This window comes from Oncorhynchus mykiss, chromosome 24, assembly GCF_013265735.2.
Source record: "Oncorhynchus mykiss isolate Arlee chromosome 24, USDA_OmykA_1.1, whole genome shotgun sequence".
In the NCBI taxonomy this organism is placed as follows: Eukaryota; Metazoa; Chordata; class Actinopteri; order Salmoniformes; family Salmonidae; genus Oncorhynchus; species Oncorhynchus mykiss.
The window spans coordinates 2,677,976-2,802,844 of record NC_048588.1 but is presented as its reverse complement, the minus strand read 5'-3'; the positions used below and the strand labels follow the sequence as shown (position 1 = coordinate 2,802,844).

General features: G+C 44.3%; 6 protein-coding genes across 11 annotated transcripts; 2 read left to right on the top strand and 4 right to left on the bottom strand.

The window, feature by feature from the left end:
* Nucleotides 1-4,727: 4,727 nt before the first annotated feature.
* LOC110503554 (protein jagged-1b) lies at nucleotides 4,728-56,694 on the bottom strand. The gene is made up of 13 exons (XM_036961810.1): nucleotides 55,866-56,694; nucleotides 49,966-50,298; nucleotides 17,335-17,392; nucleotides 14,214-14,468; nucleotides 13,255-13,315; nucleotides 13,027-13,157; nucleotides 12,300-12,419; nucleotides 11,915-12,028; nucleotides 8,868-8,981; nucleotides 7,192-7,305; nucleotides 6,875-7,098; nucleotides 6,639-6,789; nucleotides 4,728-6,516 (listed from the first exon to the last, which is right to left on the bottom strand). Exons 1-13 carry the CDS (start codon nucleotides 56,013-56,015, stop codon nucleotides 6,077-6,079), a joined length of 2,265 nt encoding a protein of 754 aa, XP_036817705.1. The 5' UTR covers nucleotides 56,016-56,694; the 3' UTR covers nucleotides 4,728-6,076.
* A 16,585-nt stretch (nucleotides 56,695-73,279) lies between these two features.
* LOC110503553 (U1 small nuclear ribonucleoprotein A) lies at nucleotides 73,280-76,152 on the bottom strand. Of its 3 annotated transcripts, none has more exons than XM_021581938.2 (7): nucleotides 75,895-76,152; nucleotides 75,461-75,536; nucleotides 75,166-75,338; nucleotides 74,848-75,024; nucleotides 74,506-74,673; nucleotides 74,247-74,335; nucleotides 73,280-74,001 (listed from the first exon to the last, which is right to left on the bottom strand). In XM_021581938.2, the coding sequence occupies exons 2-7, from the start codon at nucleotides 75,531-75,533 to the stop codon at nucleotides 73,842-73,844; spliced, it is 840 nt and encodes a 279-aa protein (XP_021437613.1). In that variant the 5' UTR covers nucleotides 75,534-75,536; nucleotides 75,895-76,152; the 3' UTR covers nucleotides 73,280-73,841. The 3 variants fall into 3 exon arrangements, with proteins under 3 accessions (XP_021437613.1, XP_021437614.1, XP_036817685.1); XM_021581939.2 differs by having other exon boundaries at nucleotides 75,461-75,533; nucleotides 75,895-76,039; XM_036961790.1 differs by lacking the exon at nucleotides 75,895-76,152 and adding an exon at nucleotides 75,744-75,762.
* A 1,657-nt stretch (nucleotides 76,153-77,809) lies between these two features.
* LOC118944109 lies at nucleotides 77,810-79,898 on the top strand. Of its 2 annotated transcripts, XM_036962088.1 has the most exons (4): nucleotides 77,811-78,306; nucleotides 78,973-79,008; nucleotides 79,194-79,316; nucleotides 79,464-79,898. In XM_036962088.1, exons 1-4 carry the CDS (start codon nucleotides 78,186-78,188, stop codon nucleotides 79,691-79,693), a joined length of 510 nt encoding a protein of 169 aa, XP_036817983.1. In that variant the 5' UTR covers nucleotides 77,811-78,185; the 3' UTR covers nucleotides 79,694-79,898. The 2 variants fall into 2 exon arrangements, with proteins under 2 accessions (XP_036817982.1, XP_036817983.1); XM_036962087.1 differs by having other exon boundaries at nucleotides 77,810-78,306; nucleotides 79,194-79,898.
* Nucleotides 79,899-81,020: 1,122 nt separating this feature from the next.
* LOC110503551 (inositol-trisphosphate 3-kinase C) lies at nucleotides 81,021-102,933 on the bottom strand. Of its 2 annotated transcripts, XM_021581935.2 has the most exons (8): nucleotides 101,388-102,933; nucleotides 93,835-95,207; nucleotides 84,964-85,060; nucleotides 84,601-84,814; nucleotides 84,289-84,493; nucleotides 83,965-84,066; nucleotides 83,794-83,865; nucleotides 81,021-83,124 (listed from the first exon to the last, which is right to left on the bottom strand). In XM_021581935.2, exons 2-8 carry the CDS (start codon nucleotides 95,032-95,034, stop codon nucleotides 82,915-82,917), a joined length of 2,100 nt encoding a protein of 699 aa, XP_021437610.2. In that variant the 5' UTR covers nucleotides 95,035-95,207; nucleotides 101,388-102,933; the 3' UTR covers nucleotides 81,021-82,914. The 2 variants fall into 2 exon arrangements, with proteins under 2 accessions (XP_021437610.2, XP_021437611.1); XM_021581936.2 differs by lacking the exons at nucleotides 93,835-95,207; nucleotides 101,388-102,933 and adding an exon at nucleotides 88,679-89,588.
* Nucleotides 102,934-103,836: 903 nt separating this feature from the next.
* gfm1 (G elongation factor, mitochondrial 1) lies at nucleotides 103,837-116,704 on the top strand. Its single transcript, XM_021581934.2, has 18 exons — nucleotides 103,837-104,167; nucleotides 104,337-104,489; nucleotides 104,630-104,762; nucleotides 104,957-105,161; nucleotides 105,256-105,372; nucleotides 105,529-105,679; nucleotides 105,822-105,976; nucleotides 106,187-106,271; nucleotides 106,420-106,557; nucleotides 106,814-106,915; nucleotides 107,044-107,100; nucleotides 107,224-107,361; nucleotides 107,552-107,634; nucleotides 114,797-114,959; nucleotides 115,371-115,515; nucleotides 115,621-115,781; nucleotides 115,904-115,957; nucleotides 116,150-116,704. The coding sequence occupies exons 1-18, from the start codon at nucleotides 104,093-104,095 to the stop codon at nucleotides 116,279-116,281; spliced, it is 2,247 nt and encodes a 748-aa protein (XP_021437609.2). The 5' UTR covers nucleotides 103,837-104,092; the 3' UTR covers nucleotides 116,282-116,704.
* On the bottom strand, nucleotides 110,243-119,273 carry lxn (latexin). 2 transcript variants are annotated; one of them, XM_036962051.1, is made up of 7 exons: nucleotides 119,013-119,273; nucleotides 112,452-112,616; nucleotides 112,092-112,151; nucleotides 111,652-111,826; nucleotides 111,369-111,505; nucleotides 111,000-111,062; nucleotides 110,243-110,913 (listed from the first exon to the last, which is right to left on the bottom strand). In XM_036962051.1, the coding sequence occupies exons 1-7, from the start codon at nucleotides 119,163-119,165 to the stop codon at nucleotides 110,794-110,796; spliced, it is 873 nt and encodes a 290-aa protein (XP_036817946.1). In that variant the 5' UTR covers nucleotides 119,166-119,273; the 3' UTR covers nucleotides 110,243-110,793. The 2 variants fall into 2 exon arrangements, with proteins under 2 accessions (XP_036817946.1, XP_036817947.1); XM_036962052.1 differs by lacking the exon at nucleotides 119,013-119,273 and adding an exon at nucleotides 112,852-112,998.
* Between the last annotated feature and the right edge of the window lie 5,596 nt (nucleotides 119,274-124,869).

Here is a 124,869-nt window from a genome sequence, read left to right as displayed (position 1 = left end):
GCAACAAAATCCACATTTTTAACAAACAGGGTATCTTTTGTCTGGAAGCAAACATTTACTACAGGCTGTGTAGTAAATATCTTCTACCACTACTAATATCTTCACCAGCATCATTTGTTTTCTTAATTGTTTTAATCACCTCCACATAGGAGATTAGATTGACCGCTCTATCTTTTGCCACATCAATCTCCTTTACCCTTATAGGGCACTCCAGGAAGTCAAGATATTGATCCCCACCAACAACACCGTTGCCCTTCTGCACACCGTTCTTCAGTATACTCTGTCCGTCTGTTGAAACATGGACATATCCTTTACAATTCTTACACTGGAGTGGTTTGGGGACGAAAGCTCTTACAGCATATCTAACATAACCAACCACATGCATTGGTATTTGCTCTTTATGAAAAAACAACAGGACGACAGGCTTTCTTCTTTTTCTCTATTCACCCCGGGCACCAACCACCCCAGGAATTCTCTTCAGGTATTCAACCGGAACATCCGTCGTCACTCCTGAGATGACTCCTTTGACGGGTGCTCTACTCCGAAGATCAAAACACAACACTTCTGTTCTTTTTGAAGCCCTCTGCAATCTTCCTCTGTTCTTCAGAAATACAATTACTCAAAATAAGACCACTCCTGGTCACTCTGACAGACTCCACTTTTCCAAGCGCATACTTCACCATTTTTGACACCTCAAACGGGTCTCCCACATATGCATGCTTACTCAAAAACGCATCCCAACAAGGAGCGATTCATTATCATTCGTACATGTATCCTCCACTCCAATTTTAGACAATTTCGTTTTTGTTCCAGTTTTTGATACTATTGTTGTCCATTCAGAACATTCATCTTCACCACATTTACTCGACACGATGCTTGATTCGAACTCAGCCTCCACCTCTGCCATCTTCTCTGTTGTCGGAATCACCTTCTGCTAACCCCATCTCCTCACTCTGATTTAGTGGGATGTTGTCAAAATGGTGTGTAGGTTATTTTTCTTCTTCTTTGGTATGTCATGACTGTTCATGAGAATCCAAATAGGTCAGATCAGGTTTGCAATGAATAACTTCAATCAGACCCCCTCTCACCAGTAAACGGGGATGGAAATAACTAATGGGGATTAACAACTCACGTCCTGTTGTAAATCAAGGAGAAGATCCAGGCTCTCCCTCTCCAAATTCACCAAAGTAATGTGCTTTGTCTCAGCAGACCTTTTTCCTGCTGACACTTGAACACATTCAAAAGCAACTACTGGAACAGTATTTCTAACATAGAACGTGGGGAATGGTCAGAGGCGAACTATAGAACACTAATGTCATTTTGTTTGTTATTTTGTGATGACATTAAACATGTTATAAAGGAAATACTGTAACTATGAAAGTATACCCACAACATATATGAAGTTTTCATACTATGCTTTGTGCATGTAATATGACACAAGATGAAAGTGTTTTTGTTAAGAGAGGGATGTGATTTGAGAAGCCATAAGAGATAAGTGTTTTACATAACTTTGCACCGGGAGTAGTCACTGCCCTGAAGTGAAGTCAGAGAGCGTGTCAGCCTGCCGGAGCCGCCCCTTTCTGGCAAAAGGTGTAAATGAAAGATTAAGAAACAAACACATTGGACCAGAAAAGCATGAAGTGGCAGCCACACGTTTAAAACGGTTTGAACTTTGAATCTCATCATGAGGTGATGATAAACTCATCTCCCGGACAAACACTGGTACGGCTGATTAGCTGTCCTAAGTAAAGTTTCTTCAAAAGTGAATTTAAGTTGGACCATGCTGTTACTCTGCTCAAACCATCGTATTACGCTTCTCTCACCCCGGTGAACCCAGGCATTTCACGTAAATACATTCATGATTTCTAACTCAAAGCGGGAGGTGGTTTGTGTGCAATGTATATGGTTACTGTAGGTGACAGTTGTTTCCGAATGTGGCAATGTTAAGGGTCTCTGTCCCTCTCTTTCCCTCTCCATCTCTTCTTTAACAAGCATCCATGTTGTTGTCTTTCTGCTAGGGACCTGTTTTCAGCGTATTAAGTCCAGTCAATAACCGGTGCTGAGTGTGTTTGTTTATCCTGTGTTCCCATTTAATTAGCTAGTAAATAAATAATTAAACAAATTTGTGTAGTACTGAATCATAAGTAAGGCTTGGGCTTTTGCAGATGCAAGGAGGTTACGACTGTTCAGAATGGTAATATGCTACGAGGTTATGATTATTAAGTTGACTGTTAATAGATGTGATAGGTAAAGACCTTTTAGAGTTTCATTCGGGAGATGGTAACTCTTTAAAGAACTGCTCTCGTGGTGCCCCAGATCCTAATGAGTTCATTGTTACATTATTAATTTAATCGGGTAACAATTAAACATAGTTAATTACAGTGTCCAGATGCACATTTCCAAGCACTCTGATTGGTTGGGAATAGCAGCGCTATGATGGGTGAGTGACAACTAAGTTAAATTGCTCAGCCAAACTAACGGGACTCAAGGGAAACTAAGAGAACTGTGAGGAGAAGTTAGATAGAGAGGAGGGGAGCAGGAAGGCCTTTTTTTTTTTTACAGCCGCCACCAATATTTCTTATGGAAATATTGACATCCATGATGAATGGAATGGCATCGCTATAATGGATGGGTGACAACTAAGTTAGACTGCGCAGCCAAACTGTTTAGATTTGTATTGAAAATCTGCAGATAAACTCAAGTGAAGCTCACTATTGATTGATTGATTGGCAAATTTTCTGTATTTAAGCAAATATTTAATCAAGTTAAAATTATATGAACAATTAATTTACTGGCACTAAGCCACAGATGAATAGTTAGTGTTGCAAACTAGTATAAAAGCAAAAGTGTTTTCCGCTAACATAATGACTACCTTTATTGGCCACCAGATGGCGCTACATAACCTGTCATTTCTTTGTGGTTCATTTACCTAATCATTCTCTCGTTCCTCTGAATTCATTGCCAGATGATGAAGCTGTAGCAAAACTCAATGAGTACCCTTTTGATATGATTCTACCTGCCCTGCTGCTTTGAATGGTAATATGAAGAAAGTGAGATCTGTAGTGTTCATATTCAGTTGGAAGTGCCACATATTGAAGAATAGAAATGTCTCCCAAAAATTCCACCTTTGAGGGACAAATGGCTTATATTTATCATACCTATCATACCTACTTGTGAGTTATGTTGATATTGAAAAGGGGGTTGTTCCACCGATTCGGTGCCTTTTGAGAAGTGTAGCTTAACTTGTTTTAAAAAATGAAGTTTAATTTCACCTAATTTTAACCTTCTGCATGAGGGAAACATTTTCAACTTGATAAAAAAACAAATTTTCCCATTTCAAGAGGTAAAAAAAAATGACTATAGTAAGTTCCTATTCAGTGCCAAACAAAGTAACAGGGTTCTTAAATCAACCATAAATCCCCTTGTGACAGGAAGCTTGTTGTGTTCAACAGGGAGTGGCAATTGAACGCAAGCTTCACAAAAACATATGTAATTGTTCAAACATTTCCAGCCTAACATCTATCAGTCACAGCATTGACTTATTATTCTCGAACCTCACCGTTTCCCCCCACAAAACACCAGGAAATGGCCAAAAAGAGTAGAAGATGATTTGAAATAGAACCACGAGGAAACCTGTCGGGAACGTTATCCTTTTATCGCTACTTTCAACCACTCCAAAGTGAATTTCTGACAAGAATTTTGAGAGGTCAGAATGGAAGCTACAGGTTTCCAACAGCTAGTGGTATCTGGGCTCCTCAAAATAGACCTAGAGGAACTAGCAGAAACATTAAAACCACCCTCTGTCATTTTAACCTTGACCCCCAGTTCATGGATTCAAAGCTGCAGGGGTGGACATACAGGCACCAATGAGACGCCAAGTGGACAAACTCTCACTCGAGTACCAGTACACACAATAGGATACATCACCGTAAATGGAATGTGTGATATATACCCTGAAATAGTATGATAGCAAAATTAATGGATGATTGATGAACGAGGAACTTAAAACTTTGTACAATGAGGAAATTTGACCTTTGCTTGGTTGATGATGGGTGGGTTATGGAGTCATCCTGAGCTGCACAGCAGGTGTGAAGAGGTCTCTACAATGCAGTGGTTGTGTGTGTGTGTGTGCATGCGTGTTGGGTAGAAACTCTATTTCCTACATTTCCTTGTGGCCAGGGTGTGGACGGGAAGCCCATGGTCATTTCCACCCTTTAGTCTGTCTGAGAAGGGCAAAGGTCACATTCGTCATAGCCATAAGCCTGCTCACTAACTGCTCTGACCTCTCACTCACTTTCTCACAACATACACACATATATATCACATATTAATTCTCACTGTATTGTGAACCCACTTACAGTATCTCTTGCTCTCTAACATAAACATACAGGGACTTACACACTAACAAAGTCCCTCACAGGCAATGAAATCAAAGCCGGTCAGGTGTTTGTGTGTTGTGTGACCTCGTGACACGGTCATGGTGGCTTAGAGCCATGCTCTTCATGATGGAATATCCTCTCTGGACTCCCAGTACTGGTGGAATTGAACGGGGCTACTAGCCATAGAACTGCATGACCCATTCGAACACTTTGAAAATGTCTTTCCTTTCTACCTCCCGTGCTGAACTCACGGATCTGCCGCGACAGGATTGCCGAAAGCTACCCGTTCCCCCGATCCATTCGTGTTGGATCTGAGACATACAAATAACTCTGCGACACAAACGTGGATTTGGAAGGTAAATGCACTTTAATTACAAATCCACACCCGCTGGCAGCCCCAGACGAACGGAAGGAGAGAGAGGACAAATAAAGCAAAATAAGAACAGCGACATTTAGAGACAAACCACAGTACAAAAAAAAACATATCAATATGTACAACATATATACACAACAGAGCTATTTTACACACATGTATAAAAAACATCTTACATCTTTTGACAACCGCAGTGTGTTACAGAGACCGCACAGGCAACAGTGTCATGTTTTAACTCAGTTCTCTCATGGTTCAAATGGATTGGGGTCAGGCTCTACTCTCTTGTCGAACCTTTCCCTCTTTTTTATCTAAAGGTTGCATTTATTGATTCTTTTTTTCCTCTTTTGCGCCTTCAGTCATTTTCTCTCTTTCTCCTGGCAACAGGCATGAAGCTCTGTAATGCTTATCACACACACACACACACACACCTCAGACTGACACACGCTGTCCGCCTGTGTCAGAGACACACAGTGACCAACGCACAGAGACACACAGAGACCAACACACACCTCACACAGACACATGCAGACACGCAGACACGCAGACACACACACACACACACACACACACACACACACACACACACACACACACACACACACACACACACACACACACACACACACACACACACACACACACACAAAATAATTATACCACAGTTTATCCTTCAATAATTAATGTGGAAATGGACTAATTGGAATTAAAACCACTTTGCCCTTCCCTCACATCCCCTGTCGGTTGCTGCCGCCCAGAAGGCAACAGCGCAGGGCTGGAGTTCCTGTAGAGGTCCAGTTACATATGTCGGTGACAGGCCATCCAGGCCTTCCAGGGCAACCAGAGCAGTGGAGTGCCTACAGAGGGACATTAAAACCTGGGGAATGGCTCACAGGGCTCCTCACAGTTGTTCCCGTCTACATGAGTCCCCATACAACACAGAGACACTCAGACACAGGCCAGACTCTTAACTCAAAGGCCAACCCTCATAAGATTAGCTCCGGGGTCAGCAGTTCAGAAGGGCATGATGTAAAAAGTTCCCCGCCATGCTGTTTCTGGGTGTTGGCAAGGTCGGTCCCCAAAATAGATCTGCTTAGCTACCTCGTAGGCCCAGCATTCTACAACAATAATTTATGCCAATTTGTAGATGACAATATCAGCTCACAAAAGATGAGGAGTCAACTCACAGAGGGATGGGTCGGGGTGAGGTCATCGCCACAGGAACCTGTGCAACATGCCACGGCGCCGGGGCCCGGGGCCAGGGCCCGGTCAGAGAGAAGCGGGCGCAAAATAATAAAAGCCTCTAGACAGTTGAAAGGTCCAAAGGTCACACCTCCAGTTCCTGTTTGTCTGAGTAGTGGAAGCGGTTGAGCTTCTCCCTCTCACGGTTGGAGATGTCCTGTTTGGGGGCGTGGTTTGATGGTTTGAGTGCAGGGGAGGGGTGTGAGGGGGCCGGGGAGGGGGGCAGAGTGAGCTCGATCTCTTCGCAGAAGCGAGGTACAGGGACAGGGACAGGGGTGTGGGCGGTGGTGTTGGGGGTGAGAGGGGGCAGGAGGGGCGCAGGGCGGTCCAGGTTTCGGACGAGGGTGACGAACTCCCTCTGGTTGTTGATGCCCTCCTCCTGGGGCCCGCCCTGCGTCTTTTTCCGTCGCCGACGGGAGAGGAGGAGGGCGCAGGCTGCGCAACCGCACGCCGTTACTAACGCTGACACTCCCACCAACACCATGTAGAGATGGACCCCTCCACGAGCCGGGTCTGACATGGCACCTAGTGAGAGACAGAGAGACAGAGAGAGAGGGAGGCATGTTAGTTAGTTAACAAACACACCTGTACACACACATAATGTGAAAAATAAAATAAAACATCTCCGTAGTCCCACTACGACTCACCTGGACAGTGTTGGCCATGACAAGGGTCCTTAAGGCTCGTACACTCATTACCATAGTAACCCTCGGGGCAGGCACACGTGTACCCCCCGTCGGTGCTCTGACAGGGCACCCCCTGCTGGCATGGGTTGGGATTGCACAGATCCACCACCATCTGGAAAATATTAACAAGAACAAAATATGTGAGGAAGATTCAGAAAACCAGTAGGATGATGACGAATCTGAGAATGGAGTCTGACCTCGCAGTACGTCCCTGAGTAGCCCATGGGACAGCTACACAGCTCCGCCCTGCCCTCCTTGTCCACACACTGGCCTCCGTGCTGACAGGGGGTGCTGTCACAGGGACTGGGGCCAGTCTGGCAGTGCTTCCCAGAGAAACTGGGTACACACAGGCAGTGTGAGCCTGACACAGAGTCCTCACAGTGACCTCCGTTTAGACATAACCCCTGGCAGCTGCTGTTCCCTACAGAGCAGAGATAAATACAGATGAGCGCATGCACGTGCGCACACACACACACTGGCACACATCTTGCTCCATCCTCAACCTCATACTCACTGACGTCACAGGTAGGCCCCGCCCAGCCTGGCAGGCAATCGCACAGGTATCCACCAATCAGATTACGGCAGGAGCGGGCATGGACACACACACCCGTGTCACACTCGTTGGTGTCTGTGGAGAGAGATGGGAAGTAGAGAGAGAGAGAGAGAGAGAGAGAGAGAGAGAGAGAGAGAGAGAACACATCAATAAAAATGCCTGGTGGGGTCTCGGGACAATCTTGTAGCTTGGGCCAATTTACAGCAGCAGTCATTTTGTAAAAGCCTGGCACAACTCACACATACGGAGAGCAATAAACCTCTTAAAAAGAGAAAGTCCTTATGGGGCTGACAGCAGCAGGGTTTCTATTACCTGACTGCTTCCTGTCTCCTGATTTGATGGTGTCACACCCTCATTCCGCCTTGCGTACACTCAACTGTCTCTACATGTATGTCTCTGCGTGTGTGTGTATCTGTGTGTGTGTGTGTCTCTACATGTATGTCTCTGCGTGTGTGTGTATCTGTGTGTGTGTGTTTGTCTCTACATATGCGTGTCTCTATGTGCGTGTCTCTACATGTATGTCTCTGCGTGTGTGTGTGTATCTGTGTGTGTGTGTGTCTCTACATGTATGTCTCTGCGTGTGTGTGTATCTGTGTGTGTGTCTCTACATATGCGTGTCTCTACGTGCGTGTCTCTACATGTATGTCTCTGCGTGTGTGTGTGTATCTGTGTGTGTGTGTGTGTCTCTACATGTGTGTCTCTACGTGTGTCTGTGTGTGGGCGTCTCAACTCCTACACGAGACCCCAGGGAGCTGAACCACCTCCAGTGTGGCTATAGAAGTACTCGTGTCTCTGTCCCCTCTGCCAGACTCCAGAGTGTTGGAGCTGAGAGAGGTCTCTGATAGCAAGGCGGAATGAGGGTGTGACACCATCAAATCAGGAGACAGGAAGCAGTCAGGTAATAGAAACCCTGCTGCTGTCAGCCCCATAAGGATTTTACCACCAGGGATGAGAAAGAGCAGAGAGACAGGGAGCGTGGATCTTTGTAGGAACAGCCTGAAGGCAGGGGATTGCCACTGATTCAGCCAGTGAAGACTGGGAAGGAACTCAGAGACAGAACTATGTCAAGTATATTATCTGTGTGTGTACTGAGTCTGTTTTACCCAGATTGAGGGTCAGGATTTTGGGGAACCTGTCCTGTGGGTCGGAGCTAAAGCCTGGGCTGTGGTGTGTGTGTGTGTTGAGTGCAAACAAGTGAATGTGAGCAATGTACCGCGCGCACTGAAGTGGAACTGTAGGGGATTATCAGGTGTCAGTGTGACATATCACTTCAACACAGAGGGATATAAGGAGACTGTCATCCTGAAATATGTCTCCACGGACCTTATGAGCCCCAAGCCTGTCTGTGTGTGTGTGTGTGTGTGTGTGTGTGTGTGTGTGTGTGTGCGTGCCGACCCCCTACTGAAGTATCATCTGTCATTAGAACTAATATGCATCAGGGCTTTGGGGAATTTCTTCTCAATACGAGAGTACTGGGGTCTAATGGACACAGTGTAACATTGTACGCATACCGAGTTAGATCTGGTGGCCTGGATTCTCTAGCTTGAAGTGCTTTGTGTGGACATACTACGTATCGACGCCGAAGAGGGTCGCTCTTGCGGACGACTAGTGTTCCATAGCGTGTCCATCTCACTGACCTAGTTGGCAGGTTCTGCCAGTCCAGCCGGGGGGGCAGAGGCACCGGAACCCCTCTGGAGACTCCTGGCACGTCGCCCCGCGCCCACACGGGTTTGAGTCACACTGCCGCGCCGCTAAGAGGAGAGAGAGAGAGAGAACTCAATGAATGAACCGATCAATCAAGAACGTAAGTTGATTATACGGCAAACAATAAAATAACCAGTAACTCACACCTCAACATCCCAGAGGAGAGATGGAAAAATATGAATCCACCTAACAATCGACCAATTAATCGACCGACCAATTGGTGTGTTCAGCGTGATTCTTACCTACCCTTGTTTGTCCTATTATTGCTTGTTTTATGTGTGTGTGGGGGGGGGGGGGGGGGGGGGGTTCTCAGCTTTCTTATTCGCCAGCGTAATGAGTCGTTCTAGATTAGAATGTTCGCGAAAAATGACCCGGATATAAATGTTAAAATGCAAATGTGTGCGCAGTTGTATGTGCGTCAGCGATGCATGCATGTGTTCCTAATCGTCACGCTGGTATGTGGATGCTCGCGGCCGGGTTTTCACCCCCCTGCTCTCTTGCTCTGGTTCCTGCGCAATGTTCACACCTCACTGGGTCTCCTAAGCTCGCTTTCCCATCTGGGGATAGGGGAGCGAGAGATAGGGAGCAAGAGAGAGAGAGAGAGAGGGAAAGGGGGATAGGGGAGAGGAGGGAGCAGCCACGCCTCGTTCCACTTCTCTGGAGAGTAATTAAAAACGGAGAAAAAAGGGAGGAATATATGGAGAGAGGACGACAGAAAGAGAGAGAGAGGGAATGGATAGAAACGACAGGCTGGGAAGGAGGTAGGTAGGGTGAACCCATAGGCTAACATGGCATATTTGTTTAGTAATGCGGTCACTGGTTTTTTTTCTCTCTCTCTCTCTCTCTCTCTCCATGCAGAGCCACTGTGGCGAACATTTCTCCTCAGTCAGCACCTCTCTCATAGCCCTTTCCCATTTACCTAACCCCATAGTCATACCAGTTTCCATGATCCTGACCCTTACCCCAAACCTGCACAATAACCCATTCAAAGCCACCGCAGCCCAGGGGGCGAGTCAATAACAAGCAAAGTACCCTCTAATTAATGTCCAGTATATAAATCACGTCGAAAAACTGAGCTGTGTTGTGGTTCCGACATCCATGCCCTAGTACCCGAACCGACAGTCTGTCCCCCAGGGTGTGTGTGTGTGTGTGTGTGTGTGTGTGTGTGTGTGTGTGTGTGTGTGTGTGTGACTTCGTGCTCCCACCCAGTGACAAACAGTAGATAGATAGTTCAGCTGTTTGCCATGTTGTCAACAAACGCTCAATGAATAATAGCATTCTAATTGGCATCATTACTACAATGTAATTGCCTTGAGAATTTCTGTTGAGAGGGAGAGAGAGAGGGAGAAATTGCTTGAGAGAGAGGGCGAGCGAGAGAGAGAGAGGAATAAATAACGAAAGAGAGGGAGACAGGGAGGTAGAGAGGGAGAATGTTCTTGTAAACACGGTGTCCATTGAAAGAGAGAAAGAGAGAGAGAGAGACAGACAGAGAGACAGAGAGACAGAGAGACAGAGAAAGAGACAGACAGACTAAATTGCCTTCTTTCTTCGCACACAGCCAGACTCTCATACTTTCCCACACACGTTAAAAGAAAATAAGCAGTGATAGAGACAGGGAGGGAGGGAGGGAGGGAGGGAGGGAGGGAGAGAGGGAGGGAGGGAGGGAGGGAGGGAGAGAGGGAGGGAGGGAGGGAGGGAGGGAGAGAGGGAGGGAGGGAGGGAGAGAGGGAGGGAGGGAGGGAGGGAGGGAGGGAGGGAGGGAGGGAGGGAGAGAGAGAGAGAGAGAGGGAGGGAGGGAGGGAGGGAGAGAGGGAGGGAGGGAGGGAGGGAGGGAGGGAGGGAGGGAGGGAGGGAGGGAGGGAGGGAGGGAGGGAGGGAGGGAGGGAGGGAGGGAGGGAGGGAGGGAGAGTGAGTGAGTGAGTTTGTGACCTGGGGCTATGGTTCCCCTCTGTCCTCACTGAGTAAGGGAGAGCACCTGCGGCACAGTCATTATTTCCCGTGAGTGTATCTGCTGTACCTGTCTGACTGTCTGCTGACCTACACCATAAACAAACATGGGGGTTAAAAGAGACAAAGTGGAACCCTGCATGTTTCTACAGATAGCGCTTAGATATCCAGATGTAACATTTATGAATGCATGACTAAACCCCTTAGGACAAAAGCATCTGCAAAATGACAACTATTTGATTATTATTATTATTATATATTATATATATTATCTTACGCTGTGTCTGCGTCGTGCACACGCGCACACACACATACGCAACACACAAACAAACAAACTAACTAACAAACACACAGACACACGCGCACACACACACACACGTGAGATCACTAGATCTTTTGATTGTGGCCTCAGAATCAGAGGCCGGACCAGACTGACCCTGTAATCCACCCAAACACTTGTGACCTCAATGCCCTCCCCCCCACCCGTAATGGTGAAGTGGAACATTCTCCAAGCTGTGTGGGCCCCTGTTAACTTGTGGGAAGAAGGGGGAAGGTAGTCAGTAGTGATTGGTATTCTAACTAAAGACCAAGCACTCATCTTAACTTAAATGCTTAAGCCTGTTAGCTAATTGGCTAATCGGCAAAGATCAAAATACATCCTCCTCGGGCCCTCATATACCCCAAACACACCCCATGTTAACCTGCCCAGCTTAGCAAGCTCTACCTGTTTTGAAGCGACACGGCCAGGGACACATGGAATGGGTAACGGGTGCATGTGACTGTGCCGATTGCTTTTTTTGTGGGCTATTTATTTCTCTCTTTCTCTGACACACATAACAACTGGGGGGGGCATGGTTGACTCCACGTCGTTAATGTGTTTGTACCAGTGGTGTAATGGCTTCTATCTGTATCTGATTACTGTGTCGCTTATGTTCTGTGCAAATCAGTCTCATCCTGGACACTGATTAGAATCTTGGCACTGGCTCGGCTCCAATCGCGGGTAATCTCAGCCGTGCTGATTGGCGCTAATTACCGTCGGCGCAGGTGTGTCCGGTCCAGCTGTCCGCACAGACACAGCTGAAACCCGACGGTTCCTCCGCACAGGTGGCCCCGTTCGCACAGGGGGACGAGAGACACGCATGCTCCACTGAGGAACGGGAGAGAGGGGGAAAGGAGAAGGAGAGAGAGAGAGAGAGGGAGAGAGAGAGAGAGAGAGAGAGAGAGAGAGAGAGAGAGAGAGAGAGAGAGAGAGAGAGAGAGAGAAAGAGACAGAGAGAGAGAGAGAAAGAAGTCAAACTCAGAACCAGGCAAATTCGGTCATGAATCTGGTCACTAAGTGCCCACGTGCTCGAAGTTCCTTCACGCTGATATTATTCTCAAGATTCTCTGCAGAAGTACTGCAGCAGCAATGAACTCACCGATATCACAGTTGCGCCCGCGGAAGCCCTCTTGGCACTCACACTGGTACTCGTTAGGCTCTGTGTTGGAACAGGTGCCCCCATTCGTACAGGGCCGGTGGGTACCGCAGTAGTTCAGATCTGAGAGGTAAAGGGAGATGGGGGAGACGGCAAGGGAGGAGGGGGGGGCAGCAAGAAAGAGTGAGGATAGGTAGAGTGGAGGGCAGTTGAAAAAGTGTTAGTGAGTGAATCCATGTCAGTGTGGTACAGGAGAGCGGCTGCCTGCCTGGGGCCCGGGTGTGGGCCCTGTGCGTGGAAGAAGGCAGAATTAAGCCCTACTTTCTAAAGATCTCTCTCTCTGCAGTGTTCGGCTCTCTTTGTGACTGAGCCTCTTCACAGACGACCTGAATGGAGGGACAGGGAGAGGCTCAGTACCCCAAATAGCTAAGCAGGACCCAACCCAGCCCAGCTCACATTCACTTTACCCAAGGCTATCGCCTTTCCCCTCACAATGCTTAGCTGCTGGCCCCTCATGTGGCTCCCGGAGGTTCCCACACTGGGGCACGGGAGGGCAACATTGGGGAAATGTTTGTACAATGTTGCGGTAATGTCACCCATTCACTCACACGCGGTCGAAAACAGACTGATGCACAAGCACTCTCAAAGCATGACCTTCTTCTGATCGATGGCCTACTCTTCTTTATTCCAACGCCGGTACTGCACGGACACAAACACACACAAAAATCACCTTTGTCACACAGCAGGCCTCCCCAGTTGACGTCACACACACACTGCCAGGGTTCAACGCAGCTCCCGTAGACGCAGCCTGGGAACGTCATACACCGGTGACACAGAGCACCCTCATAGCCGTAGTGACACCTGCAAACACAGAGGCGCGGGGGGTGGGGGGGGGGGCTACATGGTAAGATACATGGAAGCCTTTGAGAACAAATGTTATTTTCGACGGCAGACTCACTTGCATTCTCCAGGCACAGAGCAGGAGCCATGGATCTGATGACACCCCTGTCTGCACACCGCTGTAACACAACACACACACATACAACATTACGTCACCGTCTGTCAGGTCAGAGGCAGTCCACTGACACTGGGGACCTATTTAGACGCTGCAGTCCCTACGTGCCGACCAAGAGTACAAAACAACACTGTCATCAAAGAAACACTGCACACAGAACCGCAACAGCACACAGCATCACTGACGTCAGGTGGGGTAGTTCCATTTATGGTAACGTTCAGTGCTCGCCACCCTCTACGTCTCTCTGGGGACAAACTCCACTGACGGCTCTCAACAAATGGATGTCTCCCTTCCTGTATCTCTCCGGTCGAAATCAGCGCCCTGCTGAGGAGGAAGTGAGATGAGCCAGAGGAGGGCGGTAGCGAGGGCCACAGGATGTCATTACTCCAGGCTCATATCCTCCAGGGTTTCCGCCATCATTTCCTTGATTTAGTCTCACCTCAGCAACCCTGCTGCTTCAGGTCAGAGGTCAGAGTGTGAGGTGGCCTTAATGATGACTCACGAGCCGGAATCATAAAGTGACTTTGAAAAAACTGTCAGGACATTTGAGGTTTTAAGGGGATTTTCCAGGCTTGATGGTTATAACCTTGGTTATTACCTTGGCATAACATACTAAGAATAGGAATTGACACACAAAGAGCCACGAGTCACAGGCAAGGAGGAGCCATCACTTGGATTCCATCCAATCATTTGTGCTGACCCTAATATGTCTGTAGTCTATAACACCAAGTCCCTAATGCAGGCAAAGCCTGAAACGCATTGGTTTCCTCAATAAAGAAGCGTTTTCTATCAACTTCCACTGTCCTCTAGGAGCTGCTGAAGGTCCTCTTCACTACCGGAAGTCCAACACAATATCAGACACAAAACAAACCTTTGCCCAGCACCAGGTAGCCCTCGCTCACCTTCTCGACACTCCGGTCCGGTCCAGCCCTCCTTGCAGACCTTGATGCCGCTGACGTCACAGTCAAAGTGTCCGAAGAAGTCGTCCCGGGGCCGGCAGAACTTGTTGCAGAAGGGGCCGTAGTAGTTGAGGTCACAGCGGTACCGCAGGCGGTACTCCAGGCTGAGCGCGCGTCCGTGGTGACGGTACGTCTGCCACTGCTCGCCGGGATTCAACATGGAGGACAGGAGGACACGCTCGATCAGACCAGCCTGACCTGGAGGAGAGAGAGAGACAGAGAGACAGAGAGAGAGAGAGAGTTAGATTTGTCCTGAGAGAAAGACAGTAGAGAAGAGACGGCGTGTAGGTAAAGAGAGCAGCTAAAGTGCACAGGGTCGGTGTGGCTGCCCTGAAAGAGAGAGAACGAGAAGGGACAGAGTCTCGCTCCACCCTGTATGGCGGCGACATGTTGTGAGAGCTACTGGTAAGGAGGAGAGGACAGTGTGAGGGCAGAGGTGGCAGACAAGAGATAGGGTGAGGGAGCAGAGGGCACAGAGGGTAGAGGGGGCACAGATGGGTAGGAGGGGCACAGCGTTTGGGTGGTGACATGGTGACAGAGCTGCTGACCCCGGGGGGATTTCCCAGAGAGGCTGTCATCTCCACCTCAGTTATAATCCCCCCTGACAGGGTATTAACCCACACAAAGCACTGTGTGTGTGTGTGTGTGTGTGTGTGTGTGTGTGTGTGTGTGTGTGTGTGTGTGTGTGTGTGTGTGTGTGTGTGTGTGTGTGTGTGTGTGTGTGTGTGTGTGTGTGTGTGTGTGTGTGTGTGTGTGTGTGTGTGTGTGTGTGTGTGTGTGTGGCGAAACAGTGTACTGTGTGAATGTGTATTTAAGAGACGGGGAGATGGAGCAAGAGATAGAAACAGAGAGAAAGAGGGGGCCTGTAAGTGAGTGGGAGAGAGAGAGAGAGCATTAGGGAGGGAGGGAGGGAGGGAGGGAGGGAGGGAGGGAGGGAGGGAGGGAGGGAGGGAGGGGAGAGAGAGACAGGGAGGGAGAGAGAGAGAGCGAGTGAGGGAGAGCTAATAACACACATAGCAAAAGTCCTGATGGAGGGATGAGATCATCTGTGTTTGAAACAAAAGAATGAAAACAGGGGCACATATTGGCTGGGGGGGCTGGAAGGGGAGAGGGAACACAACGGACACTAAGGGTGTTGTTATCCCAGCTATACCCCCCACCCCCCCCACCCCCCACCCCATTCTCCACATGTGCACACGTGTGTGTGTGCGTGTGTATTTTGAACTTGCAGCTACAACAGCATATGTTCGTTCCTTACTTTGACGCCGCCGATGAGTCCAACAGCTCATTTCAACGCCCACAGTAAAGTGCTCTACCAGAGAGACAGAGTCAGAGAGGCAGTGTTTTGAGCGAGTGTACAGTATGACTGTTCCGCTGTGGCGAGTTGGGCACAGTTAAGACAGGGACAGGCGGAGAGAGAGGTCTCAATGGGCGAGAACCCACACAGACAAGGATCATGTCTAGTCTCTAATCCCTTGTGATTGTGTCCCACTGATCTGTATTGGATCCGAAGTGTTTGCCCTTGACGGTGTCTGTGTGTGTGTGTGTGGGGGGGGGGGGGGGGGGGGGGGGGGGGGGGGGTTAGGGGGAGAAAGACATAGGAAGAAAGGGAGACAGAGAGAGAAAGAGAGAGAAAGTGAGAGAGGTAAAGTGAGAGAAAGAGAGAGGGACAGAGAGGAAGTGGGGTGCGGTTGGTTGTTCAAAAAAGGGGGGGGGGGGTACTATTGTTTTTTATTGATTGTATTGCCTTTCGTGTGATCCAACGAAAATGTAAAAAAAAGAGGGAGAAAATCACCGGGGGAACACAACTAGCTCCATTCCGGAGAGTCGATGAAGGTCATTAATGTTTTACAGCGTTGTGTCACTATGTTCTCCGTCTCTGTCCAAGGACTCTGCAGCTCTGTGTTCGACAGATACATTACAGTGTTGTAATCCATCCTGATTAGAGCTGTGGGCCTGTAAGTTGGCCCTGACTGCTCTAGGATGTCTGTTTTTTATTTATTTAGCTAAGCTGGGAGCCAGGAGAGAGGCTTTAAACCCAATGTGGTAAAAATAGAGAATATTTCAGGAGCTCAGGAAGAACGAGGGATGGCGCAAACAAGACTTACGGCTAGAGCTGTGGAGGGCAGAGGGAAAGAGAGATGGAGGGAAGAGGAAAAAGAGAGGGAGAAGGAGGAAGAGGAGGAGGTCTTGGGTTTGGGTCCCAGTCTCTCATTATCTCTCCACTCATCTTTTGGCTGAGTCTGTCTGCAGCCTTTTACTGGGCAGGAGGGGGCAGAGGAACAAGGGAGACAGGATGAACGGGAAAGGCTGGGGAACGAGAGGAATGAGGAAGGATAGTCGCATCTTTGTGTTTGTGTGTCTTAGTGTGTATGTAATGATTATTGAAGTGTTGATTTTGGTTTATGTGTGTGTGTGTGTGTGTGTGTGTGTGTGTGTGTGTGTGTGTGTGTGTGGTCTATATCTGTCTGTTTTTAGAGAATGCTGCTCACATTCCCTATCCCTGATTATGAGCAGAAACAATAAGCGGAGTGTGAAATTAAAGGGTCTGACTGGGAGACCCTTACACTGAAACACACACACACACGCACCAGCACACGTACAGGCACAATTAGAAGCACATGCAGACGCACACACACACAGACAGGCTTGGGGCTCATAAGGTCCGTGGAGACATACATACACCCACCCTGTGCGCACAACCACATTTTCTACACGGCAAGTGCAAACTGATACACATTCAAAACAGACAGACATACTGGTTGTGCCTCCTTTTCAAGACAGCAAGGGGACCCAGTGAGGACAGGGGGGAACCATAGCCCTGGGTCACAAACAGGAAGGGGGAGGGGCCACATGCACTCTATGTCCCCCTCCCTCCCTCCCTGTCTGTATCACTGCTTACTTAGCTTTTAACGTGTGTGGGAAAGTATGAGAGTCTGGCTGTGTGCGAAGAAATAAGTTAATTTAGTCTGTCTGTCTCTTTCACTGATTCGCTCTCGCGCACACGCACACGCACACACACACACACACACACACACACAGGAAATTCTCTCTCCAGCCTTACCTGATTCGGATGTTTTGTTGTCATGGTCCAGAGCCTCTAACACCAATGAGAAAGATTTCTGTGGAGGACAAAGAGAGAGAACAAGGTTCAATCAATTCAGTTTAATCTACGTACGTAGTTCAGATCCAAATGGATTTGTCACAAAGTGCTGAGCCACAATCTGGCGTGAAACACCCAAAAGAGCCAGCCAAGAACACGTAGCAGCTCACAGTAGTCCTACTGATGAAATGAAACAAACACAACCTTGCAACCTCACAGTGTGAAGAACAATGTCATTTTTTGACTCACTCCAGAAACGTCCATAAAATCCATAAGGCAGTTGGGCTGTGATGGTCACGGAATTTTGGATGATGGTAATTGGCCAGCCAAATGACCGTGGTCACCGCAATAACAGTTCGAATAGCATTTTTTAAAATGAAATAATAATCCAATTAAATAAATCCTGACAAACATGTTCTCCTATCCTCCGCTCCAGATAAATAGAATGAATAGAACAGGCGTTTTCATTCTAGTCAATGATGGCATGATGGGTGGACTGGCTACCATTGCGAGTGTACCGATTGCAGAGATGGACAGACCATTTTTTCTGGTTATATTACAGTCAATGAACAAAGTAGGCCACACAAAGCTGCTATTGCACTGGAGAGCCAGAACCTTAAGGACACCGGAACTGACCATTCTTTTTTTTTTAAATGGTTAAACAGAGCAAAGCAGGAAGTAAAAAGCAGGAAGTGTACCCATCAATGTGTGCTGTGATTTGTTGATTCAACTCAGCTGACATTCCAAAAAAAGACATGAGCCACATTAGTTAACATCATTTGAATGAACATTCTACATTTCAGCAAGGAGCAACAAAGATTCCTCACATTGTTAAGAGTCCATGTGAGCGCTGAAACGGACGCAACCTCGCGAAACGAAGTGCTCACATCCCAAAGTATAACACTTTTTTGGTTATTACATGATTCCACGTGTTATTTCATAGTTTTGAGGTCTTCACTATTATTCTACAATGTAGGAAATAGTCAAAATTAAGAAAAAACCCTGGAAAAAGTAGATGTGTCCATGTTTGACTGGTACTGTACAGTGTACTCAATAATTATTGGGAAAGGGAAGCATTTTTTCACCTTTTGGCTCTATACTCAAAAAGTTTATATTTTAAATCAAACAGTGACTATGAGGTTAAAGTGCAGACTACTTTAATTTGAGGGTATTTTCATCCATATCGGATGAACTGTTTATAAATTACAGCACTTTTTGTACATAGTCCCCCCCATTTTAGGGCACCAAAAGCTTTGGGACAAATTCCTATACTTATACAGTTCATTCGGAATGTATTCAGACCCCTTGACTTAAAAAAATTATAATCTTGCATTACAGCCTTATTCTAAAATGGATTAAATAAACATTTCCCCCATCAATCTACACACAATACCCCATAATGACAAAGCGAAAACAGGTTTCATTGAAATGTTTCTACAACTTGATTGGAATCCAACTGTGGTAAATTCAATTGATCGGAAATTATTTGGAAAGGCACACACCTGTCTATATAAGGTCCCACAGTTGACAGTGCATGTCTGAGCAAAAACCAAGCCATGAGGTCCAAGGAATTGTCCGTAGAGCTCTGAGACAGGATTGTGTCGAGGCACAGATCTTGGGAAGGGTACCAAAAAATGTCTGCAGCATTGAAGTTCCCCAAGAACACAGTGGCCTCCATCATTCTTAAATGTAAGAAGTTTGGAACAAACAAGACTCTCCCTTGAGCTTGCCACCAGGCCAAACTGAGCAATCGGGGGAGAAGGGCCTTGGTCAGGGAGGTGACTAAGAACCTGATGGTCACTCTGACAGAGCTCCTCAGTGGAAATGGGAGAACCATCCAGAAGGACAACCATCTCTGCAGCACTCTATCAATCAGGCCTTTATGGTAGAGTGGCCAGACGGAAGCCACTCCTCAGTAAAATGTACACAACAGCCTGCTTGGTGTTTGCCAAAAGTCACCTGAAGGACACTCAGGCTATGAGAAACAAGATTCTCTGGCCTGAAAGCCAAGCATCATGTCTGGAGGAAACCTGGAACCGGTGAAGCATGGTGGTGGCAGCATCATGCTGTGGGGATGTTTTTCAGCGGCAGGGACTTGGAGACTAGACAGGATCGAGGGAAAGATGAACGGAGCAAAGTACAGAGAGATCCTTGATGAAAACCTGCTCCAGAACACTCAGAACCTCAGACTGGGGCAAAGGTTCACCTTCCAACAGGACAACGACCCTAAGTACACAGCCAAGACAACGCAAGAGTGGCTTCGGGACAAGCCTTTGAATATCCTTGAGTTGCCCAGCCAGAGCCCAGACTTGAACCCGATCGAACATCTCTAGAGACTGAAAATAATCGCTGCAAAAGGTGCTTCAACAAAGTACAGAGTAAAGGGTCTGAATATTTATGTAATTGTGATATTACAGCTTTAAATTGTAATAAATATGCAAAAATGTCTAAAAAACAGTGTTGCTTTGTCATTATGGGTATTGTGTGTAGATTGATGAGAAAAAACTATTCAATTTTAGAATAAGGCTGTAACGTAACAAAATGTGGAAAAAGTCAAGGGGTCTGAATACTTTCCGGATGCACTGTATGTGTATTAAAGTAGTAAAAAGTATTTGGTCCCATATTCCTAGCACGCAATGACTACATCAAGCTTGTGACTAAACACATTTGTTGGATGCATTTGCTGTTTGTTTTGGTTGCGTTTCAGACTATTTTGAATAGTAAATCATGTATTGCGTCATTTTGAAGTCTGTTTTATTGTCATTAATAATATAATATGTTTCTAAACACTTCTACAGTAATGTGGATGTTACCATGACTACGGATACGCCTGAATGTGTATAATGATGAGTGAGAGAGCTGCAGACACACAAATATCATACCCATAAGACATGCAAACCTCTCACCATTACAATAACAGGAGAGGTTAGCATTTGGGGGGGGGGGGGGAGTGCGTCTGTTGTTATTAAATTATTGTTTTTTGCACCCACCGTGTGTCATGCCCGCAATGGTCACGTGAGGTGAAATGTGTATATTTTGGGATGTGAGCACTCGGTGTGTTTGACCGGACGAAGATCCGTTTGGGATGGAAACGCTGTCAATAAAGCGGATAATTGGGAGCTTCAACGGTGTGCGGGCCCTTCTTGTACGACCACAAACTCTTCTGTAACCTTCTCGCTCATCATTATTCACGATTCATTCAGGATTATCCGTAATCTTGGTAGCATCCATATTGTTAAATCAACTTCAAATCAGAGCAGAAGGGGAGGAGACAAGTTCAATACATATTTTTAGGCCTTGAGACGATTGAGACGTGGATTGTGTGTGGGTGCCATTCAGAGGGGGAATGAGCAAGACAAAATATTGAAGTGCCTTTGAACGGGGTATGGTAGTAGTTGCCAGGCGCACCGGTTTCAGTGGGTCAAGAACTGCAGCGCTGCTGGGTTTTCCACGCTCAACCGTTTCCCACGTGCTAAGAAAGTTCCACCAGCCAAAGGACATCCAGCCATCTTGGTACAACCGTGGGAAGCATTGGAGTCAACATGGGCCAGCATCCCTGTGGAAAGCTTCAGACACCTTGTTGTCCATGCCCCGATGAATTGAGGCTGTTCTGAGGGCAAAACTAGGTGCAACTCAATATTAGGAAAGTGTTGCAATTTTTTTGTACACTCAGTGTGTGTATGTATGTATATATACACTGCTCAAAAAAATTAAGGGAACACTAAAATAACACATCCTAGATCTGAATGAATGAAATATTCTTATTAAATACTTTTTTCTTTACATAGTTGAATGTGCCGACAACAAAATCACACAAAAATGATCAATGGAAATCAAATGTATCAACCCATGGAGGTCTGGATTTGGAGTCACACTCAAAATTAAAGTGGAAAACCACACTACAGGCTGATCCAACTTTGATGTAATGTCCTTAAAACAAGTCAAAATGAGGCTCAGTAGTGTGTGTGGCCTCTACGTGCCTGTATGACCTCCCTACAACGCCTGGGCATGCTCCTGATGAGGTGGCGGATGGTCTCCTGAGGGATCTCCTCCCAGACCTGGACTAAAGCATCCGCCAACTCCTGGACAGTCTGTGGTGCAACGTGGCGTTGGTGGATGGAGCGAGACATGATGTCCCAGATGTGCTCAATTGGATTCAGGTCTGGGGAACGGGCGGGCCAGTCCATAGCATCAATGACTTCCTATTGCAGGAGCTGCTGACACACTCCAGCCACATGAGGTCTAGCGTTGTCTTGCATTAGGAGGAACCCAGGGCCAACTGCACCAGCATATGGTCTCACAAGGGGTCTGAGGATCTCATCTCGGTACCTAATGGCAGTCAGGCTACTTCTGACGAGCACATGGAGGGCTGTGCGGCCCCCCAAAGAAATGCCACCCCACACCATGATTGACCCACCGCCAAACCGGTTATGCTGGAGGATGTTGCAGGCAGCAGAACGTTCTCCATGGCGTCTCCAGACTCTGTTACGTCCGTCACATGTGCTCAGTGTGAACCTGCTTTCATCTGTGAAGAGCACAGGGCGCCAGTGGCGAATTTGACAATCTTGGTGTTCTCTGGCAAATGCCAAACGTCCTGCACGGTGTTGGGCTGTAAGCACAACCCCCACCTGTGGACGTCGGGCCCTCATACCACCCTCATGGAGTCTGTTTCTGACCGTTTGAGCAGACACATGTCATTTTGCAGGGCTCTGGCAGTGCTCCTCCTGCTCCTCCTTGCACAAAGGCGGAGGTAGCGGTCCTGCTGCTGGGTTGTTGCCCTCCTACGGCCTCCTCCACGTCTCCTGATGTACTGGCCTGTCTCCTGGTAGCGCCTCCATGCTCTGGACACTACGCTGACAGACTCAGTGTTGCTTCCTAAGTGGACAGTTTGATTTCACAGAAGTGTGATTGACTTGGAGTCACATTGTGTTGTTTAAGTGTTCCCTTTATTTTTTTGAGCAGTGTCTATTTTTATATATATTTTTTATATTTTTTTCAATACTGTTATGACGGTTATTTTATTTTAATGACAATCTTCATCCATAACCATCGTTTACACGGTTATACGGTAATTGTGCCAGCCCTATAAAGCAGCACTGATGTGATTTGCCAAGCTAGGCTACCTCAAGGAAGCCGTGCTACCCACATCTACGGAACACTCTTCCAACTCTGCCAGGCACCTTAAGGGCCGGGAGGAGGCTAGCGTGTTTTACTCTTTCCCAGATCATAGATTTAATAGGACTGGTCCCATATCCACAAAGCGTCTCAGCGTAGGAGTGCTGATCTAGGATCAGTTTTGCCTTTTAGATCATTATGATTAAGATTATATAAACAGATCCTAGATCAGCACTCCTACTCTGAGACGTTTGTGGATACGGGCCCAGGTACAGTATGCTTGCATGATACGACAGAGTGGGGTGAACCCTTAGGAATTCAGCACCTTACAAACAGCAGCAACACAGAGAGAAACACACAGACATAGAGACACAGAGAGAGAGAGAGAGAGAGAGAGAGAGAGAGAGAGAGAGAGAGAGAGAGAGAGAGAGAGAGAGAGAGAGAGAGAGAGAGAGAGAGAGAGAGAGAGAGAGAGAGAGAGAGAGAGAGAGAGAGAGAGAGAGAGAGAGAGAGAGAGAGAGAGAGAGAGAGAGAGAGAGAGAGAGAGAGAGAGAGAGAGAGAGAGAGAGAGAACTGTATAGACTACTACATCTGGCTAAAAAAGGGCCTGTACAGAAGACAGGGACAAATAGCAGATATCTTACGATTTAGGATTTACAAAGATTCTTACATTTTTTTTTCACCCATTCTGTCATTTGGTGCAGATCAGCAATGAATAATTCAGACCCATGTCCCCCCTCCAAAACACACCAGTGGCTGCCATGCAAATCACCCCGCCGTGCATTGTGGGCCGGGTGTCCTCCTAAAGGGCTGGATGGATGTGCAGTCACGCCTCTGCTCTAAGAGCCCACCGCCGAGGGGATGAGTGGAGCGAGGGAGGGAGGGATGGAGAGGCGGACGACGAAAGGTGAGTTTAGATGGAAGAAAAGAGGGCGGAATATAAGTTAAAAGGTAGTGCGCAAGCGGAGAGTACATGACATGAGGAAGAATGACGGCAGGATGGAGGGGAGAGGGAGCAGGTATAAAAATGTGTAGAGGGTAGTTAATTAGAGGTCGGGGGGGGGGGGACATTCAGGAGTGTGGAGCGAAGGACGAAGGGAGGGGAAGGTGCACTTAGAGTGTAGACGCGGAGAGTGCGCACGCGCGTGTGACCCGAGGTGAGGGTGGGGCATTGAATAAATAGGTCGGTGGGTCTTAGACCGGCCAGGCATTCAGGAGAACAGGATATAGGAGGGAGAGAACGGGAGGATGGAACTCTGGCAGGGTAGAGGAATAGAGGAAAGTGGAAAGTGAGGAGTTGAAGGTCGAGGGGAGATGTTAGATAAAGAAGGTGCGGAGAAGAAAAGTGCTAGAACAATGGATGACAGCATAGAGGAGCGGTAAAGAAGAGGTGGGGAGGCGAGGGGGGAGGTGTGGATGTGAAGAGCAGTGCCGAGAGGCGCGCACACACACGCCGGATTAGAGAAGAGTGAGACATCCCTCTCTCTATCGGAGTTTTCCTCAGTCCGCCTATTTTACCTGTGGTGTTTGCAATCCACCCCCATTCACACACACACACACACACACACACACACACACACACACACACACAGAGAAAAAATCCTTATAGACTGCCGACAAATTAGGATTGAATAACATCGACCGTTCTACCTATTCTATTTCTATGTGAGAGGGGACTAGGGAGGGGTGATTATGGGCAAAAGTCATCATTGGTTTGGACATCCTGTCAGAGAACTTCTGGGTAGGAAATGATGCAGCGACCAACACACACACACACACACACCATTACCTCAGTGTTGGCCTGTTCCCTGGCTACTAGCTAAGGACACCTTCCCCATCCAATTTCTCTCCTTATCTCTCTCTCTCTCCCTCTGTTCTCCAACTGCTGCTCCACCCCTCCACCACCCCTCCCCCATTCTTCCCCACCCTGTACCTGCTCCCATGCCAGCAGCAGGCTACGACCTAAGGGAGGCCCATGTGACCCACAAACACACACATGCACGCAAAGCCCAGGTCACACACACACACATACACAGCCAGGTGACACACACACTCAGGAAGGGTGTACCTGTGACCAAACCTGTTGCTAAGGCTGGGATCACACCCAGGGGACCAGAGTAACCATGGTTACTCATCATGACATCTGTACACTAATTTCTTTGTTGTGCAATATTTTAGCCCTGCTATTACATGAATTGTTACTTTATTGCTACTGGACATTTTCATGTAAAAGGATCAATGAGCACCAACATGTGAAGTTCATAGGAGCATTCGGTGTCAAATTAAAACTAAGAGTCTATATTTTGGAGAAATTAAGAAATCATTTTCCAATCCAAACAATTTGGAATAAGCAAAGGCTTTGATTTCTGGGCAAACAGATGGAAAAGGGTTCGAAGACAACATCTAACATAAAAAGTATTAAACGGAATTAGAAATACATAAAACACAATAATGTTGAAGACCAATGCCAACTAATATCAACACTTATATTTTGTTTTGGAGACATTTCTCTGCTTTCTGTAAGTTTAAGAAACATTGCCTTACCAAAACACAAATATCTTTAAGATATTTTCTACTGAACTCTACTGTACTGAACTCTACTGAACTATACTCTACTCTTCTATACTCTACTGTACTCTACCGTAGTGTACTCTACTCTACCACACCCTACTCTACTCTACCATACCGTACTCTCCCGCACTGTACTCCACTGTACTCCACTGAACTCTGCTGTACTGAACTCTAATGTACTGTACTCTGCTGTACTGTACTCCACTGAACTCTACTGTACTGTACTCCACTGAACTCTACTGTACTCCACTTAACTCAACTCTACTGAACTCTATTGTACTGTACTCTAATGTACTGTACTCTACTGTACTGAACTGTACTCTACTCTACCGTACTCTACTCTACAGTACTGTACTCTACAGTACTCTACTCTACAGTACTGTACTCTGCTGTACTGTACTCCACTGAACTCTACTGTACTGTACTCTACCATACAGTACTCTACTCTACCGTACTGAACTGTACTCTACTCTACTGAACTCCACTGTACTGTACTGAACTCTACCATACTGAACTCTACTGTACTGAACTGCACTCTACTGAGCTCTACCGTACTGTACTCTACTGTACTGAACTCTACTCTACTCTACTGAGCTCTACTGTGCTCTACTTGTGAAAAATACACTACCGGTCAAAAGTTTTAAAACACCTACTTATTCAATAGTTTTTCTTTATTTTTAATATTTTCAACATTGTAGAATAATAGTGAAGACATCAAAACCATGAAATAACACATATAGAATCATATAGTAACCAAAAAAGTGTTAAACAAATCAAAATATATTTAATATTTGAGATTCTTCAAATTGCCACCCTTTGCATTGACGACAGCTTTGCACACTCTTGGCATTCTCTCAACCTGCTTCATGGAGAATGCCAAGAGTGTGCAAAGCTGTCATCAAGGCAAAGGGTGGCTATTTGAAGAATCTCAAATATAAAAATGTATTTTGAGTTGTTTAGCACTTTTTTGGTTACTACATGACTCCATATTTGATATTTCATAGTTTTGATGTCTTCACTATTATTCTACAATGTAGAAAATAGTAAAAATCAAGATAAACCATTGAATGAGTAGGTGTTCTAAAACATTTGACTAGTAGTGTAGATGTCTATGATTTGTTCAGAGTTGGTCCTGTCCGGACCAACCACATTTGGTCTTGTTTGGGGGCGGAGCTCATTAAAAATAATACCCAGTGTGTAGAATAATACCCGAATATGCAAAGGAGAATATTGCATATTTATACCTTTGTGTACCTATTTAGAATACATCGCCATGAAGAGAACGACATTCATATCCATAATAATGCATTTCTGTGTAGTACAGATCAGGGACCCATGATGAAATTCTGATACCACAATTCCATTACCATGTGTAAATCCACTTCACTTCCTGTAGTTCAATAACCAAAGCAATTTTTTTCAAAGTCAATGTGTCATGTCTTAGCTGACACCCCACTCTTTCTGCAGACATTGTTGAATCTTAATTCAGAGCAGATATTTAACAGAAAATAGAAAAAAACGGAGGGAGATTTGACCAAAATCCTGCTGCCAAACTTTGCATCTGCACAGTTCTTCCAGTAAAAGTGTTTTTGTCAACAAAATCTGCGTAAATTGTTGAAAATAGTCATTGCGCATAGAGTTGTAGGGTTTGGTAAACATTGAAATGAAATGTTTTTAGTTTGGCATATATTTTAAGTGAAGAATCTGAGTGTCAGCGCAATTCCGTTACCATGGAATTGCCCAACTGTTTAATTTTGAAGGTCTTGGGACTACATTTTTGTATGAACTGTGCTATAAAGGTCATTATCAAAAACCGTATCGCATCATTTTCCAATAATGCCATACTACAAAACAGATACACAGTCCAACACACTTCAAAATGTCGTCTATCAGTAATGCAATAAACACAGATATGCAAATCAGACGCACAGAAGCATGTATGCCAAAGTATACACACAACAATAGGATAAATATAAGCACCAACCAAATCATTATTATTATTGTTTTAAACCACAATATTCTGATGTGAAATATATACTGCAAATTAGAGGTCGACCGATTATGATTTTTCAACGCCGATAACGATACCGATTATCGGAGGACCAGAAAAAGCCGATACCGATTAGTCGGCCGATTTTTAAATATATTTGAAATAATGACAATTACAATAATACTGAATGAACAATGAACCCTTTTATTTTAACTTAACTTAATACATAAATACAATATATTTAGTCTCAAATAAATAATGAAACAAGTTCAATTTGGTTTAAATAATGCAAAAACACAGTGTCGGAAAAGAAAGTAAAAGTGCAATATGTGCCATGTGAAAAAGCTAACGTTTAAGTTCCTTGCTCAGAACATGAGAACATATGAAAGCTGGTGGTTCAATATTCCCAGTTCTTCATTATTCCCAGTTAAGAAGTTTTAGGTTGTAGTTATTATAGGAATTATGACGCGTCGACTATTTCTCTATATACCATTTGTATTTCATATACCTTTGACTATTGGATGTTCTTATAGGCACTTTAGTATTGCCAGCCTAATCTCAAGAGTTGATAGGCTTGAAGTCATAAACAGAGCTGTGCTCAAGCATTGCTAAGAGTTTCTCGCAAACGCAGTAAAGTTCTGTTTGAATGAATGCTTACGAGCCTGCTGCTGCCTACCACCGCTCAGTCAGACTGCTCTATCAAATATCAAATCATAGACTTAATTATAATATAATAAACACACAGAAATACGAGCCTTTGGTCATTAATATGGTCAAATCCAGAAACTATCATTTTGAAAACCAAACGTTGAAAGTGAAAGACGGAACAATTCCGTATTTTGTCGAACGGGTGGCAACCCTAAGTCTAAATATTGCTGTTACATTGCACAACTTTCAATGTTATGTCATAATTATGTACAATTCTGGCAAATTAATTGCGGTTTTTGTTAGGAAGAAATACAGTTCGCAACAAGCCAGGCGGCCCAAACTGTTGCAAACCTTACTCTGCTTGCACTGAACGCAAGAGAAGTGACACAATTTCCCTAGTCAATATTGCCTGCTAACATGCATTTATTTGAAAATATGCAGGTTTCAAAATATATACTCCTGTGTATTGATTTTAAGAAAGGCATTTATGTTTATGGTTAGGTACATTTCTGCAACGATTGTGCTTTTTTGGCGAATGCACTTTTGTTAAATCATCACCCGTTTGGCAAAGTAGGCTGCGATTCGATTAAAAATGAACAGGCACCGCATTGATTACATGCAACACAGGACAAGCTAGTTAACCTAGTAATATCATCAACCATGTGTTGTTAACTAGTGATTATGTGAAGATTGATTCTTTTTTATTAAGATAAGTTTAATGCTAGCTAGCAACTTGCCATGGCTCCTTGCAGCCACAAGGTCCTTTTGACGCTGCACTCGGGTAACAGGTGGTCAGCCTCCCACGCAGTCTCCTCGTGGATTGCTATGTAATAGGCCTTAATCGGCGTCCAAAAAGGCCGACTACCGTTTGTTACGAAAACTCTAAATCGTCCATAATTAATCAGCCGTGCCAAATACACACACTCCACATATATCCACTCGCTCTCTTACACACTGACAGAAACATACAAACAAACGTTCTTTGACACACCATGTTTCCCTCTCTCCTTGTCACTCGACATTGCAGCTCCACCACAGCAGACTGGTTCCACTCGCTCTCTTACAAGTCAGGTTAGAAACACACAGATACGTCGCTAAGGTCGCTAAGGGGGAACGAAACAGGCACGACCGAGTACACAGTGTGTGCGTGTGCGTGCCTGCGTGTGTAAACAACAGTAATGAGACACAGGGTCACTGATGACATCAGCGACAATGACAATAATGCAGGGATATTTCTACCTTTAGTCACCAAAACAACAACATTGTGATATTTGCGCTATTTGGGACAATAACAGCAGGAGGGATGACAGAGCCGGGGGAGTGACATGTGTGTTGTTTATGTCTGAGAGCGTGGCGTGTGTGTGTGTGGGTTTGTGTGTTTGTCAGGGTGCAATGTCGTTGTGGGAGTGTGTGTGGGAGCGCAGTGTTGTCCGGTGTGTGTGCGCAGACTACCACAGTGTGTTTTGTGTGTGTCATTTCATTGTTCACTGTGTGTGTGAGCATGTGTGTGTGCGTGTGTCGTCTAAAACTGAGGAGAGAGCTCAAAGAATGGCAGTGAGTTGAGAGGCTGGAAAAAAAGAACATTTAAAACACTTTCAAATGTAAGATGATTCGTTCAAGAGGACACTCAACTGGACTTTCCTAACCTCACTATTTCCCCCAGAAAACATTCATGGAATGTCTATCATCTCTTGCAGAACTGTCATTTGTTTCATCTTCTCTTAAACCAGTGTTCTGGAAACATTTGACAAATGTTACCCCTCGTAACCTCTCCATCCGCAACAAGTCTGGGGGTTGATGTTGCTGTGGGCTGGAGGGATGGATGGGGCCTTTTTCCATTTGGACATACCACAGCTCCACAGTTCCAGGTCTCTCATGCTATGCCCTCGTTGACCACTCTTCTTAACAGGCTGTGTTAGCATGGAGAGAGAACGAGAGGGAGTTCCCAAAACAAGACGCAATAACAACAAGGAAATGAAACAGCCATAAATCGCTGGAAACTGTCTGATTGTTTCTCCTTCCCTTCCCTTTCAGTCTACCATACATAAAAGAAGGCCTAAGTTAATTGTGCCCAGACAGATCCCCATTAATGCCCACAATCCTACCCCTCCACATTCCTTTTCCTCAAAGCTCATGGAGCCAGGTGTGCTCCTCTCTCTCCATTTATCCCTGATGTTTAGTCTCTCTGCCTTTCTCTCTCTCTCTCTATTGTGTATTTTATTCCTCTCACTCCATTTAGGATGGGCACCATGACCCTCCCCCTCCAGTCACTCCCCACCTCTCTCTCAGACATGGGCAGGGAAGGATATCCCGGCTGAGCCAGGCTGTACAAACACAGCTCTACGACAGGAAGGACTCCCAGCCCCGAGAGAGGAATTTCCCTTACACACACGCGCGCGCACACACACACACACACACACACACACACACACACACACACACACACACACACACCAAAAGTGCACATGAGAAATATGACAGTCAAAACTATCGACTATAACAGTATTTTTTTTCTCTCTCTCTCTCTCTCTCTCTCTCTCTCTCTCTCGCTCTCTCTCTCTCTCTCTCTCTCTACCTCTCTCTACCTCTCCACCTCCATCACCGCATTTTCTACATTCTACATGAGCAGCACACGAATCATTCTGCTACCAGGCCCATTACCATGAAAACCTCTCTCTCATACAGATGGCACCACTCTCCTGAAGTATCAATAGCCCAACTGTAATTATAGACACACATACACACACACACACACACACACACACGTCCCCTCAGTAACAGTGTTGTCATGACAGCGGTGCTTGAAGCTGGATACCACCACACCAGCAACACCCAAATGGAATCACAGCAACAGTGGGTCCATCCCAAATGGCACGCTATTCCTTATATAGTGCACTATACCCTATGGGCCCTGGTCAAAAGTAGTGCACTACGTATGGAAAATAGGGTGCCATTTGAGACACAGCCAGTTTTACCTTTCCAAGACAGACCGACCCGCTAGTGTGAATTTACAACAGGTACATGAATAGAAGGGGTTATGTTAAATAGTAGTAAGAATATGGATTTGCCAATGAGGCGAAATCTGTCGTTCTGCCCCTGAACAAGGCAGATACAGTGCCTTGCGAAAGTATTCGGCCCCCTTGAACTTTGCGACCTTTTGCCATATTTCAGGCTTCAAACATAAAGATATAAAACTGTATTTTTTTGTGAAGAATCAACAACAAGTGGGACACAATCATGAAGTGGAACGACATTTATTGGATATTTCAAACTTTTTTAACAAATCAAAAACTGAAAAATTGGGCGTGCAAAATTATTCAGCCCCCTTAAGTTAATACTTTGTAGCGCCACCTTTTACTGCGATTACAGCTGTAAGTCGCTTGGGGTATGTCTCTATCAGTTTTGCACATCGAGAGACTGACATTTTTTCCCATTCCTCCTTGCAAAACAGCTCGAGCTCAGTGAGGTTGGATGGAGAGCATTTGTGAACAGCAGTTTTCAGTTCTTTCCACAGATTCTCGATTGGATTCAGGTCTGGACTTTGACTTGGCCATTCTAACACCTGGATATGTTTATTTTTTAACCATTCCATTGTAGATTTTGCTTTATGTTTTGGATCATTGTCTTGTTGGAAGACAAATCTCTGTCGCAGTCTCAGGTCTTTTGCAGACTCCATCAGGTTTTCTTCCAGAATGGTCCTGTATTTGGCTCCATCCATCTTCCCATCAATTTTAACCATCTTCCCTGTCCCTGCTGAAGAAAAGCAGGCCCAAACCATGATGCTGCCACCACCATGTTTGACAGTGGGGATGGTGTGTTCAGCTGTGTTGCTTTTACGCCAAACATAACGTTTTGCATTGTTGCCAAAAAGTTCAATTTTGGTTTCATCTGACCAGAGCACCTTCTTCCACATGTTTGGTGTGTCTCCCAGGTGGCTTGTGGCAAACGTTAAACAACACTTTTTATGGATATCTTTAAGAAATGGCTTTCTTCTTGCCACTCTTCCATAAAGGCCAGATTTGTGCAATATACGACTGATTGTTGTCCTATGGACAGAGTATCCCACCTCAGCTGTAGATCTCTGCAGTTCATCCAGAGTGATCATGGGCCTCTTGGCTGCATCTCTGATCAGTCTTCTCCTTGTATGAGCTGAAAGTTTAGAGGGACAGCCAGGTCTTGGTAGATTTGCAGTGGTCTGATACTCCTTCCATTTCAATATTATCGCTTGCACAGTGCTCCTTGGGATGTTTAAAGCTTGGGAAATCTTTTGTATCCAAATCAGGCTTTAAACTTCTTCACAACAGTATCTCGGACCTGCCTGGTGTGTTCCTTGTTCTTCATGATGCTCTCTGCGCTTTTAACGGACCTCTGAGACTATCACAGTGCAGGTGCATTTATACGGAGACTTGATTACACACAGGTGGATTGTATTTATCATCATTAGTCATTTAGGTCAACATTGGATCATTCAGAGATCCTCACTGAACTTCTGGACAGAGTTTGCTGCACTGAAAGTAAAGGGGCTGAATAATTTTGCACGCCCAATTTTTCAGTTTTTGATTTGTTAAAAAAGTTTGAAATATCCAATAAATGTCGTTCCACGTCATGATTGTGTCCCACTTGTTGTTGATTCTTCACAAAAAAATACAGTTTTATATCTTTATGTTTGAAGCCTGAAATATGGCAAAAGGTCGCAAAGTTCAAGGGGGCCAAATACTTTCGCAAGGCACTGTAACCCACTGTTCCCAGGCCGTAATTGAAAATAAGAATTTGTTCTGAACTGACTTGCCTAGTTAAATAAAGGTTAAAATGAGAGTACATCCTGGTGAATTGATTTTGGCACAGCTTTGATAGGCATTTATAATTCTGGAATACTGGCTGCTTTCTAAATAACTTAGAGCATAGAATTAGAATGACTTCTAATCTGACTATTTCTAAAAGAGAGAGAACCAACACTGAATGTACAAAACATTAAGAACACCTGCTCTTTCCATGACATAGACTGACCAGGTGAACCCAGGTGAAAGCTATGATCCCTTATTGATGTCACCTCAAATCAGTGCATATGAAGGGGAGGGGACCGGTTCAAAAATGATTTTTAAGCCTCGAGACAATTGAGACACGGATAAATGTATGTTCTAATCATATATATGTTTCACCTTTATTTAACCAGGTAGGCCAGTAGAGAACAAGTTCTCATTTACAACTAGAGGAAGAGGGCTCAGGGAAGAACCATATTAAATGCTATCAACATCATAATACTTGATCAAGCCTTACAATAACAGAGGGAAAACAAATCTATGCAGTGTGTGTGGAAATGGACATCCCTCTCCCTCTATTACAAGTTCATCTATTGCTCTCGTACTCTACATGTTCCCTCTCCCTCTTTCTCTTCCCTTCCTCATTACGTACTGTGACACGCAACTCTTCAGGGAAGTTAGGAACTGATATACACAGGCAGTTAGGAAAGCAAAGGCCAGCTTTTTCAAACAGAAAGTTGCATCCTGTAGCACAAACTCAAAAAAGTTCTGAGACACTGTGAAGTCCATGGAGAATAAGAACATCTCCTCCCAGCTGCCCACTGCACTGAGGCTAGGAAACAATGTTGCCACCGATAAATCCATTATGATTGAGAATTTCAATAAGCATTTTTCTACGGCTGGCCATGCTTTCCATCTGGCCACCCCTACCCCGGTCAACAGCCCTGCACCCTCCACAGCAACTCACCCAAGCCTCCCCCATTTCTCCTTCATCCAAATCCAGATAGCTGATGTTCTGAAAGAGCTGCAAAATCTGGACCCCTACAAATCAGCTGGGCTAGACAATCTGGACCCTCTCTTTCTAAAATTATCTGCCAAAATTGTTGCAACACCTATTACTAGCCTGTTCAACCTCTCGTATCGTCTGAGATTCCCAAAGATTGGAAAGCTGCCGTGGTCATCCCCCGATTCAAAGGGGGAGACACTCTAGACCCAAACTGCTACAGACCTATATCTATCCTACCCTGCGTTTCTAAGGTCTTCGATAGCCAAGTTAACAAACAGATTACCGACCATTTCGAATCCCACCGTACCTTCTCCCGCTATGCAATCTGGTTTCAGAGCTGGTCATGGGTGCACCTCAGCCACGCTCAAGGTCCTAAACGACATCATAACCACCATCGATAAGAGACATTACTGTGCAGCCGTATTCATCGACCTGGCCAAGGCTTTCGACTCTGTCAATCACCACATCCTCATCGGCAGACTTAAAAGCCTTGGTTTCCCAATGACTGCCTCGCCTGGTTCACCAACTACTTCTCTGATAGAGTTTAGTGTGTCAAATCGGAGGGCCTGTTGTCTGGACCTCTGGCAGTCTCTATGAGGGTGCCACAGGGTTCAATTCTCGGGCTGACTCTCTTCTCTGTATACATCAATGATGTCGCTCTTGCTGCTGGTGATTCTCTGATCCACCTCTACACAGACGACACCATTCTGTATACTTCTGGCCCTTCTTTGGACACTGTGTTAACTAACCTCCAGACGAGTTTCAATGCCATACAACTCTACTTCCGTGGCCTCCAACTGCTCATAAATGCAAGTAAAACGAAAAGCATACTTTTCAACCGTTCACTGCCCGCACCTTCCAGCCCATCCAGCATCACTACTCTGGACGGTTCTGACTTAGAATATGTGGACAACTACAAATAAACTATGAGTTTACAGCCAACTGGTTAGACTGTAAACTCTCCTTCCAGACTCACATTAAGCATCTCCAATCCAAAATTAAATCTAGAATTGGCTTCCTATTTTGCAACAAAGCATCCTTCACTCATTCTGCCAAACATACCCTCGTAAAACTGACCATCCTACCGATCCTCGACTTCGGCAATGTCATTTACAAAATAGCCTCCAACACTCTACTCAACAAATTGGATGCAATCTATCACAGTGCCATCCATTTTTTCACCAAAGCGCCATATACTACCCACCACTGCAACCTGTACGCTCTCGTTGGCTGGCCCTCGCTTCATACTCGTCGCCAAAACCACTGGCTCCAGGTCATCTACAAGTCTTTGCTAGGTAAAGCCCCGCCTTATCTCAGCTTACTGGTCAACATAGTAGCTCTTACCCGTAGCAAGTGCTCCAGCAGGTATATTTCACTGGTCACCACCAAATCACCGCAAATTCTTCCTTTGGCCGCCTTTCCTTCCAGTTTTCTGCTGCCTTGACTGAAACGAACTGCAAAAATCACTGAAGCCTTGAAGCCTCATATCTCCCTCACAAACTTTAAGCACCAGCTGCCAGAGCAGCTCACAGATCACTGCACCTGTACATTGCCCATCTGTAAATAGCCCATCCAACTACCTCATCCCCATACTGTATTTATTGATTTATTTATCTTGCCCCTTTGCACCCCAGTATCTTTACTTGCACATTCATCTTCTGCACATCTATCACTCCAGTGTTTAATTGCTATATTGTAATTACTTCGCCACAATGGCCTATTTATTGCAAACCTCCCTTATCTTACCTCATTTGCACACACTGTATATAGATTTTTTTTCGACTGTATTATTGATTGTATGTTTGTTTATTCCATGTGTAGCTCTGGGTTGTTGTATGTGTCTAAATGCTTTGCTTTATCTTGGCCAGGTCTCAGTTTTCAAAGAGAACTTGTTCTCAACTAGCCTAACTGGTTAAATAAAGGTGAAATAAAAATGGCTTCTCTCGCACTACCTCTTTCTTTACACATTGTTATCTGTCTCTCAAACAGAGGATGGATGGAATTGGAGGAGACATACAGGGAGAAAAATACAAAGAGAGCAGCAATGCATATACACTGCGTTTCAAAGGTTTGGGGTCACTTAGAAATGTCCTTGTTTTCCATGACAACATACATGAAATGAGTTGCAAAATGAATAGGAAATATAGTCAAGATGTTGACAGGGTTATAAACAATGATTTTTAATTGAAATAATAATTGTGTCCTTCAAACTTTGCTTTCGTCAAAGAATCCTCCATTTTCAGCAATTACAGCCTTGCAGACCTTTGGCATTCTAGTCTGAAGAGATTTCACCCCAGGCTTCCTGAAGAACCTCCCACAAGTTGGATTGGCTTGATGGGCTCTTCTTACGTACCATACGGTCAAGCTGCTCCCATAATGGCTCAAAAGGGTTGAGATCGGGTGACTGTGCTGGTCACTCCATTATAGACAGAATACCAGCTGACTGCTTCTTCCCTAAATAGTTCTTGCATAGATTGGAGCTGTGCTTTGGGTCATTGTCCTGTTGTAGGAGGAAATTGGCTCCAATTAAGCGCCGTCCACAGGGTATGGCTTGGAGTTGCAAAATGGATTGATAGCCTTCCTTCTTTAAGATCCCTGTAACCCTGTACAAATCTCCTACTTTACCACCACCAAAGCACCCCAGACCATCACATTGCCTCCACCATGCTTGACAGAGGGCGTCAAGCACTCCTCCAGCATCTTTTCATTTTTTTCTGCATCTCACAAATGTTGTTCTTTGTGATCCGAACACCTCAAACTGAGATTAATCTGTCCATAACACTTTTTTCCAATCTTCCTCTGTCCAGTGTCTGTGTTCCTTTGCCCATCTTAATATTTTATTTTTATTGGCCAGTCTGAGATATGGCTTTTCCTTTGTAACTCAGCCTAGAAGGCTAGCATCCGGGGGTTGCCTCTCCGCTGTTGACGTTGAGAATGGTGTTTTGCAGGTACTATTTCATGAAGCTGCCAGTTGAGGACTTGTGAGGCGTTTGTTTCTCAAACTAGACACTCTAATGTACTTATCCTCAGTTGTGCACCCGGGCCTCCCACTCCTCTTTCTATTCCGGTTAGAGCCAGTTTGCATCGTTCTGTGAAGGGAGTAGTACACAGCATTGTACGAGATCTTCAGTTTCTTGGCAATTTCTCGTATGGAATAGCCGTCATTTCTCAGAACAAGAATAGACTGACGAGTTTCAGAATAAAGCTCTTTGTTTCTGGCCATTTTGAGCGTGTAATCAAACCCACAAATGCTGATGCTCCAGGTACTCAACAAGTTTAAAGAAGGCCAGTTGTATTGCTTCTTTAATGAGCACAACAGTTTTCAGCTGTGCTAACATAATTGCAAAAGGGGTTTCTAATGAGCAATTAGCCTTTTAAATTATAAACATGGATTAGCTAATACAATGTGCCATTGGAACACAGGAGTGATGGTTGATGATAATGGGCCTCTGTACGCCTATGTAGATATTCCATTAAAAAATTCCATTAAAAAATCTGCCGTTTCCAGCTACAATAGTCAAGTACAACATTAACAATGTCTACACTGTATTTCTGATCAAATTGATGTTATTTTAAACTCTCTGCAAGTAAGGCTAGTTTCCTGAATTTCCTCCAGTCTGACGTGCCCAAAGTAAACTGCCTGTTACTCAGGCCCAGAAACTAGGATATGCATATGAAAACACTCTGAAGTTTCTATAACTGTTAAAATAATGTCTGTGAGTATAACATAACTGATATAGCAGGTGAAAACCAGAGGAAAATTGATCCGTAAATAATTTTTGGCTTCCAGTAGATGTCAACAGTCTTTATACAAGGTTTTAGGTTTAAGTATTTGTAGTCGTTCCAAGTTGAGTGCCAGGGCAAAAGTAATGGGTGCGCTCTTCGTTCTTTTCCTTTGCTATTGAACATAGTAATCTCTGTCTGAAATATTAGCGTTTATTTAGATATTAGACAACCTGAGGATTAATAAAAAACATTGTTTGACTCGTTTGGATGAACTTTGCTGGTAACTTTTTGGAATCCTTTGTATGCAAGTTGAAGGACTGGATTATTGAATTCAATGGCGCCAACTACACAGCGTTTTTGGGATATAAAGATGGACTGTATCGAACAAAACAACCATTCATTGTGTAGCTGGGACCCTTGGGATTGCAAACAGAGGAAGATCTTAAAAAGTAAGAGATTTATTTTATCGCTATTTGTTATTTCGTGACGCCTGTGCTGGTTTGGAAAATATGCTAATGTGAGGTGATGTCCTCAGACAATCGAATGCTATGGTTTTGCCGTAAAGCCTTTTTGAAATCTGACAACGCAGTTTGATTACCAAGAGTCTAAGCTAAAGAATCATGTATGACACTTGTATTTTCATGAATGTTTAATATTACGATTTTGTATTTGAATATGGGGCACTCCGATTTCACCGGATGTTGTCGAATTTATCCCGCTTGCGATGGTGTACACAGTTGAAGTCAGAAGTTTACATACACTTAGGTTGGAGTCATAAAAACTCATTTTTCAACGACTCCACAAATTTCTTGTTAACAAACTATACTTTCGGCAAGTCGGTTAGGACATAAACTTTGTGCATGACACAAGTAATTCTTCCAACAATTGTTTACAGACAAATTATTTCACTTATAATTCACTGTATCACAATTCCACTGGGTCAGAAGTTTACATACACTAAGTTGACTGTGGCCTTTAAACAGCTTGGAAGATTCCAGAAGATGATGTCATGGCTTTAGAAGCTTCTGATAGGCTAATTGACATCATTTGAGTCATTTGGAGGTGTACCTGTGGTTGTATTTCAAGGCCTAACTTCAAACTCAGTGCCCCTTTCCTTGACATCATTGGAAAATCTAAAGAAATCAGGGGGGATCATCGTGACCCTGTCCATATAATTACGCCTCTGTTCCTTTATGCTTTCCATCTTTTTGTTTTTCTTTCATTCAGGACATGATTAGTATCAGACTCTTCACCTCCTCCCATTCCACCCCTCCTCCTCTCTCTCTGTCTTTGAGTAACATTCTTAGCAGGTTAATTGGCTTGACAAAGGTATGTGATTCCAGGCTACTTCAAACGCTCTGAAACAACAGAACCCTTGCGGCATGGCATGTTCCCTCCCTGACTCCCCCTCATCTCCCCCATCGTGTCCCCCTCGCCTCACCGGCCCACAGCGAGACGCCCCCTCTGGCTTCCGCAGGAAATTACCTTGTCTGGTCACTTGGCTGCTAAAAATCCACACTTGTGTGTTTAGTGTGCGGCACGGCGAGTGAGAAAGTAGGTATGGGGATGGGTGTATGGGTGTATGGGTGTATGTGTGTGTGTGTGTGTGTGTGTGTGTGTGTGTGTGTGTGTGTGTGTGTGTGTGTGGTCACTGGATGGCCTCTCAAAAGTTCTCCAGTTTCTACTTTCCCAGTAAACCGGATTCAAGGTTGTGGAGCGAAAAAATCTGTCCATCCCAAAAATATAGACAACTACCCTCAAGTACACACCCCACCCACTCTCTTTTCCCAGAGATGAGATGTCAGGTTAGTGAGTCAATCACCCACAGACCGACAGCAGAACAGAATGAGAGCAGTGTTTGTGTGTTAATCATGAGTAGCACGTGTGAAATGCTTGATAGTGTATGTGATGTAAACAGAGAGGTCTACTTTCTTGGGGACCTGAATATTGACTGGTTTTCATCAAGCTGTACACTGAAGAGGAAGCTTCTTACAGTAACCAGCGCCTGTAATCTAGTTTAGGTTATTAATCAACCTACCATAGTGTTAACAAACACGACAGGAACAAGATCATCCACATGTATTAATCACATTTTTACTAATGCTGTAGAACTTTGTTCGAAAGCTATATCCGTACCCATTGGATGCAGTGATCACAATATAGTTGATGATAAATATGCGCCTGTAAAGAAACTGACTGTTAGAACTGTTAAGGCTCCATGGATTGAAGAGGAATTTTAAAAACTGTATGGTTGAAAGAGATGGGGCAAAAGGAGTGGCTAATAAGTCTGGCTGCACATCTGACTGGCTTACGTACTGCAAATTGAGAAATTATGAGACTAAACTCAACAAAAAAAAGAAGAAACGTTATGAAGCCAAGATCAATGATATAAAGAATGATGATTTTTTTTTTAATGTACTTTAAATTAAACTAGGGACAGAAAGACAAATTAAACTCCATCTACCATCAAATCAGATGGCTTATTCATTATTTTAAAGATTATTTCATTGACAAAGTGGGCAAATCTAGGCAGAAATTGCCCATGACAAACAGTGAGCAATTATATTAATGTATAAAAAAACTAATAATGATAGAAAAGCATGGCAAGTTTGAATTTTGTAAAGTTAGTGTGGGAGAGGTGTAAAAATTATTGTTACCGATCAATAATGACAAACCTCCTGGCATTGACAACTTAGATGGAAAGCTACTGAGGATGATTGCTGACTCTATAGCCACTCCTATCTGTCATATTTTGTATCTGAGCCTAGAGCAAAGTCTTTGTCCTCAGGCCTGGAGGGAAGGCAAAGTAATTCCGCTACCCAAGAGTGGTAAAGCGGCCTTTACTGGTTCTAACAGCTGACCTATCAGCTTGCTGCCAGCTCTTAGAAAACTGTTGGGATAAATTGTGTTTGACCAAATACAATGCTATTTCTCTGTAAACAAATGAACAACAGACTTTCAGCATGCTTATAGAGAAGGGCACTCAACATGTACTGCACTGACACAAATGACTGATGATTGGTTAAGAGAAATTGATAATAAGAAGATTGCGGGAGCTGTACTGTTAGATCTCAGTGCAGCATTTGATATTATTGACCATAACCTGCTGTTAAAAAGCGTAAGTGCTATGGCTTTTCAACCTCTGCCATATTGTGGATTCAGAGCTATCTATCTAATAGAACTCAAAGGGGTTTATTTAATGGAAGCGTCACTAATGTCAAACATGTAAAGTGTGGTGTACCGCAGGGCAGCTCTCTAGGCCCTCTACTCTTTTCTATTTTTACCAATGACCTGCCACTGGCATTGAACAAAGCATGTGTGTCCATGTATGCTGATGATTCAACCATATACACAACAGCAACCACAGCTAATGAAGTCACTGAAACCCTTAACAAAGAGTTGCAGTCTGTTTTGGATTGGGTGGCCAGTAATAAACTGGTCCTGAACATCTCTAAAACTAAGAGCATTGTATTTGGTACAAATCATTCCTTAAGTGCTAGACCTCAGCTGAATATGGTAATGAATGGTGAGGCTGTTGAACAAGTTGAGGAGGCTAAATTACTTGGCGTTACCTTAGATTGTAAACTGTCATGGTCAAAACATATAGATTCAATGGTTGCAAAGATGGGGAGAGGTCCAGCCGCAATAAAGAGATGCTCTGCTTTTTTGACACCACACTCCAAAAAGCAAGTTCTGAAAGCTCTAGTTTTGTCTAATCTTGATTATTGTCCAGTCGTGTGTCCAGTGCTGCAAGGAAAGACCTAGTTAAGCTTTTTGGGATAGGGGGCAGCATTTTCACTTTTGGATGAATAGTGTGCCCAGAGTGAACTGCCTCCTACTCTGTCCCTGATGCCAATATATGCATATTATTAGTAGTATTGGATAGAAGACACTCTGAAGTTTCTAAAACTGTTTGAATGATGTCTGTGAGTATAACAGAACTCATATGGCATTCGAAAACCTGAGAGAAATCCAACCAGGAAGTGGGACATCTGAGGTTTGCAGTTTTTCAAAGCTTTGCCTACCGAGTACACATTGAGATATGGATGAGGTTGCACTTACTAGGGCTTCCATTAGATGTCAACTGTCTTTTGAAAGTTGAATGAGGATTCTACTATAAAGCAGGGGCTCATGATACCTGTTTGAGTCAGTGGTCTGGCAGAGAGCCTCGGTCTCATGACGCGCGCTCCCGACAGAGTTACCTTGCGTTCCAGTGCTTTTTCTGAAGACAGGAATTCTCCGGTTGGAACATTATAGATGTTTATGTTAAAAACATCCTAACGATTGATTCCATACATCGTTTGACATGTTTCTAAAGGACTGTAAACGGAACTTTTCGAGTTTTTGTCTGGATAAAATGCTCGCGCCTCATGAAGATGGATTACTGGGCTGAATATGTTAACAACAAGTGGCTATTTGGACATAAATTGTGGATCTTTATGGAACAAATCAGTCATTTATTCATTTAACTGGGATTCCTGGGAGTGCCTTCTGATGAAGATCATCAAAGGTAAGTGAATATTTATGGTGTTGTTTCTAACTTTGTTGATTCCAAAATGGCGGCTATTCCTCTGGCTGTTTTGGGTTATGAGCGCCGTTCTCAGATTATGCTTTTTCCATAAAGTTTTTTTTAAATCTGACACAGCGGTTGCATTAAGGAGAAGTCTATCTTTAATTCTGTGAATAACAACAGTATCTTTTATCAATGTTTATTATGAGTATTTCTGCTAAAATCACCGGATGTTTTGGAATCAAAACATTACTGCACATAAGGCGCCAATGTAAACTGAGATTGTTGGATATAAATATGCACATTATCAAACAAAACATACATGTATTGTGTAACATCATGTCCTATGAATGTCATCTGATGAAGATCATCAAAGGTTAGTGATTCATTTTATCTATATTTCAGCTTTTTGTGACTCCTATCTTTGTCTGGAAAAATGGCTGAGTGTTTTTGTGACCTGGCTCTGACCTAACATAATCGTTTGTTGTGCTTTAGCTGTAAAGCATTTTTGAAATCGAACACGATGGGTAGATTAACAAGATGTTTATCTTTCATTTGCTGTATTGGACTTGTTAATGTGTGAACGTTACATATTTCGAAAAAATATTTTTGAATTTCTCGTACTGCCTTTTTAGCGGCATGTTGTCGAGGGCTAGAAAGGTTAAAGTGCAGCTGGCCCAGAACAGAGCGGCACATTTTGCTCTTCATTGTAATCATAGGGCTAATATTAATTATACGCACGCCAGTCTCTCTTGGCTAAGAGGAGAGGAGAGACTGACTGCATCACTTCTTATTTTGATAAGAAAATCCCAAATTCTTTGCATAGTCAACTTACACACAGCTCTGACACAAACACTTATCCTACCAGACATACCATCTTTTCGTCTTTTCATAGTCCCCAAATCCAGAACAAATTCAAGAAAACATACAATATTATATAGAGCCCTTATTGCATGGAACTTCCTTCAAAATCATATCGCTCAAATAAACAGCAAACCTGGTTTCAAAAAACAGATAAAGCCTCCCGGCACAACGCCTCTACCCTATTTGACCTAGATAGGTTTGTTGTATGCCATTGATATGTAGGCTACGTGCGCCTTTTTAAAAAGGTATATAGTTCTATCCTTGAGCTGTTCTTGTCTAATGATGTTCTGTATTATGTCATTCTGTATTACGTGTCATGTTTTGTGTGGACCCCAGGAAGAGTAGCTGCTGCTTTTTGTAACAGCTAATGGGGATCCCAATAAAATACCAAATACCAAAGTTAGAGACTGTGGCTTCCAAGGCGCCATAGAGAGATTAAAAAGAAGGATAGGACTTGGAAGATGACATATAAAGGACAGGGAACTGCACTTGGGACCCAGGGGTTTATCCAATTCACTACGTTGCATTCACTGTGTCCCTGAACAGGGATGCCCCCAGGGAAACCGTTAATAGTATGACCATTGTTCCCTGCTACATCTAATTCCCACCGCAAAAGAAGCTACAGTGAGCTCCAAAAGTATTGGGAAAGGGAATTTTGTTTTGCTGTTATGGTTCTGTACTCCAGCACTTTGGATTTTGGATTTTAAATGATACAATAGATTTGAGGTTAAGTTAAAGTGCAGATTGCCAGTTTTAATATGAAGATATTTTCATCCATTTTGGGTGAACTTACAACACTTTTTTTTACATAGTCCCCCTATTTTAGGGGACCAAAAGTAATGGGACAAATTCCCTTATATGTGCATTAAAGTAGTCAAATGTTTCGTATTTGGTCCCATATTCCTAGCACGCAATGATTACAGTTTTTGACTACCAAATTGTTGGATGCATTTGCTGTTAGTTTTGGTTGTGTTTTAGATCATTTTGTGCCCAATAGAAATGAATAGTAAATAATGTATTGTGTCCTTTTGGAGTCCCTTTGTTTGTAAATAAGAATAGAATATGTTTCTAAACACTTCTTGTGGATGCTACCACGATTACGGATAGTCATGAATGAATCGTGATTAATGATGAGTGAGAATGTAACAGAAACACAAATGTCATACCCCCCCAAAAAATGCTAACCTCCCCTGTTGTTGCAATTGTGAGATGTTAGTATGTCTCGTGGGTACGACATTTGTGCGTCTGTAACTCTCACACTCATCAGTACTCACGATTCATTCAGGACTATCGTAGTTGTTGTATCACTTCAAATTCATATGCTGGAGTACAGAGCCAAAACAACAAAACATTTGTCACTGTGCCATTACTTTTGGAGCTCACTGTATGTGGTTTAACATCAACAGAGGGACAGAAATGAGAGCAAGAGCAGTAACAAGCAAAGGAATGGGTTTCCATGGGGATAAAGAACAGAGAGAGAGAGAGAGAGAGGGAGAAAGAGAGAGAGAGAGAGAGACAGAGAGAGAGTAGGAGAGAGAGAGAAAGAGAGAGAGAGAGAGAGAGAGGGAGAGGGAGAGGGAAAGGGAGAGGGAGAGAGAGAGAGACAGAGAGAGAGTAGGAGAGAGAGAGAGTAGGAGAGATAGGGAGAGAGACAGAGAGAGTAGGAGAGAGAGAGAGAGAGAGGGAGAAAGAGAGAGAGAGAGAGAGAGACAGAGAGAGAGTAGGAGAGAGAGAGAAAGAGAGAGAGAGAGAGAGAGGGAGAGGGAGAGGGAAAGGGAGAGGGAGAGAGAGAGAGACAGAGAGAGAGTAGGAGAGAGAGAGAGAGAGAGAGAGAGAGAGAGGGGGAGAGGGAGAGGGAAAGGGAGAGGGAGAGAAGGAGAAAGTGTGTGGGAGTGTTGACAGATGAGTGACTTCGGAGGGGGGGGACACAGGGGATGGAGGATAGAGTAGTAAAGGTAGAGAAACAGAAAAATGGGGGGGTGTTAGAGGGTGCTGGGTGAGGAGTCAATACACTTCTGTAATTACACCTGCTCAACTACTTACAAAGCTGTGTGCCCACGCACTTCTTCAAACACATCATACTCAGATGAACGCACGCACACGGACACACACGTTCCCTCCAGGATCTCCAAGGTGATCTGCTTCCCTCCCCCTCCTAAATCTGCTTCCCCCTCCTGATATAGAAACTCCCATTTCAATCCAATTTGCACACAAATGAAATCATTAAAAGGCTGCCTCCCTAGAGAGTCCTCCAGGTTATTAACTTATCTCTAAAAAACACAAGGCTCAATCCCTGACGGAATCCACTTTCTTTGTGTGTCATGATACACTGTGCGAGCATGGGGTGCTAATTGACAGCATGCATGCCAGTCAATTTGTGCCTGCGCTCCTGTGCGGTGTGGCTACAGAAGCATATACAGTAGGGGAGTATGAGAGGGCGAGAGAGGATTGTGTGTGTGTGTGTGTGTGTGTGTGTGTGTGTGTGTGTGTGTGTGTGTGTGTGTGTGTGTGTGTGTGTGTGTGTGTGTGTGTGTGTGTGTGTGTGTGTGTGTGTGTGTGCGTGCGTGCGTGCGTGTGTGTGTCCAATGTCGGCCCCACAGGTGAGCGTGTATGGGAGAGTCAGTGGCGGACAAAGGAGAGGAAAGCACAAAGGAGGAGTAGAGAAAGCGAGTGAACGAGAGGGAGCAACCCAAATGAAAGAACGCTCCAAGTGAGCTCTCTGTCCTCCTCTCTCCTCTCATAACCCCTTGGTGACTGGGCCAGCCTGACTACCCACACAACGCCAATGCACAGGTAAACCCGCGGTGTGTGTGTGTGTGTGTGTGTGTGTGTGTGTGTGTGTGTGTGTGTGTGTGTGTGTGTGCGTCTGAGCGTATTAGAACCAACCTAGAACACAGTAGAGTACTGGCTGAATGACATGTGCGTAATTCCTCTACTTTGAGTGTTTGACAGCAGGGCCATTTTTTGTTTGATATATTTAGAAGTTTTAACCACTAACTCTCACGAACCCTTAGTTAACAAATAGTAGTCCTTCCTCAACAGTTCTGTGGATATATGCCTCTTTTGTCCGTTCTAGCGTGGCCATCTATTGACAACCCTGAGAACTCTAGTTTGGGAACTATGAGACATATTTCAACTATGACCTTTGACTGCTGAAAGGTTCCTGGTACTACAGCCCTCACAAGACTGGCCCATATTCACGAGGTTAGTCGTGTAAACAGTATGTGTGGCACGGAAGGTCTTTCACTCTACAACCTGAACATACAACACAACACTGTACAAGCATGTCTTTTTAAGTAAACTTTATGAACAAATAAGGCAAGTAGTGGGAGCGAATGAAGAAAGAAAAGAAAGAAAGAGAGTGAAAAAAAATGGTATTATTACAGATGATATGGTTACCGAAACACACACACCACACACACATACACGCACGCACTCTGAACGCGAGTCCCGACAGCTGAGAGCTCTCTCCCTCTGGCAGTGAACCTGACCTGGAATCAGATTTAGGGGCTTTAACACTTGAGGTCAGGATTATGAATGATTGACCTAAGATTGACCTAAAGATGAAGAGATGGGGACCACAGCCCGTTCCGTTCTTTTTAATGCCGTTTGTTTAGTGCCTATCACAAAGTCATTTGTCACAGGACTCTTAACAAAAGACTAAGCCCAAGCCCTTCCTCTAAAGCCAGCCCAAGGCAACAACAGCACGATGGGAGACGTTGTTGGGAGTAGACAGCAAAGCAGGCCACTTAAACAGTTCAGTGTACATCATACTGTAACATTGATGTCAACGGGAGCCAGAAAGTTCAAGTCAGGCAGAGCAGATCTAGAGATATGATTCTTAACTGACTTGCCTAGTTAAATAAAGGTTTAAATACAAATAAAAAATAAATTTGAGAGGAACAAGACTTTAGAGAGATTATAATGCACCTTTGTCTGAGAGCTGCCCGGCAACTCCTTCTGGTGCACCGCCTATTCACTCCATCCATTCATTCAGAAACAGTGTAAGTTTCCTCTGCCACATAGACAACGACAAAAAGACAAACCCCACAGACCCCCCCCACCAATCAGATATGAGGTTGGAAACAACAGCAGAAACCGTGCGACTTGAGAGAGATGACCTCACGGTTCTAAAATGCTTTGATATTTTATATCTGAACGGAAACGCCTTGGCTAAAACGTCCCAGACCGGGCCGCTAGCTGTCCCTGGACTTGGGAGTCAAACTGCAGCCAAATACTTCAGTCCATATGATTAGACAGTGAGGGGCTGGGAGACACATGTGCGCACACACACACACACACACACACACACACACACACACACACACACACACACACACACACTTCTCTGAATAGATGAGTGGAGAGAAAGAGCAAGGGCAGGAGATAAAGAGAGCTCACCTTTCCTCATAATGACTGTGCTCACCTGTTCATCCCCCTCACCTGGGGCAGAGGGATCAGAATACTGCCTGAGCACCCCCCCCCCCCCCCCTCCCCCTGTCTCCCCCCCACGGCCTCTCCCCTACCTCCCAGAGATGGCCAAGTCTTTCGGAGCATGCAGTTGCATGGTTTGCTAACTATCTGTCTGATAGTGCACTCAATTTGATGGGCTTATGTCTGTTAAATTGTTTGTCTTTAATGGTGTGCCCCAAAACTCTGTACTTGGTCCTCTCTTATTCACTATCTATATAAATTATTTAGACAAAAATGTCCAAAATGCACAACTTCATTTTTATGCTGATGATACTGTTATTTACTGTTGTGCCTCGTCTCTTACAAAAGCTTTCCAGAACATGCAAACTGCTTTTTATACTGTTCAACATACCTTGTGTCAATTGAAGCTTATCCTCAATACTGAGGAAACTAAACGAATGGTGTTTTCTAATGCAAGAAATAGACCTCTGAACTTTTCACCTATTACTACCTGTCAGGGCAAGGAGATTGAGGTTGTGACCTCATATAAATATCTTGGAATTTTAATTGATGACGGCCTCTCTTTTAAATTGCATATTCAACAACTTACAAAAAAATTGAAGCTGAAATTGGGATTTTATTTTTAGGAATAAGGCCTGTTTTTCTTTTGAAGTCAGAAGGAGGCTAGTATCAGCTACATTTATGCCTTTACTAGACTATGGGAATATGGTATATATGAATGCTTCCGCTCAGTGTTTGAGATCGATTGACACTCTTTACCATGGCACTTTGAGATTTATTTTAAACTGCAAAACCCTTACGCACCACTGCACTTTGTATACCAGGGTTGGCTGGCCTTCTCTAGTCACTCGTAGGCTCAGTCACTGGTATACTTTTATTTACAAAGCCATTTTGGGTTTACTACCTTTTTATTTGTGCATTTTTATGTGGTGGGTACTCTCTTCGTTCGCTGGACTTTATCCTGCTAACTGTTCCAAATGTCCAAACTGAATTTGGTAAAAGGGCTTTTATGTACTCTGCGCCATCATCTTGGAACGCCTTACAAAATACTTTTAAACTGGAAGAACTTGTCCCGATTGAAATCACCGATGAAGGTTTTTGAGGCTGATTCCCTGACCTGTCAATGTTTTTAATTGACTGTTTTATACTCTTGTGAATTCAATGGTTTTTACTAGATTGCTTGTAGTTTTTCATGTTGTCTGTCTGTAATTTTTTGTAATGACTTGGTGCTGCCTATCTTGGCCAGGGCGCTCTTGAATAAGAGATTTTAATCTCAATGAGCCCTTCCTGGTTAAATAAAGGTTAAATAAAAAATAAAGCCATCCCCATAGAGATGCTGGCCTGCCTCGGAGTGTGTGCCCCCCCCCCCCCCTTCCCCTGCAGCCCAGCCCGCCCCACGGCCAGGTCCTGAAACTGATCCAGACAAGACTTTCTGCTGGAGAATTTTCTCACACTCATACCTGCCACTCACACGCCTCCCCAACATGGAGGAAAGTCACTGACACGGACCGTGTATGAAGACACACTTCCACAGGCGAATGGACTGATACGATTAACGTGAGGCGGATAAACGCGGAGGCGCTGCGTGCGTGCGCGCATGTGTTCCAGATTCCTGAAGCCAGGACACACAGACCTGTGCGCTCCAACACCAGACCAGCTGGTGAGCATGACCAGCCTTATTCCCGGTCCGCCTCTAAATCTCCACCAGGGCTTTGCACAATATTAAAAACATTATTACTAGGCAATATGAATATAATTACAACCATACCGTCAGCTCTCGTTCCCCATTACTATAATACTTTCATTATGAATAACCATTCAACCTCACGGAGGAGGTCAGAAACGAAGCATTCCAGACCTTAATCAAATATAGACCGCTCGCATTGAGACAGCAAACGTTGAAATAAACAAGCGCTCCCATCTCAGGAAGGAAGACAATGTGGATCAGTCGTCCTGCGTGTGCCAAGTCATCTAAAAGGGATACTCGCTGTGGCTCTGGCCCTGAAACGACTCGGGCAAACAGACATTAATTATAGTAAAAAAAACAAACAGGGAACTACTTCTAATGGGCGTGGATGAAGGGATGGAAGGACGGAATGAAAGGATGGAAATGGGGTCGGGGGGGGGGGGGGGGGACTGCTCGTTGAGGACTTTAGTGCTTTCTACCACCAGCTAAAAGCTTTCACCCCCCTCCAGATGTCTTTCCAGTCCCTTTCCAAACCTCTCCCCTCTCACCCCCCTAGCGAACATCTCAGGGCTTAGTAACAGTCAAATAGAACAACATATTTGTGAGCAGCAGCAATACACAAACCTATGTGAGCCAGAACCAACAGACTTGGACAGTCTTTGGTCAGGGGGCTTTTCTATCCCCCCTCAAGCCCTCCACTCAACCTCAAGGCTTCAAAATTACTCTTTAATTGTATTTGTTGTTTCTATTTTCCCCTCTTCCTGTATTGTTTGGGTCCTCCTTATGGGGGACGGAAGACGAGAAAGATAGAATTGGATTATCGATGGGTCTAATGTGCGATTAATAGGCCTGCTCTTTAATGAATACACGAGTCGTAGCCCCCACCCTGGACTCCGTATCTGATACAGACACAGGCAAGTCAATACACGAAGTCAGACAGAGAAGAGTGATATCAGGGACTTTAACGGAGAAAAAAAAAACGCAACAGGGAAGAGTTTAGGAGGAGAGAGAGAAAGGGATGGATAAAGAGAGACAGAGGGAGAATGAGGGAGAGAGAGAGAGAGAGAGGAGGGAGAAAGAGCATCATCTCAGCATCGCACCCAGTGCCCGTGTTTAGACGAGCAGAAAACTGCCACTAGCTTGTGCAAATAGGAGCAAAGCCTCTTGACTGAATGCTAAGAGCTAGTGTCAACACTGTCACAGGTCTCTGTGAGTGTTGACCTACTTGAACCGCAACACATTACCATGGTAACCACATTGTAGCTCCACTTCTATACTCACCGGCCAGGCGTATTTGAAGGGAATGACAATGTGTCCTGTAGTGACATCCCCTCCTCCTTCCCCTCCTCCGTCGTGACCTCGATGACGGAGGGACTGGGTGTTGCCCCCCAGGACGGTGGTGCTGCCCGCCCCGAAGGTGCAGGCTCCGGTGGGGACGACGCGGGCCTGGTACTCCTTGAGGCAAGCCTTGAAGAAGGTGTCACACTGGTCCCTGAGAGAGCAGCGCTGCCCCTCGGTGGCCTGGAGGTCACAGCACTCTCCACTCTGCAGCACACCTTGGGGGTTCTGGAAGTGACGGATCTGCAGCTCAAACATCCCCACTGCACACACAGCCTGGAGAGAGAGGAAGACAGGAGAGTTAGGATGAGGTATAACTCACACACACACACACACAGCCTGGAGCGAGAGGGAGACAGGAGAGTTAGGATGAGGTATAACTCACACACACACACACACACACAGCCTGGAGAGAGAGGGAGACAGGAGAGTTAGGATGAGGTATAACTCACACACACACACAGCCTGGAGAGAGGGAGACAGGAGAGTTAGGATGAGGTATAACTCTCACACACACACACAGAATCATATACACCACCCAAAGAGAGGGTGAATCTACGGAAACAAAAACAACTGGTTTGTTGAAAAAACGTTAAAGAATGTGATGAATACACCTGATCAATGGGTGGAGTATCGCATTTCATCCCAGTGCTCTCCAGCAATGGGATTCTATGGATAGCATTTTCTCTCTCTCTCTCTCTCTCTCTCTCTCTCTCTCTCTCTCTCTCTCTCTCTCTACTGTCATCCTTTTCTAAGTGGTATAAAAAGATAGGGTGATTGAGAAAGGAAAAACAACATTGATTCATACACCCCATCAATCAAATCCCTTCATCCCAATGGAGAGACACGCCCCCACTCCAGCAATCCCTCTCTCTCTCCGTATCTGTCCATTTATCTCCCTCTATCTGTCTCCATCTTTCCCTCCTAGCTTATTTACCCTCCTCCCTCCCTCGCTCTCTTTATCTTCCTCTTTCACCTCTCCCCTCCCCTGTGTCATGCCCTTCCTACACCTCTCCATCTAGCGCGTTCCTTTCTTTCTTCTCCTGTATCAGTACCCCTCCCTTCTTTTCTCTCCCTCTCTCCCCAGTGGGACTCAGACACTGGGAACCTGGCCACGGTTTCTCGGTCCTTCTCCTCCACTTCCTCCTCTATCTGGGAACAGGCTGCAACTCTTGCCCTCGCTCTTTCTCTCTGCACCAGCTCTTCTCCTCTGCCATTCTTCTTTTCATCTCTCTTTCTCCCTCTTTCTCCCTCTCTCTGTCTCTCTCGTTCTCGGTCTCTCCCTCTCCCTTTTCACAGAGCCTACAAAGCATATTCTTCTCAGCTGGGGGCAGAAGGGGACAGACAAGCTGGTAGAGCTAACAAGCCCCCCAGAGGGACAGGTGTGTGTTTGTGTATGTTTGTGTGTTGTATGGCAAGGAAATAATGGTTAGGATTTCCAACCACTATTAAGGCACAAACCACACACACACACGTCACATACACACACGTCACACACACACACACCATGAAATTATGCAATAACGAATAACGGTGTAATAGTCTTGACAAAAGCCAGATAGAAGAATAGCTGGTAAGTCAGCCCAATGTGCTGTTGTATTCTGTCCCTCACCTGCCCCTGTCCCTGGGCTAGGGGGCTAAACTATCCTACATCAAACAGTCTGTGGAGATACAGGCCCACTCATCACTCTGCATCCTCCTTTCTTCCTCTCTTCCCCCCCCCCCCCCCCCCCCTTCTCAGCCATTCCGGGCATACCTGGGTTTCAGCGCTCCATCTGACCGCTCCAAGTGCTCAGCCTCGAGCATCACCATGGAGAGCTATGGTAATTAAGTCCCCAATGAACCCCAAAACAGGGTGAGACCAGGACCACAACCTGACCCTGGATGAACCCAGTTGGATTGTACACTTACTAACGCTATTGTTAAAACCTCTTAGATGTAATGGCAAAATGTAGATTTTCGCCGAAATAGACATACCCAAAAGTAACTGCTATTCATGTGCAATTACATGATTCTGACATGCCAAAACGTATTTTAAAGAAGACATCTGGGAGACGAGGAAATGATCAGAAGATAGGAGTTACATAGTTCAGAATACACAAGATCAAGCACACACAAAATAACCGTTTTTTTTCCCTTCTAATTTTAAAGTCATCTTTCATTGACAAGCTGTAAGTGAATTATTGATTCCCAGAGCTGGAAACACATCAGACGGCTTTCCACAACATGTGAGCAATATCAGAGAAAAAAAATGGGATTGATCGACCTAACAACTAGAAATGGACAGATGTTTTAGTAAGTGATGTCAGGTGTGGACACGGGGCGTTTCCAAGTGTCCCTAAACCTCTCCAAAGTGGCATATGTCTGTAAATGAGATCATTCCAGTGCTATCACATATTTGCAATCCCTAAATGCTATTTGTTCAGTATAAAAACACAATTTCCATATCAATTACCATATCAACCTCACTCAAACATTGTGGTGTTATGAGGTATCCAGGGGACATTCAAGTGTCCTTTCAACCTCTCCAAAGTCTCCAAATGTGGTAATTACACTGTTTTTGCACGCACTGGATATGCCTGAAAAGGTATTGTTCACTATAAAATAAAATAAACTACATTTCTACAACACCAACCTCTCTCAAACATTGTGGGGGTGTCGGTGGACATACAGGGGATATCCAAATGTTTTCATCATATTTTTCATGCGCAAAGATATAGTCACTCGGTCGATATTCGATATTCGTTGCCATTAAGTCATACATCATCAGATAACATTGGAAATAGGCTAGATTTGTTCCTACCAACCCAAGGATTGTCATACCGCCTTTGTCGCTATAGCTCAAGCACAGACCAAAAGGAAGCTTACCGTGTAAAATGATGGCTGTTTGGTGAAAAAAGTACTCTCGGGGCTGGTGATCAAAAACGGTAGGTCACAGGAAGGCAAATAAGACAACCTCATGATCTGTGGAGTCCCGGCTTTCGGTGTGAATCAACGTATTAGGTCTTTATTTTGTTTGTGCTTCACAAAGCTAACCCGAATGTAGGTAACAGCCATCTTGAAATTAGGTCTTTGGCTCGGCCTGCCCTTATGCATTTGTATGCCCATATATGGTAGTAAGTCACACCAAAGATTTTAAGGCACAGATCAATAGCCAATATATCAATATCAATATATTCAGCTTTCCGCAGATACCCTGCTTTTGCAGATAGGGGCTACCGTTCTCATACCAGACTGAATTTAATTTTTAAAAATCAAATAGGGGGTTTAAGAGGTTAACACTTAACTTTTAACACTGTTAAATATGGCACTATCTTGATTGTTCTGTAATAACAGAGTAATATCAGGACAACATTATACACTGTATCAAACAACATTAATATATCATCCTGAATGCTCTTATCTGCATTGCACTGAATTTGACACATCCCCAGACCTCTACTGTTACATGTTATAGTATCTTCAATGCTGAAATGGATGCAGTATATCAACTCTCCTGTGCTGATCCTACATTATAAATGTCCCACAGCACAGTAGAAAGGTCTGCATCGTACTGCAGTAGGGGAAGGGATGTTATATTAGTGAAGAGCTTCAGAGCTGGGTGCAGAGATCCATGTGGATCATTCACATGCCCCAGTGCTACACGGCTGTGGCCGCTGGCCCAACACACACACCCCAGTCCATGAGTCCACACACACACGCGCGCGCACACACACACACACACACGCGCACGCACACACACACACACACATGGGCTTCTCATTTCACATAAATGCACACACACACATACACACACACACACACAGAACGTTCTAATCTTGCCCCTGCACTGAGGGTTGTGTCACTCCACCAGTTGGGGGCCCTTTTAGGCCGACAACCATAGCCTGGGGGTGGGTCTGGGAGGGGAAGAGTAGAGAACACATTCAGCCAGCGCTCTACCTCCAGGCTTTCCCTCTTGGTCTGTGTGAACTTGAACTTGAATGTGACAGGCCTATGTCCAATTTGACTGAATGTGAATTGGTTTTCTATGTGGTCATAGTGGTTTGAGTGTTGTGTTTTTGAATCAAAGTCATTATTACATAGTTATTACAACTATAAGGTAGCTTATAAGGTAGTTCCTCGGCATACACATCAGTGACAAACTCAAATGGTTCACCCATTCAGGAGGCTGAAGAAATTTGGCTTGGCACCTAAAACCCTTACAAACTTTTACAGATGCACAATTGAGAGCATCCTGTTAGGCGGTATCACCAGCTGGTACGGCAACTGCACCTCCCGCAACCACAGGGCTCTCCAGCGGGTGGTGTAGTCTGCCCAACGCATCACCGGGGGCAAACTACCTATCCTCCAGGACATCTTCAGCACCCGATGTCACAGGAAGGCCAAAAAGATCATCAAGGACAACAACCATTCGAGCCACTGCATGCACTCCGCTATCATCCAGAAGGCGAGGTCAATACAGGTGCATCAAAGCTGTGACCGAGAGACAGAAAAACAGCTTCTATCTCAAGGCCATCAGACTGTTAAATAGCCGTCACTAGCACATTACAGGCTGATGCCTATATACATAGACTTGAAATCACTGGCTACTTTAATAAATGAAACCCTAATCACTTGAATAATGTTTACATATTTTTGCATTACTCATCTCATATGTATATACTGTATTCTATTCTACTGTATCTTAGCCTATGCCGCTCTGACATTGCTTGTCCATATATTTATGTATTCTTAATTCCACTTTTACTTAGATGTGTGTGTATTGTGTGTATTGTTGTGAAGTTGTTAGATGTGACTTTTTAGATATGACTGCACTGTTGGAGCTAGAAACACAAGCATTTCGCTACACCCGCAATCACATCTGCTAAACACGTGTATGTGGAGGCGAAAGAAATGCACACCTGTTTAGGCGAGGTGCTGGCTGGCGACGTAGAACACTTGAGAAATGAAAGGAGAGCCGCACACTCGAGGAAGCTCAGATGCAATCATTTAATAAGACGCTGGTAAGACCTGACAAGACAAGACGAACGGGTCAACACGTTTACGTGACCAATAAAATTTGATTTGATTTTGATTTATACTATGCTGGACTATTCCTGGTCGTCTGCAGAGCTTTTACATACTGTAGAGAGAGAGGATGGACTACATTTGTGTGAAGAAAGGAAGGGAGGCACTGACTGTCAGACACGTGAATAAACACACACACACACATTACAAGTACACCTACGCAACACACACACACACAGACTGACCAACAATTCCCGTGAATCCCCTTTCATCGTGTGATCGTGTTCATAATGTTCACAAGGTTGACTTGTGCGTGTACTGTAGTAGTAAACACATAGAAGACAGCCATACTCCATCCACAGACACCATAACGTTTAGCTTGTTTGTTTCCCATAAAGGATGTATTTTTACACCATTAGAGCCCACAGGAGACTGTGTTCAGAACATTTCCCTCTGCAGGTTTAAACAATGCACCTCGTGGATGGGTCTTCTAGCATTCTTCAACAGGAAAACAAATCAATTGCAGTGTAATAGTCTTAGAATGCCAATAGCAAACATTGGTGTAATGAAAGGTCATGCTTGGTGAAGGTTTGATCATGTAGCCTATAGAAGAAAGGACACGCCCATGGAGCAACAAGTGGATGACCAGACAATTAAGACGCACAACAACAGGTGGGCACCGCGCTATTAGAAGCAACGGTAGACATATTGACCAGAGAAACAGGGAAGTAGAATGTGGGCAAAATGATTGACTATGTGGGAAGAAAACACCGACTGTAAAAGTCAGGGCAGGTTTAAACAACGGCCAAAAATAGCGCTTAATCGGTGCGGCTTACCTGCGGCTGCAGAGCGAGGGCGATGAGAAAAATCACGGTCCACTGCTGTCTCCAGCGCCGATCTCTCCTCATCTCCGTCCTGGCGCAGCTCCTCGCACCTCCGCTGCAGCAATCAACCGGATTTCGTCCGTGCGCACTTTCTCTCTCCATCTCAACGTCACAGGATCGAGGACAAACAACGAGGCAGTATCCCCTCTTCTCTATAATATCCCTTTCTCGGCTATCTTTAAGCGCCAGTTCATCGTTTCGTACTAGGCTTGAGAGAAAGCATTATTGCCTAACTTGTATTGTTCCCCTTGTGGAGTTCCTCCTGCCTGCCCGCCCCGCCTCGACCCCTCTCCCCGGCTTCTCCCTCTTGGTGCGGTGTCCAGGGTGGGTCTCTCCTCGGAAGAAAAAAACACTCTCACTCCACCAGGTCGATCTTCCCTCCACCTGCCGTTAAGAGGCTTTGAATGTCAGACCTGCTGGCTCCCTGACTTTAGCTCTCATCCCAATTACACTCTTCCTATGCGCAACGCACTCGCCCTTAAAACTAAACCCATACGCATACACCCTTTCCTTCTTTGCGCCACGGACTCAAATTGATACCCAAATGAAATAGGATCTCCCTCTCTTCCAGTCCAGACTCTACTCTCTCTTGTTTATCCACTGCATGCTGCGTCCCTCACTCTCTCCTTAGGCTTTCCAACCCGGTGTGGTTACTTCGCTCAGGGCTACGGATCCGAATCACCCAGGTCCCGGGCAAGGCTCTGTGCGTATCGGCTGTGGGGAAGAACTCGGCGAAAAAGGATGCCAGCCAGTGACGAGAGGCTGTGTGTGTGGGGGGCGAGGAGGGTGTGTCCTCAGGCAGGGGATATCCGTCTTCTCTTTTTATGTGCACGCGTTCTGTGCGCTTGCACCCCTAGACGGTTCCTATGGGTTCCCATCGTTGCTGGAATGCCTGTCCTCTCCTTTCTGTCTCTCACCATCTCACAGAGCCATTAAACAAAGGAGTAGGTAGGTATTGATTAAAATTATACTGTTTTAATTACCCTTGTAGAAAAGTGTAACTGCATGAGCAGGCTTTTGATAGCCTATAAAAAAATGGGCATATTGAACCTCTTTTCAAATCATTTCTCTCGCCTATTTGACCATGAAATTAGATATTGTGTAATTCAACTAGACTCTGTAATAGAATAATGGGCCTAACCCCCATTTCGGGCCTCGGTTAATCCGGTATAGATCAAAGCGCCGCTGTGCCAATTAAGTAGGCTATCGGCCACAGTCTGCACTGTCTGTAACTGGTCGGGAAAACTGAAATAGTTTCTATGGGACTACCTCAGCGCAATTAGGAGACCACTTACTATGGTAGTGGAGAATGTATTTACTAACAGAATCCAATCAGGCCTGTGTGCAAAACAAATCGGAGAGAGAAGAAAATACACTAAACTTTGAGAGTGGCCAAACGGGTGGCTGAGCAAAGTATGTGGTGTTTATGCTGTGCTATTCTTACATAGCCGGACCGCAGCTGACGATTGGACGTTTAAAATCGTTTGATTATGCGTGTACACGAAAGGACATGACATAATTTCTTCCAGCTCTAGCCGTCTCGTGTCTGTGTGTGTCACTGCGTATGCGCATTTACAATTAAACCTGCCTGGACGACTACACAGATTCCACCGGTTCATTTAACTTCATTAAAACTCTGTCAAAGCAACTCAAAATGTTATATGGTCACCTTCAATTTTGAGTTTATATCCAATTTAGTGCCTTGACGTTGCCCTCTGTTGTTACATTATAATTTAGGTTAATGTAAAGGTTTATTGATTCCCAAATAGACAATAATGTTGTTGGGTTTTTTTTTCAAATGAAAAACACAGTGTTCTTGATGATAACCAAGTGTCTTGCTATTACATTTTGGGTAAGATTCACAGTGATTACACTAAACCTTGATTAAAAAGCAATGATCTTACTTTATGTATTACTATAATGTTATCTGCTTCATGCTTAACAATTATTTTTTTTAAATTGTCCAAGACAACAAGTTTTTTTCCTTTCATTTGGGCTATTGGCTTCACCCCATAAGACATTACATCCCACCGATGGACAATACACAAAAGACAGTCAAAGTGTACTGTTTAAACATAACTAATGACACTTTCAGAAGTTTCTGACCACTGTAAAAATTCTTCAAAACATCCGTTCTAAACATCCGTAATGGATCCTCATTAAAGGATTTGAAGTGAAGCCTACTCGTTCCAATTGCAGGGACACAAAAGAGTCCTGTTTTGTTATTTTTTCGCCGCTATCTCCCTGAAGCAGGAGTGGATCATTTGTGTGCCTGCTACCTCCCTTGGATGTGGTAGCCACTGCAACATCTAACCCTGATTCCCGTTACGCATGGTCAGCACAGAAACTCCCATTTAAAGTTGATAAGGCCCACATTCCAATGATAAGCCTGTGCCAAAAGCGAGAGCACCCACGTCTGCATAGCCGCAGGAAGTAGGGGTGCTGAGAAATGCTGCAGTACCACCTAAAATAAATTATTTTAAAAAATTCTCTCTCACAAAAGTAGTGCACTGTGCCTTTGTTAGTCCTGTATTAGCGGGCCAATATACTGCCAAACCAAGCAAAAAGGTAGTAACTGCTCATAGCATGTAACTGAGAAAAATGGCTTTTATTTACCTTGGTTTCACAGTAACCTTACGCAGTTACTGCAAACATGACCCCCACTTTGTCTAAAACACAACACCAATAGAGGCAGGATACTTGTCCACATGATTAAGCTTGCATGTAATGTAGAAAAAATGACATGAACTCATTTTTGACCAAATGAGAAGTTACTGCCTTCTTGCTTGGCAGGGCATATAGCTGTCTGCAGTGGACAAAAAAATAAAAACAGTGATGGAGGACACCCAAGCTCACGTGTGGGCAACGAGTGGTAGGCCCCAAACAACCCACAGCTGAAGCCACTCAGGAGGTGTTCTATTGCCCCGCAGGCAATGTTGCGTAGGCGTGCCATGCCCCGCACCTGAACGCAATCAGAGGACCATGAGACAGACGGGTTGACTGGGTCTTGCTCGGAATGAGGCCAGCCGGGTATATTGGAGAGCAAGGGGGAAGCTGACGGGGGCCCTCCGAGGTGGATCACGTAGGCCAATAGGTCAGGAGGAGTGACACTGGTAGGATAGACAGAGAGGGACCAAGGGGATGGATGGTCTAATGCAGGCAGTGAGGACCAGGAATAGGAGCACCACAGCCAGCCCCCAATATCTGCCTGCACCATCACTGGGGCCAGGTAAAATAACTAGACTCTACCCAGAAGGCAGAGACAGATCCAGAGGTCGCCGGAGCAATGTTCACCTGCCAAGAGTGAGAAACCAGGCGTGGGCGAATGAATACATAAATAATGCACTCAGAACCACTTAAAATGATAAAAAATTGCAACAGAATACAGATTTCTTTTATTAATTGGTTATGTCCCCTGGATTGACAGCTATTTCCTCTGGTGTGACACCAACTTCCTTTCACACCAAGCAAACAAAGCTGTCACACTGTTGGAAATCTCAGGCTATATGGTCTATTTTTGGGTCTTGTTGTTTTTTGGGTCTTACAGTACAGCCACTCATTTGACAATGCAGCCATCCACAACATGTTTCCATTGTTTTTTATACTTCAATTGTCAAAAAAATAAATAATGTTATATATACAGTACAAGTCAAACGTTTGGTCACACCTTCTCATTCAAGGGTTATTCTTTATTTTTATTATTTTCTACATTGTAGACTAATAGTGAAGACATCAAAACTATGAAATAACACAAATGGAATCATGTGGTAACCAAAAAAGTGTTTAACAAATAGATTTTATATTTGAGATTCTTCAAAGTAACCACCCTTTGCCTTGATGACAGCTTTGCACACTCTTGGCATTCTCTCAACCAGCTTGGCCACTTTAATAAATGGAACACTAGTCACTTTAATAATGTCACTTTAAAAATCTTTACACGTCTTGCATTACTCATCTCATATGTATATACTGTATTCTCTACTATTCTACTATATCTAACAATGCTGACCACACCGTTCACGAGAGTTGCAAAAGTTGGAAGTTTACATACACTTAGATTGGAGTCATTAAAACTTGTTTTCAACCACTCCACAAATTTCTTGTTAACAAACTATAGTTTTGGCAAGTCGGTTAGGACATCTACTTTGTGCATGATATTGCTGCACCGTCGGAACTGTTGGAACTAGAAGCACAAGCATTTCGCTACACCCGCACCAACATCTGCTAAACACGTGTATGTGACCAATAAATTGGATTTGGTGTGCCATGCCCCAAAATCTCAAATTTGGACTCATCAGACCAAAGGACAGATTTCCACTGGTCTAATGTACATTGCTTGTGTTTCTTGGCCCAAGCAAGTCTCTTCTCATTATTGGTGTCCTTTAATAGTGGTTTGTTTGCAGCAATTAGACCATGAAGGCCTGATTCACGCATTTTCACGACATTTTCAGGATTGACGGACCTTCATATCTTAAAGTAATGATGGACTGTCATTTCTCTTTGATTATTTCAGCTGTTCTTGCCATAATATAGACTTGGTATTTTACCAAATAGGGCTATCTTCTGTATACCATCCCTAATTTCACACATCACAACTGATTGGCTGAAACGCATTAAGATGGAATGAAATTCCCCAAATTAACTTTTAACAAGGCACACCTGTTAATTGAAACGCATTCCAGGTGACTACCTCATGAAGTTGGTTGAGAGAATGCCAAGAGTGTACAAAGCTGCAAACAAGGCAAAGGGTGGCTACTTTGAAGAATCTCAAATATAAAATATATTTAGATTTGTTTAACACTTTTTTGGTTACTACATAATTCCATATGTGTTATTTCTTAGTTTTGATGTCATCACTATTATTCTACAATGTATAAAATAGTAAAAATAAAGAAAACCCCTGGAATGGGTAGATGTGTCCAAACTTTTGACTGGTACTGTACATTCAAAAACTGTCACACTAAGAAATGTACCCTTTTATGACAATGGCAGATAAGTGCAATATTTTGCTAAATATTTCTTATAAAGCTTACAACCTGTTCATGCCATGTGCTCCAGCCATCTGTTCTGTACTTCCTTCTTGCAAGAGAACCCTCCCCGGTGCAATGGTGCCCAAATGCTGACTTGTTGTTAAATCACAGAATTGTGTCACACACCAAGTGGACATTACTTTTAGGGTCAAAATGTTATCAATCAGAACTATTTGGAAATGTCATGAATAGACTCTCTTGAAATTTAACTAAAATGGTAACTGAAATGGTGAAGGGAATGTTATTCATTTTTTTTTAATTAATTTACTTAAGTTCAATGTTCCAAAACCTTACCTGGGACAGTCACACCATTGGACAATTGTCAAGTTTGGTTAAAAATAGTTATAAAACAAATCATGCATGAATTTACAAATGATCCAAGTAAAAAAAAGAAAAGCTTTTAGTATTATAGGCTATTGTGATTTTAGCCAATTTAATTTGTTATATTTGTGTTTGACATCATGGTAAAAAAAAAGGGGTGTCACGTCAACTACCCAAAGCATCCAGTGTCCTGTATGTGCATAAAGGTAGCGTTGTATGTAGGCATCTTGACGTTGAATCCATTTTATACAAATGGATGAGAAGCATAAAATGAAAGAGAAGTGTGGGTTGCGTCTTTTTGCATTTTGGCACTAGTTCCAGTAAATATTTTCCACTGTCCATCTAGTTCCTGTCCGCGCGTCCGTTGGAACCAAGACTACAGGACAATGTGTCCGCTTCATGCCTGAAATATAATGAGCCAATTTTAGTGACCCCAGTCCTCCCCCTCTCTTTCTCTCCCTTCTCTGTGAGAGCAGGGATGGACTTGTTGCTTACGCTGACGCCCCTGGCAACCAGTAGGCCTAGTATCTCCGTTGCCACGTGCTGCGCCGCGACCCGTGGACAGAACAGAGGGCTCTTGAAGCGCTCTGTGCTCATTAGCATAGAGCAGCAGTGACCCCGAGACATGTGCTGAATTTGAATCATCCTCCCTCTCTCCCTCCAGAATGAAGCGATCTGCAGGTCGTTTCTACATTATGTTGGCACCTGGTGAAGAGTGAAGGGCCTGTTGTTATCATCTACACTGCCAGCTGAATGTACAAAGTGACTCGGTCAATAATTGCTTTGAATACCCAACATTAGTGGTTGGGTGGTTGGTGCCATCTGATGGTGACCGTCTTAATGACACATACATAAGTAATGAGAGGTCTTTAAGGGGCCCTTGACTATCTACGACTTGAACCACATAGTCGTTCTAACTGATGATCTTTTAGGACATTTGATGGGCACAACTGAAGGATGTGTATATATAGGGTCCATGCATCGTTGGAGGCTGTTTTCAACAGGATCTAGGCTATCCTTATAATAGGTCTAGTTGTCGCTATATGACCATTCAATTATCTTCATAATCTACTTCACTTCAAAGCAATAACAAATGTGCACAATCACATTAGCCAGTTTACTGTTGAGTGTCAAAGCATGAGAACGCCCAGAGTGCTTTGAAGAGGGCTACAGCCACAGATAGATTTACTCTGGATAGTGAGTGATGGCCAACCAGTACTCCCCAATGACACAGCAAGCCCTACAGAGATGAGCAGTAGGCTTTGTGTGAAAGACCCTTCAACAGGACAGGAGTAGCCTACAGTAAACACTCCTTAAACATAAAAAGGTGATTTACTTAATTCAGGGTTAGCCTAAACTGTTATTGTCTTTGGAATGCTATTGATGTTCTGATCTTAATATACGTAGATGTGCTTGGAGATGTCCCACGCAGATGGCGGATAAGTTGCCTCGGCTGAAAGATCCCAGTGTAGTGAATAGGGAGTGGCATGTCGCCAAGAGCATGGGACACTGACACACACACACACACACACACACACACACACACACACACACACACACACACAGTGCCCGAGCGGCTAAGGTCAGCGCTTTCTCAAGGCAAAATAAGGGAGTGTGGAAAAGCTTGGGAAACTGCAGAAGAATAAGCATTTTGTGTACACTGAAGAGCTGACCTAAAGACAATTATTCAGGGAACAGTGGAAGTCGACAACAGGAGGCCCTTGTTTGCACTGGATACAGTTGATGGTACAGGCCTAAATGAACCCTTTCAAGCTTAATTCACAAGTCGCTCTGCTCTCCCTTCTTAAATCCATTTGGAGAGGGGAAGGTGCTCCTTCTTGACTAGCAATTACACTCCACTATCTTTTTAAGGGCCTGCTCTGGCTAAACCAGGGAAAAAATCATGGGTCCACCAATTCTAACTGATGAATAAACAAACTTGGTTCAAGTGATATGGTTCATAACCATAAATGTGTCATAAGCACAGGTTAAACAGTGTGGTTGATGTTGCCTTGGAATGATCTAAAATTTAACCACAAGCACTTAAGACGCTTTATGAACTACACACTTTTGAACAGCTACCGTTAAAGATAGAGAGCAGTGAAACATTTATAGTTTTGCGGGAGCAAAGCTGTCCTGGAAAGAAAACAAATTATTTATTGACAGTAGGACACCAATACAAAGCCAGTGACCACCGGTGTGCTAAAAATACCCATAAAAGGCCTTGTCTGGCTAGCTCCCAGTGCTATGAATTAATAGTTTTTAATTAGGGGTTCACCAATTATTATTATCTGAAATCTCAATTTTTTTGACATGGTCAAATAACCAAAGCATAGATTGGTAACCTTTTTTCTAATTCGGCACACAGAAACTAGAGGCCATGAGCAACTTCGTCAAAAAGAATGGAACCGAAACGGACTATTATCAATTCACTTTTTGACTATGCAACGCTAATGCTTAAAAGAATCATAAAGAATCATCTTCTCATGGACTGAAAGTTAGATTCACTCCAAATGTGGTCTTTGGACACAATAGTCCCTAAAGAGTTTGAAAAAAATAATGTTGATGCATTCAAAGATGGCCACACTATAGCGTGATTTTTGGAATAAGTGGGGCACTTAGTTCATTTCCATCTTCTGTTACATCTTTTGACATCTATCCAACATAAATCTAGTTTTGTCCCATAGGAAAAAAATATGGTGGATCTAAATGTTTTTCCTCATAATCCTGGACTATCGGACCAACATCTTTTTACGTTTGCAATCGCAACAAATAATCTGCTCAGACCCCAACTAAGGATTATCAAAAGTCACGCTATAAATTCTCGGACAACCTAAAAATTCCTAGATGCCCTTCCAGACTCCATCCACCTACCCAAAGACATTGGAGTACAAAAATCAGTTAACCACCTAACCGAGGATCTAAACTTTGCCTTGTGTAACACCCTAGATGCAGTCGCACCTCTAAAAACAAAAAACATTTGTCACAAGAAACGAACTCCCTGGTAAACAGAAAACACCTGAGCTCTAAAGCAAGCTTACAGAAAATTGGAACTGAAATGGCGCTCTACCAAACTGGAAGTCTTGCGACAAGCTTGGAAAGACAGTATCATGCAATATCGAAAAGCCCTCACTGCTGCTCGATCAGCCAACATTTAGTTTTGATACTGTCGCAAAACTGACTAAAAATAAGCATTCCCCAAGTGTGGATGGCCTTCACTTCAGCAGAGATGAGTTCATGAACTTCTTTGACGAAAAGATAATGATCATTAGAAAGCAAATAACAGACTCCTCTTTGAATATTTCTCTAAAACTCAGTTGTCCTGAGTCTGCACAGAACTGCTAGGACCTAGGATCAATGGAAACACTCAAGTGTTTTATATCCTGTATCTCTCCACACATTCACGAAAATAATCATGGCCTCTAAACCTTCCAGCTGCCTACTGGAACCTGTTCCAGCTAAACTACTGAAAGAGCTACATCCTGTGCTTGGCCCTCCTATGTTGGACATTATAAACGGCTCCCTGTCCTCTGGAAGTGTACAAACTCACTAAAAGTGGCAGTAATAAAGTCTATCCTGAAAAAGCCCAACCTTGACCTGGAACATTTAAAAAAAACTATTGTCCTACAGTACACTGAATCTCCCATTCCTCTCAAACATTTGAGAAAAAGCTGTTGCACAACAACTCACTGCCTTCCTGAAGACGAATAATATACACGAGACACTCCAGTCTGGTTTTAGACCTCATCATAGTACTGAGACCACACTCGTGAAGGTAGTAAATTACCTTCTTCTGGCATCAGCCCAAGGCTGTGCATCTGTCCTACTTCTCTTTGACCTTAGTGCCGCTTTTGACACCATCAATCACCACATTCTTTTGGTGAGATTGGAAACCCTAATTGGTCGACACGGACAAGTTCTTGCCTGGTTTAGATCTTACCTGTCGGGAAAAATATACGTTTGTCTCTGTGGATGGTTTGTCCTCTGACAAATCAAAGGTAAGTTTTGTCATTCGTCAAGGTTCAGTTTTAGGGCCACTATTGTTTTCACTGTATATTCTATGTCAACTTTCACTGCTATGCAGACGACACACAGCTGTACATTTCGATGAAACATGGGGGAGTCCCAAAATTGTCTACCTTGAAAGCCTGTGTTTCAGACATAAAGAAGCGGACGGCGACAAATGTTTTCATTTTAAACTCGGAGAAAACAGAGATGCTAGTTCTAGGGCCCAAGAAACTAAGAGATGTGTTGTTTGATCTGACAATTAATCTTGACGGTTGTAGAGTCATCCCAAACAAAACTGTGAAGGACCTTGGCATTACTCTTGACCCTGATCTCTCTTTTGACGAACATCCCAAAAACATTTCAAGGGCATGCTTCTGTCACTTCTAGATTAGGCTACAGCAATGGTCTACTCTCCGGCTACATGGATAAATCACTAAATAAACTTCAGTTAGTGCTAAATAAGGCTGCTAGAATCTTGACTAGAACCATGTGATCATTATACTCCAGAGCTACCCTCTCTACACTGGCTTCCTGTTAAAGCTAGGGCTGATTTAAAGATTTTACTGTTAACCTACATAGCATTACATGACCTTGCTCCTACCTATCTCTCTGATTTGGCACTGCCGTACATACCTATATGTACGCTGTGATCACAAGACAAAGTCCTCCAAATTGCTTCTAGAATTTCTATGCAAACAGCTGGAGGCAGGGCTTCCTTTTATAGAGTTACATTATTATGGAATGGTCTGCCTATCCACGTGAGAGACGCAGACTCGGGCTCTACCTTTAAGTCTTTACTGAAGACTCATCTCGAACCATCCTGTCTCTGCCTGGCCGGGCTCCCCTCTCTCCACTGGGATTCTCTGGCTCTGACCCTATTATGATCGCTGAGTCACTGGCTTACTAGTGCTCTCCCATGCCGTCCCTAGGAGGTGTGCATCACGTGATGACAGGATTTTTTCGCTATACTCGACTTGAGTGGGATGAGTCACTGACGTGATCTTCCTGTCTGGTTTTGCTCCCCCTCAGGCTTGTGTGTCGAGGAAAATCTTTGTGGGCAATACTCAGCCTTGTCACAGGTAGTAAGTTGGTGGTCTGTTGTTGATATCTCCAGTATCTACGCTGCAATAGTCTAAGTGCTGGGGGCTAAGGTCAGTCTGTCCTATTTGGTGTAATTCTCCTGTCTGATCTGGTGTCTTGTGTGATCTTAAGTACTGTATGCTTCCTCTAATTCTCCTCTCTCTCTCTCTCTCTCTCTCTCTCTCTCTCACTCTCGCTCTCTCTCTCTCCCTCTCTACCACACCTACTGTCTCGACCTCTGAATGTTCGGCTATGAAAGGTCAACTGACATTTACTCCTAAGGTGCTGACTTGTTGCACCCTCAACAACCACTGTGATTATTATTTCACCCTGTAAGTCATCTATAAACGTTTGAACATCTTGAAGAACGATCTGGCCTTAATGGCTATGTACTCTTATCTGGTGTCCTGTATGTTCCCTCTAATTCTCCCATCTCTCTCTCCCTCTCTCTCTCTCTCTCCCTCGCTCTCCCTCTGTTCCGTACCTGCTGTTCTGACCTCTAAATAGTCGGCTATGACAAGCCAACTGACATTTACACCTGAGTTGCTGACCTGTTGCACCCTCTACAAGCACTGTGATTATTCTTTGACCCTGCTGGTCATCTATGAACATTTGAAAATCTTGAAGAACGATCTGGCCTTAATGGCCATGTACTCTTATAATCTCCACTCGGCACAGCCAGAAGAGGACTGGCCACCCCTCAGAGCCTAGTTGCTCTCTCAGTTTCTTCCTATGTTCCTGCCTTTCTAGGGAGTTTTTCCACCGTGCTTCTACATCTGCATTGCTTGCTCTTTGGGGTTTTAGGTTGGGTTTCTGTATCAGCACTTTGTAACATCTGCTGAAAAATACATTTGATTGATTTGATCGATATACTGTAAGCCTGACACAAGATACATTTCTGAAGTCCTCAAGATGTTTCCTAATCACACAAAAAAGCTCATGTTAACATATTCACATGAGGCATGTCACACCTATTTGTGTACACTGAGTCAAAACCATATTTTCAGAACGCATTTGGAAGACTGGGATAGCAGGTTTGATAAACTGGGACACCATTATTATATTCCTAAATGTACCCAAATGACAATTAACTTTTGTGTGATATGGACACATCTGACTATTTCAGAAATCTATCATGTTTTGGGCTAATACAGTGCCTTCAGAAAATATTCATACCCCTTGACTTTTTCCACATTTTGTTGTGTTACAGCCTGAATTAAAAATGGATTCCATTTATATGTTGTGTCACTGATCTACACACAATAGCCCATAATGTCAAAGTGGAATTAGCTATAGTACCAGTCAAAAGTTTGGACACACCTACTCATTCAAGGGTTCTTTCTTTATTTTTACTATTTTCTGCGTTGTAGAATAATAGTGAAGACATCAAAACTATGTAATAACACATATGGAATCATGTAGTAACCAAAAAAGTGTTTAACAAATCTAAATATATTTGAGATTCTTCAAAGTAGCCACAAGCTTCACGAGGAATACTTTTCCAAAGGCCTTGAAGGAGTTCCCACATATGCTGAGCACTTGTTGGTTGCTTTTCCTTCACTCTGCAGTCCAACTCCTCCCAAACCATCTCAATTGGGTTCAGGTCGGGTGATTGTAGAGGCCAGGTCATCTGATGCAGCACTCCATCACTCTCCTTCTTCAAGCCATTATATAGGCTTGAGGTGTGTGTTGGGTCATTGTCCTGTTGAAAAACAAATGATAGTCCCACTAACTGCAAACCAGATGGAATGGTGTATCGCTGCAGAAAGATGTGGTAGCCAGTCTGGTTAAGTGTGCCTTGAATTCTAAATAAATCACAGACAGTGTCACCAGCAAATCACTACCACACCATCACACCTCCTCCCCTATGCTTCATGGTGGGAACCACACATGCAGAGATCATCCGTTCACCTACTCTGCGTCTCACAGATGCAGCAAATACAGGTGTGCCAAGCTTGTAACGTCATACCCACGACGGTTGGAAACAAAAATCTCAAATTTGGACTCATCAGAACAAAGGACAGATTTCCACCTGTCTAATGTCCATTGCTCGTGTTTCTTGGCCCAAGCAAGCCTCTTCTTCTTATTGGTGTCCTTTAATAGTGGTTTGTTTGCAGCAATTTGACCATGAAGGACTGATTCACGCAGTCTTCTCTGAACAGTTGATGTTGAGATATGTCTGTTACTTTAACTCTGTGAAGCATTTATTTGGGCTGCAATTTCTGACGGCTGGCAACTCTAATGAACTTATCTGTCACGTCCTGACCTTAGTTCCTTTTTTTATGTCTCTATTTTAGGTTGGTCAGGGAGTGATTTGTTTGTTTCTATGTGTTTGGCCTGGTATGGTTCCCAATCAGAGGCGGCTGTCAATCGTTGTCTCTGATTGAGAACCATACTTAGGCTGCCTGGTTTTGACCTTGAGTTGTGGATAGTTGTTTTCTGTTTCGTATCTGTACCAGACAGAACATTTTCGGTTTCGTTCGTTTGCGTTGTTGTTTTTTTCAGTGTTCTATTAAAATAATTATGAACATGTACCACGCTCCACCTTGGTCCTCGCCTTCTTCCACCTACGACGATCGTTACATTATCCTCTGCAGCAGAGGTAACTCTGGGTCTTTCTTTCCTGTGGTGGTCCTCATGAGAGCCAGTTTCATCATAATGAAGAAACTGTTTTTTTTCCCACATTGACTGACCTTCATGTCTTAAAGTAATGATTGACTGTCGTTTCTCTTTGCTTATTTGAGCTGTTTTTGACATAGTATGGAGTTGGTATTTTACAAAATGGGTCTATCTTCTGTATACCAACCCTACCTTGTCACAACACAACTGATTGACTAAAACACATTAAAAAGGAAATAAATTCCACAAATAAACTTTTAATAAGGCACACCTGTTAACTCAAATGTATTCCAGGTGAATGAATACTTCATGAAGCTGGTTGAGAGAATGCCAAGAGTGTGCAAAGCTGCCATCAAGGAAAACAGTGGCTACTTTAACACTATTTTGGTTACTACATGATTACATATGTGTTATTTCAGTTTTGATATCCAAACTTTTGACTGGTATTGTATATATATATATATGTCCTTGAGTGGTCGAGCCAGAGCCCGGACCTGAACTTGATCGAACATCTCTGGAGAGACCTGAAAATAGCTGTGCAGCAACGCTCCCCATCCAACCTGACAGTGCTTGAGAGGATCAGCAGAGAAGAATGGGAGAAACTCCCCAAATACAGGTGTGCCAAGCTTGTAGCGTCGAGGCTGTATGGTGCCAACGGTGCTTCAACAAAGTACTGAATAAAGGGTCTGAATACTTTGGTAAATGTTATTTTTTTATAAACTAGTAAGCATTTTTAAAAACCTGTTTTTGATTTGTCATTATGGGGTATAGATTGATGTGTAGATTGATGAGGGGGAAAAAAATGTAATCTATTTTACAATAAGGCTGTAAAGTAAGAAAATGTGGAAAAAGTCAAGAGGTCTGAATACTTTAGTAGATGCATATTAGCACATATGCTAAAATGCTAAAAAAATAATACTTTAAAATACTTATTCTCGTGACCCAAATAACACCAAATTGAAATGTAGGCCCAAAGTACATGTCTTAACTTAGTTTGAGAAAAACTAAGGGAATGGTCAAAAGATAGCTGAGTTAATGACATATCAAAAATCAGATTTCACATGTCCATTGAAACCACTGTAAATCTACTTCCTAGGGCCCTATCAACTTGAAACTTGCAATCGCTAATATGATGAACCACCCTGAATAAAGGTATTGATATATAAAAAAAAGGGAAACTATTAACAACTCATTCATATGTAACGTTAATGCTCAAAATCATCTGCAATCATCTTCTCCACATGAACCATACTTCAGATCCACTCCAGATTTTGTATTTAGACTTATTACATCAGTCTTTAATGGTTTATATTTTTTTTGCTGCACTCAAACATGGCTGCACTATACCTATAGATGCACATTAGCACATATGCTAATGCTAAAATAACTGTTTTATTTTTTATTCTCATGACCCATAAATCAGATTGACTCCTGAATTGAGAATGATTAGTTGTTGCATTCAAATTTGGCCACGGTACACCACAAGGTAGCACCATATAGGGCTATAAGGGGTGAACCGATGGACATGAGGCCATGACATTTGGAGTGTAAAACTTCTGTATATATGCGTTTAGAAGATCACCTGCCGCGTTCAAAGATAACCAACATACAGCACTGGACTAAAATGCATATGTGTTGTCCTTGTAGAATTGAGATAAACACGGTCATGCTTTCACTCATTGCACGTATAGGAAGAAGGTTCGTACGTGATAAAGTGTTTTCTTTGTTATCCAACTGTTCTTCTGTCCTTTCTGTCATCCTGTGAACCCCACTCATTGCTTCCTTCTTATCAAGACCTTTCAGATCAGCGGTCATTAAAGGCATAATACGACGTTTTGGCAACTAAGACCTTTTTTCGACATACCCAGAGTCAAATGAACTTGATGAGGACCACAATGGAAATAATTCTCTGGGCTTCATTGTGTTTTTATCCTCGATAATGTTTAAACGTGTGTAATGTTGTCTCTGGCTGGAGCAGTCTACTGCTTTTAATTGTGTAATAAACTCCATCAATCATTTTTATGTCACTGAATGCAAGTTTGTAGAAAGTTGAAGGTCGTTTCTGGAGCCAAGGCTAATAGTGTTAGCGCAATACTGGAAGTCTACAAGAACAGCTAGTAGTAGCTCTAGAAGCGACCTTCAACTTCCTTCAAACATAAAAATGGTATCCATGAGTTCATCTGACTCTGGGTAAGTAAAGAAAAAAAAAGGCTTAATGGCGAAGGTGCATAAGGATGGCAGCTCCCATGTATTTACCACAAATGCCTAATTTGCTAAGTTCGCCGTAGTGTACAATGCTCTCAGTTACTCTTTATTTTTATATTGGCATTAGCACAGTGTACATGTTCCCAATTCTAGCTCCAAGACAGCGGCAATTTGAAAAAATGAAAAAGTAGGTTGTGCTGATTTATCGGCTCACAGCCCACCTACTCACAGACACAATCAATGCTAAAGACATTCAAAGAGGAAACGTCTTAAATTAAATCTCCAAAACTTCTTTAAACGAAGTGAGCACAAAGGGAAAATAGCATTGATGAAATGGGCCATCCAGGCATTGCTGTCCGATTCATGCTAGGAATTAGATGAAACTGCAGTGGCTGAGGCCAGAAAGGGCAGAGAGTGAGTCAGCAATGATGATTTACGTGGTAGCGCAGAGCCATTTGATTATGACGCAACGCTCCAGAAAGAAATCGCATTACTTTATAGGTTATAATAATCAAATGGAAACGTTATCCCAAATTGTTTTAATTGATTGCAGAATTATCAAGGGGAGTGCAAAAGTGCAGACAAGAGGCCAAATCAAAGTTTGGACTACAGTCCCACCAGTCCGCCTACTGCAACATGTTGGGAAAAGCATAATATTTCTCACTGCATTAGTTAGACACATAGAGGACACAACATTGTATCTGTCCCATTATAGTGTCTGTGAGAGCCTGGGCATCGACATTTTGATGTCTATCTTCTTCTTCTACTACTACTTCTATGAGATGGTAAACAAACTGAAAGGGTACATATTGCCAGCTGGAGTGGGATGTTTGAACAGGTATGAAGCCAAGGTTGGCAATTTATTGTTACGGAAGGTTTGCTCACAAGTATAATTCATTGGCTGATCCATAGAGATGGAAAGAGGCCTCATTATTATATCTGTGCCATTGTAGTGTCTGACAGCCTGAAAGGCTCTGCACATCCTTAGTCCATTTTCTTCTTCACAATTGGCTGATCCCTCCTGATGACCCAGTTGGACATGCCTCCAACAGGGTCACCAGGAGGGATCAGCCAATGAAGTTGAAAGTCCCACCCAGTTGACGTTCAAATGGTGGAAGCCTTCAATGGCGCTGCCGGTGTTAGTCTTTTGGCCACTAGAGGCCTTCATCATTCTCTATAGGCTGATCCCTCCTGATAATTTTATCCAGGTTATCCTTCCTTAACCCATAGGAAGGCCTACCAAGTTCACTACTTCAAAATGGTGAAAGACCTCAATGGCACTGCCCATGCTGAAACTGGCTTTTGGCACGAGAGTCCACTATCATTCAATGTGGTTACACTACACGTCATGGAAAACACTGATAAACACTGCCCTCATCAGGGTGTTAATCATCATCATTGCAGCCATAGTGGTGGTTTTGATACTGAAACACTGGTTCATGAAGTTACAGTAGGCCGTTTGAACCACTATAGATATAATTACATCTCTAGTCTAGAGACATTAATGCGCAAGAACCCATATCTGGGGCCATGTGTAACAAACATCTCAAAATAAGTGTTCGGAACTAAGACCTGGGGCTGTATCCACAAAGCATATTAGAGTAGGAGTGCTGATCTAGGATCTGTCCATATAAAATCAGTCATGATCTAGAAGGCAAACCTCACCCCAGATCAGCACTCCTACCGAGATGCTTTTGTGGATAGAAGCCCAGGTCCCTCTTCTCCATGTAATATTAAATTGTGCTCGAGAAGGAAAGGCTTAAATCATAAGACAAGTTGGCCGACATTACAAAAAAGATACGCGCATCGATGGAGCCGGCAGACATGTGTTACGATTTTGAACAGTCAGCTAGCAACAATGAGACGCTGCCATGCGGGGAATCGTAGGTGGTTTGGAGGCGTTTATAATATACAACATTTGCTAGTTAACCAACAACGTATGAGAGAAGTGCTCATTGAACAAATGTATTTGTTTTCAATAAAACATTGACACAATATATAGTTGTCAATCTAAGCCAACCCGGCCCGGTTTGCTCCATAGTTTTGTTTACAATACAGCCCCTGGCGTCTCCCCAGACATAAAAGCAGAAAACACCCACAGCATTAGTCATTAGAAAAGGCAGGTTTTAATCAAACAGAAACGCTCCAGGTACAATGTCTGGGTGAAACAGACCCCGGGTGCAATGCTTTTACAACATACAAAAAGTAAAAATGTAAATATACTTACATACGAACACCAGATATTATCCTCAAAGAATGGGTGCAGACTGAATTAAAAATGTTCTCAACCAGAGCTATGGATACGCAAATGTCAGCTAGCTGTCCTATGTTAACATCAAATCACTATACCAATATATTCCTTACACGTTATCGTTTGAGCCTAGCGCCAGCATTGCGATCATCAAAATGCTGGCCTGTCTACGCCTGTGCTCTAAACCGCCGGTACCCTACAATCAGACACAAGGCAAGTCATCTCCAGTTATTCTGTGTGTGTGTGCGCGTGTGTGTGTGTGTGTGTACAAGTAACGCACTGCGCCTTCTTGGCAAAGGACAGGTTAGTAGTCAGCTCTGTGCTGGTATAGTGTAAGGTGAGGAGGTCACTGGTGTGTGTGTGTGTGTGTGTGTGTGTGTGAGATTGTAAACCATTTAGGAGCTCTCTGGTGTGTTATTTCTTGGCGAATGAGATCTTCATGGCATTGGTCTGGGTGATCTTGAAGCCCTGTAGTGCCTCCCTGGCCGCTCCAGCCTGCACGTCATTATCAAACTCTACAAAGGCGATGTCGTGGCGACCAGGTACCAGACGCACCTCTTTGAACCCAGGGAACCTGAAGTGGGAAAACAGTCAACATCAGGACAAAACTTCAGGCAGACTTGTTAAAGAGACACACACATCAAGGGTCTATACTTGTCAACATACACAAACACTAGTAGATAACAACCACAATATTGGAAAATGCAAACAGAACAGATGTGTTCCAATACTACAGAACATGGAAAAATAAACATTACATTTTCACACTGCACCAAGGAGTACATGAGCAGGTACATGATACAATGAAGAGGTACTAACTGGTTGAAGAGCATAGACAGCATGAGCTCGTTGGTCTCCTCTGGGAGGTTGGTGAGGAAAAGGATGTGGTTGGGAGGGTTTTCTGCAACCTGGAGGTAAAGAAGATCACATTTATCAATGTAATGAGTTAGTGAGATTATACAGTAAGACGAACTTCAAACAAACTCACAGCTTTCCACTAAACAGACCCGCTGTTTAGTTAATAAAAAGGGCGCTGACAAGATATAAACTAACACTAATAAACACACGTGATCCATACCTGGACGTGGGGCATTTGCCCTGGCATCATCCCACCCGGAAGCATGGCACCAGGGGGCATCCCCCCAGGGCCCATCCCAGGAGGTGGCATCATCCCTGGCGGGGGCATGTAAGGGGGCTGCCCTGGCATTTGCATCATACGAGGAGCCCCGCTCATGGGTGGCATTCCCTTCAGTAAAAAAAAAAAATAATGTTCAATGAACTCAGCCACATGATCAATTAGCGATACATGTGGAATAACACAATCTGCCATTCTAGATAGACATGTCTTTAAGAAAACATTTTACGTGCAATGGCTAACAGTGGCTACAAAGGTGGTTCTGTCTCACAGTAGAACACTTACAGGCATGGGTGTTGGAACTCCAGGGCCCATGGGTACTACAGGGGTTCCTGGCACACCCTTCTTGGCCCCTGCAGCCTCTGGGCCCTTGACCCTCTTCTCCTTCTTGCGGTCGCGCTCCACATAGGTGCCCTTCATTTTAGCGATGATGTCAGAATCCCCTTTGGCGTACCCAATACGCTGTGACGAGAAAGCGGTATAGTTGACGACAGGACTATTTAAAGGACAGGGCTACATACTGGAGAATCATCATTCTCTAGATAAAACATGTGTCAGGCAAAAGCTAGCTGATCTGTACCATGTGTATTGGCAGTAGCTCACCATAGGTTTGTCATAGAATGGGAACCCCTGCATGGAACGCAGGGCATTGGAGGCGCTGTTGACCTCCTTGAAGATGACAAAGGCCTGACCCCTCATCTTCAGGGAGCGGGCCACCAAAATGTCAAGGATTTGACCAAACTGAGAGAAAATGGCGTACAACGACTTCTTCAGTTCTGGGGGACAAAGGGTACAAACAAGACATGTTTAGGCAAGGAGCCGTTGGCATGGTAGATGGGTAAACAAATAGACACGAGGGCAAAATAGTAACAAAAATGGGGGGGTAGCCAGATCTAACCATCTTTTTTAATCTTCTCGTTGAGGTTGTTGATGTATATGGTGTGGTTGAGACGCATATCCGGAGCAGCCATCTTCTGTGCAATGAAACAAATGGGTCATTTAGAACACATGTCAACTAACGATACTTTTAGCGCCCTATAGCCTCCTTAAAGTAGCTAGTTAACTTACGTAGCTATATGTAGAATAAGTTGGGAGCAAACGTTAGCCAGTTTAACCATTAACCACGTGTTTTATAATTAAAAAGCAAACAGTTAACAAAAAAAAGACAACTAGCTAGTTACCATTTGTTAATGTTAGCTGCTGGCTAAGTTAGCTAATACAGATAAGTTAACGTTAGTTGGCAGACGCAGGCCATCAATGTCCACTCATTTTCCCAAACTGGTGACTTGCATATTAGAATAAATAAATCAATAATTGAGACGTTGTATTTACCTTTAAGTTCTGGGAAGCACAATATAATCGGCCTCGAAAGAAATGAATGAAACGAGTACCCGACAAACCACTTTTTATTTCTGCTGAAACTTGCTACTAGCTAACGTCGTATACGTATAAAGCCTTAATAGCTAACAATGACAACTATTTTTGATTGGCTGTTGTAATTTCCGGATCCTGTCCAGAATAGCTTTTCATTGGATTATTTTAGCCACCCCGTTAACATCATTGGATATGATGTGCTAAATTTCAGACGCTTCCGCCCATTGGTAACATTGCTGCTCATTCACGAGAGTCAACCTAAGCAAGATGCTGCGCAGATGCTCAAATCTGTAAATCATATTGATTTACTTTTACACATCCAAAGAAATAGGCTTTAACATATCCTTATGATATTATCATCGTGCAATCTACTGCGTTTGAGAGCAATCCGTATGTTTCAAATAGCTATTATTCGGTTCAAAAGATTACTACTACTTTTCGATTATTTTGTTATTGATAGCTAGCTAGCTAAGTAGTTCTTCTGTTCTGTAAACTTACTGTAGGAAATGCCACATTGTAGCCGCTTTCAATGAAAGCCGTGTTTGTTACCAAACATGGCTTTATTCAGCTACCTAGCTAGCAGCTACTAGTCCTAACATGTAACAACTTGAAAATAGCTCTCAGGTCTGCACTTGAAGTCGTCTCATTACTAAACTCAACTAAAACAGACATGCAATAAAGTCAATGTTAATCAAACTGCATGTCATATGCACATATTTCAGAAACGTTTTTTGCAACTTTAGTCATGATGTGCATGTACATGTACAGTGCATTCGGAAAGTATTCAGACCCCTTCCCTTTTACACATTACGTTACTCCTCATTCTAAAGTTGATTATTATTTTCCGTCATCAATCTACACACAATAACCCATAGTGGCTAAGCAAAAAAAAAGTTTTTAAAAACAGAAACACCTTATTTACATAAGTATTCAGACCCTTTGCTATGAGACTCGAAAATGGGCTCAGGTGCATGCTGTTTCCATTGATCATTCTTGAGATGTTTCTACAACTTGATTGCAGTTCACCTGTGGTAAATTAAATAGATTGGACATGATTTGGAAAGGCACACACCTGCCTATATAATGTCCCACAGTTGACAGTGCATGTCAGAGCAAAAACCAAGCCATGAGGTCGAAAGAATTGTCCGTAGAGCGCCGAGACAGGATTGTGTTGAGGCACAGATCTGGAAAGGGTACCAAAAACATTTCTGCAGTATTGAAGGTCCCCAAGAACACAGTGGCTTCCATTTTTAATTGGAAGAAGTTTGGAACCAACAAGACTCTTCCTAAAGCTGCCCACCTGGCCAAACTGAGCATTCGGGGGAGAATGACCTTGGTCAGGGAGGTGACCAAAAACCCGATGGTCACTCTGACAGAGCGCCAGAGTTTCTCTGGGGGGTGAACCTTCCAGAAGGATAACCATCTCTTCAGCACTCCTCCAATCAGGCTTTTATGGTAGAGTGGCCAGACGGAAGCCACTTCTCAATAAAAGGCACATGACAGCACTCTTGCAGTTTGCATAAGGCACCTAAAGGACTCTCAGACCATGAGAAACAAGGTTCTCTGGTCTGGTGAAACCAAGATTGAACTCCCTGGCACCATCCCTACGGTGAAGCATGATGCTGTGGGGATGTTTTTCAGCGGCAGAGACTGTGAGACTAGTCAGAATTGAGGAAAATATTGTTTTTTTGTAAGGTTCATCTTCCTACAGGACAACGCAGGAGTGAGTGGCCTTGAGTGGCCCAGCTAGAGCCCTGACTTGAACCCGATCAAACATCTCTGGAGAGACCTGAAAATAGCTGTGCAGCAATGCTCCCCATCCAACCTGACCGTGTTTGAGAGGATCTGCAGAGAAGAATGGGAGAAACTCTCCAAATACAGGTGTGCCAAGTTTGTAGTGTCATACCCAAGAAGACTCTGGACTGTAATCACTGCCAAATGTGCTTCAAGAAAGTACTGAGTAAATGGTCTGAATACTTTCTGGATGCACTGTATCTAGACATTAGATGTAGAAGCTCTGACAGTAAGTTAAGCAATAAACAGCTCAATTAATAGGCCTCCTACACAGTAATGTTTTATTTTTTTATGTACACAAATTAAGCAAATTTCACTTAATAATTAATGCAACTTTATTCCATCAGTGGGTCATATGTGTCATTTCAATAGCTTCCTGTCATGGAGTGGAGCCCTTGTCAATTCCCTTTTGTCTCTTATCACCCAGAATTGCACTGCATTGACAGGGTATTCCAATGGAGCACCTACAGCTGCCTCGGGCCAAGCAAGAAGAAGCTGTACCAGGCCATAGCGGCAGGAAAGACCTCTGCCGAGGGGGATCACTCAGAGGCCCAGTGCTGCTCAGAGGGAGAGCAGGTGAGGCTCACTGTCTACATAAAAATAAGTTATCAGACAAGCGTTGCAGATTAAAGCTATTTAAGATCTGCATCATGGCGGTTGGAAAACCACTGGAAGAGTTCTGCAGGTAGCCTAATGGTTAAGAGCTTTGGGCCAGTAACCGAAAGGTTGCTGGTTGGAATTCCAACGCTGACTAGGTGAGAAAATATGTCTGTGCCCTTGAGCAAGGCACTTAATCTGTAATTGCTCCTGTAATTCACTCTGGTTAAGAACATCTGCTAAATGACTAAAATATCTACACCGTTCACACTTGTGGTGAGTGTGTAATTTAAAAAAAATAATTAATCGGGCCTACAGATTATGGAATGGAATGGGGTCATCAGTTGCAAAATGGGTAACACTCTCCACCTTTATAGTCAGTGCCCTGGGGTGGGGGTGTTCTGCACCTGGGTGTTCAGTTTAGAACAGTTTCTGTCCATGAAAGCAGCACTGTAGTGATCATGTGGGAGTTGCCACTACAAATAGAACACAAATGCAAGAAAAGAGATGACGCTCTGAGCTATCCCATCAAGACCAAGCTACAGTCTACTGTGATATATCCATTGTTCAATAACTCATTTGTAACCAGCTGGCAGTAAGAAAGTCTGTTTTGTGGTGTGGCTGACTGTTTGCTGGTTGATGTAGTTTCAGGAAAGACCTGCAGTGGATGCTGTTCAACAAGTATGTGCCTTCCCTCATCCAAGGCTTTTCAAAATGTAGCATTCCTCCATTGAAGGAATCACTGATCTAATACGTGTGAATTAGTCTTTCTTGATGTCTTTTGTTGGTAGTTTTGTCATTAAATGTGATGTTATACTTCCTAAGGTACATACCCCTGTCTGAGGTGTGTGTGTTTTTACGTGTAGATGTGGTCTGGTGGATCTATGGATGGCAGGTCACCTACCACAGCCCCCTCAGTGTTTCCATGGAGACCATAGTCCAGACAGCGATGGACAGGGGCTACACAGTACAGGGGGAGATGTTCTCAGGTAATGCTTTAGCCATCTGTGCTGCATACACTGAACAACAGCAGCGCTGTACTGTATTAGTGAGGCTAGTGTGTGTGCTTTATCCGGGGTTACAGCACCCTGGCTTCCCACCCTGTCTGCACTCAACTCTCCCAACTTGGTCCCCAGCTGCTGACTGGGCATTCTGGGACCTCAAGCACCGCTTCACCACTGCTCCCATATTGGTTCATCCTGATCTGTCACGTCAGTTCATGGTGGAGACCGATGCTTCGGGAGTGGGGGCTGTCCTGTCCCAGGATTTTGCCCTGGACCCCAAGTTACATCCCTGTGGCTTCTCCCATTGCCTAAATGCCAGGAGAGGAACTACGATGTGGGGAATTGTGAGCTTCTCGCAGTGAAGATGGTGTTGGAGGAGTGGAGACACTGGTTGGAGGGGGCGGAACATCCGTTCATTGTGTGGGCGGACCACAAGAACATGCTGAGCGCTTGTTGGCTGTGTTTCCTTCACTCTGAGGTCAGGTGATTGTAGAGACTAGGTCATCTGATGCAGCACTCCATCACTTTCCTTCTTGGTCAAATAGGCCTTACACAGGCTGCAGGTGTGTTTTGGATCATTATCCTGTTGAAAAACTAATGCTCGTCCCACTAAGCGTAAACCAGATTGGATGGTGTATCGCTGCAGAATACTGTGGTAGCCAGTCTGGCTAAGTGTGCCTTGAATTCTAAATAAATCACTGACAGTGTCACCAGCAAAGCACTCCCACACCTCCTCCTCCATGCTTCATGGTGGGAACCACACAGGCAGAGATCATCCGTGCACCTACTCTGCGTCTCACAAAGACACGGCAGTTGGAACCAAAAATCTCAAATTTGGACTCATCAGACCAAAGGGCAGATTTCCACCGGTCCAATGTCCATTGCTTGTGTTTCTTGGCCGAAGCAAGTCTCTTATTAGTGTTCTTTAGTAGTGGTTTCTTTGCAGCAATCCAACCATGAAGGCTTGTTTCACGCAGTCTCCTCTAAACAGTTGGTGTTGAGATGTGTCTGTTACTTGAACACTGAAGCATTTATTTGGGCTGCAATTTGAGATGCAGTGAACTCTAATGAACTTGTCATCTGCAGCAGAGGTATCTCTGGGTCTACCTTTCCTGTGGCGGTCCTCGTGAGAGCCAGTTTCATCACAGCGCTTGATGGTTTTTGCAACTGCTCTTGTAGAAACTTTCTGGATTGACTGAGCATCATGTCTTAAAGTAATAGACTGTTTCTCTTTGCTTATTTGAGCTGTTCTTGTCATAATATGGACTTAGCCCTATTTGGTAAAAGACCATCTTCTGTATACCACCCCTACCTTGTCACAACACAACTGATTGGCTCAACGCATTGAGAGAAATTCCACAAATTGACTTAAGGCACACCTGTAATGGAAATGCACTCCAGGTGACTACCTCATGAAGCTGGTTGAGAGAATGACAAGTGTGCAAAGCTATTAAGACAAAGGGTGGCTACTTTGAAGAATCTAAAATAGATTTTGATTTAACACTTTTTTGGCTACTACATGAATCCACGTGTTATTTCATAGTTTTGATGTCGTCACTATTAGTCTACAATGTAAAAATAAAGAAACACTCAAATGAGTCGGTGTCAACTTTTGTATGGGAGTGTAAACATTTTCTATCAATACGATTCATACTTCTGATGTTTGGTGTTGAATGAGACGACACGGGGTTTCAGATTAGAAAGACTTGAGCTCTTAGTTCCAGTTTATTGCAATCAATGGTATTCTAGACAGAGAGCAGGGACCAGTCTCAATCCTCTGAACATTCGTATTTGTGCTCTTGCAATGCACTGTCTCCTGAAGTACAGCACAGAGGAAAGGCTTATCCAAACTATATAACATCTTAGGCTTTCCCAACCCTATTACAGTCCAGCGCTCAGCCACACACAAACAACCCAAACAGTCAGAAAGCCAGTAACTTTCAGGTTAAGATGAAGAAGAGGATACATGGTACGTAAGATAATACTTTGTAAACAATATATTGTTCCAGAATGTGTTTTTATGGTGCAAGATGTCAACAGAAGAAACATAATTCCATGATGTCAATGCTGACAGTCACACACAGAGCGCCTCCATTTTCTAGACATCTACACACACACCATAAATACACACAGTGTTGTCTATGTAGGAAGACTTGGATGGGAATGTTGGCTGACAGATCTACAAATCCAGTGACAAGCCTGACGTGTGGATGAACGTGTCATAACAAACAGTAGGTCATTCATTCCAGTTTCAGGTGACTTGTTCAAATAGTCATTTCAGTTGTCAGGCCAATCGTTGCCCATTCCAGAAAAATGTATGAACCAAACTGAAGGGTCACAACTATGCAGATTGATCAACTTCCATTCACCAGAAAATGGTTTGCTTATAAGAACCTTGGACACCAGAGTGAATCCATATTCAGAGACACAGAGGCAGGGCTAGCTTTGTTCAATGGCTTTTGTGAGGAACACATTTGTGCAATACAGTCTAGTTAGCCATGACCACCAAGTCATGTGCCCACTAGGAGAGAAAATAAAGAAAAAAAACATGAATAAGATCCATTAGTCCAGTGGTTCCCAATCATTTGCGGTTACTATAGCAACAGCTGAATTTTGCTCTGCACAGAGTACCCCCCTCATGTACTTTTTACCAGTAAGCCTATGGTCTCATTAAATATTCTCAAGTACCCCCCTGTGGATCGACCAAGTACCCCCAGGGGTCCTAGTAACCCTGGTTGGGAACCACTGTTAGTTTATCTGCTGGGTCAACTCTGCCAAATCAGACACCACACGGGGTCAGACAGAGCCAATCAACAGCCTCCAGTTTTCACCAGGTGTCAATCCAACTTACAAAAAACAAATTGTTACAGACTTTGGGTCAACTCTCCAGCAAACTTTGGAATGATATATAAAAAAATAATCTGCCTCCAATCACAAAATCTAGGCACAGAAAAAGTACAAAGTGTAAAGAGGCTACTCATGAAGGGAAACAGATTAAATAAAACTGTATTTACATTAAAAGGCGAAGTACCAGATAAAGTTTACATATACCGCTTTTTTTCCAGTGTTTCTAGTGTTGACAAATATATAAAATAGTTTTCAAAAAAGCATAAAGTCAAGTGGTCCATAATGAAAATAAAAATGTTCTCCATTGGTCATATTGAGGAGGATATATCCCATTGGAAAGGTTCAGTACATTATCATCATACTCGTGATAATATGAAGGAACAGTAGTGTGTCCGTGTGTGTGTGTGCTGCTGTGATAGTTGACGTCATAGCTCTTATAATAATGAGAGAGGTTGAGGGATGACAACACTAGTTGTGTGGACACGTTTCCTCACTGGCTAAAGAGCGTCCCCCTTGTTCTGTGCGCTCCTCCGTTTGCCTCTTTCAATGTCATTCTTCTTTCCTTTCCCCTCCATCTCACCAGTCTCACATCTAGTTTGGGTAATGACCCGTTCCATTTGTTCTTCCCCACTTTCATTCTCATCTGTGACTAGGATGAGTGTGTTCTCTCCATCCTCCTCCTCCTCTCTCTCTTCCAGGCCATCCCTTTGTGCTCTCCCACACGGCCCGCTCTTTCTCAGCGGCTGGGGGGGAGCATGGTACTGAGAATGTCTATGAGGTTGTCCAGACCCCACAGGTAGCCATCCTCGCAGTTGCCCTCAATCCAGGGGGTCCGGTGGTCCAAGGTGAGGGGGGCAGGCAGGGGCACCGTTTTCCCAAAGTCTATCATCCACACACGGGCCTGGCCTGACGCATCATGCACAAACAGCAGGGAGCTGCCCACCACCTGGGAGAAAACAGGACATTTGAGTTCAGTCTGTCAGTGAGAGTGTTCGTTTGTGATTTAAAGCTGCACTACGCAGAAATCGCTCCGCCATGTCCTGGTTATTAAAATTCTAATAGTTCGCTTAATTTGGAAGACACATTTCAGTTGAATGCATTCAGTTGTACAACTAACTAGGTATCTGGCCTTTCCCTTAATTCATTTCAGTTTGTGAGACAAAACAAGCATGTATAGTGTAGAGAATCATTGTAGCATCTAAACCACTGAAATATATTGTCTATTACCAAAAAAATATTGTATTTTAAGCTGGTGTACAAAACTGAAAGTAAAAACGAAATGTAAGAATGGGACGCATCGAAATTGTGCACATAGAACAGATCTACCGCTTCTTAGACTTGCTTTCAATGAGGATGACAGATCTATAACTATTTCTATTTCAATTTGGTCCAGCAGCCCAAAAAGTTACATATTGCAGGTTTAATAAGGAATTTGAATCATGTTCATATCAATCACATTTAATCATAATCCAGCAAACAGGTTTGTTGAGGGAAAGTACTCATGCCAAACTTTACTATAAATATTGTCTTCATTTACCACTAGTAAGTAAAGCAGAGTACTATGGGTACAGAGAAGTGGGAAGTAGTATAGGATGTGAGTGAGTGTGTGGGTTACCTCATGTGTTCTGAAGAACTGTGACTTCTCCAGCACAGATCGCAGCTCCTCCAGACGTTGCAGGTAGACTTTCTACCAGAGAGAGAACGGGAGACAAACAGTCAAATAGACATTCAATCTGAAGGGACTGAGTAGGTCCCCCTAGAACTCAAGTTCCCTAGAAACACGTACCAGGATCTGAATGTTCCCATCAACAAAATCTCCCAGGGCCTGCATGACCTGCTCCCGGTGTTTGGTCTTCTTAAAGTTGGTGTTGCACGTCCCATCCGCTCTCTGCAGACAACAAAATACACACAAGTCATTATTGATGAAGTTAAATTATTATTAGTTTTTTTAGTGAAGTAAGCTTTATGTGACATCTTTTTGAGTGCTGACCCATCACACCCATTTCCTTGTCTCATTGTTAATTTATTTTGCCCATAAGTTTGAAACACTAAAAATAATTTCTCAATCCCCTCATTTAGACCCCGAGTTGAACCCAGTGGGCCCCCTGACCTTGATGCCCTCGATGCGGAAGCCCAGGGTGGCAGTGGAGCTGAGGGTTTCTCTCCACTGCATGTATCTGGGCTTCAGGATGCCTTGTTGGGCCCTCTCCTGATCTGTAGGGGCCCCAGGGTCCACGGCCACCATCTTCTCATACATGTCCCTACGGAGCCGTGGACGCTCCCTGGCCTTCAGTAGCTCCTCCGCCAGGTAAGTCCTGATTGGACAGGGAAAAACCGGGTTAGTGAGCCAGTTCATCATCTAACAGCGGAGTTATCTAACAATAGTAATCTCCTCTCCAGCATTGGTCCTGGAGAGCCTCACCTGCTGCCCATCTTGCAATCCATGATGGAGGGAGAGTCAAAGTCAGCCAGGAGGTCGTCCATTAGGTTGTAGTCCTGTTCGTCCCTCTGAACCACGCCGTAGTAGCCAGGGACATAGGGCCGCAGAATGTCCCCCATCAGCTTCGACAGGCACAGCTGCTCACACTCACAGTAGCGCTTCAACAAACGCCCATACTCCCCCGCCTGGAAGTTACCTACGAGACAGAGGGAGGGGACAAGTGAGTGACAGAGGAAAAGAAAGTGAGAAATACAGAGAGAGAGAGAGAGAGAGAGACCACTAGAGAGAAAGAGAGAGAGCGAGCTAGAGCACTAGAGAGAGAGTGTGAAAGGGAGTGGTGTATACCTGCATGCCCGGCGAGCTGCACCCAGGGATAACGCTTGTTCAAGGACACGAAGGGAGACCAGTGCACCATAGTTTTCAGCTTCTGCCATTGCTTGGTCTGGGAAGGAGAGAAGCAACAAAATGGTCATATGGTCATTCCGACTCATTCTTACTTGGCCACAGCAGAAAACTGGATAGAAATGTTGCATCAGTGGGTAAGACCATTTGAGGTTGATCTAAAAGGACACACACACACACACACAACCGGAGGCACGGAGTGAGGTCCCAGCTCGTGTGAGCCAAGGCCAGGTACCCCCCCCCCCCATTCAAAAACATTGACCAGAAACGTCACACTGGTTCCGCGGTAACAAAAATATAACGTTCCTGGCCTACTTTATTTTTTTATTTTATTTTACCTTTATTTAACCAGGCAAGTCAGTTAAGAACAAATTCTTATTTTCAATGACGGCCTGGGAACAGTGGGTTAACTGCCTGTTCAGGGGCAGAACGACAGATTTGTACCTTGTCAGCTCGGGGGTTTGAACTCGCAACCTTCCGGTTACTAGTCCAACGCTCTAACCACTAGGCTACCCTGCCGCCCCACACAGGAACACTATGTGCGAGTTTGATTGAGTAAGTGTGTGAGTCTGCGGGTGTGTGTGTGTAGTTAGTTTATCTTTATTGGAAAAACATAGCAAGGTCACTATGCAAGAGAGTTTGACGCAAGCAAGCAGAGAGGAGAACACACACCATCGATTGCACACACACACCACTGATTAGGAAATGATACTATGTGTGGGAAATCACTGGAAGGAGACAGAGAGAGAGATAGGGACAGAGAGACAAGGAGAGAGCAAAGGTAGGGCATAGACAAAACGTTTGAGGGAAAAAAAAAAGAGAGGAGAAAGAAGATGGGAGGCAGAGGTCATCATAGAGGTAATTGAGTGGAAGGACAGGGCGTCATAAACCCATATTTTATGATCATTTACAACCCTCGGACTGCTAAAGAACACATGCCCCACTACACTCCAGCCCAGTACAACCAACCAACCCCAGCCAATGTTTGTCTGTCTGCCTCCTCCGCACCCACACATTCTTTACACTGGACTGCTGAAATGTTGTGCTGAATACAGAGCGAGGGAAGAGGAGAAACACAGGCCAGAGGCCGTATTCATTAAATATCTGAGCAGCAGTGCTGATCTAGGATCTGTCCATATAATCGTATTCATTATTAAAATCGGAGACGCTTTGTGGATACGGCCCCTGAAGTTGTGCTGAATACATGGTGAAGAACAGAGACAGCGCAGGCTAGTAGTTTGAGTCCCGGGTCAATGTCAACAGAGACTTCCGAGCTCTAAAAGCTCTTTACCAGCTTAACCCTGACCTCAGAGCAGAAACACACAAAAGTGTACAGTCATCCACACACATACCTGCCATACTGAAAACATTGCAAAATGAAGACAAAGCCCAGAAGGAAAAGTGCAAAGAGGCAGAGATCAATGTGACAGGTGAACGATGAGCTAGCTCCACGGTGGCACAGCACTAATCTGCAGGGGGGAATCCAGCTAAGTCAACCACTTTATCATTCTCTCCTTCTGTCCCTCTCGGAGCTGAGCATTGGGTGCTGGGTGTCACTACAGGGGGTCCGGAGAGGAACGGGTCATCAAAGCAGGGCTATACCCCCCTAAATGGCTCTTTTACTCCTCTCATCCACTCGTTTATCTCCCACTCGCTCTCTCTCCAGCAGTTCAGGCCAGACAGTTTAATGAATGGCCCGGGGGGGGGGGGGGGGGGGGGGGGGGGGGGGGGGGGGGGGGGGGCATGTAACTCAGTCCCCTCTATTCGATTTCACCGCCTCCTCCCACCTCCATTATTACCTGACCTGAATGACCCCGGAGAGAATAATCTGCCTTTCCTTCTCTTTTTACTTCTCCTTTTCCCTTCCTCAAAGCATTACTCCCTTTCTCCTGCCTTCACTCACTGCTTCCCGCTGTTGTTATCCTAATCCTGCTCTATTTTCCTCCTGCTCCTCCACTACAAAACAGCAGAGCTCTGTTGTTATCCTAATCCCGCTCTATTTTCCTCCTGCTCCTCCACTACAAGACAGCAGGGCTCTGTTGTTATCCTAATCCCGCTCTATTTTCCTCCTGCTCCTCCACTACAAAACAGCAGAGCTCTGTTGTTATCCTAATCCCGCTCTATTTTCCTCCTGCTCCTCCACTACAAGACAGCAGGGCTCTGTTGTTATCCTAATCCCGCTCTATTTTCCTCCTGCTCCTCCACTACAAGACAGCAGGGCTCTGTTGTTATCCTAATCCCGCTCTATTTTCCTCCTGCTCCTCCACTACAAAACAGCAGAGCTCTGTTGTTATCCTAATCCCGCTCTATTTTCCTCCTGCTCCTCCACTACAAAACAGCAGAGCTCTGTCCCTCTGCCGCCTCCCTCTATCCTTACCCCAGTCTTTTCTTCCCTTCATTCTACACTACGTTCTTGGAATGTGTCTTGACCCCTGTCATAATGACAGCAGCCATGAAACACACACACACACACACACACATTATCAGTAGTGACATTCTGGACGTCAGTGTTGGCCGCAAGAGGAACACAAAAGCTCTGTTCTGACCACGAGGTCAAGAACTAAAGGTCGTGAAGCTGTGACCCTACTGACCTACAGCCCTAGTGTCTATTCTGACAGCAGCCGTCATCATAAATCTCCCTGGCTTACCACCGCCTTAGCCCAGATAGAGACAACGCAAACGTCAACTCAGAGAACCTTACTAAAACACCCACGTCAAAAACAGCTTTTCATAATAAAGACAGATCCTAGGTGTTAAACCTGCTCAAATAAATATACAATCATCAAATTGTGTGTTGAACTTTAATGGACCCAATACACACCTGACCCAGCCGACAGACACACAAAGACAACTCTCCTTCTACCTGTCCATACTAGCTAATGCCAAAGCAGCTAGATAATCCTTCTACAGACAGAAACCAACACCTGCCCAGACCTGCCTCAACTGGAGAGGACAGGGTTTGTAGCAGCACTTCCACACATACCTGTGTGGATCAGCACAGAGAGAGGAGATACGGTGTACCTGCCCACCTCGTACCTAATCCTAGAGAGAAACACAGCCTTACATACTGGATGTACACCAGGGGCACGTTCAGCAGGACGCAACGTTTTGGAACGTTCAGTTAGCAATGCGCTATGTAGAACAAACATGCCTCTCTGACTAGTACAATAAGGAATCACGTCGGCTCTATTTGTGGCATTTCTATCTGCAACGTTCAATGTGGCCCTACATCCCAGCCCACAAGGACAGTCTTCACCTGTCCACACCTAAGGTTATTATATCTATGACTAGAAGACTATTGTTATCGGACTTCAACTCCTCGCTATACTATACTTAAGCAATAAAGACGGAGGGCGTGTGGTATACAGCCAATAGGCATGACGTAATGCAGATGGCATATACCACAAACCCCCGAGGTGCCTTATTGATATTATAGACTGGTTACCAATGTAATTAGAAGAGTAAAAATACAATTGTGTCATACCAGAGGTATACGAGCTGATATACCACGGCTTTCAGCCAATCATTCAGGGCTCACACCACACAGTTTATATTGTATGTAAACCTGTCCTCACCTGTTGGCATCCAGCTCCAATCTCAACTCTTCCCAACAGCATATCTAATCTAGTATGTCTAATCTGTTTGTCTCATCTCTTACCTGGCAGACGGAGCAGTAGTGGAGCAGCAGACCGGCGCTGACACAGGCACACACAGACACAGAGGGGAGGTGAGAGTGTAGCCAGTCCCACACACTCCGCGCCATCAGTACAGGTTCTCCAAACGAGACCGCCACGAGCATCCGGCGCTCCATCAGACTGTCCCTCAGTTAGCCTAGGGGGGTTAGCATTTAGCCTTGCCCCTCTGTATGTCCCTGTTAGACTAGCGTGAGCATTTAGCCCTACCTATGACTGTTAGAAGGGCTGTAGCTCAATGCTACAGAGGCCATCTGTCCCTCAGTTAGCCCTGCAGCATTCGCAGTCAGCCAATGCAATTGCCTGGCTTTGTTAACTTGTGTTGTCTGGTAAACATCCCCTCTCGTGTGAGGTTACATTATAATCCCTCTCCTACTGAGCCCTCCCCCCCTGCCTTCTCTTTAACACCAACTGATCTCTGTCCTCTCTGCAGCATTTTGTCACTCCTCTCTTATAGTATCACCGTCTCCCTACCTGGTGTTACTTCTCCCTCCCAGGTCTCGTGCTCGCTCGTCAACTCGTCACTCTCCCTCACACTAATCCGTCACTCGGCGCTACATTTTCCCCTCTCCCCAAGTTTGGTGACCTCTGTCTCCCCTTTTATCAATTTTCCCCTCTCCATGTTTTTTTCCACACCACACCAACTGTCTTTCTGATATCAGAGTCCTCTCACAATCTGCTGTAGCAGTCTCTCTCTAATCCCCGCAATCAGCCCATCCTGGGCCTGTGTCCTCAGAAAGACAGAGTGCCCAGTGACAGGCACGTCTGTAATACCCAGAGAGAAAGGGCCTCTTCACTCTGTACTACTTTGATGACACACACTAGTCCCAGGAAATGTACTTCTGTAGTGTAGAGAGAGACAGAGCGATTCAAGATCTCTCTGTTAGAGACCCCCCCCCCCCCCCCCCCCCCCCCCAGTAGTCTAGCGTATAGACAATGGCTCTCCCACACCACATGTCCCTAAAATAAATACCTTAACCAGCAGACAGCATTTTTTTCCCCCTCTGTTAACTAAACTGAAAATTAAAGGATTTCAATATATCAAAACATTTTAGACAGGCAGGCAGGCAGGCAGAAAAAATAAAAAATTGTGGGGCAAAGACAGCTTTCAAGTGTGAGTATGATGCAAAAGACATCAACCTAACGTAGCCAATTCTGTTTTATGGGAGTCATCATGCTGGAGCCAAAGTGAATTACTAGATTGGATATTCAGAGGAAAACATTTCTAAATACCCCTAAGCACTAACCTCACTTTTGCTCGCTTTCTTTAAACATTTTTTGATTCTATGGAACCCAGGACTCCTTGGAAAACAGTAGCATTTATTACAGAGTGGGCTATCCTGACTAAATAAAGACTATTTAAATCCACTAGAGTACTCTAAAACCTTTCCCCGCAGTCCTGTTTCTCTTTGTCCCTCAGAGAAACTCCTCAGACACATAAGCCCAGAGAGAAAGAGAGAGAGAAAAACAGGCATGTGGCTATTGTAAATAGCTTCTGATTTATAAAAGGGGTACGCCCTGTTTTACTGCTCACAACATCAGCGTGTCACTGCTGTAGTCTTTAAAAGATATCCTCCAGCGATTTTTTTTTTTTTTTTTTTAACTGTTGAAAAGCAATATCCCACACTAAAAGGGTCAAATAATATATCTTCAGCATATGTTTTGTAGACCGCTGCTAACTTCAAGGAGTAGGGCATTGAAGGAGTTGGTCTGATGGGAATCTGTGATGTCGCGGCCTTCCCCCTTGCTTGAGGAACAACAGAGAAGCATTAGAGAACAAAAGAGAAAAGCCTCTCTCTCCACTTGTGCCATGGCATAACTGACTTGGACCACTTATTGAGATGTGCCTTTTGTTAAGTAAATCTTGGGATATCGTTTATCCACAGTAAAAAGTTGAGTAAAAGGACATCTTACTCTTAGGTGTAATGCTGCTCTTTTTCCAGGCCTCGTTTACATGTAAACCACATCCCCTTCATTCTGCTCTGGGTGGCATGAGCAGCACAGCTCAACCACAGCCCAGTTAACACACACAACAAAACAAAGTCTGACACAAATGTGTGTTTTAATGCTTGTGTGGACACTTACAAGTATGTGTAAGAGTGTTTGTGTGTGTGTGTGTGTATGCATGTTCGAGTGTGGCAACTTTGCCATCGTGACTTGCATAATGTGAGATTATCAACGAGTTGTTCTTGTGTGTGTGCGCGTATGTGGAGTATGTGCTGTACGTGTGTTGTGGGATATATTGTAGAGTGTGTGTAGGGAGGGTACTTTATCCTCCTCCACTTATTTATATTTTCCTCTGCCTTCTGTTCCACTGCCTGTGTATCAGGGGAAAACCTTGTGCTGTGCTACAAGGCTAAAGGGGGGGGGGGGGGGGGTATTGTCAGAGAAATGAAGGGATGATGTAGGCAGAAAGAGACTATGAAAAGATGTCAAAAGTAATGTGTTATATTTAAGAAGTTACGTTCAAAATACAGACCAGAGAGAAAAAAAAAAGAAAAAAAAGAAAGAGAAACAGCACCATATATGGCAATGATGTCGCCTAGCAACACAACTGCCTGCAGCCCAATTTTCCATGACACTCTGATGGCATCAGAGTGTGTAGTGTCTGAGTGTGTGCCTTCAACTCTAAATATGCAGTGTGAGCAGGCGAGTATCTACAATGTACGTCATTGAGCAAAGTGTAACAACTGGTTTGGCCACACTTTGAAAGTGTACAATTAGCCAATAACAACCAAAGCCCTAATACTATCACAACCAACACTCGCCTCAGTGCTGCCGTATCACACCAGCTAGATCCAAAATGGACATCCAGTACACTCACTATGTTCCAGATATTCAGTCATAACAGTAGTGTGGGAGGGACGTATAACATGGGAACTGCTGACATGCCCTCTCATCCAGACTAAATTCAAACATTAACATGACACACACACACACAGATATGGAAATATCTGGACTCACAGAAGATAAAGCAAATTAGAGAAAGCAAATGAGGGAGGAAAAGAGAGCGACAAAGTAGGTAGAAAGAGAGCTATGGCTAAGTATCGGAATTCAGGATGTTTGGGTACATTATTTTTAAGGCTCACTCTCTCCACACATTGACTCACACACACACACAGTATAGAAACCCACTGGAGCACACACACAATGTGAGAGTGAGTCACTCACAGCAATGTCATCTAAATAGGTCAGTCATTATGTGTTATTTGGAAGACCATCTCCCTTTCAGAGACATGAAGAAAAGAAGACTGAACATATGTTCTCCTGAAGTAGTTTCTCTCATAAAACACGTTGATTACAACAACTATGCACTCCGAGAGAGAGAAAGTAACAGGGAGAGAGAAAGTATGCGTGCTGGTGAAATGTAACATGTATACATTCTAGTATTTCCACACAGTGGTGACTTCCAGGATTCACACCATTCTTGTTCAGGGAGAGAGCTTGCCCGCGTTTCAATTGGTCCATTTCTAGGAAAGACATCCTTTTTTTGAGCTCATGTCATTCCAAGCATTTCTGGTCAGGGCGCATCAAAGGCCTCTGACTGGGGTGGGAAACATACCACTGTAAAAAGGTTAGAGCTGGTTCGTACACGGGTCAAAACAAGAACATCTTGGGGTTCAGCAAATGACCCCGTGTTTATCAAGACGAGCTCATTAGTGACAATCTCAGCTAAGGGTCATAGTGGTGGGAGTCATGGGTAAAGGGTCACAGTGGTGGGAGTCATGGGTAAAGGGTCACTTAGGAGTGAAAGGGACTTCATTGATGAACCTCAAATCAAATCAAATTTTATTTGTCACATACACATGGTTAGCAGATGTTAATGTGAGTGTAGCGAAATGCTTGTGCTTCTAGTTCCGACAATGCAGTAATAACCAACAAGTAATCTAGCTAACAATTCCAAAACTACTACCTTATAGACAAGTGTAAGGGGATAAAGAATATGTACATAAAGATATTTGAATGAGTGATGGTACAGAGCGGCATAGGCAAGATACAGTAGATGGTATTGAGTGCAGTATATACATATGAGATGAGTATGTAAACAAAGTGGCATAGTTAAAGTGGCTAGTGATACATGTATTACATAAAGATGCAGTAGATGATATAGAGTACAGTATATACATATACATATGAGATGAATAATGTAGGGTATGTAAACATTATATTAGGTAGCATTGTTTAAAGTGGCTAGTGATATATTTTACATAATTTCCCACCTATTTATTGGCTTAGGTGTATTATGTAAGCGACACCACAGGTTCACCTAGCTCAGCTGATTTCCACCATATTGTTTACAACCAACTGATCTATGTGTAAATACAACTGCGCTCCAAACTCCTTCAGGCTAAATATTCACCACACACCCTGTGGTAGGAGCACAAGGGCTTGGTGGCTTTGTGTGTGTGAGACGTTTGAGTTTCAGATATGTTATCTAGGAGTTGATCTGACATAGAGAATTGTGTGTGTGTGTGTGTGTGTGTGTGTGTGATTGACATGCAGTCTGTAAGTCAACAATGGAGTTGTGGTTCTGGAACATCCATTATCAGTGAATGTCTGCTCATTAGGGCATAATTTCAAATCAAAGTGCATCTCTTCTGCATAAATGGAAAAAGACTGCCTTATATCAATAGCATGAGTGCATACAGTAGGCTACAAATGTACCATGGAAGTGTGTGTACAGAAAGTAGTCTAACACCCAGAGTACACCCGGAGAAATTATTTTGTGTAGAGGTGCTGACTAACACCGCATAAACTGCAAGCTATAAAAAATAGTTTATATATAAAAACTCCCAAAAACTGATTGGGTAAACCAACAACATTTTACCCTGAAGGAGGAACAGCAATGCTGAAATGTTGGTGGTTTACCCAATCAATTACTGGGAGTTTATATCGGTGCTATGCTCTTGATTTATTCGTGTGCAGAAAGTAAACAATAGGGCTGTGTTTAAGTATGTGCCCATCCATGGCACTTCTGGCCAACATTTAGGACCGACTATAGCCAAAGAGTTTAACATAATACTAATGGGTGTTTTTGTATGTAACTTCATACAAAAGATAAACCTCTAGTCAGCACACCACCAGATTTTATGCACAAACAAATTAAGGATGACACACTCACCCCCATTCCTTCGTCTGGACTGCCCAGCATGTTGCAAATGCCTGGGGACAGGCTGGACTCGATGTCGCTGCCGGTGAAGTCATCCTCGGACTCCTCAAACGACGAGGCGGAGGATACGCAGCCGGCGGAGGACGAGTTGGAGAGCTTTCGGCGAAAGCGCATCAGCGCCGGGGAGCCTCCACAGCCACTGTCCGAGCAGGGGGACTCATCATCGGCGTTTAGATCCAGGGATGATCCACCGACTCCGAGTTCCATGGTCCTTGGGTCTAGTGTTTCCTGAGTCCGACTGGGGCTTGGATCTCTGGTTATAATAAGCTTTGGGATAGTACCAGGGAAACGTTGGCTACCTAGTGGACTTTGGACCTGTCCGTGTGGCTGTTTTGGAGAGTTAGTCGAGGGGTCCTCCTGGATCCCCGACTCAACCGGACAACCGCTTTGTTCATTTTTCCTGACAGCTTCGGGCTCACAAGAAGCAGCGAGAAAGTTCGATTTGGTCATTTCTAACTCTGTGTGTGGTATATCATACCCGATCGGTTCTGACACGCCACTTGTCAGAGGTTCGTCCAAACGCAAGCTCAGTGATGCCAGGGTCAGTTTTAAATTATCCTCTCCAGATATGCGCCAATGGACTGAACCATCCGGTGGTACAGCCCCCGATATCGCCCTGACCTCCGAGGCAACCCCATCCTGTTTATCAAATCCGAACGGCTTGTTTTCCATGGCCCAAGCCGGGGCATTCCAGACATGATCCTCCCCAGTTGTTTCTGGGCTGCTGCGCTGCGTAACCACGCAGCGGGTTCTTTCGAATCCTCTGGCCAGCGTATCCAAGCCTTTCGAATCGAAGGAAGAGTCGGCCGCTCCCTTGCTCACAGCGTCACTGTCGAGAGCCTGAATATTTTCATAATGAATTCGAGATGGGTATTCGGCGACCGGGGTGGTGTAGTCCACTACCTCCGACTCTGTCTGGCCTCTAATCAACTTTCCTCTCCCGTGACCACGAAGGGTTTCCGAATCTCCAGATCCTATTACAAGCCCTACCTCCGGTTGACCTGTGCCTGGCGAAGGCAACTGCTTCGTTTTCATCAGATTCCTGTAAAACCGGTCACCCCTTCGCTCCACGCTGGTAAATCTGCAGATAGGGAGTCGTTTGGCTGTCTCAGTTGGTTTCCAGTACGAGAGACCAGAACGCGTTTGACCCATTCTGTACACGGTAGTAGTAGCGCACAAGTCACACCTTCCCGAGATGTTTTCAATTTGAAACAATTCTCACTGTGCTACAAAGTAACACATGAGTCACGTGCTCCACTCATTGTTGCCAATGGTAAATGACAATTATAGGAAAATGTTGATGAAAGTGTTTGAATATTCCATATCTGCAAGAAAAAACAAACAGTTTTAGAATATTTTGCCAAAACACTTCACATAAGATACTGTACTGCTTTCCATTTGGTCTTATCTATGTCATATTGCAATAAACAACTTTAAAACAAGCTCATAAAAAAAAAGGTACAAGGTGCACATTTTTGCTTTCATTAAAAGAGATGTGAAATTGATGTTCGGTGTGAAATTGATGTTCGGTGTGAAGGGTGAACATGTCAATATGGTACAAAAACAGGAAAACTTTATTTTTTTGTGCCATTTGAGGCCAATAACTTGAGCTATATTGCTTTGCTCATGTTTTTGTATTTAGTATTTATTATGGATGGGGGCGGCAGGTAGCCTAGTGGTTGGAGCGTTGGGCCAGTAACCGTTAAGGTTGCTGGATCGAATCCCCAAGATGGGAGAAGGTAAAGAAAATCTGTAGTTCTTCTCCTGAACTAGGCAGTTAACCCACTGTACCCCGGTAGGCCCTCATTGTAAATAAGAATTTGTTCTTAACTGACCTACCCCATTAGCTGCTGCTAAGGCATTAGCTACTCTTCCTGGGGTCCAGCAAAATTAAAGCAGTTACACAATGCAGCACTCCATCACTCTCCTTGGTCAAATAGCCCTTACACAGTCTGGAGGTGTTTTGGGTCATTGTTCTGTTGGAGGAAAAAATTATATCCCATCTGGTTTGCGCTTAGTAGGACTGGCATATCTCTGCAGAATGCTGTGGTAGCCATGCTAGTTAAGTGTGCCTTGAATTCTAAATAAATCACTGACAGTGTCCCCAACAAAGCACTCCCACACCTCCTCCTCCATGCTTCATGGTGGGAACCATACATGCAGAGATCAACCTACTCTGCGTCTCAAAAAAGACACGATGGTTGGAACCGAAAATCTCAAATTTGGACTCATCAGATCAAAGGACAGATTTCCACCAGTTCAATGTCCATTGTTTGTGTTTCTTGGCCCAAGCAAGTCTCTTCTTCTTATTGGTGTCCTTTAGTAGTGGTTTGTGGCCATGAAGGCCTGATTCATGCAGTCTCCTCTGAACAGTTGATGTTGAGATGTGTCTGTTACTTGAACTCCGTGAAGCATTTATTTGGGCTGCAATCTGAGGCTGGTAACTCTAATGAACTTATCCTTTGCAGCAGAGGTAACTCTGGGTCTTCCTTTCCTGTGGCGGTCCTCATGAGAGCCAGTTTCATCATAGCGCTTGATGGTTTTTGCAACTGCACTTGAAGAAACTTTCAAAGTTCTTGAAATTTTCTGGATTGATTGAGCTTCATGTCTCAAAGTACATAATTACTTTAAGAGAGTGTTAATGTATTGTCCCCAGCACAAGGTGCACCTGTGTAATGATCATGCTGTTTAATCAGATTCTTGATATGCCACGCCTGTCAGGTGTGGGATGTAAACACATTTGTGCACAACATTGAGAAATAAGCTTTTTGTGCATATAGAACATTTGTGGGATCTTTTATTTCAGCTCATGAACCCAACACTTTGCATGTTTCTAAGCACCAAGAATTTCTAAGCAAACAGCTGGAGGCAGGGCTTTCTCATATAGAGCTCCATTTTTATGGAATGGTCTGCCTACCCATGTGAGAGACGCAAACTCGGTCTCAACCTTTAAGTCTTTACTGAAGACTCATCTCTTCAGCGGGTCATATGATTGAGTGTAGTCTGGCCCAGGAGCGAAGGTGAACGGAAAGGCTCTGGAGCAACAAACCGCCCTTGCTGTCTCTGCCTGGCCGGTTCCCCTCTCTCCACTGGGATTCTCTGCCTCTAACCCTGTTACAGGGGCTGAGTCACTGGCTTACTAGGGCTCTTTCATACCGTCCCTAGGAGGGGTGCGCCACTTGAGTGGGTTGAGTCACTGATGTGATCTTCCTGTCTGGGTTGGCGCCCCCCCTTGGGTTGTGCCGTGGCGGAGATCTTTGAGGCTATACTCTGCCTTGTCTCAGGATGGTAAGTTGGTGGTTGAAGATATCCCTCTAGTCGTGTGGGGGCTGTGCTTTGGCAAAGTGGGTGGGGTTATATCCTTCCTGTTTGGCCCTGTCCGGGGGTGTCCTCGGGTTGGGGCCACAGTGTCTCCTGACCCCTCCTGTCTCAGCCTCCAGTATTTATGCTGCAGTAGTTTGTGTCGGGGGGCTAGGGTCAGTTTGTTATATCTGGAGTACTTCTCCTGTCCTATCAGGTGTCCTGTGTGAATTTAAGTATAACTAATTCTCTCTTTCTTTCTCTCTCTCTCTGAGGACCTGAGCCCTAGGACCATGCCTCAGGACTACCTGACATGATGACTCCTTGCTGTCCCCAGTCCACCTGGCCGTGCTGGTGCTCCAGTTTCAACTGTTCTGTCTGTGATTATTATTATTTGACCATGCTGGTCATTTATGAACATTTGAACTACTTGGCCATATTCTGTTATAATCTCCACCCGGCACAGCCAGAAGAGGACTGGCCACCCCACATAGCCTGGTTCCTCTCTAGGTTTCTTCCTAGGTTTTGGCCTTTCTAGGGAGTTTTTCCTAGCCACCGTGCTTCTCCACCTGCATTGCTTGCTGTTTGGGGTTTTAGGCTGGGTTTCTGTACAGCACTTTGAGATATCAGCTGATGTACGAAGGTCTATATAAATACATTTGATTTGATGTTGTGTTTACATTTTGTTCAGTATAGTATCTCTGCCTAGAGGATCTCCTGGAATACAAGCTTAATTGGCTTCAGCAAGGCCACAGGAGCCAGGCCCACGTTGATGTGACTTCACTTCATCTAGATTGATCTATCTGACGACTTTCGTAAGCAGCATCAGGAACCTAATTAGGCAGCTGTAGCTAATATCACCTTCTACCAAAGATGGAAAAGGAAGCGAGACATCCCACTGTTTTTCAATGGAAGTCAATGAACTAAGCAGAACTAATCACATTCGTTTTTAATGGGAGAGCCACCCTGTTAAGTAGACCAGAACTTACCATTTTGTACAGTGGTAAATGGCCTGAGTGAACTATCTTAAATTATCCACCATCGTTGCTTCTACAATGCTGTCCACATTTCTGCTGCCCCTCCAGTAAACCTAACGGAGCAGGCGTAAAAAATGGCGTTTCTCTCTTTCTGGTCCTGACTTAAACATTTTAGGCAGGTTCTCTTCTGCACTGTTCAACCAATCCAGTAGATTTGGAGCAGGAGTTAAGTTGGATTGTCGCCTTGTTGATGTCCAAAAGTGGAAGTCACGTCACAGGCTCTCTTTCGATTTCACATGAAAACTGGACGCATCCGGTTTTTGTGGCCCTTCGGTGTTGCAATGTCACAATACATAGCATAATAAAGCTGTAAACCATTAGTCTATAAGGAAGATCTGAGGGGGTTTTCACTGTTCCATGTATTTTCTTTAACATGAAAAGCTTCTAAGTGGAAGTTAATGAGATGAAACAACAATGCAGACAGGCAAAGACGACATGTCAATTTCCCCTAGCATCAAATCAGCAGAGAGAGTGAAGTAGTAGTTTGCGTCACACCGAATCTAAGTTTGCGTCACACCGAATCCCCTACAGTAGGGATGGGCAATCTTGATGGGGGGGGGGGGACCACAAAGAAACCGAACTCATCCTTTGCCCATCCCTGCCCTACATAATAGACAGAATCTAGGACATTGGAAGGTTCAGTTCAGTTTCTATTTTGGGACTCGTTGTAACACTGATGTGTCTTTTACCACACATTGTAATAGGGAAATGTAATATGACTGAAGTTCATATTTGGTTTGTAGTGATCAACACAATGTTTAGCATATTTGGAGTTTCTGTTAATCACCATTTCCAGTGTTCTGTTTGTGACACTCAAGATGCGGATTGATGGTCACTAGACTTGATGCTAAAAGTTATGGATTATACTCATATCTGTTGATAGCGATAGACGCCAGACTGGAGGTACAAGGACACACGGATTATTCAATGTTGTATTGATAACATTTTGTGAACGCTGATTCTGTAGCAGTTGACAAAGTCACTGCCTTTTTGTTGACTTCCTACAAGCCTCTCGGGCTGGTGTTTGATTAATGGATCAACTGTTTGTTGCAATGTGACCTGCTGACCCAGGTTCCACAATAGAAAAGAGACCTGCGTTTTTCCACATGTGGATTTGAATAGTCCTATGCATCATGCCAAGACAATACACTGACTCATAATCATGCGGTCTGACTAGATTGTCCAGACCGAATGAGAGCAGCATGACAGTAGAAACCCTGTCAAGTCAGGAAGGAGTGCTTAGGCACAGGAAATGAGACGGGAAGGAAAATAATGGAAAGATTTGCTCATGCAACCTCCACACACACACACACACACTCACAAACCACACACACACACACACACAAACTGATCTGGGCATAATGAATAAGTGGCAGTGAATCACACAAGGATGACAACAACACTGCGCTGCGTTGACACACCCCTCACGGATAGGGATGTTGCAATGTCCTTTTAGGGAAACTGTTCATTCCATATTGCTGCGTGTGGAGGAAACTCCAGAGATTAACACACATCACCGATGGTGAGATAAATTTAGCAACCAAACAGCCACCACAAAATATGTATGGTCATAAAGATTAATGATGAACACAACCAGTTAGCCTAATGTAACAGGTTGAAGGTTGTAGCCACTACGCCACCTTGTTTAACAAGGTGAGGTCCTCGGATAAATGTATATACTACTAAACATTAACAAAACACAGGTTCTTCACATCAGGGATGGAGCATGGAAATGATAAGACATATTGCACATGTCAAACATGATCTTCAGCGCTATCGCTCGAACATCAAGCTCTCCAATAGTTAGATTCAATAAAAATTTGAAAAGTACATAGTTGAGGAAGGAATACTCAGGAAGACCGAGAGAGGATCTGGAGGGAGAAGGGAAGTAGTACTCTCTTCACTGCCTCAGCATATGACACCTTCTGTACTACTCTGATCTTGGCAAACCTCAAACTGCCTTTCTCTCACCGGACATTTCTGATGTCCAGCACCATGGGTTAAAACACACTTATTCCATTTATACTACACCTTCCTTTGTCTCGTGCCCTCTTACATACTTCTCACATCTAGAAATATCCCTCTTACACACTGCTGCAACATGACACCTAAAACAACGTAATGGATTTGTGACAAAGCTCTCATGGGATAGCTGACACATCCTAACTTGACCTTGTCAGCTTGATTCGGCATCAAAACTCAGGACAGACAGTGTCTTCTCTGTTTTACTACCCTCTCCACCAGGTCTGCTTCACACGAAAAGGCGGGTGTCACAGACACCGGGAATCCTCCATTATTAGTTGATCCTCCTTAACGCCACCCCAGTTATCACTCCTTTCAACTGAGCCCTGCTCGGGAGAGCAAAGCAAGTCCGTTTATTTTGGCACGTGATGCGGAGCGCCTGCTCCCTCTGGAGGGAAGAAACAAAGAATCATCACGAGTCCACTTCGAGTTACTTTCACCGAGTCAACAGTCCCCACCCTCTTCATCACCCAACCTAACACCACATATGGATCAGTCAGAAGGAAAGGATCCATTCTCTCCAAAAAATCTCCCTCCCTCTGGGCAAAAAAGCATCTCTATCATCATCGGGATGAGGCTCGAACTCCGGTCTTCACCGCACCTGCCACCGCAGGTAATTCATCCTCACTCTCGTCAGGTTAAACGTCTGAGCTACCGAGTACATCCTTTTTTGGGGGTACTTACCGCCAATCTTCCACACCACACCACTTCCCTCTACTCCTTTTCCTTCTTCCTCTCTTTCCAAAAATGTCCAAATCTCCACGTTCCTTCTGATCCTTCAGGCACTGTTGTAGCAAACTGTTCAAATAGTTATTGCGGCCATGTCACGTCAACACAAAAAGCTTGATCACCGGGCATTTATACTCAAAACCCCACACCACACTCACAGGAAGCACCTGGAACTAATTACAATTAAGTGACGCATGTCACTCTAAGATATACACACTATGATGATCACAATAAATGTTATAAGATACATATAGGTTACAGTAATTGAAACACATGAAATCCATGGTCAACTGGTATACTGATGAGCAGAGAGCCAAAGATCAATAAGAGATAGAATAGGCTACAAAGCACCATGAAAAACCAACTACTTCCCCAAAAAGCATCAGACTTTCTCCATAAACTGAAACGAAAACTCACCATCAGTCAAGTGTCTGCCAATAACCTGTTGGTTGTACAAAAGTGCCTAGCCTGGTTGTGTGATGCCAAACCAATGATGCTTCTCCTTGCTTGTTAGGCTGGGAACGTAGAGTCTTAGTGTGATATCTACTGTATCTGTATCTGGGTGTGGAAGGGATGTCAATGCGGCTTATCTGTTTGCTGTGAATGTGCAATATGGTGAGGTAAGAGCATGTGGTTAAAGTGATAGAGGAAGCACATGTCAAAATACTTGCTCACTGAACATGGAGTGTTTAAGTTGCTCTTCTTCTTCTTCTTCTATGGTATTATGGCTGTCCGCAAACATATGTTAGAGGTGCATGCTGTCACCCACTGTACAGGGTAGTATACGAGATTTTAAAAAAAATGTATACTAATATTGTTCCCAAATAACTAACAAAAGACAAAGAAACAAAAGCAAAAATCAATGTACTTCTTCAGTCAAATTCAAAGGTCAACTCCGAGCCCTATAGGCTCTGGGGCCTGAAAAGGAAGAGCGTCTTTGGACAGCATTCCTTGCGATGTTTCGGCTGTGAAGTCCTGGAGACCTAATAACTTTTCAGCCGTAAATACAATTATGGCCAACTTCGTGGACTTCTTGTTGTTTTAGGCAGTACAATTAATCACGTGCAATAAATGTCACAAAATCCATCTTCACGATCAGCATGTCAGTTTACCTCAACGACACTGAATCTCCACAGGCTGCGGGGCATCCACTGCCATATCTTCAGTTTCACTAGCTCCTATTTTGCGTACCTCCTTGTAGGAGATGTGCGGTACAGCCCTGACCCTTGCCAGTTCAAACTCCTTTACCCTTAACTGGGCACTCCGGGGAATTGGGAATGTGATTTCCAGCACAATTGCAACGCCGTACATCCTCAGATTCTTCATTCCTTTGACACACACTTGATACGTGGCCATACCTTTTGCAATTTCGGCAAAACACGGCTTGGACATGAAAGCACTCACTGCATATCTCACATATCCCCGCTTCACATGTGAAGCATCTTCGTCAAACATCAATAATACCAACAGGCTTTCCCATCTTTTTCAATCCAATGCACGGTTCAGACAGCGGGCTCCAACTACTCCTGATATGTTCCTCCCTAAACCACAAGGCCTCAAAATCCAATGCGACATGAGAGATTACACCTTTTAACGATGCTCTGCTCCAAAAATCGAGACTCTCCACTTCATTTGTCGATAGTTTATAGAGCCTTAATGCCTTTTCCTTCTGCTCTTTCGGGCACAGAAGAAGTTAAAACAAAACCACTTCTGGTCTCTCTGACCAACTCCACCTTTCCTAATGCATATTTTACCATCCTTGATACTTCAAAATGGATCTCCCCAAAAAAAGCATTATTGCTAGTGAATCGTACTCCAACCAAAAACCTATGCTCATTTACAACTTTAGCCCCCTTTTGTTCCATCATATTCAATATTCCTCCACTCCAGAAACAGTCATCCTTCTCGTCCTCTAGTTGTATCTAGTGAGCATCTCCATTCTGTCCGGCCATGCTGGATCCATCTTCCTTCCGGTCCCCAAGGCTCGAGTCCTTCCGTTTAAGTTGCTCACTGCACGCCACACATTTTATGACATGGAAAGAAAGACACACCCTCAACGGATAAAGCCAAGGCCACTCTCATAATAAACTTTGCCCAAGTCATAGCCAAACAATAGCCAACGATAGGCCCTGTGTGTGATTCAGTTCAACCAAATACATATTATAGTGAGTGATATTCATGACATGTTATAAACTGAACACTGCAACAGCTCACGGAATAAGTTTCTAAAAGCAGAAGCATACATGTTTTCCTGTGTAGGCTGGAGTACTGTATTTCATCCAGGGCTCGAAATAAGCTTTTTTAAAAAAAATTGGTAGCACTGGTGCTCTCCACTTTAAAAAGTTTGGAGCACATAACATGATTTATACTGATCAAAAATATGAATGGAACATTCATCAATATCAAAGATTTTACTGAGTTACAGTTCATATAAGGAATTTAGTCAATATAAATAAATTCATTAGGCCCTAATCTATGGAAATTAACATTGAATTATCTGGCAACAGCTCTGGTGGACATTCCTGGAGTCAGCATGCCAATTGCACGTTCTCTTGAGACATCTGTGGCATTGTGTTATGTGACAAAACTGCACATTTTAGAGTGGCATTTTATTATCCCCATTACAAGGTACACCTGTGTAGTGATCATGCTGTTTAATCCGCTTCTTGACACCTGTCAGGTGGACAGATTATCTTGGCAAAGGAGAAATGCTCACTGACAGGGATGTAAACAAATTTGTGCACAGAATTTGAGAGACATATGCTTTTTGTGTGTATGGAAAATGTCTGGGATCTTTTATTTCAGATTATGAAACATGGGACCAACACTTTACATGTTGCATTCATATTTTTGTTCAGTGTAGATGGCTTTGTCTGGTGCTACGTTTGGATTTTTGGGAGTGAACTAGCACACGTTTGTCCGCCTTGCCAATGTGAGTCACTGTTAAATTTGGCAAAGTGGATTTGTCGATCCCCCCCCAAGTTTGACTCCTCAGACATGCCGTAGTCCAGGAAGTAATGTTTCACAACGAACCGGCGTGCAGTACGGTGACTTTCACGGGTTGACTGACATCCAGTGGGGGTTGTGTAAACGGAGCTAAACCCGTCCTGTCTACCATCAAAATGCGACTTCTAAAAGCAGGACTAACCTTAGGTCAGACACATTTAAGGAAACCGGGAACACTAACATTAAAAAAGGTAAGAAAATACCCCAAGCCGTTGAGAATAGGACAGGTGAGAAGGGATGGAAATGGACACGCTAGGATAGCTATCTAACCACTGGATGTCCTGTCTCGCGTTGTATAACGTTAGCTAATAATATAGAAACTATTCTGAAAGATGTCAATTTTTTTTCTTCATTTTATAGGTGTTGATGAACAGTTGTCGGTCGTGCTCCTCTGGTATCGTCCCCAATGAAAGAATCCGCAACATCGGAATCTCGGCGCACATCGACTCGGGGAAGACCACACTCACGGAGCGCGTCCTTTTCTACACGGGCAGGATAGCAGAGATCCATGAGGTGAGTTAATCATGATCATAATCCGGCTCTGATTTATTGCAGTAGCTAATTGAAGTGTGTGTTTTAGAGGGAGACACAGACAGACTAATACTATTATGTGTGTTTATTTATACATACTGTGATTCCCTCTAACTCTATAGGTAAAGGGAAAGGATGGAGTCGGGGCCACCATGGACTCGATGGAGCTGGAGAGGCAGAGAGGCATCACCATCCAGTCAGCTGCCACATACACCGTCTATAAGGATTACAACATCAACATCATCGACACCCCAGGTATGGTTGTACCTGGCAGAAAGATTTGCATTAGTGTCAACACAGATCTTATGACCAGGTTCTTTCTTTTTTTTTTTTTTACGGATATACCATAGGTCACAGATCGATGCTAGTGTAGCCAACAGCTGTTGAACTTAGGATGTATTGTTGCTTTTGACTTTAACCCCAGTTTCCTCCTCTCTGTCCTTGTCCAGGCCATGTGGACTTCACCATCGAGGTGGAGCGAGCCCTGCGTGTTTTGGACGGGGCGATCCTGGTCCTATGTGCAGTTGGCGGGGTCCAGTGCCAGACCCTGACCGTGAACAGACAGATGAAACGCTACAATGTTCCCTTCCTCACCTTTATCAACAAGCTGGACCGCATGGGAGCCAACCCCAGCCGCGCCCTGCAGGCCATGAGGTCAGCAGATATACAGATACTGTGGAGTAGACGGATCGACTAATCTGGTTTTCCATAAGCTCTGTTCTGAGTCCGACTGTGTTCCCTCTGTCAGGACCAAGCTGAGCCACAACGCAGCCTTTGTGAACATCCCCATCGGTCTGGAGGGGAACATGAAGGGCATCATAGATCTCATAGAGGAGCGCAGCATGTACTTCGAGGGCCCATTCGGGTAAGAGAATGGAGGATGTGTGACAACGGCAGGCATTTAGAGATTACTTACATCTCAGGCCTGAAACATTTCCATAGCTGGCAACCCTCTTAACTGGAAGAAGAAAAAAATGTACGAAAAAAAGACAAATCATCCTGTCCTCTGTGGTTCCTGCAGACAGAATATTCGGTTAGATGAGATCCCGGCGGAGTTCCGTGTGGAGGCTGCAGACAGGAGACAGGAGCTGGTGGAGTGTGTGGCTAACGCTGACGAGACCCTGGGCGAGATGTTCCTGGAGGAGAGGATCCCCACCGTGCCAGAACTCAAGGTGTGTGTGTGTCTCTGTTCATTATGTTTTGGGACATCGCAATAAATGATGTAATTTGATCTTCCGAATCTGTCATGTTTTCTGCTATGACCTGTGAACTCTGCCCCCTGGGCCCTGACCTCTCCTGTCTCTCCTACCACAGTCAGCCATACGCAGGGCCACAGTGCAGCGGCTCTTCAGCCCCGTGCTGGTGGGAACTGCCCTGAAGAACAAGGGTGTCCAGCCTCTATTGAACGCAGTGCTGGATTATCTGCCCAACCCCACAGAGGTCAACAACTACGCCCTCTTCAACGATGAGTGAGTATGACCTCTGTGCCTAGACAGTGGCACCATTCAATATGACACGGCCGTCTTTGAATGATTAATTGATATGCCAAAATCCGGTCAGAGTATGGGCTCGGGGACAAACTTGAACAATGCATGCGTAACTTGACATTTTGTGCCATTAATCTATTGATGTCAATGGAAGATTTCACCACTGTCCTTGTGCTGTTTCCCCTGTGTCAGGGAGTCCAGTGACAGTACTAAGATCCTGATGGATCCCACCAGAGACGCCTCGCAGCCCTTCGTTGGCCTGGCCTTCAAACTGGAGGTGAACACATCACAGCGCTCAAACACTGTGTGGCAAACCATCTTCAGCAAGTAATCTGGCACATTTACTGTATACACTTTATTTGTGTGATAAACCGTATATGGGGATTGTGGCCTTTCTCTCCTCTCTTCCCCTTACTCTGTTCTAGGCGGGTCGGTTTGGTCAGCTGACGTACGTGCGTGTGTACCAGGGCTGTCTGAAGAAGACAGAGTATATCATCAATACACGCACTGGCAAGAAGGTCCGTGTGCAGAGGCTAGTGCGTCTCCATGCTGACCAGATGGAGGTGAGAACCAGGAAGTGAATGTAAATAGAGTAGACCAACGGATTCAGTGCTATGAAAGGCACAGCACTGTGATTGGTTAGAACGGTAATGTTCCGTATTTGTTTTTTAGTTTGTTTCTACCACCCAGAACCAATGACCCAGATCCCCCTACCTGACTTATCCTAGTGATAACATCTCACAATTTACAAGCAACTTTATCTATACATTTTTATAACTGAAACAATCTTAATTTGGTGTCGTCAAACTGTTTGGTCAGGATGTGGAGGAGGTGTATGCAGGGGACATCTGTGCCCTTTTTGGGATCGATTGTGCCAGCGGAGACACTTTCACCTCCCGGACCAGCGCCAACCTCTCCATGGTACATCCCTATGGCCATTGTCCAGACTAGATAAACAACCATTCAGCACTCACTAACATGTATTTAAAGACGCGATCTGTTACAATGTTATGACCTTGGGCATCATTCAACATGTGTTTCTCCCACAGGAGTCCATCCACATTCCAGAGGCTGTCATCTCCATGTCTATGAAGCCGTCCAACAAGGTGGGCCCCTCTCGTATTCGATGTAGTATGAGGAGTCTAAATGACCATACTAAGGCTTGATGCTCATATACTCCACTGAAATAGTATGTATTATCAGTAATAAACTCTCTTCCTGTGGATCAGAATGACATGGATAAGTTCTCTAAAGGCATCAACCGCTTCACCAGAGAAGACCCCACGTTCAGGGTCCACTTTGACACAGAAAGCAAGGAGACTATCATTTCTGGCATGGGAGAACTGCACCTGGAGATCTACTCACAGGTACAAGTCTAGGGTTCAGCTCTCCGGAGATCTGAAGATCCTTCTGTCAGCAGTGTTTTTGTTTCATCCTGTTTTTACAGTGGCTTAAGTTGTCTTGAATGTATTAGACTTCCAAACATCTAGAATCTTTAATGGCATTTCAGTGCAGTAAATCAAGCTGACCTTTTACTTTCTCGCTGTCTTTCTGTAGAGGATGGAGAGGGAGTATAACTGCCCCTGTGCGATGGGAAAACCAAAGGTATCCTTCAGGGAGAGCGTGACCAGTGCGGTACCGTAAGTACCACTCCTAACAGACACTCAAGTGCCAACGATGTCCAATTGAACCACTCTCAGAAGCATTCAATTGTTTACAGTGATGGCTTCATCCAGGGCCGGTCCTGGACGTTCTGCCGCCAAGACAAAAATCTGCTTGGTTTGGTATATGTTTGGTATTGGGCCAATTCTTTTCTCAGCTAAAAGTCGGAGGCACATAACATAATAGCATCCCAATTAATAGGCCTATGCTACAAATTAAACAATGTAACACATCTGGTTAGTAGGCTATATAAACAGTTCAATGTCAATAACAGCCTAATATTTTCAATCTGATTACATTGACAAAATCGGCAATGCCCTGCACGTTCTGCCGCCCTAGGTGAGACACATAATTACATCTTAGACATCCTTATGAATCTAAGCATGGCACTTTCAAAAGTTACCCAGACAGAGGCTCTACTGACGTAGAAAACTGTCAACTTCAACTGCTTGCGACTCGTCCGTTGTGTAACCCAACAATAGAAGTGCTTCCCTAAAAGCTGACTGGGTTTAAACAAACATCTACTCTTTTCAGAAAAAGAAAGGCTCAATTAATAGGGACAGAATAGCTAAATCAATTCTTTTTTTTAAATCTCCTCGAATATTATAGCCTGCAGTTTAGCTTCAGATTGTCATAGAGAAGAATCAATATATCCCCATAGGTAGCCTAGTGGTTAGAGCGTTGGGCCAGTAACTGAAAGGTTGCTGGATCGAATCCCCGAGCTGACGAGGTAAAAAAAAAAATCTGTCGTTCGGCCCCTGAACAAGGCAGTTAACTGTTCCCCGGTAGGCCGTCATTGTACATAAGAATTTATTATTAACTGACTTAACTAGTGAAATAAAGGTTAAATTAAAAAATAATAACAATGTATCACCGAGTTAAGCATTGTTATAGAATGCTTGATATAATCTGGATACGTTTTATGTATTTATTTCAAAATATAAAGCCAACGATAGATATCCTTTGGCCCTTTTCTTTAACAAAGGGTATGTGATAACCTCAGTCAATTGGAGCCCTGGTTTTAGTCAAACACACCAAGCCCTTCCCAGACACGGAGGTATTTAATCAGTGCATGCGACAGTATTGGAGTATTTGGCCAACATCTATGGATAGGATAAATGTGTCTGTCAAACAGTTAGGCTTACCACTTATTTTTTGGAAGATGAAGAAATAAGCCCATAAACATATTTGGTGGCCGCGTGCACATATAGGAGGTCCCTTACCAGGCAGAAGGGAATTTTACTTTAACCCCAGCATCGGAGAGTTACATTGTCGCTATCACTATGCAACCTACTACCTATAGTAGGAAAACAAGTTTCTTATTAATAATATCTCACCTGTTATCACACATGGCACGACCCCATAATTGTTACAATTAAAATAACACTTTTATATAACATATTTAACATATATTTTAATATTCCTGTAGAACTGTAAAAAACAGTAAGATCATTTGAGCTTTGGAATCAAGTGCTTTCATAAATGCATGGCGGGCCTCGTTTCGCTGGAGCAGTGTAAAATAAGCTTTATGTCAATGACCCAGCCTTAACGAATTTAGTTTATTTACATATCGAATTTGATTGTCCAACATCAGAATTTATTTATTTAGTCTCCACCTTTAGTGGCCTCTTTCCTTTTGCTGTGGTGCTGCATTGCAGTCAGCGATGTTCTCTCTCGGTAGCTGTCCATGGTCCTGAAATCAAATCTTCTGAGTTTGCTTGAACACAAGCCTGATCTCCAGCTCCTTCCACCTCTGGAAACTATCTAGATGGTCATGTGACTTCTCATGCAAGCTGAGAAGGTGGCACTGATTCTTCCAGTCCCCGGTTCCTTCCCTGACTAGAGCAGATTTGCACTCGTGTGAAAAAAGTTTGCATCAAAAACAGAAGGCTGCATCGTTTTGCTTGGAATAGACAAGCCTTGGTCTCTCCCCGTTCGCCATCCTTGTAGTGGGCCACCGATAACTTTCGTTGCTCCTTGTCTCTTGGGAAATTCCCCTCCTTATCCTGATGTGGCCCAGCCTGCACTAACATATCCCGTATAAAGATCCATTCATATATTTTGGCCTCTCACCGGGATCTTTTATGTTTTTTGCCTAGGAGTCAGATTTAGCAGCAGCACCACCACTGTCGTCGGGGACAGGGAGCGACGAATCTGGGTCCAAGATAGTAGGGTCTTTGCCGGCATTGTTTGGAGGTGTGACCACCTGTTCTTGTCCAGCCAGAGAGCTGTCATCATCGGTGGCTCGGACTCCTCCGGTTTGCCCTCTTCCCTGCTAGAATCAGCGAACGGGGGCTCGTTGTTCTCGGCGAATGAATGGCCTGTCCTCGTATGTTTGTCATTCTCCACACTGATACATTTCACTAGCGAATTTCTTTGGTTTAGTGCCACTTTAAAAAATATATATTTTTTAAATATATATTTGCTTTCTGATAGTTTGTCTTTTAGACATGGTAGCAAATTGTTTCGCTAAAATTATATCCACTAGTAGTAGCTAGCTAACATTAACAGGCTAGGTTAGGCTACTGCCTTAATTAATCACTAATCGTCTTCGTCACACACAAACTTAAAAAAAATACAATCATTTACTTGGCAGATTATTTTTTATTAATGTTTCACAATTGGATAATCCCATATAAACACACACATCACCATAGCTACCAAGGATAGTGGGAGTGAACTTCGGGAGAAGCGGGAATGGAGTGGGGGTGAGAATTGCGTCAACGCTATGAACTGATGGCCGGGGTGCCGCGGGCGGTGTAGTAGCCAATCAGGGGCGCCGGAGGGCCGACCCTGGATTTATTAGACCCCTTTACTTCATCAATAGAGTATGTTAACAGAAAACACTTTTACAAACGTGTTATATCTTACCAAGCGTCTTACAAGCCGACACCGTAAAAGCAGTGCATTCGCATAGCTGCAGTAAGGCCATTGTGCCCTATCCTCTCCTCTGACGCAGTAGTGGCGAAGGGAAACATTATTACTAAAGCTAAGACGAGTGTGATGTGTATAAAGCTCATCTTTTCAAAGCAGGTAGAAAGTGGCTTTTTACCCTTTGTTCAAGTCCTAAGAAAGATGTGCTATACTTTTCTTTGCAGCACTTTGAGTAAGGCTGAGGAGTATTTTTGCCGTGTATCTCAGTTGGTGGTGTTTGGAGGAGCCTCGCAGTTGTGGCACTTTGGCTGCAGCTCAGTCTGCAGGACTTGAACTCCCTGTTCTGGGGACCAGGTGACTAGCAGCTTCCAGTGGATGATCTCCTGCACACACGCAAGAATGTTCCTATATAATAATAAACATGACGTCCGATGTTCTGTTAAGACGGGTGGCAGAATGTTTTAGTTACCTGGGAAATCATTTCATGCAGCAGGACATGGTAGTTAAACCTCAGCTGGTCCTTCTCGGTCTCCTGTTAAGGGACAGACAGAACCAAGTGTGAGAAGGATGGACAGAAAGTGTGTGGGTCGGGAGTTATGGGTCAATTTGGAATTGGGCAGATGTCTCCATGGTTACACTGAGGTACTAGTCGAGTTACTGTCCGACTACATTGCAGACGCATACCAGGCCTGGATAGGTATTTAACATATCAGCTAACCACATGGTATAGCAATCTGATGCCGACTGCACAGTCGATGGCGTGGCACGTAACCATTGGTTGATGCAATGCCTGCGTATCTAGTCGGGCGGGAACTCGACCTCTCTCTTGGCTGCTCACCAGCTGTGTGAAGTTGGCCACCTGGGCCATGTTGTAAAGCGTGCTCTCATTGGACTCCCTCAGCATGATGAAACTGGAGGCCACACCCCCAAGGTGCCAGAAGGGCTTCATGTTGGGCTCCATGTGACCGTAGCTGTCTGTCAAAGAGACCACAAACACATAACGGTCAGAAAGACCACAAATGGACCACAGTCTGAACAAAAATGGTCATTTGAGTGGTTGTCATGTTTGGATATTATGCTAAGGCTGACGGAGTTGTGTGTATTTGTGTCTCTATATCTACCTGGTATATCGTTTCCTGACACCATGTTATTGCTGGCTCTGTGTTGCTGGTAGAAGGCCTCTTCCTGAGCCGTGGTGTTGCTTTGAAGCAGTCCCTCACAGGAGGCCTGGACCTGGGGAGCACTCTGCCCCTCTCCTCCTGGAAAGAGGAGCTCTGCAGAGCACTGCCCCGAAACCTTTTATAGGGAGAGGAAAGGGTGAGGGGTTGAGGTGGGGAGGAGAAAATGGAGAATAGGAAAGGAGTGTTTGGGAAAGGAATGATGTTGCAGTATTTTAGGAAAAGAGGGGAAGATGCAGGAGAGGGGAATATAGGTTGTCTAACACAGGCGTATTTATCACCGTGGCAGTGTAGCCATGGTTACAGAGCACACCATGTATTTATTCAGACTGCTGTTGTCTGTGCAATAGTGAGTCACTCTGAGAATGTGTGTCGGATCTTACGTTACTGATAATTTCCTGCATGGTAAGCTCCAGTTGATACTTCCTCATCTCTGCCACATCCTGAGAGAGAGAGAGAGAGGTGAACCACTTAATTAAAACAGTCGTCAAAATAAGCTGTATAATCAATAGGAAACCTTAAGGCACATAAATATGATATACCCAAGTCTGTTAATGTGCCGTTTGTGCCGGCTGTTGATAACTGACTTTTTATCCACACTGACCTCTCATATCCATCCTCTTCAAGAATCCTTCCTAGTTTTGTAATATGAACTCCCCCCCCCCCCCCCCCCCCCCACACACACACACACACACACACACACAATCCCCATGGTATGCTGATCTTCCCATCTCCACTCTTACCTCTGCGCTGCCGCTGTGTACTTTGCTGAGAAATATCCACCTGTAGGGTGAGCCGTAGCGGGTGTTCAGGTAGTGTTGGACCACCGTGGCTGCCCGGCGGGCAGGGTAGTGACTTGGGTTCAGCACGCCAGTCATCATCACTTCCTCCACCACCACCTCCCTCACCTAATCCACACCGGAGAAAAGAGAGGGGAATGAGAGCGAACAGGAAGAATGAGAGAGAGCAAGGAGGGTTGGGAGAGTGTCTGCTCTGATGGGACTTTGACCTCTGTGGGTGCAGGAAGTCTGGTCCTGCCCTAGTTCTAGATAAGGAGACGACTGAGGGGGAGAATATAGAGAAACACAGTGAGTAAGGGGAGGGTAGAAAGTGTCAGAGGAAGAGGGAGGAAACTGTTCTTGCCTGTGCCTGGAAAGTCCGAGACTCCCTGCCTGTTGAGAGGCTGTTTCTGGCAGACACTCAGACCGTTGGAAGAGCAGCCACACGCAGGGGTAGAAACTTCCTGCTTCCTCCCAAGCCAGGAATTTAGTTAGGACCGCCCCTTTTTAAAGAGACAGGCCACACATTTCCCCCCTCTACTGTAACATAAAAGCATGGCAAATGACCATACAGCTACTTTGTTTGTAAGTATTGATTGTTTGGGCAACTATAGCAGTTACAGTGCCTTGCGAAAGTATTCGGCCCCCTTGAACTTTGCGACCTTTTGCCACATTTCAGGCTTCAAACATAAAGATATAAAACTGTATTTTTTTGTGAAGAATCAACAACAAGTGGGACACAATCATGAAGTGGAACGACATTTATTGGATATTTCAAACTTTTTTAACAAATCAAAAACTGAAAAATTGGGCGTGCAAAATTATTCAGCCCCTTTACTTTCAGTGCAGCAAACTCTCTCCAGAAGTTCAGTGAGGATATCTGAATGATCCAATGTTGACCTAAATGACTAATGATGATAAATACAATCCACCTGTGTGTAATCAAGTCTCCGTATGAATGCACCTACACTGTGATAGTCTCAGAGGTCCGTTAAAAGCGCAGAGAGCATCATGAAGAACAAGGAACACACCAGGCAGGTCCGAGATACTGTTGTGAAGAAGTTTAAAGCCGGATTTGCATACAAAAAGATTTCCCAAGCTTTAAACATCCCAAGGAGCACTGTGCAAGCGATAATATTGAAATGGAAGGAGTATCAGACCACTGCAAATCTACCAAGACCTGGCCGTCTCTCTAAACTTTCAGCTCATACAAGGAGAATACTGATCAGAGATGCAGCCAAGAGGCCCATGATCACTCTGGATGAACTGCAGAGATCTACAGCTGAGGTGGGAGACTCTGTCCATAGGACAACAATCAGTCGTATATTGCACAAATCTGGCCTTTATGGAAGAGTGGCAAGAAGAAAGCCATTTCTTAAAGATATCCATAAAAAGTGTTGTTTAAAGTTTGCCACAAGCCACCTGGGAGACACACCAAACATGTGGAAGAAGGTGCTCTGGTCAGATGAAACCAAAATTGAACATTTTGGCAACAATGCAAAACGTTATGTTTGGCGTAAAAGCAACACAGCTGAACACACCATCCCCACTGTCAAACATGGTGGTGGCAGCATCATGGTTTGGGCCTGATTTTCTTCGGCAGGGACAGGGAAGATGGTTAAAATTGATGGGAAGATGGATGGAGCCAAATACAGGACCATTCTGGAAGAACACCTGATGGAGTCTGCATAAGACCTGAGACTGGGACGGAGATTTGTCTTCCAACAAGACAATGATCCAAAACATAAAGCAAAATCTACAATGGAATGGTTCAAAAATAAACATATCCAGGTGTTAGAATGGCCAAGTCAAAGTCCAGACCTGAATCCAAACCTGTGGAAAGAACTGAAAACTGCTGTTCACAAATGCTCTCCATCCAACCTCACTGAGCTCGAGCTGTTTTGCAAGGAGGAATGGGAAAAAATGTCAGTTTCTCGATGTGCAAAACTGATAGAGACATACCCCAAGCGACTTACAGCTGTAATCGCAGCAAAAGGTGGCGCTACAAAGTATTAACTTAAGGGGGCTGAATAATTTTGCACGCCCAATTTTTCAGTTTTTGATTTGTTAAAAAAGTTTGAAATATCCAATAAATGTCGTTCCACTTCATGATTGTGTCCCACTTGTTGTTGATTCTTCACAAAAAAATACAGTTTTATATCTTTATGTTTGAAGCCTGAAATGTGGCAAAAGGTCGCAAAGTTCAAGGGGGCCGAATACTTTCGCAAGGCACTGTATTTACCGAGCAATGCTTTAATGAAAATCCTCTGAATGAATGACTGATTTTGATGATATGCTTGTCTCTGCAGGTTTGACTTCACCCATAAGAAGCAGTCTGGTGGTTCTGGGCAGTACGGTAAAGTGATAGGAGTTCTGGAACCTCTGGACCAAGAGAACTACACAAAAGTGGAGTTTGAAGACCAGACTGTCGGAACTAACATCCCCAAACAGTTTGTGCCGGCTGTTGAGAAGGTAAGCATGTCTGGCTGTATTCTGAAAATCACCTAGGCCCTTGAGTAAGTGTAATTCCCATTTAAAAAAATATATATATATATATATATATATATATTTTAAATCCTGTTGCTTTATTCAGGTAGAAATTATAGTAGAACTCTTATCTCATACCCCAAGGGTGGGCAAACTTTTTGGTTCGAGGGCCACATTGGTATTTCGAAAATTGAGGGCTGCACATATTAGTTTGTCAAAATTAATGTGGCCTACAGTTGCACACAGTTGAAAATATGTCGGTCCATTATCCTTTCTAGACTTGTACTTTATTTTACTCAAACCTCCTGTGGGTCGGCTTGAACGGGCCTGCAGGCCATCGTTTGCCCACCGCTGTCAGTCATTCTCCATCTCCTCACTCATCACTCTGTCCTGCAGGGATTCAGAGAGGCCTGTGAGAAAGGCCCTCTGACTGGTCACAAGATCTCAGGTATCAAGTTCCTATTGGAAGACGGAGCGCATCACATGGTGGACTCGAATGAGATCTCCTTCATCCGTGCAGGGGAGGGTGCTCTTAAACAAGGTGGGTGTCAACCAACCAGAATACACCCTTGTTGTTCTCCCTCTATACTTTTTCCATGCTTCTCAGCTTTTTGACAAACCTACTGAATGTCTTCTCTCTCGGTAGCCATGGAGAAGGCCAACGTTGCCGTGCTGGAGCCAATCATGTCAGTAGAAATTGTGGCGCCCGATGAGTTCCAAGGGACTGTCATCGCCGGGGTCAACCGTCGCCATGGCGTCATCAGTGGGCAGGATGGGGCGGAGGGCTACTTTACTTTGTATGCTGATGTGAGTGCAGCTCTGCCCTACTCATACTTCCTATGCCTTTTTATTTCTGCAAAGACAGGATAGGTTAAACGTCTGTCCAGTCACTGTGTATTTGATGGTTAATCTCCATTTCCTCTCCCCAGATTCCACTGAATGACATGTTTGGTTACGCCACAGAGCTCCGGTCCTGTACAGAGGTAAGGCACTGGCTGCTCTAGTCGGATGTCAAGACGTCAATTAGTCATAAAAATAAAGGATACGAAGCCATATATTTTCAATGATATTGAGTTTGTATTTCCAATGTTTTTGTTAGTTAATTTTTTGGGACTAAAGTAAGTAGTCTATGATCCTTTCTGGAGAACTGATGTGGGGGTGTGTGTTGTGTCCAGGGGAAAGGAGAATACACCATGGAGTACAGCAGATACCAGCCCTGTCTGCCTGGCACTCAGGAGGAGCTCATCAACAAATACCTGGAGTCAACAGGACAGCTGCCTGCCAAGAAGGGGAAGTGGAAGAACTGAGCGTGGACCACCCACACACACACACACAATCACTGAATTGTAAACACATTGCAGTACTGCAATGGAATGCTCGACAAACACAAACCGCGCTCAACCTGCTGTTAACATACTGGGCCCTGCCTTACCAAGGTGGGTGTATTATATCGTATGTGCATTCAAAATGCTACAAATGGTCAGACAGATGACCAAGTGATTTCCTTGATTCGCCCTCGTTTTCCGTCATACTCTCGTCCTAAAGTATCCATTTTCATTTGGCCTCGGCTCTCCAGCAAACAGCCTTGTCCCCACAGCCTAGCAGTTATTATGAAGACTTGAGGCGAGCTCAAAGTTTGGACTTCAACTTGGGCATGTATATTAACTGGTTTTGTACTATGTACAGCATGTTGTTGTTATAATGAAGATTATTAAATAAGATTTATCTAATTCAGTGGTTCCCAAAGTTTTTAAAGTCCCGTACACCTTCAAACATTCAACCTCCAGCTGCGTACCCCCTCTAGCACCAGGGTCAGGGCACTCTCAAATTTTGTTTTTTGCCATCATTGCAAGCCTGCCACACGCACACACTATATGATACATGTATTAAACATGAGAATGAGTGTGTCACAACCCGGCACATGGGAAGTGAGAAAGTGCGCTTATAGGACCAGGGCACAAATAATCAATAATTCTGCTAAATTCTGCTAAAACTTTATTTGTTCATTGAAAATTGTGAATAACTCACAGGTTAATGAGAAGGGTGTGCTTGAAAGGATGCACATAACTCTGCAATGTTGGGTTGTATTGGAGAGAGTCTCAATCTTAAATCATTTTCCACACAGTCTGTGCCTGTATTTAGTTCTCATGCTCGTGAGGGCCGAGAATCCACTCTCACATAGGTACGTGGTTGCAAAGGGCATCAGTGTCTTAACAGTGCGATCAAGGCAGGATACTCTTGAGCGCAGCCCAATCCAGAAATCTGGCAGTGGCTTCTGATTTAAATGACATTTTAACAGAACCAGAACCGCTTGTTGCAATTTTGATGAGGATCTCTTGTTCAGATATTGGTAAGTGGACTGGAGGCAGTTCATGAAAGGGATAACGAATCCAGTTGTTTGTGTCATCCGTTTCGGGGAAAGTATCTGTGTAATTGCGCACCCAACTCACTCAGGTGCTTCGCTGTATCACATTTGACATTGTCTGTAAGCTTGAGTTCATTTGCACACAAAAAAATGATGAAAAGACGTGTTGTCCTTGTTAATGCAGACAGAGAGGGGCTCCAATTTCATAATCATAGCCTCAATTTTGTCCCCTCCACATTGAATATAGTTGTGGAGATTCCCTGTAATCCTAGATTCAGATCCTTCAGGTGAGAAAAACATCAGCCAGATAGGCCAGTCCTGTGAGAAACTCGCCATCATGCAAGCGGTCAGACAAGTGAAAATTATGGTCAGTAAAGAAAATGATAAGCTCATCTCTCAATTTTAAAAAAAGTGTCAATTCTTTGCCCCTTGATAAGCAGCGCACTTCGGTATGTTGTAAAAGCGTTACATGGTCGCTGCCCATATCATTGCATAGTGCAGAAAATACACGAGTTCAGGGGCCATGCTTTAAAAGTTAACAGTTTTCACTGTAGTGTCCAGAACGTTTTTCAAGCTGTCAGGCATTCCTTTGACAGCCAGACCCCCTCGGTGGATGCTGCAGTGTACCCAAGTGGCATTGAGAGCAACTGCTTGCACGCACGTTACCACTCCACTATGTCTCTCTGTTGTGGCTTTTGCGCCATCAGTACAGATACCAACACATCTTGACCACCAAAGTCCATTTGATGTCACAAAGCTGTCCAGTACTTAAAAAATATCCTATCCTGTTGTCCTGGTTTCCAGAAGAGGATGTCTTCCTTAATTGAACCCCCATAAATGTAATGGACATATACCAGGAGCTGTGCCAGGCCCGCCACGTCGGTTGACTCATCCAGCTGTAACGCATAGAATTCACTGGCTTTTATGCGAAGCGGTAATTGTTTCAAAACATCTCCTGCCATGTCACTGATGCGTCATGAAACAGTGTTGTTTGATGAAGGCATTGTCTTTTATAGTTTTTCTTGGCCTTTCCCCCAGTATTGTCCCAGCCATATCCGCAGCAGCAGGAAGAATGAAGACCTCCACAATAGTACGGGGCTTGCCTGTCCAAGCCACTCGGTAGCTCACCATATAAGATGCTTCTAGCCCCTTCTTATTAATGGTATCTGTTGCTTTTATACATGTCTTAATACCCGAAATTCTCGCTCAAAAAACTCCTTTGATTTATTTTTCAAATTGGCATGTGTTGTTTCTAAATGTCTGCGCAAGAGTGAAGGTTTCATCGAGGGAGGGGGAGGGGGGGAACTCACCCAAATGTATAGCCCCGTTGAAAAAATATAAATGGGCTGTTTAAAAATGTGAAGATTAAAATATATATATTATTTTTAATAACCGTTTCACCAGGGTGTCATTGTTCCTTCATTTACTTAGCAGATGGTTGTGTGGTTGACTAGAATTTTGTTGCCTGAATTTGATATAATCTGGAAGACAGGAAAGCACAACTTGGTTGTGAAATACTATCTAATATGTATCACAACAAGAAGCTGGACAAGGTTAAGTCAAAGCAGTATTTTCATGCAAAACAAACTGGAGACTCATTCTGCATGTTATGTAGGCCTATGCTGATGTGCCTTCTCTGAGTAGTGGATTCTAGTGGTTTGTAGCTCACTCACCTCTGTAGTTGTCTGTGTGTCCTCGCTCAGAGGAACACTGTTTGGGTGTTGATCAGACCCCACTGGTGGTCCTGACCCAGTTCTGACAGTCACTGTCGGGTTCCCATGGACCACGGTCGGAACAACCAGAAGGATAAGTAGCGTCCAGTCCATACTCCACACTGTAAGATCTGAAAACTAATGCCAGAGAGGATTGAGGAGTCCTCCTAAGGAATGCAAACTGATCCCAGTTCAGGGTTATGTAAGAGGAAGGATATGGAGTGAGAGGAAACAGACTGTCCAGACTCATGCCTGTTCTGTTTACTTGGTCTTTATCAAAACAAACTGCTCTTCTGCAATTCTGAGTCTCATATAGGCCTACACATTTAACACAGAGTAGAGCTGTCCTCCGGATAAGTTATTTCTGTAAAGGTGCAGTTCAGTAAGAACTGTGATATTCCAGTTTAAAGATATTTCCACACTGATGTTGTGAAAATAATGCTATTTTAAAGTAAGAGCTTTTTGTAAGAGAACTCCTGGGGCTTCATATCAACATTGAGTAGAAACTATTCTAAAATACTACTTAAACAGAATTTAGAATGGTCATACCCATAGAAAATGTGTGACTTATCAAACAACCCTACAAGTGTCATAAGCACACCAGTAGGAGGTAACCATTGATAAACACCAATTGTTCTCAGCCTCAGTGCTAGTGCACGACCTTGGCTGTTTGCATTTAGTAACACCCCTAATGAACCATATATGGTCAAAACCATCCATTTAAAGCCTGTGGGGAATATACAACGCCATACCATGAAACACAAAGGCGCAACCTATAAAAGCTAATAGATTTATTTTTTATTTCAGACTGAAATAGAATGGGCTAGTGTCAGAGATTGAGTACAACCAAAAGGTTTTATTTGGCTCGCTCAGTTATGGCTTGACCAGTAAAAAAAAAAACATCTACAAAGAGAGGACCATTAGGACAACTCAAGTTGCTTTAGCAATGGCAAATATACTTGAGTAGGCAACACTCACCAATAAGCCATCCATCCTCAACCGCTCCCACCTGTAGGCGTATAGGCCAACAATACTGTTGTGCGTTCCACCTAGCCACCTTATTCAGCAGCGTCTTTTGGGCATCACATGCACATAAAGAGTGGAAGCCTTTTCTGTTTACATATAAATCGTTTTAAGATGGTGATTATATGGGTTTGTGGGTGCCTTCTATTGCTCCGTTCGTATTTGGGAACCCATTGATGGCATGATGGCAAAGAAAGCCCTTTTGACTTCAACCTGTTGTGCGATATTGTATGTGTTACTGTTCGTTTTGCTGATGATTGCATCCAAAACATTGGACCAAGGTAAAAACAGATTCAAGTTGGATATTCGCCTGTAGATTTCCTTACGTCCACCAACAGCAGTTAGGGACCGTCAACATAGTGACAAATCACATTTTTCAAATTTCAATAGCTCTTTAACCATTACTCCTAAAACTTTCAAAACTGTTTTGAGTTAATCTGATGGCATCGACACACATTGCACACACTTTTATTTTGGTTGGTTTACATCCCACACTATTTTAAATAATTTATTTACATTTTGCAAATTCAATAGCGCCTTGGTAATGTGACCCACACACCTCAAACAAGGTTCATAATGTACACTCAGTGGGCCTACACATTGGACACACTATTGTTTGTCCATTTGCATCTCATCAGATCTTTAAAATTTCAATAGCTCCTTAGTCTTATGACCTACAACCCTCAAACTACTTTCGGAATATCCACTGAGTAGCCTTATATGTAGCACAAACTTTTGTTTGTCCATTTTCATCTCACACGATTTTACATTAATTGTTCAAACTTTGAAATGTCAATAGCTCCTTGGTCATGTGACCTACTGGACTCAAACCAGGTTCAGAATGTACACTCAGTGGGCCTACACATTGCACACCCTGTAGTTTGTCCATTTTCATCTCACACGATTTTACATGAATTTGGTCAACTTTAAAATGGCAATAGCTCCTTGGTCATGTGGCCAACTGGACTCAAACAAGGTTCAGAATGTACACTCAGTGGGCCTACATATTGCACACCCTGTAGTTTGACCATTTTCATTTCACACATTTTTAGGTTAATTTTGTTAACTTTAGAATTTCAATAGCTCCTTGGTCATGTGATCTACTGACCTCAAACAAGGTTCAGAATGTCCACTGACTACCCTTCCAAATTGCACACTCTTTAGTTTGTCCATTTTCATCTCACACGGGTTTACATCAATTTTTAAATGTTTTTAATTTCAATAGTTCCCTGGTCATGTGATCTACTGACCTCAAACAAGGTTCAGAATATCCACTGACTAGCCTTATACATGGCACACCCTTTTGTTTGTCCATTTTCATCTCACACGATTTTACATTAATTTCCTGTTCTGTTCCCCTGAAGGACAGTGTCAAACACACCTATTCACTTGGGCCTTCTCCTTGGGGCCTTCCTGACCTCCAAGCAGGGCCCCATTGACCTGGTGACCTCTGACTCCAGGCTTCTAGGCCTACACTTCCTGCCCACCTGCCTGCCCTCTCCCTGGACCTGAGAGTGTATAGCTTACTCCCTGGAACTACAGACCTCCAGGCCTCCACACCTGCTCTCAACACCCCTCTCACTGGGCATCACCTATCACCGCGTCCCTGCCGGGAATCAGCCATTTCCACAACCTTGCCCACCAGGCGAACCGGGGCACCCACACTTAAGCACCAGAGACTAAGTCGGGCTCCCGAGTGGCACAGCTGTATAAGATACCGCATCTCAATGCAAGAGGTGTCACTGGAGTACCTGGTTTGAATCCAGGCTGCATCACATCCAGCTGTGATTGGGAGTCCCATAGGGCAGCGCACAATTGGCCCAGCGACGTTCGGATTTGGCCGGGGTAGGCCGTCATTGTAAATAAGAATTTGTTCTTAACTGACTTGCCTAGTTAAATAAAGGTTAAATTAATTAAAAGTCCCCATTCCAACCTCCATGGCCCCCGTGTCCGGTCGCCCCCGGCTCGGACTCTGGGTAATCCCCGCCTTGATGGAGGTCTCCTTGTGTAGCTGGTGACCCTTCGACTTCCACAGCAAGTCCCCTACGGGCTGGGCGGATGGGCAACCACCTAGCCCCCTACCTATCCAGAGCCCCATGTCAATGTCTTACGCCTTCTACCCGCCTACCTGGGCTCTCTCAAACTCTGTGTCTGGCCTCTGGCCCCTGGCCCTTCTGCGTGCACCTGTTAACCCTTAAGTAAAGAAGGAGGATGGTGGAGGAAGAAGCCTTCCATCCCCAACAAAAGCTTGGATCGAGGGCTGACTTTCAATAAATCGCAGCGAGTGAGCTGCTCTGCTACGTACGAAACCCTGACCCAAAATCAGGTTGTCTATGAATGATTTAGCACCAGGTTCCCCACAAACATGCGGTGCGCATCAGAAGAGGGGCGGCAACTCACCCGGCCGCACCCCAACTCCGTCACGAATGGCTCTTCTCACCTGAGGCAGGCTATCCCGGGCCAACTGAAGGTCCGTGGTGCTACGGTATCGTTACGTTTAAGAGGGATTCTGACTTAGAGGCGTTCAGTCAAAATCCCACAGATAGTAGCTTCGCAAATATACCAAATGTGCTTGGGTTATTTGAGTGAGACCGTGACAGGTGGGTATGCTCCTTTGAATTTCATCAAGTTGACATTCAGTGATCCGTGCCCAGTGGGAACCTAGGCTTCATCCGTCCGTTTTATGGGTCCGCAGCAAATCAATGGGCTTGGATGGTACCACCCACATCAGATGTCAACCTCCCTCCCCAGACAAGCTGGAGATACCTCTAGATTCATGCAATGCCCTATCACTGCGGGGCCAATGGGTTTACTCTCCGCCTCAAATCTATGAGTGTTGTTGTCCTGTCAAGGTCAGGATTTGTTTACATTCCATTGAATTACTTCACTTTGACATTCAGGGCACTGGGCAGAAATCACATCGCGTCAACACCCACCTCGGGCCTTTGCGATGCTTTGTTTTAATTAAACAGTCGGATTCCCTTGGTCCGCACCAGTTCTAAGTCAGCTGCTAGCGCCGTATCTGGGGAGATCCATGAAAAGGGCCCGGCGCGCATCCAGAGTCGCCGTCACCAACCACCGGACCCAACCCCCCCACCGGTCTGCCTTCGGCCCGCCGACAGACGCCACCCCAACGTACCCCCGCAAGCAGCCACTTGTGAGACCACGTACGAAAGACCGCGAGATGGGCAGCACAACGAACATCCTACGGTGGCGAGAGGAGGGCGACAGAGTGACTGCTCCCCCAGCCGTGGCTCGAGCCCCTCTTTGTACCCCAGCCCGACCGACCCAGCCCTTAGAGCCAATCCTTATCCCGAAGTTACAGATCTGACTTGCCCACCGAGTGTACATTCTGAACCTTGTTTGAGGTCAGTAGATCACGTGACCAAGGAGCTACTGACATTCTAAAGTTTACAAAATTCATGTAAAACCGTGTGAGATGAAAATGGACAAACCAGATGGGGAATGTGTAGACCCACTGAGTGTACATTCTGAACCTGGTATGAGTCCAGTATGGTTACATGACCAAGGAACTATTGAAATTAGAAAGTTTGAAACATTTTGGTAAAAACATGTGAGATGAAAATGGACAGACCAAAGGGTGTTCAATATAGAGGGTAGTCAGTGGATATTCTGAACCCTGTTTGAGTCCAGTAGGTCACATTACCAAAGAGCTATGGAAATTATAAAGTTTAAAAAATGTAAAAACATGTGAGATGAAAATGAACAAACAAACAGGTGTGCCATGTAAACAAAAAAAGAAACGTCCTCTCACTGTCAACTGCATTTATTTTCAGCAAACTTAACATGTGTAAATAGTGGTATGAACATAACAAGATTCAACAACTGAGACATAAACTGAACAAGTTCCACAGACATGTGACTAACAGAAATTGAATAATGTGTCTCTGAATAAATGGGGGGGGGGGGTCAAAATCAAAAGTAACAGTCAGTATCTGGTGTGGCCCCCAGCTGCATTAAGTACTGCAGTGCATCTCCTCCTCATGGACTGCACCAGATTTTCCAGTTCATGCTGTGAGATGTTACCCCACTCTTCCACCAAGGCACATGCAAGTTCCCAGACATTTCTGGGGGGAATGGAATGAGCAGTATGGCTGGTGGCATTGTCATGCTGAAGGGTCATGTCAGGATGAGCCTGCAGGAAGGGTACCACATGAGGGAGGAGGATGTCTTCCCTGTAACGCATAGCGTTGAGATTGCCTGCAATGACAACAAGCTCAGTCCGATGATGCTGTGACACACCGCCCCAGACCATGACGGACCCTCCACCAAATCCATGACGGACCCTCCACCTCCGATCCCACTCCAGAGTACAGGTATCGGTGTAACGCTCATTCCTTCTATGATAAACGCGAATCTCACCATCACCCCTGGTGAGACAAAACCGTGATCCAGCAACGGTGGGTTTGAGCCCATAGGCAACGTTGTTGCCAGTGATGTCTGGTGAGGACCTGCCTTACAACAGGCCTACAAGCTCTCAGTCCAGCCTCTCTCAGCCTATTGCGGACAGTCTGAGCACTGATGGAGGGATTGTGCGTTCCTGGTGTAACTTGGGCAGTTGTTGTTGCCATCTTGTACCTGTCCCAGAGGTGTGATGTTCCGATCCTGTGCAGGTGTTGTTACACGTGGTCTGCCACTGCGAGGACGGTCAGCAGTCCGTCCTGTCTCCCTGTAGCGCTGTCTTAGGCGTCTCACGGTACGGACATTGCAATTTATTGCCCTGGCCACATCTGCAGTCCTCATGCCTCCTTGCAGCATGCCTAAGGCACGTTCA

Bases quoted from the DNA above. Each gene is read 5' to 3' on its own strand.
- LOC110503554 (XM_036961810.1), bottom strand. From the start codon at position 56,015: ATGGAGAGAGAAAGTGCGCACGGACGAAATCCGGTTGATTGCTGCAGC. The intron at 50,299-55,865 runs GTAAGCCGCACC...CTCTCTCTCCAG, and splicing joins CCCTCGCTCTGCAGCCGCAG to GCTGTGTGTGCAGTGGGGAT. The intron at 12,420-13,026 runs GTGATTTTTGTG...TTTACCTCTCAG, and splicing joins AGGCCTGCTGTGTGACAAAG to ATCTGAACTACTGCGGTACC.
- LOC110503553 (XM_036961790.1), bottom strand. The intron at 75,025-75,165 runs GTGAGCTACTGC...TTCTCGTCACAG, and splicing joins CATTCTATGACAAACCTATG to CGTATTGGGTACGCCAAAGG. The intron at 74,002-74,246 runs GTTAGTACCTCT...TTCCCACTTCAG, and splicing joins CTGTCTATGCTCTTCAACCA to GTTCCCTGGGTTCAAAGAGG.
- LOC118944109 (XM_036962087.1), top strand. From the start codon at position 78,186: ATGGAGCACCTACAGCTGCCTCGGGCCAAGCAAGAAGAAGCTGTACCA. The intron at 78,307-78,972 runs GTGAGGCTCACT...TGGTTGATGTAG, and splicing joins GCTGCTCAGAGGGAGAGCAG to TTTCAGGAAAGACCTGCAGT. The intron at 79,009-79,193 runs GTATGTGCCTTC...TTTTACGTGTAG, and splicing joins CAGTGGATGCTGTTCAACAA to ATGTGGTCTGGTGGATCTAT.
- LOC110503551 (XM_021581935.2), bottom strand. From the start codon at position 95,034: ATGGGTCAAACGCGTTCTGGTCTCTCGTACTGGAAACCAACTGAGACA. The intron at 84,494-84,600 runs GTGAGGCTCTCC...CTGTCCAATCAG, and splicing joins GATTGCAAGATGGGCAGCAG to GACTTACCTGGCGGAGGAGC. The intron at 84,067-84,288 runs GTCAGGGGGCCC...TGTTGTCTGCAG, and splicing joins TCCGCATCGAGGGCATCAAG to AGAGCGGATGGGACGTGCAA.
- gfm1 (XM_021581934.2), top strand. From the start codon at position 104,093: ATGCGACTTCTAAAAGCAGGACTAACCTTAGGTCAGACACATTTAAGG. The intron at 105,680-105,821 runs GTGTGTGTGTGT...CTCCTACCACAG, and splicing joins CCACCGTGCCAGAACTCAAG to TCAGCCATACGCAGGGCCAC. The intron at 114,960-115,370 runs GTAAGCATGTCT...TCTGTCCTGCAG, and splicing joins TTGTGCCGGCTGTTGAGAAG to GGATTCAGAGAGGCCTGTGA.
- lxn (XM_036962051.1), bottom strand. From the start codon at position 119,165: ATGGACTGGACGCTACTTATCCTTCTGGTTGTTCCGACCGTGGTCCAT. The intron at 112,617-119,012 runs GTGAGTGAGCTA...GGTGTGGATTAG, and splicing joins ACACACAGACAACTACAGAG to GTGAGGGAGGTGGTGGTGGA. The intron at 111,827-112,091 runs GTAAGATCCGAC...TCCCTATAAAAG, and splicing joins TGCAGGAAATTATCAGTAAC to GTTTCGGGGCAGTGCTCTGC.